The 144,179-nt window shown below is 32.1% G+C and overlaps 1 protein-coding gene and 1 long non-coding RNA gene across 2 annotated transcripts; one reads left to right on the top strand and one right to left on the bottom strand.

The window, feature by feature from the left end:
• Positions 1 to 28,816: 28,816 nt before the first annotated feature.
• On the top strand, positions 28,817 to 33,299 carry LOC127706017 (uncharacterized). The gene is made up of 3 exons (XR_007984152.1): positions 28,817 to 29,391; positions 30,261 to 30,356; positions 32,781 to 33,299. It is a non-coding gene; the product is annotated as an uncharacterized LOC127706017 (long non-coding RNA).
• A 26,127-nt stretch (positions 33,300 to 59,426) lies between these two features.
• Positions 59,427 to 132,156, bottom strand: LOC127706013 (receptor-type tyrosine-protein phosphatase alpha-like). Its single transcript, XM_052210407.1, has 26 exons — positions 131,938 to 132,156; positions 129,233 to 129,538; positions 127,410 to 127,682; positions 97,672 to 97,980; positions 94,767 to 95,045; positions 92,816 to 93,058; positions 91,248 to 91,535; positions 89,260 to 89,359; positions 88,083 to 88,138; positions 87,223 to 87,437; positions 86,296 to 86,383; positions 79,627 to 79,694; positions 76,589 to 76,625; positions 75,880 to 75,977; positions 74,575 to 74,703; positions 73,067 to 73,215; positions 72,494 to 72,629; positions 69,946 to 70,095; positions 69,272 to 69,316; positions 67,989 to 68,088; positions 67,403 to 67,476; positions 66,473 to 66,601; positions 66,022 to 66,144; positions 65,303 to 65,439; positions 64,557 to 64,692; positions 59,427 to 63,080 (listed from the first exon to the last, which is right to left on the bottom strand). Exons 2-26 carry the CDS (start codon positions 129,534 to 129,536, stop codon positions 63,009 to 63,011), a joined length of 3,738 nt encoding a protein of 1,245 aa, XP_052066367.1. The 5' UTR covers positions 129,537 to 129,538; positions 131,938 to 132,156; the 3' UTR covers positions 59,427 to 63,008.
• Between the last annotated feature and the right edge of the window lie 12,023 nt (positions 132,157 to 144,179).

The raw sequence follows: 144,179 nt of genomic DNA, 5'->3' as shown, positions 1-144,179 counted from the left end.
GTATGAAGCATCCAGTTCTTCCACCTTCTAAAATACAAAGCTTCTAAGACGTTAGCTAACGCCGCCGCCGCCGCCGCCGTCGGATCACTATCCCTATGTCAAGCTTTCAGCGACAAAAGTCGCAGGCTCGACAAACATTGGCTATTTCTTAATTTTCACGAGTATTTTGGTATTAAGGTCCTCCGTAACCCCTCTAATGGGCGTTGCGGCACATATTGATTATAACCATTTTGTTCCTCTATCAATAAGCTTTCGAATGGCATATAACGTTTCTCTGTAATTAGTTTTGAAAGGGTCGCAGCAGTCCATTCCATTAATCAAAATAAGCTATTTCTTAATGTTCACGCGTATTTCGACATTTAGGTCCTCCGTTACTCCTCTCCTCTAATAGGCGTTGCGGAACATATTGACTATATATCTTTTGTTCCTCTATTGATAAGCTTTCGAATGACGTATTAGGTATATCTGTAATTAGAGGCTGAAGGGTCGCATCAGTCCATTTACGGACGCCAGCACGAGTTGGTTGACCGTTATGGAATATCCGTTTCACAGATGATATCGGATATGTTCCTTATGTCGTAACTACAATCCCGTTCCCTTTTCACGAATGTGACCTACCGAATTAGACTATTTACCGGCTTTGTAATAGCATGAGCAACACGACGGGTGCCACATGTGGAGCAGGATCTGCTTACCTTTCCGGAGCACCTGAGATCACCCCCAGTTTTTGGTGGGGTTCGTGTTGCTGTTGTTCCCCTATTTGTGACATTTTTACCTATTGTGTCTGTTTGTTTTGTTCACACATCGTTGTCAATATAATGAAATTTGATGCAACTGTCATACAAGTGAGAGATTCAGCTAGCTTTAAAACCAGGTTTAATCCACCATTTTCTACATAAGAAAATGCCTGTACCAAGTCAGGAATATGACAGTTGTTATCCATTCGTTTGATGTGTTTGAACTTTTGATTTTGCCATTTGATTGGGGGACTTTCCTTTTTGAATTTTCCTCGGAGTTCAGTATTTTTGTGATTTTACTTTTTTCCATTATTCAAAATATTCAAAATATCCATTCCATTATTCAAAATTGGCTATTTCTTAATTTTCACGCGTTTTTCGTATTAAGTTCTACGTAACCCCTCTAATGGGCATTGCGGCACAATCGACAATTTATATCTATAATCAGGGGATGAAGAATAGCAAAGGTCCAGTGAAAATTAAAGAAAAATACAATGTATAGTATTTTAGTTTTTATATATGTTTCGGTATTCAGGTCGTCCATACATTAAAACAAGGAATTTCTGTTAAAAATAGTTAGGGAAACCCACTATTTTATCCTTCGAACTAAATAAATAAACAAAGATAAAAATTCAAAGAGTGTTTTGATTTTTTTTTCTGATATCAATTTGAATATTTGTCATATAACACCAAAATTCAGTAAAAAAATACATTTTCTATTTTATTATTCAATTTTCAACTTAAATACTGAAATATAAACTATTTCATTATTCATTATTCATCACTAAATGTTGAAAAGTGAATAATGAACTATTTCATTATTCATTATTGAATTTTGAATAATGAAAAATGAATAATTGACGTACTTCAGCGCGGTGATTTAAACTTTAAAGCAAATACTCTAAGGTAATTTAAAAGTTGTGAATAATTACAATGCAAAAAGGCAAAGCAATTGGTTACTTTCAATCATATGTAATTGAAAATATACTCAATTACACGTTACTTTAAATTACTTTCCAATTTATAATTAGATACATGTAATTGCAATTTCATTACCCAAGGTCTGGTTTACAATTTTCAACAAGTATTTGTGTTAATAATAGATTTTTCTTTAAAAATACAAGAACTTACCTCCAGTCACCAGTGTTGTATTTGCAAACGTTTCTCCCCTTGCGTTCCTTGCATAACATCTATATTCTCCTGCATCATTTGTATTGACGTTGATCACATTTAAACTTGTACTAGTTGTTTGGTTTCGTAGCTCGTATTTCATCCCGTCAACCTGAATACGGGCATTACTATATCCTTTGGTCCACCATACTTCTGTTATAGATGGATGTGTTTCACCAATAGTACATTTCATGTAGACACTGGTTCCAATAGCAGCTTTCTTCTGAGGGTTGTCAAAGCGTATGTCAGGGTACCCTGTATGAAACATGAACGATTGGAAACTGGATTTGTTAACTTAAAGACTACATGACTGCTTTTACATTGTAATACATCCACAAAAATGCTTATTCAAGTAGATTTTCTGATTACTAAACCTATGGAAAGGCTTGCAGAGTGAAGAAAAAACTATTAGTAGTTTAAGTCAGAAGTTAAATATAGACAAAAAGTAACACAAATTTTTTAAAATAGTTTCGTCAATAAGGACAGAGAAAAATAAATCTAACATGGTTAATCTTAGTACCAATTTTAATTGATTACGAATATAACAGAAGCATGACTTGCGAACTGAAATTGGTCTCAGACATGTACATTTAAATTTACCATAGAATAGGTGGACTTGGCATGGACGGAATTACGTGAATTCCGCACTTAAAAACAAAGTTGGTTGCATACTGTGGGCAATTTCTTTATGAACTACCACTAATTTATCACTTATTCCATGCTCTTACGTGAACAATGAAAACAATATTATCACCATTTAAGTTTTTTTTCAGAAAAAAGCTCAGTTTTTACATAAACCTTTATACCTCTTAATGTCTTCGTTTGAGAGTATTCATGATCAACACGACACGGGAATAACCGACATCGTTTACAAAGATTTCTATTATGTAATTAATGAAAATTGCAAATAGAAGTGGTGATAGCCTCTTTTACACCGCAAGGAAGAAACGGTATCAATATCCATTTTTCATATTTCCGTAGTAAAAAAAAAAGCAAACGCAAATTACAACGAAATTTTTTTAGAAAAACTTTCGTACATCTATTTACATAAGATTTCCATATATGGAGCTTTTACTTTGGTGTGTCCAATTTTCGAAATAAACAAATTCGTCATAGTTGTTGCCATGGCTACTCTTAAAAAAATATGAAATTACTTTTTATTCTCTGTAAAACTTTTCAAAGTTTGAAATTAATTTAGGGATAGAATGTGCTTTATTTAGTTTACAATTAATCCAATTCTTTTCAAAATATATTAAATATTCTCAAGTTATAAATAATAAATCACGTGAACGGATGTTATAAAACATATGTTCTACTGTTACAAAATTCGCATTATCATGTCATTGATCAATGCTGAAAAATAGAAAATTGCATATATAAACTTTTACACGGAAAAGGTCATTTTAAGATTAAAATAATTTTTGCCCAGGATTTTGTCGTGACAAGTACGGTCTTTGTGAGGAGCGTCCAGGTTGGATTGCACGAATAGCGAACATTTCGACATGTTAAAATGTGATCTACTACAACATTTCCGTTAATAAATATAAATAGCTAAGATTGCTAGTTTTTCTAGCAAAGGTCGGTGGTTCTTTCCAGGAACTCCGGCTTCCATCAACAATTAAGACTAGCCGTCATGAACAACAATAAAAATAAGCCGCCATGAAATTATAAATAGTCGCATTAAATACCAAAAACCAATCAATAAATCGTAACATTAATTTAAATAAAATACTTCTAAAAGGAAAGTAATGACATTGAAAATACTGTATGCACATTTAAAAGATACATCAAGCTTTGTGTTGTTGATCTATTCATATGACGCGCAGTTTATACGTCGTTTTTGGTGTCCGGTTCTGTTGTTAAGAGCAATTCTCTGTAACCACCAACCATTTCATATAGGGGGGTCGGCATGCATAGTCACCGATTTTCCTTAAACTTAGCAAAAACATGTAATCATGTAAAAAAGTAAGAAAAATGCCCACCAAAAAGTTGCTAGGCCACGGTTGCCATGGCAACCAAGTAAATGAGTTTTCCCGTACATTTTGAGGAATTTAGCATCGAAAAAACAACTACTTTGCAGTCATTCAGAATCAAAACCAGGTTTTATTTAATGATATTTGTAAATATTTTTTAGAGTCATAATACTTAACAAACAAAACAGCAATGTTATATCAAGTAAGGGTCGTTGCTAAGAACTTATGACATGACCTTGACCTCCGGCGTACCAAATAAAAGCAATAATCATTCTGAACACTTTTTCTATATACTGTATAGGTTTATTTGTTACAATTTGTTAACAAAATTTAATAAAAAAAGACTGAAGGTCAAAGGTCAAGGTCATCAATAACCTTTGACCTTTGGGTCAACCTTAAGGTCGTCGAATGCACAACATGTCTCAAGTGATTTTCATCTTTTATCTGTCACTGTTTTTGAAATATTTTAATAACAATGTCAAAATTCTTTTACAAAATAACAAAATTGACACTTTTACGTTCCCATAGCAACCACCCTAGCAACCTATTTCCCAAACCTTTAGTTATAAATTATTCCTAGCCAACAGTGTTAGTTTACATTTATTACCTTAGTATAATTGGTTGTGGATGCAAAAGTGTGAAATTATGTTATGCAAAATGCCTATAATTTGCCTTCTTGAATACATTGAAAACTACGTTATTTAAAGCAGTGCTGCCCCCTTCTTCCCTTTTTATCAGAATTAATTTTTATCTTTCATCTTACTCAATAAGTGTTATATTCTAATGAACAAATGTCAAATTCTAATGAACAAATGTCAAAATATTCATCAAAATTGAAATGCGTGCATGATAACTGCCTAAAATGGGTAATTTTTGTTCGTTAAAATATGCATTTTTGAGGCAAAATCGAAGGGGACCTGTTACCATTGTAACGTGGACATAAACAAATTTTTGTCAACATATTTCTTGTTAGTTTATCGATAGCTACCAACAAACAAAATTTCAAGAAAATCTGAGACTATGGGTGCCGCAACTTGGTTGGTGGTTACAGAGAATTGCTATTAATTCATGGGAAGTGTCCATTGTTATTCTGCCGTTTACATGTTGTAATGTACTGTTAAATTATTTATTTATGTATTTCTCTGTGCTGAGTGTTCTTGCGTTTCTTTGTACTGTATTCCTGTCACGTAGTGTTGTCATTTTACCGGTATTTTTAACATTGCCGTATAAGCGGGAGGTTTGGCTAGCCATAAAACCAGGTTTAACCCACCATTTTTTCTTAAAATGTCCTGTACCTACTCTGGGATATGGCAGTTGTTATCAAAAGTCCGTTTCTATGTATGTTGGCGGTTTTTTTTGTTGCAGTTCAGTGTTTCTGTTGTTCCGTTGTTTTCCTCTTTTAGTTGATGTGTTTCCCTCGATTTTAGTTTGTAACCCTGATTTGTTTTTTCTTAATCAATTTAGACTATTGAACAGCGGTATACTACTGTTGCCTTTATTTCTTCCTTAAAAAAAATAAATAAATATATCGAACTCCAAGGAAAATGCAAAACAAAAATTTCCTTATCAAATGGAAAAATTAAAAGTTCAAACACATCAAACGAATGGAAAACAACTGCCATATTCCTGACTTGGTACAGGTATTTCATTATGTAGATAATGGTGGATTAAACCTGATTTTACAACTAGCTAAACCTGTCACTAGTATGCCAGTCGCATAAAATTCCATTATATTGACAACAATGTGTCAATTAAATTATTGTTCATTTGTATTGGTTGTTTTGTTTACCAGAAACAAATGCCGTTCTTAATTCTCTTTAATCAGTTGTTTTCTCTAGCAATGGAATAGAACAACTCTGTACCAATTGTATTATTGTGAAGATGATCCGATCTGGCATACGTTATAGTTGGTCATGCAGTTACGTTATCACGAAAGCTTCAATCATTTATCTATTTACGTTATAGAGAAAGTCATATATGACAACAGATCTCTCAAGGTACATATCCATACTTTTCCAATACTAGCATAAGGTAACCGAACAGATCGAGGCAATATACTAGAATTGAGTAACCCTATTGTTTTTGCTCTGATATACGAGGATAGATTGTTTCTATAAAAAACAGATAATGCGGGTAAAGGTCAGTGAAACACAAACCCAACGATAAACTGACCAAAAGGTATCTAGAGGGAAACAATCTTCAACAATATTCACGTGTCTATACAATATTGTTTGCTTTTAATCATCCAAATTTCATAAATGTTCGGAATAAACTAAACGGAAACAATGAAAGATCTGAAATTATAACACATCCATGCAGTTTTTATATTCGATAGCAGTTGCATTCCATTTAACTAGTGGCACAGGAATCGCTGACTCTTCTTGATGACAATCAGTATGAGTTCACCCCCAGTTTTTTTAATGGTTTATGTTACTCAGTTATTAGGTTTTTGTACGTTTTGCTATCATTGTGTATTTCGACATTTGTAGTTGTGGTAAATCAATAGAACCATTTGATAGCATTATGACTACTGATCAGCTATAAAAATAACAGTTGTAGTACAAGAGGTAGATTAGGGGTTTATAAAAAAAAAAGAAGATAATGAATTCCAAATAAAAATAAGTTTGTATATTAGAGAGAGATTCCGAAAGCCAAGACGGAGGTTGGTTAAATCTAGCACCGTTGATCTGTCATACGTAATACTTGGTCATGCAGTTACGCTATACCTCGAAAGCTTCAATCATTTATTTATCTACTTTACAAAGTCATATATGACAAAAGACTTCAAGGTATATTTCGATTTTCCAATACTAGCATAGGGTAACCGAACAGACGGAGGAAATATACTAGAATTGAGTATCCCTGATGATTTTGCTATGATATACGAGAACAAAATGTTTCTATAAATAATAGGAGATGCGTGTAAAGGTCATTGAGACAGGAACCCAACGATAACTAACAAAAAGGCATCTAGGGGGAAACAATCTTTAATAACATCCACGTGTCTATACAATATCATTTGCACTTAATCATCCAAATTCCATAAATGTTGGGAATAAACTAGACAGAAACAATGAAAGATCTGGAATTATAACACATCCATGCAGTTTTTATGTTCGATAGTAGTTGCATTCAATTTTACTAGTGACACAGGAACCTCTGACTTTTCTTGAGCACAATCAGTATGAGTTTACCCCTGTTTTTGTATGGTTTATGTTTATGTTACTCAGTCATAAGATTTCTGTACGTTTTGCTATTCTTGCGTGTTTTCGACATTTGTAGTTGTGGTTAATCAATAAAACCATTTGATAGCATTATGACTACTGATCAGCTATAAAAATAACAGTTGTGGTACAAGAGGTAGATTAGGGGTTTATAGAAAAAAAAAAGAAGATAATGAATTCCAAATAAAAATAAGTTTGTATATTAGAGAGAGATTCCGAAAGCCAAGATGGAGGTTGGTTAAATCTAGCACCGTTGATCTGTCATACGTAATACTTGGTCATGCAGTTACGCTATACCACGAAAGCTTCAATCATTTATTTATCTACTTTACAAAGTCATATATGACAAAAGACTTCAAGGTATATTTCGATTTTCCAATACTAGCATAGGGTAGCCGAACAGACGGAGGAAATATACTAGAATTGAGTATCCCTGATGATTTTGCTATGATATACGAGAACAAAATGTTTCTATGAATAATAGGAGATGCGTGTAAAGGTCATTGAGACAGGAACCCAACGATAACTAACAAAAAGGCATCTAGGGGGAAACAATCTTCAATAACATCCACGTGTCTATACAATATCATTTGCTCTTAATCATCCAAATTCCATAAATGTTGGGAATAAACTAGACAGAAACAATGAAAGATCTGGAGTTATAACACATCCATGCAGTTTTTATGTTCGATAGTAGTTGCATTCAATTTACTAGTGACACAAAAACCTCTGACTTTTCTTGAGCACAATCAGTATGAGTTTACCCCTGTTTTTTGTATGGTTTATGTTTATGTTACTCAGTCATAAGATTTCTGTACGTTTTGCTATTCTTGCGTGTTTTCGACATTTGTAGTTGTGGTTAATCAATAGAACCATTTGATTGCATTATGACTACTGATCAGCTATAAAAATAACAGTTGTGGTACAAGAGGTAGATTAGGGGTTTATAGAAAAAAAGATAATGAATTCCAAATAAAAATTCGTTTATATATTAGAGCAGCTGTCATGGTTGAAAAACCAAAAATATTTGGAGCTAATAAGGGAATCAAAATATGAATGTACAAGTATTGAACAAATATGATTGTATTACACAACTCTCGAAAAAACAGGGACATATAAAGATGAATTTTTTCTAAAAATGCCCTTCTCAATGCGATAACGAGACTTTTTATAAAGTGTCTGTTTATCTAAGGATATATAGATTCCAAATGTACATTTCCTTTGAAATTTGCATCGGTACTTGTATCAAAATAGCTTTATTCTATATTTTGGTATGGACGCATTGTAAAGCAAAATTAAGCATTTAGAACACAAAATAACGTAGGGTTGATGTTTTCTTTTTATCATTAATATTATCTTACCTTGTATGATCTTGTATATTAAGTTTAAGCATATATTTCACGTCTTACAAAAATAGAAGTCTGTTTGTTTACATTTTTGAGAATATTGACTCGAAAAAACAAGATCCCAGCTGAACACTATACCTTCCGTGAAGGTACTTGTCGATATTAATTACAAAGGGGGAACTTTTGTAAGTTATTCATTTTGGTGAAAATTTTATGCGTCCAGAGCACTTTTCTGGTTTGACCTTCACCAAAAACACTCAAAGCAGAATATTTGAAAGCTAATAATGTGTTAGACCGAAACAGATAAAGAGCTATATAGGACATTATAAATTATAATTGAATCCGGAAATTGAAAACTTGCGGCATGTAAAAACTATTGGAACATGTGGTAAAACTTCTTTATTTGAATCAACAAATTATGATTTTCATATTTATTTAAAGGATTTCAACAACAATTCATATTTCAGATTGATGCCCATTGTCAACTGTTTGATAAACAGCTTTTTAATAAAACATAATCAAATATTTAAAGGAAACTCTTTTTGATTTAGGACTTATGCTATTCTAAATAATCGGTGCACAATATACTGTAAAAAGCTTTCATTAAAAAAAAAATATGCTTGAATTCAAAAAAATAATTTATACGGAATGCGTCCCTGCACAACTCTATATATATTTCTTTTGATCTCGTTTGTCAGGGGACTTCGAGTAAAATAAAAGAAAAAGCATCATATGCTTGACCTGATTTTCTTTTTTGGGACCAAGGACCTCAAATCAAAAGACTCTAGGTCTCTATCACTTATGGTTTAACAGTTACAAATGCATATCACTTATAACAAATGCATAAAGAGAAATAACTATCATGTGGAGTCTCCGGAACGCTTCGGTCAAAACCAAACTCAACAACCTGAGGATATAACGAGCAATTTGGTAAAATAAATTTGTCAGTTTATTATACGGTTGCGAAGGAATAGTGGCCACAGGTAAAACAGTGTTTGGGGAGATAACTCTTACAAGAAAAGTGATCGGTTACACAGGGTCGGTTTCAAAAGCGTATAAACTGTTTGATGAGGGTGGTAAAGGGGGTGTCTGAAAACGGAAACACGTGAAATAAAAATCGCAAAAACGTTGCACGGAAAATAAAAATCGAGGAAAACGAAGCACGAGAAATAAAATCGTAAATATTAAGGAAAAAGTGATTAGAGGTTATTACTCAGCCGTTCTTAGAGATCACGGAGTGATTATAATGGATACGAAGACCTTTTAGCGTCCGATAGTTGCATCTGATTTGAAACAATATCCGCGCTGACTTTGAATTTGTCCCGGTTTACTTTTTAATTAAATGCGGGACAAGCACGATAAATTAAGAGTACGACACGAAACACGGAAAATAAATAAGGTGAAACAGGAAGCACGCACATCGAACCAAACATGAGAAAACGAGAAATAAAACGTCAAAACACGAACACACGTGAAATAAAAAGGCCGAAAACGTTACACGAAAATAACCCTTTACCACCCTCTTTGATATCATATAACAAATACCAAAGCGACATCTTGTGAAACAATAAAACTGCACAAGAAAAAAAATAGGCAGAAGAATAAAAATAATAATCAGAACAAAAGCAAAAGGTCTTTCCACGAAAAAGTTGAAAGTCCTAAAAATAAATTTTTTTAACAGTTGAGCTTGCGCATCAACTTGTTCCTGATCTGTTGACGAACGCTGTCATGTTGTAAGTCATACGATTTCCAGAAAATTTGTATAACTGACAAACAATAATGATATTGAGGACGAACATTTTGAATTCATTCAGTTTATGTACGTATTAAAATGAAATTGAGAATGGAACGGGAAATGAGTATACTGTAGAGCTTATTCAACATACGATTTGATAGTTAAAACATGAGTTCTCAAGAAAAACTCACCTCAGATCAATCAGGCAGATATTTGTATTTGTATCTGTATCTATATTCTTTTAAGGTATAATGCATTTTTACTTTTTTAATTTAACTATACTTTTTCTTCTTTGTTTACATTGAAAATGACGTCATACATATAAAATTCCTAACAAAAGAACCAACGTCGGATACGTTTCCGTAATTCAGTTACTTTTTTACCAGAAATTATGCTTGGAATGTTTTGACAATAAAGGTGTTTATACGTTAATCTGCTGTTAACGGGATATCGTAAAGTATTCTTCAGGTTTGCTGACTTCGTCCTCTTTCACAGATTATACCTGCCTCAGATTACCTGTATTCACATAAGTATTATTTTTTCATTGAGTTTTTTCTAAACGTTTTGTAGGTAATGAAGTGGTGGTCGATAAAATTAGACAATGTACGTTCTTATCACACACTAAATCAATTAAATACATCAATGTAAAAGAATGATAAATATAAAAAATTGTACAGTCTGGTCTGGATACACATTGCTGCCATGAACAAAATTACGCGTTACATGATCTTTTCCTTTTTATTAAAAATCAACAACAAAAATTCTTTAAAGAAATAAACCTTTTCAGGGAAAACATCATTTTACTGTGTTATCTGACACACACAATATTTCCTTTTAAATATATGAGTTATTGAAATATCACAATAGTAGATCCGAAACGTGTTTTTTTCTAATAAGTACTGATTATTTTCGTTTTCTGAGTGCACAGTATCATTAAGAAAATTATACCATTTTTACCGACATTATTCTGTTTTCCGATTTTTTCCGATTTTCAATAATATAATGGATATTTTCACAGATTTTGCAGTTGGATTGTATAAAGTAGAATAACAAAAATACCGAACTCCAAAGAAAGTTCTAAACGGAAAGTCCTTCATCAAATTGTAAAATCAGAAGCCCAGATACATCAAACGAATGGAAAACAACTGACATATTCCTGATTTGGTAGATACATTTACTTACGTAGAAAATGGTGAATTAAACCGGGTTTTATCGCTAGCAAAACCTCTCAATTGTATGACAGTCGCAACAAATTTCATCATATTGACAACAATGTGTGAGCAAGTGTATTTAACTGCATTCACGATCCGAAACTAGATATATCACTATGCAATCCTAATGCTCGAACATCGTTACATTTTTTTTTCACTGTTTTTTTTCTCAACATAACGAATGAAAATCGTAGTGCTGTTTGATCGTGCTAATTGGTAAAAAATATGGCACCGGACTTTTGCGGTTTCTTATGTAGTTGCTATGGACAACCGCGCTTTAAACTTTGATACATCTGTATAGAATTGACAGAACATTTGCATCTCTACATGTTCCTAAAAAATCTAATTGAGTTCTAACCATTCGCAAATGTTTAATCTGTTGCCTGGAAAGTCCTAGGAAAGTCAACATCATTGTTTATCTAACCTTATTGATTTTTTAATGGATCAAATACAAAGGTAAGTGTCAAAGATATAGATTTAATTTTCATGCGATGAATACTTGGCACAATAGTGAATAGACCTCGCGTTCTATTCATGCACATAAAACAAAAGCATTCGTGGCTTTGTCAAATTTAAAAGTTATCTATTTTGATGTCTTGAATAAAATTTTTCAATTTAAATATTTTGGATCACATTTAACTTTATAATTTCGTTATATCCGTTTGGAAAATTTTGGAATATCTATCTTTAAAAAAAAATGCCTTATATTTAGAAAAGAATAACTGTAATAAGTTGCTTATGTCAAAATATTTTATATTTGATATTTATAGCCAGTTGATAAATGTTATAGGGTTAGTATGTGTTTTTCTTTCTGAAGATGAAGTTGTAACTTGTATATTTCTTACCAGTATTCGGAGTTATATATAAGTGGATCTTTGCAGAAATTGCATCAAATGTTTTCGAATACTTTTCACTAAACAAATATTTCATTACATTGAAGAATTTTAATTTGAACATTTTAAATTTGTTGTTATTTAGGCATTTAGATATAAATCTAAGAGTATTTTTTAATTTTAATAAATTTACTGTTTGCAAAAGTATGAATTATTTGAAATACTAAGGATTTTCTTATCACAGGCATAGATTACCTTAGCCGTATTTGGCACAAATTTAAGGAATTTTGGGTCCTCAATGCTGTTCAATTTTATACTTGTTTGGCTTTCTAACTATTTTGGTCTGAGCGTCACTGATGAGTCGTATGTAGACGAAACGCGCGTCTCGCGTACCAAATTAGAAGCCTGATACCTTTGATAACTACTTAAATCCTGTGTTCAAATTGTCTCTAAAAATTCATACTCACTTGAGTAAACCTACAATGATTGTTAAGTTATGATGTCAAATAATATTTACTTTTTTCCTAATTTATTTCAGGACTGATTTCTTGATAAATTAACATTTGCAAATTATTGGTTTTTCATTATGTATTTTAGTTTTAAATGATATTTCTTGCTATGAAATAGTTTGCTAATGTTTTGGAAAAAAATTCATCAATTTCAATATAAGGACAATTCACTTATCCGATCTCGTTTATCTTTAAGTAGAATACTATTATATTTTCTGAAATGTGACTGCTTTTATCAATTATGACATTTACATTCAGAACATTATGTCCAATCTATTTTGTAAACATTGCTCGCTTGCGAACTTTCGTACGGACTAGAAAGTATTGAGTTGACAGTGTTCAAACGTTCTGATAAATATACATGAAAAATTATTCGCTTCCTGCACGAATTAGATCTGACAATTGCATAAGCCTACTTGTTTGGCTTCCTGTCGAGTGCTATATCGATAAGTGCAAGTTACAATTTGTTGGAAGATCATGTAGGATGAACAACAACTTACTACCAAACGTATTATATAACAAAGACTTTTAAACTTAAGAAAACTATTTTTCAAAAACTTATACAACACATTTTAATCGAATGTACAGCATATTCTATAACAGTTAATTTACCTTCAGAAATATTATCATGTATTTATATGTGACAGTCAATGATTCAATCACTTTAATTTATAGGTGAAACATAACAACTTCAAACACTTCAATGTTGTGATTAATATGGAATTGCTTTAATATTGCATGAAATTATTTACTTGCCAAATATTCGATTAGAAGGAAATAAAATTAATTATATTATAGAGTATGCACACCTTTATGGTTAAACGGAAGTAATTGAAGATGCCCAGCGCTACCTGGATTTTACATCCAAGATACCAGGTAGAAGTAAATTAATTTTCTGCCTCCCTGATTATTAGAAAACAAAATCGAAATAGTTAGAAATGAGTGTTTGCTATCGGTGTAGAAATAGCGAGAAATTTGGAAGAAATTCTCTGTAATCAGCATCATTTTCTGTGCAAAATTAAGCAATGGTGTTCTTCACTCATACTATTTCGAAAATTACGGAACCGTAGAGTATCTTTAAAAAAGGCGAGTTTTCAATCAAAAAAGCTGCTACACCCTAAGCGTTTTGCAGTTTTATTCACAAGTGCTGAAAATTCAGAATTTGACAGTCTTTGAAAGTGATAACGCATAATAAAAAAAAGGCTACTATTGTCGCTAGTGTATATAATTACTTCATTTTAACTTAAGGTCTGTGTATATTGTTTGATTCCATGTAATAAAACATTTATAAAAGTCTATTTTTTATAACATACATTTCCACTCAAGAAAAGCAAAGTTAAAAACTATCTATTTGTTATGCCAAAGACATCATCTTGAAATTAATTACATTCTTTATATTTCGTCGACCTTTTATATCATTTATACCTGTGGTCTTGGTTGATTGATTGATTTGTGTTGTGCTATTTCGTGGATGTCAGTTTAAATTGACGGAGGTGTGCACGGAGAGAACGATCGGCCTTTGTTTTGAAAGCCGACAATCCTTATCGAATAAGATTGAAGTCGATAAAAGGATAAAACGTTTCTTAATCTACAAAGGGAAATAGATTCATTAGATGCAAATTTTAAGGAAAAATTTATAAACCAATCAGAAGATAAAAAACAAGAACTGGAGGATATAAGGAAATAAATTATTACGTTCGAGGGTCAAATGGACTGAAGAAGGGGAAAAGCCAACCAAATATTTTTGTGGTCTTGAGTCAAAAAGTTTTACTAGTAAAATCTCTGAATTATTTCACATTGTAACATTATTAGTCACTCAAAAACAAGGCATTATCACATGTTTGCCAAAGGATAATAAGCCACGGCATTTTCTGAAGAACTGGCGTCCCATTTCATTATTAAATACAGTTTATAAAATTGGGTCAGGGTTGATTGCAAATTATTTAAAAAAAATGTTTATATAAACTTATTAATTTAGATCAAACTGGTTTCATAAGTGGACGTTTTATGGGAGATAATATTCGACTTATATATGATATTTTGCAGTATAATGAAAAAAAAAAAGACATCCCTGGTTTATTACATGTGATAGACTTTAAAAAAGATTTTGATACAATATTCTGGAATTTTCTTTAAGCAGTTCTGACTTTTTTCAATTTTGGGAATTCCATGATCAATCGGATTAAAGTATTTAACAATAATATTAGCTCTGCAGTCATTCAGGGTAGAAATTTATCAGAGTTCTTCGGTATTGGAAGAGGCTGTATACAGGGGGACACACTATCACCTTTTCATATTATGTGCAGAGATTTTGGAAAGTTGATACCTGTATCTTGGCATTGCACAAGGTCATGTTTTTCTATGACTGTTTATGACGTCTTTAAACTGAATCCATTGGATGTTGGATGTGTACTGATTGATAATTTAGTCTTAGATGCATGATTTTTGCTGTCAGTAACTGCGAGTACTCTCAGATCTGTACTTAGTGTCTTTTTGTTGTTGGGATGTACAAGTACCCGGCCACGTCCACTTGTATTTGTAGTATTTGTATTTTATCCATTTGATGAGTTAAGCCTTTTTCAACTGATTTTTATAGTTCGTTCTTATGTTGTACTGCTACACCACTGTCCCAGATGAGGGGAGGGTTGGGATCCCGCTAACATGTTTAACCCCGCCACATTCTGTATGTATGTGCCTGTCCCAAGTCAGGAGCCTGTAATTCAGTGGTTGTCGTTTGTTAATGTGTTACATATCTGTTTTTCGTTCATTTTTTGTACTTAAACTAGGCCGTTAGTTTTCTCGTTTGGATTGTTTTACATTGTCAATTCGGGGCCTTTTATAGCTGTCTATGCGGTATGGGCTTTGCTCATTGTTGAAGGCCGTACGATGACCTACAGTTGTTAATTTCTGTGTCATTTGGTCTCTTGTGGAGAGTTGTCTCATTGGCAATCATACCACATCTTTTTTTTTATATCTCAGTTTGCAGATGACACTTCACTGATTTTAGATGGAAGTGAAGAATCTATGGAAGAAGCTTCATCAGAGCTAGATTGGTACGCAAAACTCTCTGGACTATTAAAGTATAAATTTTACAAATACTCAAGTGGTATGGATTGGAAGTAAACAATACATTAGAAATGTTATTCCAGGACAGAAATTTATCATGAGGTCAACTTCTTTTAGGCTGTTAGGGGTAAACTTCGATATTGATCTTGAAATTTTTTTAAACTTAAATTATACTGATAGGTTTCTTCCGATAAAAACTTTGATTAATTCATGGTCTTAAATAAACTTAACAGTTATTGGGAAAATATCGGTGGTCAAAACTCTTATTCTTCCTATACTTAATTATCTCTTTTTAACATTACCTAACCAAAATGATGAGATGATTAAGAAAATCAATGATGCATTTATTACTCTTTGTGGAACTCCCCAGCAAAGTAAGAAGTGTTACATATGAATTATAAGAGTAGTGGTTTAAAGATTATAAACATTAATTCATTCAAAATAGCTTTAAAAAGTACATGGATAATATTAGTTCTAGCTGTAAATGGTTAAATATCTTATTTACAAATGTAGATAAAGAGAAATTTTTCAAACTGGGAAATAGTTACACAACAAACACTATTTCAAATATAAAAATTTTGGATTGATGTATTTAAAGCATGGCAATATTTTGTAGATAAAGATATAAATCCTAGTTGGGAATTTTTTCTTGCTAGTCCATTATGGACGAATAAGAATATAAATATCAATAATAAACATGTATTTGATAGAACTTGGAATAATAAAGGTATTATATTTGTAAATGATGTGATTAGTAATAGTCGAACATTTCTCTCCTATGAGGAAATTAAAGACAAATTTGATATTTCGGGGAATAAAATGATGTATAATAGTATCATATCAGCATTAAATCAGACAAGGAAGTTGTATTCATGGGGAGATAATAAGCTCGCAGAACCTTTTATTCCCTCTTTTGTTCAAACCATTTTAAAAAGAAAAAAGGGAACTAAAGATATATATTGGATGTTAATACCCAAAGTGGTTCCTAATGGGCAGAACAAGTGGAATGAAATTTTGAACTTGATGGATGGAATTTTCAAAATCCCTTTTTCAATTACTAATAACACAAAATTACAATATGTTTTGAGTTAATCATATGATATTAGCTACAAACAATTTTTTGTTTAAAATTAATGTCATCAATAGTCAACTATGTAATTTTTGCAAGGAAGAAATAGAAAACTATAGAACATGTACTATGGAATTGTAAAAATGTCCAGAATTTTATAAGAGATATAGATATATGGTTGCTATCTAATGGTAAAAGTATCTCCTTCACCAAAAAGAATTTTTTGTTTGGTGATGTCTCACATGTATACAAGGGTGAAATTTCAAACCTAATTTTTCTGTGTCTTAAACAAAATATTTATAATACAAAATATTTCCAGAAAGATTTATCAATTCATGCTGTGAAGAATATATTAAAAGATCATTATAATCTAGAGAAGTGTATAGCAGTAAGAAACAATAAACTTGAGAGTTTCTACAAATTGTGGGTTCAATTTACTCATTTGTTCGATTGTAATTAAAGTCCTATTATAATTCATATATGAATAACAGGATGGAATATTGACTTGTTAACTAAATTTAAAAATATTCATCAGAACATTACATTTATTTTATTTTTCTTCTTATGTCTTTAAACTTTTATTTTTTTAAATTTATTTACATTTACTTATTTTTTCTCAAAATTTCACTTCTTAAAAAACTATAAAACTGAGAATATCTGTATGTTTGTTAAACTAATTATTTGACAATACATTTATTTGTGGTCCGTTTTGGAACATTTTATTATGTTATTTTGTACTTTTTAAATGCAAATTTATACCTAGAAATGTGGTATTATAACTTCAGCTGATTTAATATTTTTTAAAATGAACTAACAAATTAATAGTAACAGATATATATTTACATGTTATATTGCTAAATAAACAAGGTACCGTTATTCGATGTTTTGCATACTAACAAATGTACAGATTTCAATAAAAAATGAAAATAAAAAAAAAAGAAAAAGATTGAAGTCGAGTGCACCTACCACCTGCAGGATTCGACCTCACAACCTTAGTGTTGACAGGCTAGTGATACAGTAGATCAGCTCATTAGTTCAATCGACCACCGAAGCCCCTTGGTCTTGTCAATAACAGAATTGAATAATTTGTATACACTTAGTGTAATAAATTATATTTTTTGTCAAATTATTTTATTTTATAATAAAAATAAGGGTGGTGCGACACTTTTTCCAGGCTTATATAATATATTCCGGAAATCTAAGAGAGTCTTAATAAGAAAGTAATAGAACATGCAATTTGAAATTGCGCAAATAAGATTACATGTAAAATTAATTTGAAAAGAAGCGAAATGATTGCAAATAAGAAACCACAAACAATCATTGACCGCAGTTGTTATCAAATAGTCCGTTTCTATGTATGTTGGCGTTTGTATTTGTTGCAGTTCGATGTTTCTCTTGTTCCGTTGTTTCCAACTTATAGCTGATGTTTTCCCGCGGTTTGAGTGTGTAACTCGGATGTTTTCACTTAATCGATTTATGACTATTGGACAGCGGTATACTACTGATGTCTTTATGAACAAAATATCATAAAAATGAAAAAAAATGTGGTATGATTGCCAATGAGACAACTCTCCACAAGATACCAAAATGATACAGAACTTAACAAACATAAGTCGCCGTACGGCCTTCCAAAATGAGCATAACCGATACCATATATGTTTGTTAGGGTTCAACCTATCGGGACACAGATGTAACAAGAAATTACATTGATATTGGTTTAGAAGTTTTCTATTTTGTCTAAACATAACACATTAAATGAAGCAGTTGAAACAGAAACAAACAGACATACAAACAAGTCATTATGACGGTTCAATAATATCAGGTGGAAAAATTCACATAATGGGTCGAATTTTGAAAAAGATATGTTATCTATACAATTTTGGTATCTATCAAGTGTAAAGTTATGTAAAATGTTTATTGATTATCATATATACCTTGTACAACTACAATTGTTTGATTTGCATATCTCCACGGTATCCCGTTCCAATAGTACTTGCAGCGGTAGGTCCCATCATCAGCATACTGAATGTTTTGTAGTGTCAACGTCTTATTCATATTTAAATCATAAAAGTTCCGATTTTTTTGTTTTTGCCACCAATATTGTATAACATTTTTCACGAAATCCTTACACGCAAGTCTTAATTTTTTGCCTTTGTCCATCACAACTAAAAAACAAAACAAAAAACTATTAGATATTTCCTTGAATTAATATTTTGCATCGGACAAGTAAGAGTACAATAATTGAAAATGAAGACTAGTTTAATTCTTTAATGTAAAATAGAAACTAGTTTGAAGCACAAACAGATAAGTTGTAGAACACTCACACTAGAAGTCGAGCTGATACGATATCTGACGGGTTTTTGTCAAGATGAGGTTTTGATATAATTGTCTACTATTTGACTCTCTGCTGAGCGCACTGCCTTGAATGAAGATTGATTTACAAGTTCATTCTTGGAACATCCGTGAAGTAGTTAAGTCACACAACCACCAAGTTGATGGGTACCTTGCCGACCGATACAAACACAAATCGTTGTGTGAGTACAGTGCTTGCAACTTTAGGCGTTACTGTTTTAGCGATCAATCAGCGGTCATCGATCAGTCACCGATCAGTCAAGTTCGCGTCAAACTCACGTCACCAATCCGTCAGACTTATAGTAGAAGTATTTGACTGATCGGATGGATCGGACGGATAGGACCGATCGACCTTTCTGACGGATTGAACTCTACTACGTCACATGATAAACTAAAACAAATTACGAAATCTTAGTTTCGTTTCATTTAATTAAAATGGCGACATGGAAAATACGAAACATTCAAGCACAAATGATCAACATCTTTTTTTATTAATTATTTAGCACAGTTTTAAGAATTTAAAAAGAAAAGAAATATGCATATAAAACTAAATTTAAATATTTCTATTAAAGAATGGCCATTTTCGTTTTAATTTAGGTTATATTTTTTCAAACCCGGACATTTCTAAAACGGTGTTGATCGCGATTTTCAGTGATTTTATTATTTTCCGAAAATGCTCTTGAAAATAAAATGAAATGATCATTTATTGCAAATTTCGATGTATTATTGTTAAGTATTCTATCCTTATAATCTTAAAATTCTTTAAACAAAATTATCTCGAGGCCATTAAAATAACAAATCACAAATAAAAATAAAAATGCTGCACATTCTCTTAAAAATAAAAAAAATATTGGTAATTTTAAACAACGAGAACAACATTATAGTATATTTTTTTCTGATAGTCTTTTAACTTAATAACAATAATCAATCCTAAGCTATAAAAAGTACAAAAATCCAATGACGGTCAATAATTTCTATTCAAATAAAGGAATTATTGCATTCTATTTCAACAAGAACAAAAGTTTATGCATATCTATCCTTCTTTATTCACATTTTATTAAAAATTACTTATCTAAAGGCATTTATAATGACTGATAGCAATTGCATTGCACTATTTTTGATAGAAAAGAAGAAATATTTGTATTTTTATCAATGCGAATATTAAATTTAGTATCTGATCCCTTAAATTCAACATATTTTATGAAATGCAACCAATCCTGATGTACAAAAAGTACTGAAATCAAATGGTGATTCATTATTTCTATCAAAATAAAGATATTATTGCATTCATTTTCTACACCAAAAAAAGTTTAAGCCTTATTCTACTTACAATATTAAAATTCTAATAAAAAAAATAATCTTGACGCCTTTGAAATTATTAGTTACAAATAATATTGCATTATTTTTTAACAAAACAAGAGAAATTGGTAATTTTAAACAATGCGAACAACATTCAAGGATATTTTCAATGATCTTCTTTTACTTTTATGAAAAACAACCAATACTAAAATATGAAAAGTACAAACATCTAATGACAGTCAATAATTTCCATTCAAATAAAGAAATTATTGCATTCTTGTTCAACAAAAACAAAAGTTTATGCATATTTATCCTTCATTTATTCACATTTTATTAAAAAATACTTATATAAAGGCATTTATAATGACTGATAGCAATTGACGTTGTATTATTTCTGATATAAAAGAAGAAATATTTGTATTTTTAAGCAATGCGATCATTACATTTAGAATCTTTTCCCTTAAATTCAACATATTTTATGAAATACAACAAATCCTGAACCATAAAAAGTACAAAAAGCCATAGGCGTTCAATAATTTCCATTAAAAAAGAGAAATTATTGAATTCTTATGTAAAAAAAAAAAACGTTTATGTATATTTATCCTTAAATTATTCATATCTTATATAAAAGTACTTATCTGAATGCATTACTTATGACTGAGTGCAATTGACGTTGAATTATTTCTGATATGAAAGAAGAAATATTTGCAATTTTAAGCAACGCGAACACAAATTTAGTATCTTTTCCCTTAAATTTAGCATATTTTATGAAAAAAAAAACAATCCTGATGTACAAAAAGAACCAACATCAAATGACGGTTCATAATTTCTATCAAAATAAAGAAATTATTGCATTCTTATCTAACAAAAACAAAAGTTTATGCATATTTATCCTTCAATGAATCACATTTTATACAAAATTACTTATCTAAAGGCATTTATAATGACTGATAGCAATTGAAGTTGCATTATTTCTGATATAAAAGAAGAAATATTTGCATATTTAAGCAACACGAACAAAAATTTAGTATCTTTTCCCTGAAATTCAGCATATTTTATGAAAAACAACCAATCCTGATGTACAAAATGTACCGAAATCAAATGACGGTTCATAATTTCTATCAATATAAAGAAATTGTTGCATTCGTATTCAACACAAAACAAAATTTTAAGTATTATTCTCCTTACATTATTAAAATTCTTACAAACAAAATCTTATTGCAGGACTTTGAAATAACAAGTTACAAATAACATTGCATTATTTTTTATCAAAAGAAGAAAAATTGGTAATTTTAATCAATGCGAACAAAAATTAGTATATTTTCTCGGATATTATTTTGATTTTATAAAAAACAACCAATCCTGAACCATAAAAAGTACAAAAAGCCATATGAGGTCAATAATTTCCATTAAAACAGAGAAATAATTAAATTCTTATTTAACAAAAACAAAAGTTAATGTATATTTATCCTTACATTATTCATATCTTATACAAAATTAATTATCTGAAGGCATTAATTATGACTGACTGCAATTGACGTGCATTATTTCTGATATAAAAGAAGAAATATTTGCATTTTTAAGCAACTCGAACAGAAATTTAGTATCTTTTCCCTGAAATTCAGCATATTTTATGAAAAACAACCAATCCTGATGTACAAAAAGTACAAAATAATGAAATAATTGCATCTTTAATCAACACAAATTAAAATTTAAGTATTTTAATACTTACTTTTTTAAAATTCTATCAAAGAAATAACTAATCAGAAATAACATTGCATTATATGTTATAAGAAGAAGAAATATCGGTAATCTAGAACAAAGATTAAAACAACACTCTAAATTAATTAATCCAAACAAAGCTGTTTGTATCTTAACTGTTCTAATATTTTTATTTTCATCATTTAACGACAACAAATAGAGTACTTATTTTAAATGATAACATTTTATCGCTTTTTAGTGGTACATAAATAACGAGTAAAAGTGTCTTCGTAGAGGTCCGCGTTTATCGACTGTAAATACTGTGAAGTTCGTTTTACATAAGAATTCTAATTATATACGCATCCGTCCGATCCGTGCATACAATTAATTTACTGATCGATCGCTGACCGTTGTCACGGTAACTCTCACATAGCCTATTTGACGTATCTGACGGATTCTATGGGTCATCGATCACCGATCAGTCATCGATCAGTCAAACATCCGTCACCGATCATTCACCGATCAGTCAAGTTCACGTCAAACAGTAACGCCTAAGGTTGCAAGTACTGTACTTGAAGTTTGTTTTTTGTTATATCACAGTATGGGCGGTGTTCATTGTTGAAGGAATCACAGCGTACTGACATCGACATATCTTGTCCCATTTGACCTTATAGAAAGTTGTTATGTACACATCTTATTCTAACAATGCAAACAAAATTCATGGTAGCTGTTTATCATCTAAGTTTAATTAAGATTTATGTATAAGTTGTTATTGGCTTTGAACTAGCTGTCAGTAACTGCGAGTATTCTCAAATCTGTACCTAATGTCCGTTTTGTTGTTAGGGTCAAGGGATGGATAAATACCCAGCCACGTCCGGTCTCTGTTCATGTTTGCTGTTTTTCTTCTTAGTATTGATCTGATGAGTTGAGCCCTTTTCAACTGATTTGTTTAGTTTGTTCTTATGTTGTGCTGTTACACCACTGTCCTAGTTTAGGGAGGCTGAAGCGCTCACAAACATGTTAACCCCTCCACATTCTTTATGTGAATATCCAAAGTCAGGAGCCTGTAGTTGAGTGGTTGTCGTTGGTTCATGTCTTTCATATATGTTTTTCGTTAATTGTTTTGTTATAAATTGGGTTGTTAGTTTGTTTAATTGAATTGTTTCATATTTTTCATATCGGGCCTTGTATAGCTGACTATACAGTATTTGTTCTCATTGTTGAAGGCCCTACGGTTGCCTATAATTGCTTAGATTCCCTTTATTTGAACTTTGGTTGATAGTTGTCTCATTGGCATTCATATCTCATCTCTTTATTTTTATATTTGTTTCAGACAAGTGACACTTTTAATTCGCTTATTTTCGTCAATCTCGATATATTATTCGATAAAACAGTAAAACTGCTAGCAGTAATTAAATATTACATAACAAAGACAAAGCTGATATTTAAATTTTCAATATATTACGATGAACATGCTATTGAACATATCTCTTGCAATCTATCATGTATGTGTATAACCATGGCTTTGAATGCGATTGTATAAAAGTAACTATGCAACGAAGCTCATCAAAGACATCTATTATGATGTCCATCATTTTTGGTCTGAACAGTATACAAGCCAATTATTATTTCACACAGGGAAGCAGTTCACGACAGAGTGGTGAAGGAAAACTGAGTTGGTCATCATTATAGAAATTAAAATGAAATTATCACTTATGACATGATACAGCTGTTATTGTATCAATCTAATCGGTTATGGAAGCTTGCTTCATCAATCAAATTAGAAGCAGTCACAATTTCAACTAACACTAGCGTATTCCGCAAGTTTCCGGGGAAACCTCTTCTTTCAGAAATGTCCGCAGGAAATTTTGTAAAAACGAACAGTAAACATACAACAAGCACTGTTGTATCATGAAAGTTTTTTCTCGTGAGTTTCTTAGGAGATTGTTTGAGGAAATTACATTGCACATACGTTCGACATTGTCAGTTTCCCTAATAAATCCTCCAGGAAGCGGGGTTTCTAGGAAACACTTAAGGAAATAACCGTTTAAAAAGAAAATCTTCTGACTGGAAGTATTGTTCCGTCCTGTCAGTTTCCTAAAAAGACATTCAATGTAAGATAACTTTGAGGAAAATGACATTTAAAACAGTGAACAGTCTGCTTTATTTAGACGTTTCCAAGGATCAGTTTGTAAGAAAGGAAGTTTGACAATAAAATGAAATTACTGTTAACACTGTAAGTTTCCCCCAGGAAACCCTCCAATTAGAAGTATCCATGGGAAATCTTTTGGAAAAAATGCATTTGGGCATAGCATAACATTTAGGAGATAACTGTATTGTTTTTGAAGCTTTGCGGACGTTCATCGGTTGTTTAGCTGTTGCAAATTGAGTTTACATAGCGACGAATAATTTTCTCTATTCTAATGCAAAATAAATACATAGTTCAATTTTAATCATTAATTCAGTGTAAAATTTTCATTATACGAAAATTCCGCTAAATGCTTTTAAAAGAGGGACGAAAGATACCAGAGGGACAGTCAAACTCATAGATCGAAAACAAACTGACAACGTCATGGCCACAAATAAAAAGACAAACAGACAAATAATAGTACAGATGACACAACATAGAAAACCAAGGACTAAGCAACACGAACCCCACCAAAAACTGGGGGTGATCTCAGGTGCTCCGGAAGGGCAAGCAGATCCTGCTCCACATGTGGCCCCTAAACTAGGTGACGTGAAATTCTAAGTTCAAAATGTGAGTGGTTTTGCTTATTATTGAAGATATTACAAGTCATACATTCTGGAATTAAAAATGTCGGCTTCCTTAGTTACAGACAAGGAGATATAGAATATAACGCTTACTGTCATCCAATCAGAACCATTGATATAAAATAATTGCATTAAAATTGACACTTTCAGTTTCCTTAGAAAGCAAACCATTCCTTCAGAATCAATTCATAATAGATACCAGGATTGAAAATGTGTACGCCATTCACGCGTTTCGTCAACAAAAGACTCATCAGTGACGCCCGCATCGAACAAGTTAAAAAGGCCTAAAAAGTATGAAGCTAAAGAGCATTGAGGAGCTAAAATTCCTGAACGTTTTGCCAAATACAGTTTATCATGCTTATGTTATCATTTCCTGAGGTAAACAATCCTTAGTATTTCGAAAACTTAAAGTTTTGTAAACAGTTAATCTTTAATAATGACCATATCAATTATAATTCATGTCAACACAGAAGTGCTGACTACTGAGCTGCTGATACTGACGGGGAACAAACTCCACCAGCAGTGGCATCGACCCAGTGGTTGTGAATACACTCACCATAGATACCAGGATTGAAAACTTGTACTCTAGACGCGCATTTCGTTAAAAAAAGACTCATCAGTTGCGATCGAATAAAAAAAGTTAAAAAGGCCATAAAAGAACGAAGGTGAAGAGCACTGAGGACACGAAATTCGTAAAAGGTTTTGCCAGAAGTTTCGAAGGGACATTTTTTAGGAAATAGCGTTTGTCATATTTGTTTGCACCTGTTTTAAGAGCCAATCCGCCAGAAAACCATGCAATATTCAGAAAATCGTCCAAATCGACAATCACAACTTGACAAATTTTTATACATCATCTTAATCCTTGACATAAAATAAAAGAATTTGACCACTTAATTTTTCCCAGAATCGTATCTATTTTTAGTAACAGCCTCATTTGCATAATTCTGTAAATTCATAATGAAACCAAGGAAAAATCCAACTTTGTTATGCCTTTTAAGAATGACCCAGAAGCATATTAAACGGGGTAGTTGAGTTTTTAGAGTAATGTCAGCTGAAACTCATCCATTTTACTATGTTATGATCAATACAAATGAAAATTTAAACGATTTGGCACATTGCCAGGAGCAGGGACACAAAGGCGGGGTTTTTCATACATGAATTTACTTGGTTTTCATTCGCTTCTGTCTTGCAAGACCCTTTCCGGATTTGTTTGCAACTTATATCGGTTTTAACTATGGGGTATGTTTTATATCAAAACAAAATATTAAGCTTGGCAAATGACTATCATATGTTAATTTATGCCTTGGAAGAATGGTGATTTTAGTCCCAAATTGACACATTTTGATTTTGATTTTAATTAAATTCTAAACACAATTGGTACTAAAATGGCTCATAAAATCATTCGAACAAGTAAAATCAATTTGTCTGAAAAATGAAATAAGACGTATTTGTACTGCAAGTCCAAAAATCAATAAATTGTCTGAAACCAGGGAGTCCATCTTTTATGCTCTTCCATTGACTTTATCTCCCTTGGGTAAGATCTCAAACATGTCAGCTCCCTGTGATGGTTTGCCAGACAAATGTTTACAGTGAAGTTTGTGACTTTAATAATCTAGGATGAGCATGTGGGCTATCCCAGCCTTATACATCTACATATTACAAACTATTTAAGATATCTGAATGCACTAAAGACCAAAATAGCATTTCCAAAAAAAATAATTACTGCCAAGAAATTTGACAATCATGACAATAAATTTAGATATGGCAAACCACTGGGAGATAACTCCAAATTACCCTAAATAATTGTTCCCAGATGTGTGTAAAAATAAAATCTTTGGATGACCTCCGATTACGGCCTTATATTAACTTGTTAAGTCTCAGAAGATTCTGATTGCTTTTGATAGATATCATATGAATATTCATGATTCTGTATATTATAATTTTCGGGAATACGATGAAATATTTGAGGTACAAACAAGGGTTTGAAAGTTACATTCGTTTCAAAAAAATTCAAGGGAACGTTATACAGCCATAAAATGTACTTTTTTATTAAGTTTAATATATTAATTAAATAATTATGTCCAATAAATAAATCTAGATAGCTGTGTTCATATCAAAATTAATTTTTATAAATAACCCTCCTTTTTGTGTATACATAGTTATTTCCCTTGCATGGACAACTTTTGGTTTAGTTTTGATTGGAAATCAGCGTAATAGTTTTTTTTTTGCATTATACAGTCAGTTTATTGCTATTTAAAGATAATTTAACCATTTGCCATTGCACACGAGATAGTAAGAATACTGAATAATGTGGTTTTTTAGACTGTATTTAACAGTACACTCTAAAAGATATTATTTTTTGTATACATATTTTTGGGTGTGTGTGTGTGGTCACATTAACTGAGTTGTTGAAATTTTCCCCACATATATGTTCTAAATACATTGGTATAATTAAATAAGGGAACGTAAAGGACACTACAGCTATCTACACAAACAGATTGTTAGAGGATTATCGAGCCAAAAAACTTGAGATAATACCAGAGATGGTAGGTCTCAAACCATGTTCGAAGTTCTGTTCAAGATATGTTTTGCTTGTAGTTGCACCGGAAGTGCAATTTTTTAATATGATTTCGGCATGATCATGTATAGGAATACTTGAACTAATCAAGTTTTACCTTGGAGCTTACCACTTTCTGTATTGATCAGTATTGAAGTAATTTCATGTCGAGAAAAAAAACACTAGCGAACACCATGCAATTTAATATATATCCTGAAATAATAACAATATTATATCTGGGAAGCTAAAGTCTTACTAACAACTAATGCTTGATACAGTGAAACTAGTCTAAACCAAACCCTGAATAAACCGGAAACCATGTTCTAAAGTCCCCTCATATCAGATTCAATGCATTTTGAACTTCAGTCTTGAATGAGATTGGTTTACAGATTTCACTGTATAAATATTGTAACTGATATACAGATATGAATTTACTTTACTTTTATACATACAAGTATTTACAGTGTTCTGACATAATTATTTTGTTTGAAATTTCTCAAATAAAAATAATGTTATATTTATTTTCATTGTTTTTCAGTGCAACAGGTATTTTAGACCTGTAGTATAATTGTTGGAAGCTAGGTTGTTGTTTATTTTTATTTATAAGCATTCACTATACATGCTATATATAAATAAGAATATTTCATTAAATAGAATGTTAATGAAAAGGAACATTCTAAAACTATCATGACTATACAAAGACAGATGACATACTTCAAAACTTTTCTCGTCTCTCATGGTACACACACACAAACATATACATTTGTATATAAAGAATAATATTCATATTTATATTTTGTTTCTTTACATTCAAATGTTTATAAAGTTTTACTTTACATTTTCAATATACCAACTGATGTTCTGAAGAAAGGAATATATAAAGGTATCGTCATCTTATGTGACTTTGGACGATAGAATTTCATGAGAGTGGTTGACATTTTCATGCTTTATGCTTCTATTTTAACCAAAAAACTTAACATGAAGGATTGAAATTGACTAACAAGATGTAAAAGAAGCAATATAGACAAATCTATAACCGAAATGATTAAAAAAATGTATTTTATTATTTTTCAAAGAGAGGAAACAGTTTTTCTAGAATAGTAAAAAATTACCATTTTGAAAATTTGCTATGTCTTCGTTGTTATTATGTGTATTGATAAAAGTGAAACTGTTTTGAAAAGGTCTTCACAATGCCTTTAAAATGAGGTAAAGTTTTCTTAGATCAGTTGATTTTAAAAAAATCACTTTCCGTACCTAATAAATTGAATAATTTAGTGAATAAACATGATAAATATTGATTGGAAAAATAAGTCCATGAACAGCAAAAAGTGTTTTTAGATTTCAAAGAGCAAAACAAAAGTATTCTAAATCATTCTTCTTTAAAAAAAAAGTGAGCCAGTGGAACCACCTTGCTCGCAACAAAATTGAGATTGACAGTGTCAAAACTGCTCTGGCGCACCATCAATAAATCAACGACACTCTCTCTACCGCGGTATTGAAACCAGCATTGGTAACCAAACATATTCATACAGATACAGACTACCATTCATCTACATTTAGGAAGTCTGAATAATACTGAAAACTATGGTGTAGAATTTCCAACAGGACTCCTTATTTTATATAAGACAAGGAGTGGTTTATTTTCCCATGGTTGTTACATCATCTTGTCTTTGAATATGCTCGAAGTACAGGGACTTTTATGGAATTCATTGACATGATAGTCAAGCAAGATGTCAACATCTCGTCCAACCCTCTTCCAGCAAAGCCAAAGCTGACCAAGGATCTTCACCCTTTCAAAACAGGCTGTATACAGGACGAGTTATTCCAGTAGGAACAGGTACAAATCTTACAATCAATTTTCATTTGTTCCATATAGTCAATCTGAAATTAGGGGACCAACAATTGATACATTAGCTAGATTAAAAAAAGGGGGGGGGGGGTGGGTGTTGAAGGGGCATGTGAATATTCTTTTACACCTGACCTGTTTCTAAGACATCTTATCTATTTCCTATGGCAAAGTGCAAGCAAATAATATATATCCGTATATACATTGTTCTGTCTTGGGACCATAAAATATTTGATTAAAAAAGCAAGGGGGAGGGTTAGAATGGTCAAAATATTTATGTCCTTGTCAGCTTAGGACAGAATTTTAATTTTCAAGCTATTAACCAGGGTACAATATATATTTATTTTCTGCTTAAAAAAATCAATTTATAGACCAGAATCATGATAATAATCAAAATCTATTTCAACATATTCAATGTTTAGCAGGTCAGGTTTTTATTCTCTTCCCCTAAGTTATATTTTCAGTTCTTACTGGAAGTTGTTCAGCTCTTTGTCTACTAAAAAAAGTTTTATCTCGTGGAAAAGCCTCCTACAAATACATGTTTTACATACAACAAACTGTACATGTAACACTAGACAACTTTATCCTGAGAATAATATTTTTTTAATGAACTAATAGGCCATGGAGACTCAAAAAATCAAAAGCATTGCAAACTTTTGTAAGGTTCAATTTTAGGACCCTACATGTACATGTACAAATGTATGTAGATTACTTATAGAGCCCTTTTTAAAAGAAAAAACATACATTTAAACTACGTGCACAGTGATGCTGCACTACCCTACATTTCCTGTCTGATATATTTTATTTCATGTAAAACAAAATTGAAGAATTATTTATAGTTTAACACTTTTTATTTGTAGGGCTATATATATGCAAGCAATACTCAATTAAGATGAATTTTTGTAAAAGTGACAATAGCCAGGTCAAACTAAATACATGTATAGAAGAAGATATTGGTAAGTTATTATTAACTTATATATTAATTTAACTGTTTGTATAACATGGTAATCATACAAAGTATATGTAATCACTTATATAATAACATAATTATACAATTACATGTTATACATTTGTACATCAGTTTTATTAAACAGGTTTTTGTTAACTTGGTTTTCCCATTGAAAAATCACTTTGCTAATTTTAATTTGTAGTACTATATTGGGCGGCTCCTATAGTTTCCATTCAATAACTAACAATGACTAATGAACTGTTCATACATTCCATTTCAATTATTTTATTTATTAATACGTATTACTTTTACTGTTAAGTCTGTTTTTTGTGATATCCATTTTACGTGACTCTGTATTTATGTATCCCGTCATACTTTGAACGACAAAATTATTTTATGAATTTCAAACGCGCGATTTTACGCCAGTACTTAAAACCTTCCATCCTTTATGGGTGGATTTTACATAGATATATAAAATCGTATAATATAAGCAAAATGAGGATGCTAAATTTGATGTATGCCTTTTTGTGCTTCTTCGTTACCTTTGTTTGTTTTTATAGTGATTAAGATGATAACACAATGTTGACTGCTGTACCCCTAATTTTGACAATTTTACCTATTGTGTCTGTTTGTTTTGTTCATGCATCGTTGTCAATATAATGGAATTTGATGCGACTGTCAAACAAGTGAGAGGTTTATTATCTAGCTATAAAACCAGGTTCAATCCACCATTTTTTTTTACATAAGAAAATGCCTGTACCAAGTCAGGAATATGACAGTTGTTATCCATTCGTTTGATGTGTTTGAACTTTTGATTTTGCCATTTGATTGGGGACTTTCCTTTTTGAATTTAAGATGTTGCAATTGGGCCCCTTTTTAAATTGGTTCACATTGATTTCAAAATGGTCCAAAATTTTTTTTCTTATTTCTACACAACTTGAATTCTTGAGGTTCTTTTGATATACAAAATGCAAATATTTTATATTTAGATTTTTAATTTTGGTCCGGTTTTCAAATTTGTCCACATTTTAAAGTCCAAAGGGTCCAAATTTTAACTTAGTTTAATTTTAACAAAACTTGAACTCTAATTACAATGAATTAGGGTTCTTTGAATGATAAATAGAAATAATCAAATATCCTGAATATAAATATGTACTTAGATTTATGATTTTGGTCCCAGTTTTCAAGTTGGTTCAAATGGGGTCCATAATTTAACTGTTTGATTTCAACAATAATTTTAAAGATGCTGATTCAGCCTGAATCTAACCTGTATTTAGTTTTTGGGCCCTATTATGAAATTGGTTTACATTGAGGTCCAAAGGGTCCAAAATTAAACTAAATTTTAAATCTTAATTTGATCTTGGGGTTCTCTGATATGCTGAATCTATTAAACTTTATCTTTATACCATATTTATTCTGTGTTAGAAACCTATTCTTTGTCGAATATTTAATCCCATTACAAATTTAGAGCTGTTATAGCTTGAATGTCCTGTCCAAACTTGCATTTTTTCTTCATCTTCCACAAAATTTGTCCTTTTCTGAGATAACTGGTGTTATCTTTTTAAATGAAACTTTAGTGAAAAGAAAAGCACAATATGAGGATATTATCTGATGTCAAACATTTTCAAGATGGCCACCAAGGATGGCACAAATTTCAACACTGGTTAATTTAATGAAAATTGTTAATTAGGGATAGTCGTGGTAGTTTGACTTGCTAATCAAAGTAAGGTTGTTTTTTCTTCCAAAATGGCAAACATTTTCAAGATGGCCTTATATGAAAATTGACATTAAGGAATTATAGCACTTTTGACATGCCAACAAAACAATGAAATTTTTTTTAAAGATGGACACAGCAAATAAGGGTAAAATTTTCAATTTGTTGAGTTTGATTTTAAAGAATATTGATATTTAGCTGTACTTTGACACAGAGAACAGATATAAAGATGGCCACCATTTCAAAGATTGTCACTAAAAGTGGTCAAATTTTCACCATTGTCTGTTTTCAATGTAAAATTATATTGAGAGGTAATTTGACATGCCAAACCAAATGGAGGCAATTTTTATTGTTGCAAAGATGTTAAGGGCTATTTGGACATGCTTAAAAGGAGTGGATAATAACTATTCTGCAAAAATGATTTGGCTTTAGTTGGGAGAATTTTGTAACTGCATCCACTTACAGTAAAAGTTGTCAGTTTTATTTCCTGTCAGTGGTATATATGAAATTAAAAAAAAAAGTGGTATGATTGCCAATGAGAACAAATGACATAGAAGTAAAGCTATAGGTCTTCATACGCCATATGGCCTTCAACAATGAGCAAGACCTATACTGCATATATATTCAGCCAATGCCATAAAAGGCCCCAAAATAAGAAAATGAAAAAATATGAAAACTAACAGCCTGATTTATGTATGTATGTTTTGTGGTTTTCAGATCTAGACTCGCAGCTAACCTTTCTGTCAGTGTCAACAACAACTGAACTTTCACAGCAGTCAACATCAGATTGGGAGACTGATAATGCTTCTAACAGAAACAATTTCAACCAACCAAACAAGCAACAGAAACTTTCCAACTTTAAAACATCAGTTAAATCTTCCATGGGATGATGTCTCAAAAAATAACAGTTCATCATTTATGGAGATTTTAATGTTATGGTTTTTCTTTTACAAGAAAGTTAATGTACACTTGTTTTATAGTAAAACCTATAGCCGTTCAAGTATAAAAAAACACATTCAACTTTATTGAAATTTGAAGATTCATATGACTTATTTTAATTCTGTTATCTCCGAGAATGTGATATAGAGCATTATAGGTACAGTAATCTTAACAGCTATCCAATTTCATTCAAAATTCTTTATAAATTTTGCACTGGTATATATAGACTACCTAAGTAATTTGTTTTTCGTCTAGTTATGGGATATTTTTATACCCCACACAACGAGTTGCGGAGGGTATAATGTTTTTGACCCGTCCGTCTGTCCGTCCGTCTGTCAGTCCGTCAGTCCTGTTTCTTGTCATCACAACTCCTCTCAAACCACACAACAGAATTTCACGAAACCTTTTTAGATAATAAGGACATACTATGTAGTTGTGCATATAGACAGGAAATTACGATTCAATTCTTTTTCTAGGAGTCACGGCCCTTTGAACTTATTTACTTTAATGTACTACTGCAACAGTTTGTCATCGCAACTCCTCTCAAACCACACAACAGAATTTCATGAAACCTTTTCAGATAACAAGGACATACTACATAGATGTGCATATCGACAGGAAATTACGATTTAATTTTTTTCCAGGAGTTACGCCCCTTTGAACTTATTTGCCCAATATACTACTGCAACCTTTTGTCATCGCAACTCCTCTCAAACCACACAACATAATTTCATGAAACTGTGTAGATAATAAGGACACACTACGTCGATGTGCATATTGACAGGAAATTATGATTCCATTTTTTTTTCTGATACAATTTTTTATTTTATTTCTCCAATGACAATGTGGGGACGTGGGGTATGTGAACGCGCTCACTAAGGTTCTTTCATTTTAGAAGCATTTATGATTTTTATGTTTGTATTGACCACATTGCAGCAACATAGATATAGGTACCTGGCAAATCTTGCCTTGTTAGCATACTAGGCTCAAAGGGTCATAAAAAAATTTCCATCACTAAGTGTCTGTTAAAATCATCTGTTTACAGTTTTCACTTTTAAATCATCATCTTAATAACTTTAGAAGAAGTGTCATACATATATATATATATGTATACAAAATTTAAAAACTTTTCAATATATATATATATATATATATATATATATATATATATATATATATATATATATATTGATAAAAACTATCAACATGACAAGATCTAAATACCCAAAATTTTTCTGAAAAATTGGACATAACATCGATGAGCTATTGTCCCTGAAATGTGTAAATTTACAAATTTTCACAGTTTTCTGCTACCTACTATCCGACAACTATATCAATATATTATAAGAATAAATTGCAAAAGTGGTCAGAAGAAACTTTTTTTTTACAGTCTGAACTTATTCTTAATTGTTTAACTTCTAATTTAAATTGATTGCGTTTGAAATATGTGTTTTTTTTATCGTTTTAGGTGCACAATTTGTCAATACGATCTATTTCGGCTCCTGGGAGCCTCTAGATTTATAATGAATAATTTGTATTTATGTATGATTATTTTCTTAATGTATTAAATGAAACATTAATTATTCTTTTCCATTTGTTTATAAGTCCAGATCCTATCATATGTCAGTAGTTACAAATTAGACGGCAAAATTGAGAAAATTTGAATATGCAGGTTACCCCATTTTGTTGTGGCATATACCAGACACCAACATTATTTGCCGAGCTTGATATTTTTTTTGATTGGGTATATATAGTTATACTTTGCAAGTAGATATGTTGTTTTACAATAATAAACGGGTCTTGGAGTATTTTGTCTCTGAAAGATGACCAAAATCAGCCATTTTGGACATGTAGCTAAATAAGACATATTGAAACAGTTAGATTATACATACACTTAATAGACAGCATTGTTAATTCTATGCATTCTTACCCTTAAAGTGATGTATTACTAGGAACAACTATCAAAAAATTATAAATGTTACCATATTTTTTTATTTAAACCAGCGAAATATGCCAAAAAAGGCTTATTTTTGCTGTTTTCGAGCAATTTCATCTGTTAAAACATGGCGCTCAAAAAATATCCAGATCGGTTTAATATTTACCCAAAAAAATTTGTGTGGTTATTTAAAGTACTAAGGTGCACCAATATGCCAAATATGAACTCATTTGGAAAAAGTGACATTCGGACGGTTTTGCATGGTTTTCTGGCAGATTGGCTCTTAAGTCAGGAACCTGACTTTCAGTGGTTGTCGTTTGCTGATGTTGTTCATAAGTGTTTCTCGTTTCTCGTCTTTTATATATATTAGGCATCGGTTTTCCTGTTTGAATTGTTTTACACTAGTCATTTATGGAGTCCTTTATAGCTTGTTGTTCGGTGTGATCCAAGGCTCCGTGTTGAAGGCCATACTCAAAATCACGGTAAATCATGTTTGCGAGTGCTTATCCTTGTCCTAAGCCTTAACTGCACCTGGTATCGCAGCACAGAATACTAACGCCAACTAAAAATCAATTGTAAATGGCATAACTCAATCGATCGGTACGAAGCACACAACAAATCTAACACAAAAAACAATTAACACAAAGCACCGATATAAGAGCACTACAATTACTAAAAGATAGATCAAAGCCAGTTGAAACCAATTAAAACATCAAGTTCTCCCAGATTGAAGTATCAGTCAGTACACAGTACATCCAATGGATGGGTAACGGATGAACTATATATATATATATTTATTTACGTTTACACATTTAAACAAGAATCAATTTATTATTTTATAAAGCTAAATTCAATGTTCGCGAATTTTCTTTTAATTTTCACGCAATTACTATCATTTGTTTTAATAGAAAATACATGGTTTATGTACGGAACCTAAAGGAACATAGTTTAGTTTATGTCCTATACATATTTTGTTACATAATCTATAATTATGTTTATATTGTTTTTCCTTTTAAAGTTTTTTTGTCAGAATGTGTCTTAAATTTCGTTTCATTTTATAGGCAATCATCGATGTTTTTGTGAATGCCAGCGTTTCAGAAGTGTTTACCTAATTGGATTCTGCAGGGATTATATTTAGTAGTTATTACAAGAGAAGTATCATAAACAAAGTTTCCCTAGTGTAGTTGAAAACAAATTTCGTCTGTCTCCGGTGAAGGCTTCGTTGAAGCAAGACATGATTTCAGTATCATTGTTACCCTTCTTTATCAAATTCTGTTTGAACTTCAACAGAATTTCTCTAAGGTCATTAACAATGTTTGATGATTTTCTGTAACGAATTACTTTTCCCCGGATAAATTTTTAAACACAGACTACTTCTGGGAGCTTTTCTATGCAGATATAGAAAGAAATTTGTTGGATTGAAATGGGTATACATATCTTATTCAAAATGTATATTGCTTGCATGATTTCTACTGCCTTTAAAGAAATAAACGGCTAGAAATGTTCTATTTGATTCTGAAATTTTATATTTAAGTTTAGGGAATTTAAGATGGCTTTTAGCCGTTTCAAAAAGTTCTACGTATTCGTGTCATTCCTTCGTTCATGTATCTTGCATAACAGTTCATGTATCTTGCATTATAAAAAATTTCCTTCATTATACAATGTAATAAAATAACACTACATTCAGGTGCACAGGAAGCATCACTTGGTATAATTTATTATTACGTTCATAGATATTGTAATGCAGAACATTTCCCAGGAGGAAAATTAAATCATCTGCAGAGGAATATTTTAGATTATATTGGGATTTAGCATTTGCGTCGTAAAATACTCCTACTGCTGAACGAATTTCTTTAACTGGACAGTTGTTAAGGACCGGACGTTATGTCAAAACTTGATGCAGTTATCTTGATTGCTTGTCTCTATTTTTGGATAAAATCAGCAGAATTTCTGATATAGGTATAGTGTTGTTTTACTATTGACACAAGGAAATAATCACCTACCCGTAAATAATAATTTAGATGATTTCCTCAAACTTCATCCAATCAATGTTGAGGAACTGAAATATTTACAGAGACCAAATGCATTTAGAAACCTCAGGTTTTATCTATTCGACCAATAGTTTAAAAATGACATCAGGCCTGTAATTTATTTCCGACAATTATATCAAATAATAAAATAAAATATTTCATTGTTTCCCTACAAGAGAAACATTTTTTTATAATGCCAGATACATGGATTACGGTATGATAATCCGCCATGGTAAAAGACACGAATCAGAAGAATTTTTTGAGGTTAAAAGTCATCACAATTCCTCATATTTACATATGGAATTTTAGAATATACTGCTACATTCATTTGTTCAAAAGGAGAAGTAAAAATCCGCTAATGAGAACTATGTATCCGTATTCTCCAGCAGCCGGTTGTATGAAAGGTTCATTAGCTTAACTGCTTAATGAGTCATTAAGACTTAATGGTTCATTAAGTTCTTAATAGGACATAAGTTAATGAGTCCATTAAAATGTGTAGCACGAAGCAAAATTTTATTGCTCATTAACTAATGAACATCTAATAAAGGATGCGTCATTAAACTATCATTAAATATTGGTTTTCCCCTAAGTATTTCCCACAATTCCATTTCAAAGTTGTAAACATTCGCAGTCTACAAGGTTATCACCAACAACAATGAAGATGTCTGCTAGTGGTTCTAAAATGCACATAAATAGATCCAAATATTTGAATCAACTGAAATAACCTTTATCACGGTACTGGTACAGCAAAACATCTCATTATTAAAAGACAAATTTAAGTCTAGTCACGGTACACTTCCATGACAGATGAAGAAAAAGCGTTTGGTATGGGAGCACATTACCGTAAGGGTAAACCCTTTAGGTGTGTGCCGCAGAAATTAAAACAAAATGGTCCAACTTGCATCAAGTGGCAAAAAAGGCATTTACGGAAAAGGTCCGTGACCACTAGAGAACTGGCGGAGGTCCACCGTTCAAACCTTTGTCCGAGACACAATAGAAAATAGTGGATATCTACAAGGATTGCCCGGGTTTGGGGGTGGAATCACCAATTGATGCAACTGACAAGGATTCCAGTCTTGCTACAACGGGTTGTGCTAAAATGAGAAACGCAATAAACGAAACGAAACGAAATGAAATAAATTCAATTTATATTATGAAAAAAAGTACAGCACATATATGTATACATATATGCTAAAATTATAAACGAAAAACAATTATGACAGACAGCTACGGTCAACAACAACCGAGTTAAAAGCTCCTGATTAGGGTCAAGCACATAAAGAATGCGACAGGGTTAGCCAAGGGACCAACATATAGAATTCCCCAGCCTATCAACTGGAAAAAGAATTTCAAGTTACTGATGGATGCAGTTGAGGACTATGCAAGGAAATGGGTAAAGCGCGAACCAGACGAACCAGAACTGGACACTTTGTCTGAATGGATCAAAGCTATTCGATCATGCATTCAGAAGCGCATTCAAAAACTACGATGCAATATGAGCACAAGAGTTACTAACCCTTTCAAAAATCAGGATGTTGTGGATGCTTTATCCTCTTTGCATGACAAATATGTTGTTGTTCCAGCAGATAAAGCCTCCAATAATATTGTCTTCATATGTAAAAACCATTATTTGCAATGTCTTACAACAGAGCTTGGAATAAATAGAACTACTGGTAACCCTACATATTCTTTAACATCATTTACCAAGGACGAAATTTTACAAAATCATAATTCTGTCCTTCTTTCTTTTGGTATCAACATCAAAGTAAACGAAGAAAATTTACCATCATTATACTGGATACCAAAACTACACAAAACTCCATATAAAGAACGATACATAGCTGGGTCATCAAAATGTTCGAATAAACACCTTTCTAAAGTACTGACTACTATTCTTTCTACAGTTAAAGATGGGCTTCAAAAATATTGTGATGAGATATTTTCTACCAGTGGTGTTTACCAGATGTGGATTCTCAAAAAATCGAAAGATCTACTGCTTAATCTTCGATCACAATCTTTGCATTTTGCAGCAACATAAAGACTTTTGATTTTTCTACGCTTTACACTACTATTCCCCATGCTCAGTTGAAAGATCGACTTCACCATCTCATTAAACAGAGCTTTTTCTATAAAAATGGGAATCGTAGATACAAATTTCTTGTTTTGGGTTACAATAATTCATATTTTGTGAAAAACCACACTGAATCTACCAGAAAATATACTGAAGATGATATTATCAAAATGCTGGACTTTTTGATTGACAATATATTTGTTGAGTTTGAAGGATTTATATTTCAACAGACAGTCGGTATTCCAATGGGAACTAATTGTGCACCCCTACTGGCCGATTTGTTTTTGTACTCGTATGAAGCAGAATTCATTCAGAACCTTCTAAAAGACAAAACGAAAAAGCACCTTGCGAAATTCTTTAATTTTACTTTCCGATATATTGATGATGTTCTATCATTGAATAACCCATATTTCAGCCAATACTTACATCTCATATATCCCAGTGAACTTGAAATTAAGGATACTACTGATACTAGAAGGACTGCATCATACCTTGATCTTTTCCTCAATATTGACACAGATGGACGACTTCACACGAAAATCTATGATAAACGGGACGATTTCAACTTCCCAATTATCAATTTCCCATTTCTCAGCAGTAACATACCCTCTGCCCCTTCGTATGGTGTTTACATATCTCAATTGATACGTTATTCTCGTTCTTGTTCACACTATACGGACTTCATATACAGGAGTGTGCTCCTTACGCAGAAACTGCTCCAACAAAGTTATGAGGAGGACAGATTAAAAATGACACTCCGTAAATTTTAAGGACACCTTCACCAATTGGTTGATCCATACGATGTGTCTCTGTCTAAACTAACTAAGAACATTTTTACCACGTGTTAGATTGTGGTTTGTCATTACGTCGTCTGATCTTTTAATTACCGAACGTGACTTATTCCCGATTGTGACTGTTTTGCTGAGTGTGAAACCGCATTGCTATAAGACGTGTCACGGTACCTTTCAATCCCAAATTCATGTATTTAATTTTGATGTTATATTTGTTGTTCTCGTCGGATTTTGTCAAATGTCTTAACGTCTTTTCTGTTATATTCGTGTGTTATGGTAAAGATAATTAATCACCCCCTTCATTAATTAGATTTTAGTTTGGTTCAAGGAAATTTATACGATATATTTGGTTTACAGTTTGATTCAGAAGAAACACCGACATAGCTAGATAATACAATTAATTATCTAATTACTACCATTTGATATTAATAAGTATTGTAATTTTCATTGTTATTAATAAATGTAATGTCAGTATTACAAATCTAATCTTTAATCATTCCTAATCCTATCTTATTTTTGGGAAATATTTTTACAAATTCAAATGTGATGTCACTTTGTGTGTTGTTTTAGAATTTCAAATGTGACGTCACTTTGTGCGTTGAGGCTTTGGCTAACTAGGCTGTGTATTTTTTATGTGTTGGATTAAGTTGTTTTATGTAATGTATCCGTTTTTATTCTGTAGTTAGTCCCCACTTTGGTTTTATCATGTATATCTATTATATAGTCATTTTTTTATAAAATTAACTGTTTGCAAAATTATAAAATATTCTAAATAATAAGGATGTTCTTGTCCCAGGCAGAAAACCCTGGCCGTGTTAGGCGCAACTTTTTGGAAGTTTTGGTCCTCGGTGCTCTTCAGCTTTGTACTTGATTTGGCTTTCAAACTTTTTTCATCTGAGCGTCACTGGTTGGTCTTGTGTGGACGAGACGCACGTCTGGCGTATTGAATTTTAAGCCTAGTACCTTTTGTTAGCTATTATTCGTGTTTTTCTTTGTCCTATATGTTCTCCCATTTATTTGTATTGTGGTCCTGTCATGTGATGTTGTCGTTTTGGTGTTGTGTTTGACGTTGCCATAAAAGCGGGAGGTTTGGCATGCCACAAAACCAGGTTCAACCCACCATTTTTTTCTTAAAATGTCCTGTACCAAGTCAGGAAAATGGCCATTGTTATATTATAGTTAGTTTCTGTGTGTGTTACATTTTAATGTTGTGTTTTTGTTGTTTCGTTGTTCTCCTCTTATATTTGATGCGTTTCCCTCAGTTTTAGTTTGTAACCCGGATTTGTTTTTATCTCTATCGATTTATGAGTTTTCGAACAGCGGTATACTACTGTTGCCTTTATTTAAATATGTTTGCAAAATTGTCCGATTTGTAAAATGTACACGTGTAGAGGAGGATCTGCTAACTCTTTCCAGGCACATAGGATCAAACATGATTATTTTTTTGGTAGGATTCGTGTTGCTCAGTCTTAGGTTAACTAGTGATTTGTAAACTTGTTTGTTTTTTGGCCTGGTTTTTGGTTTATTGCCATGGTACTGTAAGTTTTTCTTCGAGTTTTGAAGTGTCCTCTTCCTCTTTTGTTTACAAATTTTTGGTATACTGGCAAACCAATATTATAGTCTCTTAGTCTAACATATAGTTCTAAGGGTTCCGGTTATGTCGTGCTTGTGTGGTGCTTGCTATTCCAGTGCACGGTTGTTGTATGTTGTCTAACATCTTTGTAATGCAAATTGCCTATGGTTTCAGTAGTACTCTTAAAGTCTTAGAAACCCCGGTAAACAATATTTAAACTGTAATTTACTGGTGATATAAAAATTAGAAGATGTAATATGATTGCCAGTAAGACAACTCTCTATCGGAGACCAAAATGAAATAGAAGGTTGGCAACTATCGCTCACTGTACGGTCTTCAACAATGAACAAAACCTTACCGTATAAATCGAAATGACAAATGAGTAAAACAATTCAAACGAGAAAACTAACGGCCTGATTTAAGTACCAAACAATAACCGAAATACGCGGTTAAAGCAGTGCCAAATGACGGGTGTTGATTACCCCTCTCCCCAAAAAAAAAAAATATTTCGCTCAGTCCGAGATTTTTTTTATCTACAATAGCAGAGGTGCGTTATGTTTTCTGGTCTGTTCGTTCGTTCGTCCTTCCGTCAGGCCGGCCTGAAACAGATGCTTTGGTCAAGGAAGTTTTTGTCTCGCCTGATTTCTGTCGCAGAAAGTGAGACTTAGTTATAGTGATCCGGCGGGGGCGGCTGCTATTGACTAAAACGTTCAATATTTCAGAAGGTAAAATATCTGGATGCATCATAATTTGTACAAAGATGTCTAGTGTTACTAACTTTCCATTTGTCATATGACCATTGTTCTTGACTTTAGTTTTATGATTCAGTGAACTTTTTTAGGTCCGTTAATTTTCTCGTATTATAAGTAATATGATGACAATATCTGGTATGTGTGTTACTTATATATAAGGTCACCATGCCTCTAATTTTGTCGTTTTTAAAATGCTATAAGATAGTAGAACTATATTTGGTGTATGGAATAATATATATATATAAATATAATATATAAGGTTTGTATGTCTGTCTGGCAAATGTTATTTGACCTAGACCTTATTTTCATGGATCATCGGTCAATGTTTAATTTTTTTTATGAGGTTTGGTACTGAGAAACTTTTTTTGTTTTTTGTGGTGTATGCAATTATTGTACAGATTACGTGTCAGTGTGAAAGAGTTTATCTCACCTTGAACTTGACTAGTGTACATTCATCATTTTGATTAATTCAATGGAAATGATTGTGGTATAAACTTCTCTTTTTATACTTTCAATATAAATTCAATTATGAACAATGAACAGGCGAGACATTTTAGTGTTACCATAATGGCTGATGAAGTAAAAACCAATAACTTGAAAATTAGTACACATGTTCCTTAATATGATATTTCTATTTTGTATGTTGAATTAAGATTTTAACCCAATTTTTTTGGTTCACTGAACTACAAAATGTGATAGCGTAAAGCTGATCAAAACGGTACACTTTCAGCAAAGTTAAAGATTTTGGTGAGGGTACATGTAGTTGATTATGATGTTGAAGTCAAAACTACAAATGGTCGATCTGTTCTTTGTACTGTTAACACATTTTCCTGTTTCAATAGATCTTGGTTATGACCGTTGGACACCAGAGATAGCGCACTCCATAGTGAAAACATGTCGGAAATTGTCGACTTTGGGCGGCACAATTATGGACAGCGTATAAAAATGCAGAGCTTACAAATTCAGATTTGTTTTGTTCTCAGTGTTATAAGAGGGTACCCAAACCAAATTTTACCCCAAAATCCCTGTATTCTCTTTTATTAAAATACAGATAAGTCCTTCTCGAATCAGTCTCATATCATTTGGATAAGAATTGTCTACAGTTATATGTTCACGGAATAAAGTAACACAATCACGTGAAAACTTTTTCAGTTGCTGAAAGTTGAGAGTTGATGATGGAAATCGTTTTTCTTTTTCTTATTGGGGAGATGATAATGCGAATACTATAGTAATATTCCCGGAGAAAAATGAATATTAAATAGAATGGTACATGTATATGATTTATATATTTTGGATTGATTTTTTACCGATTTCGAGATAGAAAAGGACAACCCCAAGTCCGCTGGATCGGCAATTTTCTTTCTTTTTAGTGAGTTTGTTTTTACATCCCATGCCTCAAGCAAGAGCCTCCTTATGGGATTTGTGATTATGTGATTACTTGGCCGTCTTTATAGTGATTATTTGATTACCAGACCAAATATTTCATGATTTGTTGATTATTGATAATCTAGATATAGGAAGATGTTGTATGAGTGCCAATGAGACAACTCTCCATAGGACTGTATTTTTGATTATTTGAATATCTTGTTTAAAAAAATAATTAATGATTATGTGATTATATTGGAAAAAAATTTGTGATTATGTGATTACTTGGACACCCCCATAAGGGACCTCAAACAAGTCTCTAAAAAAGGCAGTCAGACGTTAAAGCAATCTCGGACTAGCATTCTTTATGCTGTTTGTTATTATACCATTTAATAAACCATGTGTATTTACTTTTTTATCGGGTTGATACCCGTGGTTGATATTTGATTAAAAAAAAACGCATCAGGACCAAGATAGTGCCCGTAATCGCTACCAATCTAAGTTTTATATGACATGTCATTTACTAGTAGAAAATAGTAGTTTGACAGGTGGAAATGAACTTGGATCAACTTGTAGGCAAACTGTGTCATTTGTAACAAGGAGCTCCACAAAGAAAGCCTGTGGTCTGTTGGTTGCTTGCTGTAATTTGTCTCTTAATAAATTACATATGCAGCCTATATTTTCTTTGCTAAATCTGTACCTCCTTCTAACTTCTTCGTCGCGTATTTGATCAACCCGTTCTCTATAAATGCGGTGATGTCTTTGGCGTCAAAGTTAGGCAAACAAAATATTGGCTGCCATTTTTAATGCTAATGAACGCTTAATGATGCCCCCTGTGCATCATTAAATAAATTGATTTTAAATGACAGCTTAGTGAACTTTTACTGCATTAAACTATTTGTAAAACAGTTTAAATGACACATTAGTTAATGACGCACTAATGACACTTTAATGAGCCGTTAAATTTAATGAAACGTTCGTACAACCGGTTGCAGTTGATTCGTAGTAATTCGTTACATAATATCAACAAACAATGATAATGACCTTAGAGAAATTTCCCTGAAGTTCAAACCGAATTTGATAAATAGGCGTAACCATGATACTTAAATCATGCCTTGTTACTTTACAGTGACTCAACGGTTATACGGTTGAAGTAGTTCCTTACCCAATTACATATTAATCAGCAGCAAGGATATGTATGAGACCTATATCAAATGTTATGTACGCTTGATAATGTAGTATCCAATGACAGACACATTGACACATTGACACATCATGACATCAACACATCGACACATCAACACTTTAACACATTGACAAATAGACACAGCGTACGGCGTTATATTTCAATTTGACACAGCCTACTACAGTAGATTCCTAGTTTATACAGCTTTACGTCCTATTTCACTTACCATGAAGCCAGAGGACCATAGATTCAAATGTGGCACAGCACAAAGCGTGTAATTGTTCTTTATCAAAGCCTAGCTATGGCGACATATTGATCTTAAACCAGTTTCAGTGAGTCGAAGTGTCGATATGTCGTTGTGTCAATGTGTTAAAATGTCGATGCATCAATGTGTCTATTGGTCTATGTGTCAATGTGTCAATGTGTCGACGTTTCAATGTGTCGATGTGTCGATGTGTCGATGTGTCTATGTGTCGATGTGTTTAGGTGTGTATGTGTCCAGGTTAGCGATTAAATGTAACGCCGATTTACTAAACTAATCCACTGATGAGAACTATTTCTTCCGTATTCTCCAGTTGATCCGTGGTTACAATATATCAACAAACAACGATAATGACTTTAGAGAAATTCCCTTGAATTCGAATTTCAAACATAATTTGATAAAGAGGGTTAGTCATGGTTATCATGTCTTGCTTCTTTTACCAAAGACAGGAGAAATTTGTTTTCACACTAGAGAAGGAAACGCAGCGAGGACATTTCTTCTTTTATATTTACTCAATATAATCCTTGTATAGGCCGCTTACGTAAACAATTCCTGAAACACTGACATCACCTACGGGATAATGTGGTGTGCAATCAAGTATTCACAAAAACACCGATGGTTGCTTATAAATGTACAGAAATTTATCAGATATTCTGACATTGACCAAAGTAAAAAAATACAATAAAAAGAAAACATATAGAGGACAATCCCTGATGATGGCTGGCCTATATAACAATAATGTATTCATCATATAGAAAAATACCACCGAAACACTAGACTAGTGTAGGATTGATACAAACGTATTATGATAAATAACATATATCATTAATACACATATCAAAATGTCTTATCAGATTGAATTTATCTATTCATAAGTGTAGGACATCAGTTTAACTTATGCATGTTTTATGTTCAATTGGGTTCCGTACATGAACCATGTTTTTTTTTAAAAAGACAGTAATTGCGATAAGATGAAGAGGGAATCCTAGGACCTTGGGATTATTAAACTGTTCATATGTAATTACAGTGTTAAATTGATAACCGCTATGGAATAAGAATATTCAAAGGATCAGTAGACAACATCACTGTAAAAAATAGGATTTGCTATCACGTCTTTATCAGTTGAAAATGAATTACCAGTTATACATATATTACGTCCACTGAAAACGCCAATACAGAAATGATTGTGAAATATACACACCCTAAAAAGGTCCCATAAGAAAATCACCGTTTATGAAAAAGAAATTTGGACTGATAAGTCATCGTTATGTCGTCAATATTTGTAAAGAGTTAACTTTCTAAACTGAAATATATAAATCTAATATAGGAAAGTTATTGTTGTTTATGTTTGATTCCTGCAAAGTAAGTATTGTAGGGTAAATTTTGGAGTATACGTAGAACATTCTTGAACGCAAACATATCATCAAGATAACGTGTCGTTGAATTGATCAATTGCATTAAATTAAGTCAGATATGTACTGAGTTTTTTTGTAATCATATTAAAAGCATTGTGAAGGTAGTTTTGTGCTAATGGTTTGTTTACAAACGTGCATCTATAAAAGATAATCAGAACCATCGCTAAATATACCGTCTTCGAGAATAGAAAAACATGTGCACTTGGAAGGCATGACCGTGTAATTTGACAATGCACGTGAATTGAACATTTACTCTTTTTTTTATATATGAAACTAGTCGGAAGACTATAAATTTAGTCAAATGGGCCATTATGGGGCAAGAAAAGTAAAGTACAAAGATCACACACATCAACCGAACGGAAAACAACTGTCATATTGATGATATTCACTACAAAAGTCTAAAAGTCTGAAAAGACCAGTTTTTGTCTTAATTTGCATGAACTTTTACTCGACATTCTCCAAAAGTATGACTTGTGTCTTAATTTTTCTTGACAAATTCTCATTTATATTAAATTTGTATGAAATTTACTCGACATATTCTCGACATTCTGAATATGGTCTTAAAATTTCTTGACAAATTCTTGACATTTGAATATTGTCTTGAAATTTCTCGACATATTCTCGACATTCTTAATTTTTCTCAGGATGGCTTGACATATTCTGAACATTTTGAATTGTGTCTTAAATTTACTTGACAGTTCTGAGTTTTACAAATCATGACCAATATTCATGATATAACTTTAATCTTTATTTCTTTTTATATGATATACTGTTGTTTCAAGTTACACTTCTTTACAACAAAAATAAAAGTTGGGCATGTAAAATAATTGAAAATTTGGGTATATAAATATTTTTACAAATGCAAATATGGCTATGAAATCTAAAGTATAAAATAATTCAAAGGTGGGTGTGTTGATATTAAACAATTAAGAATTTCAATGTGGGTTTTTAAATAATTACAAATTTTGATTCCTAAATCTTAGAAATTAAATGATTCAAACCAATCATACTGTAGACATATTTCATTCTACATTCATAATATTCAATGTTGATATGGTAAATAATTATTATACCAAAATGTGGTTTGTATAAATAGCAAATTATGATGATATACAAATCATTCATTTAACAGAAGAAAAATTTGTGTAATGTCATCTGTTGGAATATATTAAGTATAACACATGGACAGGATGTTCCCCATAAAATTAAGGTATTCCACACCCCAGAGTACACGCAACTGTCAAATAGAAGTTATTGCTTTACCTGTAATCAGCCATACAACTTATCAGTTGACCGACCATGCCACTACAATTTAAAAAGTTTGTTGATAGATGAAAATGAAAATCATCATTTTGATGAAAAAAAATTGAATTGAAATGGATTTTCTTCATCAAAATTATGAAGTTAATTATTTTAACAAAAAAACAAATTGAACAATTCCCAAAGATTAAAAGAAAATTATTATCTACTCCAGGAATAATAAAAAAAATGTATTTATAATGGGTCCCATCAATGATTTCTATAGAAATCATCGGTCTTATGAAATGGTTTTCAAACAGACATGCATAATATAGATCTAAACATTTTTTTCTTTTCAGGAAGGAGTTATCACAAATATTTATTTTTGCTAAAAAATTATAAAATTCAACACTCAAATTTGAATAAAAAATGTTTTTGGGTTGTTCTAAAAAATGAATAAGGTTTTTGAATCAAGATGGGAACAAATTCTTTGACCTAAACGAAAGCCCCCCCCCCACCCCCTCTTTTTTTAGCCACACAAACCCAAAAGATGAATTGTGGGGTCCAAAAGAGATACAAGACACCTATTTTAGTAAAGCAAATTTGACTGGCAGTTTTGCGAATGGCAAAAATCTAAATGCTGTTTGTCAATACCTTCGACTTATATTCCAAGTGAAAACAATTACTTAAATGTTTAATAAAAATAAATCAAAATTAAACTACATGGGGGATTATTCAGGGTATTCCAACTTAGTTGCACCAAAAGGGTATCTTACTATACCAAATTAATCCTTGATTCTTCAAAGTTTAGTTTAGCCATAATAAAAAGGAGTATATAACAGCAATAGAATGTCATAAACAGTGCAGAATAAGTCTGTTCACATTTCAGGCGAAATTTATACTGTTGAGATAGTGTCAAGACATATTTAAGACTGTCAAGAATGTGTCGAGACATTATTTAGAATGTCAAGAATATGTCGAGACATATTCAGACATTATTAAGAATGTCAAGAATATGTCAAGACAGATCGAGACAAATTTAAGACAGTCAAGAATTGGTCGAGACTAATCCAGACTCTTATCAGATGATACAGGAAGTGTCGAGAAATTTTAAGACAATGTTCATACTGTCAAGGCACTTGTCAAGAAAAATCAAGAACCTTATTAGACAAATTCATACTATGTCAAGAATTTTTAAAAATTATTCAGACAAATTAAGAATGTCGAGTAAAAATTCATGCAAATTCAGACAAAAACTGGTCTTTTCAGACTTTTTGACTTTTGTAGTGATTGTACATGCATTTTCTTATGTAGAAATTGGTGAATTAACCAAAATTTATAGCTAGCTTAACCTCTCAATAGTATGCCAGGGCATAAATGTCAATTATATCGACAACAATGAATGAACAGAGCAAACCGACTTCATAGGTAAAAATGTCAAAAAGGGGTCAGCAGTCAACATTATGTTACAATCTTAATCACTATAAAAATAAACAAATATGTCAACAAAGAAAAACAAAACAGCTTATAGACAAAGCTCACAAGCAAAAATGAAAGACAAGAATACACAAAATGACAAAAGAACGATAACAAAAAGGCGGAATGTATAAGTACCGAGCTACACCAAATAGATATTACAAAAAAAAATGCACCAAACAGTAAAGGTTAATTATTTACAAAGACAAATAAAAGAACATTATAACACGTAATTCAGATGATAAACACGTCAGTATCTAGCATCTATACTTCAAGACCATCATGTATTATTTGTGATACGGAACATTTATCATCAAGGTCTTGGTATCTTCCAAAAAACGTTTAAAAAAGAGAACGAGGCGGTCTTTGACATAACCCTGGTTCAATAACTTTCTGCTCGGACACTGGTGACGTTCCATAAAGTCTGAGTAGCAGCTGCAAGGTCTTGATCATGAGTATCGAATGAATTTGGAAATGTATATTATATATGCAGGCGAAGTTGGTATACTGAGGGTAAGGTGGGGGAAATTGATAATTTCAAAATTGATGATCGTCTCGTATGTCAAAGATTGTGGTATTGAGATGACCGCTTATGTCAAATTCGAGGTATAAGTCTAAAATGAGGCGGAGGTAACCGTGTCTGTTGTTTCTTTAATTTCTAGTTCTTGAGGATATATTGATGGAACCTAATCAGAAACGTGTGAAATGTTAATGGAAATAACATGTTCAATATATCTGGATGTGAAATTAAATAATATGGCTTCTTTGATCTCCTTGTTTTTGAAAGTGTCTGAAGGAACTCTGACTCATATAAAATAAGAAGAGGTCGACAAGGAGATGTACACAATTCGTTCCCATAGGAATGCCGACAATTTGTTGAAAAAGTCTACTTCTAAATTCAACAAATATGTTGTCAACAAGAAACTCCAGAATACTGATGACTTATCCAATGATCCAATAACTGCTGTTGAACGAACGAAAGTCAGCAGGAATAACAAATCTACACCTGTAAACACCGCTATCGTTGCTGTTCAACTTTTTAATCTTCATTGTCTGTGTTTGTTTTTTATAGTATTTCGCATCGTTGTTCGGAAGATCAGTGAACGTTCCGTCCAATTGTTGTCGCTGCCATAAGCAATATGTTGCCTTGTTAACATTTTTGCATTTTAATGTTTGTTCGCTGCCGACATCATCTACCAATATTAAAAATAACTTCATTCATTAACATGTCGGAATATCTTAAAACTAAGCGTTTTTTGACTATTGCAGCTCTTTGCCAGATCGTTTGCTGCTATGGACAGAATTCTTAACTCGACTTTCATGAGCATTGTTACTTGTGACTGTTCACTGTAACGTATTACAGGATTTTTACTTTTTACCAGTATCAAGATGGGTTCACTTTGGGGTGGGGAAGGGGGCAAAAACTGACAACTTTACATAAGTACACGAATTCACTAGTATTTTGGATGTCTTTGTGTATTTTGTTAGTTGTTTCCAGAATAATATGAATAAGAGGGTATTGTGCGTTATCAAACCAAAACATCTACAAGTCAACATATGGTCTTAATCAGTCTCTGGCAAATACAAACATGACATATGTTATTTCTTCCATTGAATTTTTACAGTAGTTTACCAACGATTTCAAACTATAGTCTTTGAATTTCATAATAAAAGGTGTTTTGGGGCTTCATGTTTGTTTTAACTGTTACTTTCTGTATAGTTGAAACTTTAATAGTATTAAGAGGTAAATACATAGATTATCTATGATAAAATTCCTTCTCGGGATCGGTAAATGTATATCTTTCGTCAGCTTCTTGCTAGCGAATTATTGCTAAGCTTCGACAGCCGAGGGGTTGCAATTCGCTAGTGAGGAAGCTTAATTAACTGTCAATTCAACCCGAAATGCCCATTTTGTTTTTCACAACAGTGTTTGTTTTTATAGTGATTATAAAAGATTATAACACAATGTTACTGTTGTATCCCAATTTTTGACGTTTTTGCCGTCATGTCTGTTTGTTTTGCTCACACATTGTTGTCCATATAATAGATTTATATTCGATCGTCGTACAAGTGAGAGTTTTTTGCTAGGGTACTTTTGGTTTTGAATTTTTCATTGGAGTTCGGTATTTTTGTTTTCATTCTTTTTCTTTGTTATCCTCTTGATAATTGATTAAATAATGAAAAATTTAGCAGTTCATGTCTTTTCCTGCACTTAGGTTATCAAAAGAAAATTGATACATTAGATTGTTCAAGTAGTGTTCTGAAGTGTATTTAACTATGCATTCTTTGAATAAAAATCAGCTGATTAAGAGGACAATATAAGGTAGTAGGAAGATATCTTACTACAGTGTAGCATCCCGATAGTTTCAATACAATGCACTTCAAAAACTATATATAGTCTTATTGAGATTGTCTGTGATTTTTTTTTAAATCTAGTAAAATTAAGGAACACATATCGATCTTAGCTCTGATTCCTAGTCCGGGTTTGAATATGCTGGTGATTCTTTTCGTTTAAATGTGAGCTTCAGAGATTGTACTAGGTTTTTGATTTTCAAATATTTTGGTATCTAGGTTCTGTAAAAAATTATCGAAAATAATCTATGAAATTGAAAAAAAAAACCCAAAAACAACACAAAGCAATTATGAAAATGCTTCATATTTTCTGAAATCGCTTGATTGTTTTAAATAATATATTGCAGAAATTACCCTAAAAAGGTCCAGTTTCATAATTATATAATTATGCTGATATATTTCCGTGACATAGTTTCTGAAAAGTATTATGACTAAACAATATTTCAGTTTTTTGTTTTTAAAATAGGATACCTTATAAACAACATCGACTAAAATATAATTTCTTAATTACCGTGTATTCATGAAACTTATCCCGTAATTTGACATTACGTAGAAGATTCATTATATCGTTTTAAATTAAGAATAACTTCGCCTCAACTAATTAGATTCTTACTTATAATGCACTAAATCGTCTTGGTGTCTTATAATGAGGTACTAGTAATATATATATAACATTAAGACGATAAATTAAAAAAGAAAAACAAACTATTGAACAGAGAACAATTGAAGGTCTTTCCGCTAGAATTCACTAAGGATAAGAAACTTTGGATAACAAATAGAATGTTTGGTGTTAAATGAAAGCTTATCTTAAAATGTATCCCGAAATAAAATGCGTTAGTATTTTCCATAATTCAGCAAGATAATAAATCACTTTCGGTCAAATTAAGTCACATCCGGTATAAAATAGCTTATTAAACACTTATTAAAAAAAAATGTGGTTCTAGGTACTTTTAAATGAAATTAGTTTTAGTGCAGTAAATGGCTTCTTCCGATTACATAATGTCAGTGCTGGCTGTCATTTTCAAGGTTATATGTTTTAGGGAAGTTGATTTGTTTTCAAGTAGAAAAGTGTAAATTTCCTGTCGATTAAAGTATTTATACAGCATATCATTTGGTTATATCTTTCGGTACTTTTAACATATGTACAAATGAGTCACATTCTGAGTATGTTTTTATTCAACCATACCAGTTGCATTCGTCCATTATCACTGAACTAGTATACATATTTGTTGAGGGGCCAGCTGAAGGACGCCTCCGGGTGCGGGAGTTTCTCGCTGCATTGAAGACCCATTGGTGGCCTTCGGCTGTTGTCTAGTCTATGGTCGGGTTGTTGTCTCTTTGACACATTCCCCATTTCCATTCTCAATTTTATCAGTTTCCTATATTTTCAATGGATTAATCTATACAAATAAAATAAAAGTGCGAGGTTTGGCTAGCCTTAAAACAAGTTTTAACCCATCATTTTTTTATCAAAATGTCCTGTACCAAGTCAGGAAAAAAATGGCAGTTGTTATCTTATAGTTCGTTTCTGTGTGTGTTGCATTGTCGTTTGTTTTTTTATTGCACTTCAGTGTTTCTGTTGTTTTGTTGTTTTCCTTTTATAGTTGATGTGTTTACCTGGGTTTTAGTTTGTAACCCGGATTTGTTTTCTCTCTGTCGATTTATGACTTTCAAACAGCGGTATACTACTGTTGCCTCTATTTATAGATGAAGTAAGCTTTTTCACCTATATATCATAATGGCTCATAAAATAATAATACATAAAATTTTTACAAGTTAAATATGTTAAAAACTCTTGATTCATTCGAACAAAATTAAAATTTGCATATTAGAATATTAGCACTTCAATCAACAATTTTTATCATACAGACATGATTCGTTTCATTTAAAATGGAACACTTCTACAAGTACATCGTTCTGGAAAAAAATAATGACTGAATTAACAACTTCCCTGTGGTATTTACAAATTGATCACCATTTCCTATTGTTCTAACAGGTTTAAAGTGTTTTCAATCCTCACAGTATAAGTGTTTCCTTCTCTAGAATGATACCTAATATCAATGCACAACGTTGGATATCGATTGAACATTTCCACTTGTATCGGCTAGTTATTGTCGGATAAATGTAAACACAATTGAGTATGAGAAGCCTAAGCGAGGTTAATTTTACTTTTCTAAAAAAAAAATTCTTTGTGAATTTAAGGTCAACCGTCTTCTGTTTTCGTCAACGAATCCCTTAAAAACAAGCCTATTTAATAGATGATAATGTACTTAACATTTATATAATTTATGTTTGGTTCGTTTAGTTCTTAATTCGAAAGCTATATAATGATAATAATAAAATTATTGACAAAATTAAGATATGTCATGCTGTTCTTTACGTTTACCTGTCTAGGAACTCGATATAATACCAAATTCCTTCGGCATTGTGATAAAATGTAGAAAACTGACATTCAAAAACTTTAACAGTCCTTAACATAACACCGATAGATTTCATGAAAAAAAAAAACGAATGAAAGCAAGAAATAAGTGATTGTAAAAGCTCAGTGATCATTGGACTGAATTGACAACACAAATTACTTGCATTTGCATGTAACGTAGTGTAGGAAAATTACAGAATCAAAAACAAAAGTAACATTTACCCGAGTATTCTGAAGGACTTTATGCATCTAGGTCTGTTCGATTAAAAGTTGTGTAACATGCTGTTGAAAAAGCTAATTGTTCGAAGAGTTCACTTACTGTTTGTATTAGGTCTGGTCTTTACGAATCTACTTCATGATTACTGACAGATTAAAAACGTCAAATATATATGTATCTAGAATTGTTGTGCAGAACATTCATTGGTCAGTTGTTATTTTAATTTCGATCTATGTGTTTGACTGTCCTTCTGGTATCTTTCGCCCCTCTTTTGTAAATGAGGTCTGTATAGGGTTTTGATTTCTTCAATTATAAAATAGAAAATCGTTATATTGAAAAGTTGGAATTAAAAAATATAGATAAGCATACCCCTGTATTTTTTAAAACTATCCAATGTTGTTATCTTATTGCTAAAACAATGATAATAAATTAATCATTAAAAGTTGTAATGCCAGTTCATCGGTCCGTTTTCAATGCAATGATGATAATTAATTGATATTTAAATTTGTAATGCCAGTTCATCGGTCCGTTTTCAATGCAATAAGGTAACTGTTATTTATCTACTTCAGTCTGAGTACTGTTTAACTATCATTTGAGTTGAACATATTAAGACTCGTCTAATTCAGGGGAATATGTCTCCTGCAAGTGTTTTTTTTCTGTGGGCGCTTTTCTTATGTTTAAAAAAAAAATTTTGAAATCCGCGAGCCCGAAGGGCGAGGTGATTTCAACTGCCCTTATTGTGAGGAGGTCTTTTAATGTCAACATTAACTTAATTATTGAACTTTTTATTTATATATAAACTATGTATGTTGTCTCATTGGGACTTATACCACATCTTTTTATATCTATGCGAACTGCAATGAATAAAATCGTATCAAAAAGGCTAAATGCAACATCTGTAGTATCAAATTTCGTAGGTTTGAGTGGCTCGATCAAAACGTGTATAGATGAGATATTTTCGCAAGGTTAATCATCATTCTTAAAGGAGCACTAGCTACGAGATATATTCAAAAATATGAAAATGATTTTTTTTCAATCCTTAAAGAAAGTGAAATAGTGAAACAATATATCGCTTTTAGCAGCCAGTATGGTTCAATTTTGTCAAAACAAAGCTTAGAAATATTGATGATGAAGTTTTCTCTCGCAAGTGAAAAATTCGACCTCATTGAATCCAACTTCATGTGAACTTCAATTTAACCCCTTAGCTAGAGATGGATACCACATGCAATGTGCGTGTTCAATTATTTAAAGGAAAAGAATATCAACATTGAAAGTAAAACGAAGGTAAATCATTTGATTGACTGATTCGATCCACAAAAAAATCATTCTTGTACAGGTTACAACAATGAATAACTTATATTTTTAAACTATTATATGAAATAAAACAGACTTAGAAAAATCCAAAATGCACGAGACTAATATCTATTTATGTCTATATTTATGGTTATATCGCTTATATGGCAATCGGAGTTCTTCGGAGGTAAACTCAACAGTTAATTAGATGGCTTCTAGACTAAAATACACACGAAACGAAGCTTCATAATTTCGAGCCCATGTCTGATATATTGTTTATAATAGACTTTTTATTATTTGAATGAATGTTTTACATTGTCATAAATCAAATATAAGAATTTGAGTCAAATCGGTGAACATGAATTTGACAGCTAGTGCCCCTTTAAATTGGAATACAATATGTTATATGAAAAGTACGGAAGCGTATTAAGGTAATGCTTTTCTATTCTTTTTTCAAATTGTCGACTTGAATCTTGGAATTATCAACTTTAATCTTGAAATTTCCAACTTCAATCTTGGAATTGTCAACTTTGATCTTGGAATTTCCACCTTTAATCTTAGAATTATCTACTTTAGTCTTGGAATTTCCAATTTTAAAATCCGAAAACTGGAAAATCATCCTTTTTTAATGGGAAAAAAAAACCATAACTCGGAAACTTCAAATCTAAAATTAATAAAAATTGAAAGGGAGCTCACGTCAATAGATATACACAAACCCACAGTTTCATGCCAACTGGTTAAAGCGTTCTTGAGTTATTGTCCGACATGTTGACGACGGACGAACAGACGGACGGACAATGGTATATCATAATACGTCCCGTAAATGGACATATAAAAAATAAATGAAACGGCAAACAATAAATTGGATCCTTATATAAACTGGTGCCAACATTTTTTTAACCATTTTTCCTTTTATAAAAACTTGTATACCAGATATAAAGAATAGCAAATGTTGTCATCTAGACGAGAGTGACGTCGTTGTTCGATTCAATGTATGAGTTATTGCCATCCAATAAAGATGTTTGTTTCTCTTCCATTCCCCTCCTCCTAGTTTGGCTGGATAAGATACAATGTAACCCCTGATGTGGACTATGATAGTTAATGCTAAAAAATTAAATGCAAAGAGACAAATAATGAAAGAAATGCTAACAATTACGCATAAAAAATTAAATATGAATAAATATCAAATATTTAAATTGGAAAAGTGCTTGAAATTGTTATCAACTGAATATTAATGATTCTACACTAAATGGTGCTGATTAATAAATTATTTCCTTAATGTCAAATGACAAATATGTCATGCATATTAACGACGAGATGCAAAGTGGATCAAACTGAAGCAAATGATTAATAATTTTAGAAGGATACTTTAAAAAGATTGAGCGTTGGCTAGAGGTTAAACGTATGCCGTAATAGAATAAAGTTGAACCACGTAAGTTAATATATTAGCCCTTAGTCCTCCTTTTTTCTCTCCAATGTAGACGAATGCCATCAATTTACAATCATTAACGGCCACTACAGGTAAATGAGATATAGACTTATTCTGTAAATAAATTCCTATTGCAGCCGACTTTTCCCGGTTTCGGATATGTTTGTTTTCCCACTCGAATACCGTTTAATTATTTACCGGAGAATGAAATCAACCAAACGCACTTTGATTCTCTGAAAATATATTTGCTGGCTGTTTTCCCCGGATTCTTTTGTGGACCCCCTAATTCCAAGAGGGCGTGTCTTAGCTTATTAGTCATGGGCTATTAACTATTATCATATTATCAAATTGGACCTCAACTTAAAGACCTACACCGGGTTACTAATTTCGAGGTACAATATGTTATCAAAAGAGATCCTTAATTAAATGGGATCGTCCAAGGTATCTTAAATAATTGTTTTGCCTTGAATAACAATAGAAAATGCACGTTTGTAAGTTGACATAAAAAATGAATTTTAACCTTAGATTTGAATTCAACAATGAAAACAAGTATTTGCCACATCCTTCGCTTTGATCGTTCTTGTAGTGAAGTTGTAGATTTCAATTGAAGTTAACCAACGGATATCACATCCTACTTTTTATGTTGAAGTTGCTTTAGCGCCCGTTGATTTAGATACGATCTATGTAAGCTGATCGATTCTTTGAATAGAGTTATCTAATTACATTTTATTAAGATCTCTGAATATATTTTTTCATCGGTACTAAAAGAGAGACAAAAGATATTGAAGGGATATTCAAAAGCATAACATTGATTTTTATTTTAACGAATAAAACATGACTCAATGTGTATTGCTATAGAGTTATCAAGGCTTAAACTCTGCAACCCATCGATAATTATATTTTAGCAGTGCATTAAATAATGTTTTCCTATACAGTTTATGACGACTTTACACTGCATCTATCGCATGTGTATTAATTGATGATTTGTTTTAGTAATATGATTTTGTTATTAGTCGTTATATGGCCGAGAACTTGTATACAGTAACTGCGAGTACTCTCATGTCGGTACTTTGTGGTCTTTAGTTTTATTGTATTTGTTTGTTTTGCTGTATGTTGATTTGGTCTGTCAGAGCCATTCACACTGATTTTCACAATTTTGTTTTGTGTTTATGTGTTGCTGTTAAACCAATGTCTCACGTACAGGATGATGGTAGAGTGCTAGGAATAAAGGCAACAGAAGTATACCGCTGTTCAATTGTCATGAATCGATTGAAAAAAACCAAATCTGGGCTGCAAACTAAATACGAAGGAAGTATACTAACATAATTGAAAAACAAAGGAACAACAGAAAACAAACGCCAACATACATAGAACCAAACTATTTGATAACAACTGCCATATTCCTGACTGGAAAACTGTTTGCCAAGTTACATTCTGTAAATGCAAGTCATAAGTTAGAAACCTGTAATTAAGTGGTTATCATTTGTATTTTTGTAACATTTTATTAGATCAGGGCGTGGGAGGCTGTATGGCGACTATAGTTATTTACTAATTTGATCTGTTATGGACAGTTGTATCATTGGCATTCATAACCACATCTTCCTTCTTTGCTGTTTTTACTTAATTGTGTTCTCAAGCCAGTTTTAATATTTCCCAAGTTATCCTTACACATGTTTATGTAACATATTGTTTACCAAATATTGCATATACCAAGAAAAATATAATTGAAATAAGCAAAAGCAAATTTTATTTTAAACTATCACAGTAAAATAAATCGAAATTACTAGTAAATAAATTCTTTCGTGAATGAAAAGCAAGGTATATAATAAAATACGGTGATAGATAAAAGTATATAAATCATAAACACCGTACAAATAGAACCAAATGTGTCATAAATCCTGTCATTTAGGAACTTTGTTGACTCTATAATAGTTCTTTTTTTTGTGTGTTATATACACCTGTACATCAAAAAAGTCCCGGAGTTGATTTGTGCGATACCCTACCTCGGTATTCAAATTTACCAGTTCACAACTTAAAAAAAGGCATTTGCTTGAGTAAACATAAGTGGAGTTCCTACTTAGATATTAAATCTTGATTGCTATGATCAATACATACCCTAGAATTCAAGTTAGTGGTGATTTTACCTTGGTAATCACATTTACACATTACGGTTACATAATCACGGCCCCTAGAGTTTGCGTAAGGAATGACTATATAACTTATGATTCAGTCATGCCATGAGCCGAGAACAGGACTATGATTTAATAGCTTGTTAAGAGTTGTATTTTCATCGGAGTATTACTGTTTTGGAACTACCATTGGAAAATAATCATTTATTGAAATATTATTTAAAGTACAAATGTAGCAAAAAGTAAAAGAATAAAAAAACTCCAAGGAAATTCAAAACAAAAAATCCTTTATGGTATAGAACCACTAATTAAGGCCCGGTCGGAAAGAACATACAAGAAAGTAGTACATATCTAAATCAAAACAGTTCCTACGCATAGCTGTATCTTTGTCAATAGGTGAAATATTTGGGTAGTTTTGATATCAAATGAAGTCTTAGGGACTTAGGTTACTGTAGAACCCTTGTTGAAAGTTTCTTTTGAATAATATACAAATTTTAATATGAGGGTACATTTGCCCTGTTGTTCAGATCAGAAGTACGTTTTTGTACTATCCAACTTCCGGGAACCAGTACGCTCTAATATGCAATTAAAGGTATGTTGAATTTTTCAGCACAAGTCAGGATAAGGTATAGTTTTGACATGAAATAACTGCCACTTTGTTTGAACTTAAGACAAAGTGGCCATTAATGCTTGAAGTTGCATAATTTAACATAGAAAGCAATGGGGCTATGAATTAGTGGTTTTATACCTATTACTGAAAGGCATGTGAAAATCAATTTTTAGAAATCATAGCCATTACATTGAAAATTGGTCACATTTGCTGTTAGTTATCATTTTACATTATTTTTTTATGTAATAATTATGTTGGTGTCAAATTACACCCCTCAAATTGCTACAATTAGGTATTTCAGCCTTTTTTGTCATTTAGCATGCACAAAGTTAACATTTTTACCTGAAGTTTAAATTTTTACATTATCTAAGACTGAAACCGATGAAACACGTATATTATGACTGGTTTATAGTATAAATGTTTCTTTTGGTCAAATTATCTGGTGAGTGTTCATGTTTTATTGGGTTTCATAGTGTATCATTTATTTCAAAGGAAATTGGTGTGTACTTATATAGGAATTCCAAAATCTCACTTAAAATGCATTCTATAACCAGTTTAGCAAGTTTCCTAGCTGGGAGATACATAAATTGCTCTTGTTGATTCATGTTTAAACACAAAAGTATGATTTTTACCAAATCACTCTCCTTTTTCAACATGTAGAAAAAAGGGGGGACAAAATTTTCATTTATATTTTAAGTTTGTACCAGTTTATTTATATTTAAGAAAGAATCTCTGGTAAAAATAAGACATATTGGTAAGAATATTGTTATTTGAGTAGATATTAACAAATAAGAACTGGTAAAAATTGAGAAAGTGTCATATTTGTCACTATAATTATCCATATGGAGTTTTCCTTGTGTAACGCATATGTTACTACCAGTCCAATTTGAGTTTGAATTCAGTAATATAGTGTTTTGACAAAAGCTTTATGTGGTTTTCTACGTTAGACATAGATCATAGAAGGAAATTAAGTCAAGCAGAAGTCATTATAAAAAGTTTGTTGCTGTTATAGGTATAGAACATACAAGAAAGTAGTACATATTTAAAACAAAATAGTTCCTACGCATAGCTGTATCTTTGTCAATAGGTGAAATATTTGGGTAGTTTTGATATCAAATGAAGTCTTAGGGACTTGGGATTACTGTAGAACCCTTGGTGAAAGTTTTTTTTGAATAATTAAGAAGTATATACAAATTTTAATAGGAGGGTACATTTGCCCTGTTGTTCAGGTTAGAAGTACCTGTTTTTGTACTATCCAACTTCCGGGAACCAGTACGCTCTAATATGCAATTAAAGGTATGTTGAATTTTTCAGCACAAGTCAGGATAAGGTATAGTTTTGACATGAAATAACTGCCACTTTGTTTGAACTTAAGACAAAGTAGCCATTAATGCTTGAAGTTGCATAATTTAACATAGAAAGCAGTGGGGCTATGACTTAGTGGTTTTATACCTTATCAAATGGCAACATGAAAAGCCCAAACACATTAATCGAATGGAAATCAACTGTCATATTCCTGACTTGGTACAGGCATTTCCTTATGGAGAAAATGGTGGATTAAACCTGGTGTTATGGATAGCTCAACCTCTTATATGACAGATGCATATAATTCCACTTTATTGACAACAACATCTTAATACCTATAAAAACAAATAACTATTTCAAAAAAGAAAAACAAAATGGCATAAAGACACAAAGCATATAAACAAATTGAAAGGAAAGTATACAAAAAAAAAACATGACAATAAATACAGAGCAACGCCAATAGAATATTACTAAAAGTAGACTAACACTAAAGGTTAAAAATACATAAAGATGAATAAAACGAACACTATAACACGTAATTAATATGATAAACAACGTCAGGACCTATAATCTATATTTCAAGACCATTATGGATTATTTGTGTTGTTGATATGGAATATTTATCAACAAGGTCTGGTATCTTCCGACGAACTTTTTAAGAAAAAAAAAACTAGACGTGCTTTGACATAACCCTGGTTCATCAACTTTCTGCTCAGACACTGGTGACGTTTTATGAAGTCTGAGTAGCAGCTGCAAGCTCTTGAATACCAAATGAGTTAGGAAATGTATATTTCATATGCAGGTGAAGTTGGTATATTGTAGCTAAGATGGAAAAAAATTATAAAATAAAAATATGCAATAAGGCCAATATATGCCAATGGAATAACAAATTATTCTATTGCAAGCGCAACAGTGTATCACGAAAAAAGAAATAAAGAAATTGCCACTCAGCTGTATTTTTCAGAAGTTAAGGGATGCCTTTTTTTCAGTAAACAAACCTTTAAGATATATCGATAACCGATGCAAGTTCTAATGAATATTTAAATGTGTATCTGTTCATATGTCCACAGAACAAAGAACATATACTAATGATCAATATACTGAGAGACTGTATCGTTTGCTTAAATGAGAATGCAATCCAAATACATTCAACGTTCTTTTAAAGATTTTTAATTCCTAAATGTCTCTGTCGAAATGTCAGCTTTAGACTGAATATCGGCTATCCACTTAACCAACTTCTTAGGAATATCACAGTACTTAAAGTATATTAGAAGGATATAAGTTACTTGGATTAAATAGATAATTAAAAAATATTTAAAGAAATCAGACTATAAATTATATCGAAATGAAATAGCTATGTAATAAAATAGTGTTGTGCTAAGGCTAATACTATTGTCCTTCTTTGTAAGGTAAAGACTTTAATGCAGTTTTGCCAAGCACATAAATGTTGGTTTGGCGTATTTGATTAAAGTAAATAATATTTTAAAAAATTATTTGAAAATAAGCCACGCATTTAAAGTTATTCTAAGCGAAATCAAAGGTAATGTATGATACAATTCAGATCTTCATAGATATTTAGATAAACGTTGACATTTTGTTTTGTGCAAAAATTGTTACAGCAACAACGGGTATACATTTTATTTGAAAATGTCTAAATAAAGCAACCAGGACTAACGATCTTTATCAAAAACCTTGAATGATCTAAGATAACCTTGAATGATCTAAGATAAGCTTGAATGATCTAAGATAAGCTTGAATGATCTAAAATAACCTTGAGGAGTCTAAGATAACCTTGAAGAGTCTACGATAACACTGGAGAGTCTACGATAGCATTGAATAGTCCACGAGAACCTTAAATGGTTTACGATGTCATTAGCTTAATAATTGATTTGACCTCCATTCAGTTATTTAAACATTGTTGTTGGGGTATATATTACGATCAATTTTGAAAAATAATATGTAGTTGCTTAACAAATTACCAATACAACTAAACGAAAAAAATATATAGCGAATATCAACTTTCAAAAGTTTTTCTAAATTTTGAGCTGTAGAAAATACACATGAGCAGAATGTATGCAGCAATATTTACAAATAGATAATTAATAATGAAACATTACACTGTTTCTTTCTCAGTCTTTACATTCATTTGTTTAAAACTAAAAATTTGCATAAACATTTGCAGATTCCAGGTGAACATGCAAAGCTTCATAACATCTTTTGTATTCCTCCTGCAAAACAAAATGACGTATTCATAATGAAAGAAAAATGATAATGTTATAATATTAATATTTTATAAACGTTGATTATCTGTTTGACAGAATATCGCGATTTGAGATGAGCTACACGTTTATTAGTTAACCATGCACTGTAAGAGTACCTAAATTCGTCCCATGTTTTCTGTGGCCTTTTTTTTTGCATAGTATTTAGTTTTTTCGTCGACTGGAATTTTTCTGTTTTGCTCATTGTGATCATGGTATTGTTTCCTATACTTTGCTAACTTGGTATCTTTCTTCTTTTAGCAAACGTTGTTCAAGTTAACAAAATGAATACAATTTATACATTCGTATTCTAGTATATACCAAATTATCAATTGTTACATCATCAATAAACAAAAAGTTAATTCAACTGAAGTCAGGTTTTATTTCAATGTTTATAGTTACAAATATTTGATGGTGAAGGTTGATTGTATTTAATTCTTATTGAACATGGAACATCACATACTCATATTACCGGCTATAGTGTTTATAAAGTCTGTAAAATAAGAGACTACAACCGTAAACTCTTTATTCTTAACTTAACTTATCCCTAAGGGATACCAATTCAACATCGTAGTAAGATCATCAAATATCGTTTATCGGTACTTATACTGACGACGTTTTTGATAAATTAAAACAGAACTATACATGTATCGCTATACATTTATGAAAACTAATGACCTTACATTCTGTCGATATTATGTACTTATATTGATGCATTGTACAAGGTCATTCATTTCGCAGAATGTTAATGACATTTTGACGCCAAATTAATTGTTATTGTCTTTAAATTAACTAGCTATCAGTAATTGCGAGTACTTTTGAGCGGTACTTTGAGATTTTTGACTTGTTTTGAGTTGATTTTGTTATTTTTAGTTACCTGCCGATCAGACGAGTCAAGACATTTCCAACTGATTTTTACAGTATGTTCCTCTGGTGTGCTGTAACATCACTGTACCAGGTTAAGGGGCAGGTTGAGCGCTTAAAACACGTTTAACCCCTACACATTCTATATGTGTCTGTCCCAAGTCAGGAGCCTGTAATTCAGTGGTTTTCGCTCGTAAATGTCTGTTGAATAAAGTTTTACTCTACTGTTGTATTATAAATCAGGCTGCTTGTATATTTCGTTTGAATTGTTGCACATCTTGTCATTTGGAGCCTTTCATAGCTGACTATACGGTATTGGTATTGCTAATTTTTGAAGGCAGTACGGTGACCGAGAGTTGCTTAAATTGGCTTCATTTTAACTATTTTGGAAATTGTCTCATTTGTAATCATACCACATCTTCTTATTAAATATTGAAGCTCCCAAAATGAACAATAATAAATTGATCAAAGTATGTCAATGGAGATAACACGTTTAAAACAAAAATACAACTTTGATACATCAATGAATTGTCCATCAGGCACGGTCAGTAATTAAGTGTTTATTTCATTCTGTGTACTTACAAAGTATGTGAAGAACTCGGGACGTCTTAATTGTAGAAGTCTCACAAGTTGGAAGATATCTGCATTATTGTCGATCTGCATGCTGGACACGGCATTGGTGAAAGCACAGAATAGTCCACAATTCTTGGCACCGTCACTACATTACAAAAAGATCAATTACAAATGATACATTAGATAAGAAATAGAGAAGTACATCAAATAACAAAAATTTCAAACTTCAAGGGAAATTCAAAACCGAAAGACTTTATCAAATGGCAAAATCCAAAGCTCAAACACATGAAACGAAAGAAATAGAACTGTCATATTCCGAGCTTGATACAGGCATTTCCTTATGTAAAAAATGATGTTAGTACATTGACAGCTGTACTAATGATAACTGAAGTTTAAAGGACGACAAAAACTGGGTTTTATAGCACTACAAGTTAACGGTAAAACATAATTTTCATCTTAGAGGTCACCAAACCGCAACCGATGTGATCGTTTTCACTTCCATTCTTTTAATTTAATCAGGATAATTTTTTTCGAGTATGGCATCGTCCCAATATGACTAGATAGGAGATCAATATCAGCAAAATATTTCAACCAGCTTTTTAACTTTCACTACTGAAACAAATAAATATTATTCTTTCCAATAGAGTTATTCTTTACCTTTCATACAATATCCTTTTCATATACTAGTACTTAAAATTATACCGTTAAAAAGAACATTTTCATGTTACAAACGAATTAATATATTTTTTTCATACCTGCTTACAACTGTAATAGGATCACTTGACATAGTTGCACGTGTTGAAATAAGGTCAGCAAGTTTACAGAGTACAGCGGGGTCAGGTATACTACTACAGATGGCTTGATACAATACTACTTGTCTCGGTTTGTCTTCCTATAACAAAATAAACATTTATATAATATATTTTCGATTTTGGTTCTTTTTTTGTTTGATGCTCATAAACCTTTATATATTTGTGTCACTTTTGACCTCAAGCGAACATATGGATTGTCATTCCAGAAACTTGTCGTGTATACCGAAATATTAATCATACGGTTTTATCAAGTACGTGTCCAGACAGTTAGACAGCTCAGAATATTAGTTAAAACATTTGTCAGTTTGTAACTGTATATTTTGAATTAGGCTTTGATGATAACATTAACAGTACATCCGCGTTTTGACTATACTGCGTCTTCACTGCTTCTTCACTGATGTTTGAAGCCAAAACAATTTGAAAGTCCCAAACGCAATACAAACGTTAAAGAGCCATTAAAAGCAAAACGGACCCCCTCTCCCCCTAAAAAAAAATAAAAATAAAAAAAAGGAGGTCAAACCCGCTCAAGGAATTAAAGCTAAGCATTAAGAGATACATTCTTTAATTTTCAAATAATATCAAAAATCCAGTTTCCCTTAAATGCCATGACCATTTATAAGTCTCATAGTTTTTAAGCAGTGTAAAAATGTTTCATATCTTACCTTTTTAGAGAGAACCATGGTTGCCTTTGTGATGTCATTTTCGACTCCTTCTCGTGCCGATATCTTTATACGAAATTGACCAATGGTAAAATTATCGCCCGATTGTGAGTACACCATGTCAGCCTTAAATAGTATAAGAATGAACATGTGGTATTATTGGTCATATAAGAATCATACATAGAAATTTTAGATAAAGATAGATATATGAAATAAACTTAACTCGTAACAAATGTGATGACGACTTAACGTAGTGCACATGTTTACCTCAACTACCTGAGTAGAAAAAACAGGGACAGCTAATTTTATTATCTTTCCCAAAAACTGATCGAAGTACGGAATACTTTAAGTATATAAAATTTGAATACCAACGCCAAAACAAAGTATACGACTGTACGCCTCATTTACGAAATACATCTCCAAATTCACTGTTAGTATAAAAATCATCGCTAACCTCGTTTGCGTTGTTAATAATTAGTACAATGGTCGAAGAGCTGTGGTCCCGTATCATTGTCCAGAAATCTTCCTTAGTATCCAATAATGGTAGCTGTGTGGTGATGTATCCAACAAATTTTGTGTAAGACTGGAATACATAATTGTAACATCTGACTATAGTTCATAACTAATGTAGCCAAAAGAAATAAAAAAAAATAATATTAAATAAATAATAATCTTTAGTTTTGCTCTCTATTAATTGGTCTTCAATACTTGAGTTTAACTTGTCTTTTATCACATTGTTATAAAAAGAAACCTTGTTAATGGTACAAAGTCTTTTAATTTCCGAACGTCCTTCTTTTGTTTACCTCTGAAAAACTTCACCCTTAGCATTGATAGCTAATTATAAGCTTCATGTAACATACTATTCCCTGTTTTCTCCGTAAAAATGTTTTCGTGGTTTCTTGTATGAAAAACCACAACCAACACAATTATCAAAACTTTACGAAGTGGAGTAAGATATAATGCATACATAGTCTCTTTTCCTTAAGACAATCGAGTATAAAAAATGTGTTAGACCTTTATGTAAACATACCGTACGTTTCAAGACGGGCTAACATAAACTTGTATTTCATTGTGATACTTGAAGGTAATTTACTATATTTCTGTTTGTTTTGTGCATTTTATATTTGATTTCGCTATTGATCGTACAAGCCACTGTAAAATATATGTACCACCATTAAAATATCTGACTTCTATTATGCATTGTTCTTCAGCACATATTATGTTTCGTAACCATCGAGTTTGATTTGTAGTTCTATATAAGCTAACGTGTTGTTAATATGTAAAATTAGCTTCGAATAGGAAAAAAGATAGTTTGAAGAAAGCAGATATCTTTGACATGTTGAACGCTATTTTAAAAGAAATTGCAGAACTTTGTAAAACTTACAGGCACTTGTACTGCATTAATATAATCTGATCTTCCTTTTCCATAGGATACGAGAAAAACTCGCTTATCATCCACTAAAAATCACAAAAGTTGTTACTTATGCAATTTACTTGAGAGTAATACAACTGACGCTTGACGACATTGATACACGTTTTTTAATTGAGAGGTATATTTGTTATGTTAGATATATTGAAAAAATCCACTTACGTTAATATTGTCATTGTTAACGTATTCTCTATAAATCAAAATTATTTGGAAGTTACATATATTTTTGCCCTTATCTTATTTTCGGTGAGTTGACGTGTCATGACGTTTACCCAACATCTCCATTAATTCATAATTGAAGTCAGGATATTAGTTTATTTTCAAGACAATCAAAAATTTAATTTGTCACAATTATAAAGTCACATGTTTTTATCATTTGATTTACGAACAGAAACTGATGGTATTGTTTGAAAAGAACATTAAATTTTTGTATCCTAATTTTAGGGTTTTCATAGTTTGAAATACACAAAATTAAAACTGTGAATATATCTCGTCTCTCTCCTCACACGAAATACTTATAAAAAAAAACAAGACAACTTACTGGGTAGAACTTCTTTGTTTCTGTTTTTCGCTAAGTTTGTTGTACTCATGGCAGCATTATATTGGTTGTGATTCTGATCACCCTTCGTCGCTTTGAGCATCTGCAGTAGAATTATGTGATTGGCATTTTTACGAACTAGATTTGTTTATGTATGTGTCTAAATTACTAGTAACCATCATTAGGCAAGCTTTAGACAAAAAATGTGGAAAACTACAAAATAACAAGTTTGGGAGCCACAAAACAGAAGGCCTAAACGGAATTGAAACATGGTAAAAGGTCAACGTCATCATAGAGATTTGTATACTAAATAGAGAATGCAGTATATGGACTAGAGACAGGAAAGAAAGTTTGTATTGAAATCAACACGAAAAGGCAGCATACATGTTAAATTTAAGAGAATAGTTTTCATTTGACACATGCTATATATTATGTAGCTGAAATTCACAATAACAGTAAAGAATTCAAGAGATTAATTATTACTTAGATATTTTGCAATGCACATGGAAACTAGCGATGTTTACAATACGGTATTATCTTTTATACATCATGAAAGAAAATAGCTTGAAATTTTCCAATCAAGGAGCCCCTGAAACATCCACACGAATCAAGTTTGAAGTCTGAGAATTGTATGCTTTAAAAAATTGTGATTTTGATGATAATCTTGAATGTTATCTATGTTATATGTAATAATTAATGAATAATGGTTTTCTACATACAAACATTACTTCAATCCGATAACATAATTCTTGAATAAAGAATAACTTAAAAGCAAAGAAGAGTATACATAATTGAAATAACATATATTGTTAATAACTATTATGAAAACTGATCATATCTATATAAAATATTAACCATGCTGTATTGTCATAGAAAACAAAGTAAACATAGCACAGCACATTCTTCTAAACGTTCTATCATCACATACAATGTAACAGTGATGTACTGACTAAGCATAACCAATCAAGTCATTCTTCTTTGATGTAACGTAACTTTAGCAAACCACGAAAGCATTTACTTCTTAACTTTATTATGAAACGATGAACTGAGTATGAACATGAAGAATGAACTTAAAAAGCCAAGAAGAAAAAATAATGAATGTTATAAAAAGGTACATGCAAGAAAAATAATGCATTTACTGATTAGTTCATGTAAAAATGCATAAAACTCATAACTGTAAACCAATACTCCTCTTCAGAATGGACAGTGCACTTTATTTACAATCAAATGATTTCTTATAAAAAATCAAAGAAAATAAAATTATATAAGGAGATGTTCTTACTTACTGAAGATGAAAGACCCTTTATTTCTCCTACATGTTGTTCGAGTTCCTGAATAACGTTTAATTCAAACATATAGTTGATTTAAACAGATGTCCATGAAGTTGAAAATAACAATCTCATAAACATGTTTAAATATTCCGAAGATACTGTATAAACACACGATTCTTCGAAGTGTCATCCATTTTCGATGCAACATTTAATGTTGTTGATAAATATATTATATTCCTTAATATATATTAAGTAATGTTTGTATATCAGTCTTAGAATGTATTTATCATTTCAGTGTCGTGTATTCTGAAGGTATAACGTTAAACACTACAGGTGTGTCATTATCTATTGTCTTTGATTCTTTAATGAAATAATATTGAAAGTAACAGAGAAGATACATTTACATCACAAAAAGTCAGCAACGTGTCACTTGATGTGTAGGACAAATTACATAAATAAATATGGGCTTTATATTAATACACCAGATCTGATTGGGAAACATCGACATGTACTAAAATAACTACTATACAAGTCGGAAGTTTTGACTTGGCAAGTTTAACAGTCTTTGTTTTGACAGTCTATTACCTATTAGGTACATTGAATGTTCGTCGTTGGGTTGTTGTCTCATTGGTATATACCCAATACGTCCTTTTATTTATTACATGTTATATAAACTGATGATTGTTTACCTTAAATTCTTTGTTAAGCCTTTGATGATTGAGCGGTCTGTGATCAGTCAGAATACTCTGCCATACTTCACTGAACTTGTCCTTTCGAATCTTTGTTTCTTTCATTGTGAAAGCCTCTAGTAGGGCATAGTGCAAACACACGTACTGATCCTTTTATAGCAAAAAATTAAGAGAACAAAAAATTCTAATGACAATGAAGAGGGTATGATCAGGCCACATATTTGGTAGGTTGAATTCGAAAATGAAAAAAAATATTATTAATCTCAACATAAAATCTTTAGATGTATATGAGACATTACTCCTTCAGGTAAAAGTATTACGATTTCTTCTTACATATGTGATGTAGTCATTCAAACTATTTTCTTCAACTGAATGCAAACCTGCAAATTATCTACTAAATGAGCTTTCTTTTGAGATCATGAAAGTAATATCTAGAAATGTATATTAGATCAAATATGTCAATTTCAATATAGAAATAAGGAAATGTGGTATGATTGCCAATGCGACAATTACTCCCCCCCCCCTCAAAGTTCAGATGTGGATGTAAGTAATTGTAGGCAACTGTACGGACTTCAACAATGAATATAAAGAGGTTATTTTGATAGATATAAATCAGTCACCAACGTTTCATAAATCTGCTCAGAGCACTTTTGAGTTATTTTCAGAAAAGTGGAAAATCACCCTTTTTTTATGAATAAAATCTCATAACTCAGAAATTTAAAAAACAAAAATTATATAATTTATAAATATCGAAAGAGAGCTTACGTCAATAGATATAAACAATTGACCAAAGGTTCTTGCAAATTGGTGAAAATGTATTTGATTTCTTGTCAGAAAACTGGAAAAATCCCTTTTTTTTTAATGAATAAAACCCCATAACCCGGAAACGTTAAATCTAAAATTTATAAAATCGAAAGGGAGCTCACGTCAATAGATTCAAATTGATAAAAGCGTTTTTGAATTATTGTCCGACATGCTGACGACGGACGAACAGACGGACAGACTTACAGACAACGATATACCATAATACGTCCCGTAAATGGCGTAAAAAAAAATCAATACCGTATAGTCGGCAATAAAAGGCAAATAACAATTAAATTGAGAAAATTACCGTCATAATTTCTAACAAATAATTTTTGAAAAAACAAATATGACAGACATGAACTAACGATTACTACTGAACTACAGGCTCCTGACTTTAAACAGTCACATATAGAATGTGCGTGGAAGGATTAAACTAGTTTGCTGGCGCCAAACCCTCCTCCTAACCTGGGACAGGGGTGTAAAAGTAGAACATAAGAACAAGTTTACGACATCAAAGGGACATAACTAATGAGCTTTATGCATTAAGTGTCCATATTCATATATCAGTAAAATCAATAAAATTATCAATTGTTTTAAAGGCTTGAATAATTTTTAATATTTTTGAAATTTGAAGGGGGCCAAGTTATGGTTCTTATCATACCTGCTACTTCACCTTGAATATTGCAATTAATATCTTATTTGTTTTATCAGTTGATAAATCAAGTGTGTTCATGCAACACATTTTCTGATAATCATAACTGTCATTGACATGAGCAATGCCCGAAATGCTAAGACTGCACAGCAAAACTGCGAGAAGATCCTGTTAGTTTAGAGAATACATGACTATATCTATGCCAAAGTCGTATTGAATGAGGATGCATTTTTATAAACATGCACGATTTAGACAAATCTTGAATGTAATCGAAAAAATATTGCTCGACTACTTTTTATCTATAGGACACAACGACAAATATCTCACATTACACATATTTATCTTTGTATTCATTACTCTCGATTTAATAACAAGGTTTTGATAAGAACATTACAGCTAAACCTTCCGAGAAACCTGTGTTCATCCCCAGTTTGTCTGTGATTCGTAGACTATATTGATTAACATCTAAAGAATAAAATCACATTACCGCCTATAATGAACTTTGATACAAATGAACTTTTTCTAAAACAAGCTTCGATAAAATAAACAGAAATATTCAATACAACCAAATTGTAGCTACCAGATAATATAATCGAACTATGAACTTTTATGTGACAGATCATTTGGTGTACTTAAATAATCAGAACGTATGATTAAGTAATTCTTAGTATTAAGGACGGGTACTTATATGTTTCTATTTGCTGACCATACAATAACATTCTATACAGGTATTGCGTGATGTCTAATTACTTTGTTTAATTTGTCAACGTATTTTATGGAGTAACACGACCGGTGTCACATCATGCACATGTGGAGCAGGATCTACTTACCCTTCCGGAGCGCCTGAGATCACAACCAGTTTTTTGTGGGTTTCGTGTTGATCAGTCTTTAGTTTTATGTTGTGTTTTGTGTACTGTTGTTTGTCTGTTTGTCTTTTCTGTTTGAGTCGTGGCGTTGACAGTTTATTTTCGACTTAAAAGTTTAAATATCCCTTTGGTAACTTTCGCCTCTCCTATACAGACTGTCGTGCATATAACATTGCGAGACATTATTGTAAACGAACTACATAGTTTGAATTATATAAGTTCTTACAGAGGTTTGAATCATATTCATTCGGCTGTATCTCATTTTCTTCAGAAATTTGAAAATGTCAAGAAACTTTGTAGTCCGCCCTTCTTCCAACAGAGCATCAAGAGCAATGTAAGTTCCTGTTCTTCCAATACCAGCACTGCAATAAAACCATTACATACCAAAACGTCAATAAAAGATCAAATACTGCACTTTTTTTGATATTTTAAAATTCAAGGATAAAATTATTTTAAAGAGCAATGTCAATTTAAATTGGTCAATATTAAGTACTCAGGTGTTGCAAATAAAACCTGAATATTTTGCGTTTTTTTTAAATAAGAATTTAGTAAGTAAATATTTTTCTACGTATTGAATTATTGTGTATGTTTAATATGCAATAATGACAGTTAGGCGTGTGTCTTAATATGCGGTAGATACCAATAATGCAACTGCATATTATAATTCAGTTTAATACTAATGCAGTTGAATTATTGGTAACGATTAACAATATATTTTAATACTAAAAAAGTTATTATGTACAAAGAAAAAATCTATGTGTATTTGTATGATTTTTCAACTTTCGAAATAACTTTTTACCTGCAATGAACCAACAAAGGCCCTGAATGTCCAGCTTTGGTATCAGATATCACATGTCTATGAAACAGAACAAGATACAAAGGATCTGGAGTTCCATGATCTGGCCAAGCTGTGAAATGGTACTGAGTCACTTTACGCTTTTTGCCACTCTAACAAAAGGATATACAATGATTTAGTGATATCGCGTAATTATAAATTCGTTTCCCCTTTATGGCATCTGCTTTATGTGTTTGCAGTGTCCTTTTCTTCAGAACTGTATGTCATGCATTTTGTGTTTTATCGGCTGTTGAAACCGTTACCAAAAATATATTTTAAGCGCCTTAGGGTATTTGCTTGTATCTCAGAGATATCAAAACGCCTATAGAATTTAAGAAATCTTTTAATTATCATAATGTCATAATATCAAAACTAGCTTAAGAAGTGTATTTTGCATTATTATATAATATTTATGTATATTAAAATGTTTATCTGTTTGAGCTATGACACAAGAACTTATGTTTTATTATGACATTTGAATAAGTCAAGGGAAAGTGTATTTGTTATCTGTCAATTAAATATGAAACGCTATATGATTATCTTTTGAACAAAACACTATCGTGACCAATCATGTTTTACATCTTTGATAAAAGCCATATTTGGTTTGACGGTTTAAAAAGTAAAATAACAAAAATACCGAACTCCGAGGAAAATTCAAAACGGAAAGTCCTTAATCAATGGCAAAATCAAAAGCTCAAACACATCAAACGAATGGATAACAACTGTCATATTCCTGACTTGGTACAGTCATGTTATAACATTGCTATTTCAGAATGACTTTCACGCCAACAATTCATAACAGTGTCAATATATGTTTTAGTCTTTAAATAAACAATGCATTTTTGTTAATTTCCACTTGAAACGGAACACTTTAATTAAGAGATAACTGTATTGTATTTGAAGCTTTGCGGACGTCCATCGGTAGTTTTACTGTCGCAAATTGGGTTTACCTGGCGACGCGTAGCGGAGACATGTAAACGGATATTTGCGACAGTTAAACTACCAATGGACGTCTGCAAAGCTTCAAATATAATACAGTTATCTCTATTTTAATGCAAAATAAATACATAATTCAATTTTAGTCATTATTTCAGTGTAAAACATTTTCATTAAATAAATAACATCGTAATATGAAATTCGACATTCCATTAGATTTAGAAAATTGCTAACTCGTTATCCAATTCATCTGTTTCGTGATCATGTTCTTTTCTTTTTTGTATGATTATTTTGAAATGTTAAAATTACCTTCAAGTTAAAAACAGTGATTCCTTTGGTATCTACTGTGTCTTTTTTGACAAAACAAAGGAGGTTACCTAACTAATGTTACCTCCTTGATTATACAGGTAATTATATTACATGCTTATAGCCTTCATTTCAAGTGTCTAGTTTATTTATCGTTTTGCCAGGTTGAATGAAAACAACAATGGTGCATGTGTGTCATCATATATTACCCAAATCATCCAACAAAATACCTTTTTGTCTTCAATTGTTATTTCTCTTGTGACATATGCTGTTCTTTCCTTTTCAACGTTCAGACGGAGACTCAGATTTCCATGGACCATTTGTTTACCACCAGCAGGCCAGTATTGTACACATTTATTCTAATCACGAGGAAAAAGAAAACAGATGGTAATAACATGCATGTATATCAAGACAGACAATGAGCAATTTTAAATGCATATTTTATATAATCATCTACTAGTCTGTTATATTTTCTTTATAGTTTTCTGCATTCTTACATTTATTGAACTAATGGGTTAATCACGCCTGTAGTTCTTGCTGTTGATAGACTTCAGAAATTTCGAAAGTTTGTAAATGTTGTTGTGTTTTAGTTGCCATAAAATTAAAATATACAGTAAAAAAAACTGTTGAATATTGATTTTAACAAATACATTATATTTACGACTAGATGCTGATACCGGCTGTAAAAATGTTGGAAGTCATAGATATTTATGAACGTGTAAAAGTAACTTTTCTGTTAATTCAAGGTAATATCTGACATTTTTCTGAATGAATATATAGAAAAATGGAATTTTTGTTTTTTGATACTAACTTTATCAGCAAGAATATCAATCGAGTCCGCTAGGGCAAGCTGATATTCGAGCTGGTAAAGTCAGTACATGTATCAATAAAATAAATGCCATTAATTTTTTTATTGACAATTTGTCTGAACAAAATGTATTTTGGTTGAGAAAATTGAATAGAATGAAAAAGGTCGTTCAACTATTTTTACGAGCGCGTACGAAACGTTGAGGTAGTTGTATGAATGAAGTCATGTGCATCATATTGATAAATTTTCTCGGATGGACATGAACAAGTATCGATATTTTCAAGTATGAGGTCCTGGCCTTGATCTTGAAAAATATTAGGCAGAAGGGTCAGTCGATAAAAGAATATATGGAGTATACATCAACGAGACAGTACCTCAACGATACACAAATAATAAAAAAAAGAATAAAGAGATAAAAATAAAGTCTTCAAAAATACACAGGTGTTTGTACGATCGCCTTCAAGGTTTAGGACATTGTGAATAAACTTAAAAGAGAAAAGAGATCTCCCATTGACTTTTATCTTTTATCTCTCGATTATGTGTATAACGGTTTGTTGAAAATCTCAAATAATGAAGTTTCATTTAAAGTATTATTTTTTTAATTTTAAATGACAACACAATTTACAACATGGTTTGATTAATGCTAGCATATATACAGGTAACACGTTTGATCATTTGCATTTTTGTATAGTTAAACAATATATTATATCATAAAACTATAATGTACCTTAATACCTTCTACCAAATTCGTTAACATTACAATTTGATCAATATTTTCCTGCCATATCATTTTCCAGTGATCCCCCACTGTGGTTTTGATCGGACCTGTAAATAAGACAATTATGTTTCAATATAGTTACATGTATGTGTATGCAGTGTTAAATAATTTACACCGCACAATACCATGATGTAACTTTTTTAGCAATAATTTTGGTCATTGGGACGTTACTACTTCGTAGTTTAAAGTTTACCTTCAACTAGAATTGATTGAACATTTTTTATGAACGAACACTTCTACTTCAAGACAAAGAATTCTCAATATTCTCCGCCAAACCTTCAACAGTCCCAACTTTAGGTCTACATGATTCGATAATTTGATAAAATACAATTCAAGGCTTTCTCATCAACTTTATTTGAACTTTGGTGTATTGTTGTCTCATTGGATATCATACCACATCTCGTTATTTTTATATAAAGTAATCTTGAAAATGATACCTTTTTGGTGTTATTTACTTTTTGATTGATTTGTTTGTTTTTTTTTCATTTGACGATAATTATCTTAAGTGTGGTTATTTTTTATGTCGTCTGTTTCATTCGATTTAATTTATTTATATGTATGTATGTGTGTGTGAATAAATGATACTTTGATTTGTTTATCTTAATTCATATTCTAAGAATTATTTCAAACGTTGTTCAACAAAACAAAGACTGTTTACCTTGACACGCAATGTAGCATCTTTCCTTTTCAAACCCCTATATAAAAGACATGTATATCTAATTGAAGTATCTATAATTTATATACACACTGTATAAATGTTAGAAAAAATTATATACCTATATGGAGTTATTTTCTTTCAGAACGATAGGTCATTCTTTCGAAGAATCAACCCGGACAATACCATGTTTCAATGAAATATGCTCCAAGGCATTAAATAATTACCTGTGTGAGGTCATTATTTTCCTTGATAAAAATGCAAACTATAATTTACTTCAAAATTATATTCGTCTGATAGTTTCTGTTGCCGATTTGGGAATTTATTTTTCAAAGTTCAATCTATGATAGGTGTAACAAAATCGTCATTGCCCGAATTTTAATTTTAGAAACAAATAATGTGAAGTTTTGTTAATTTATCGCTACATTAGGGACCGGTCAAAATTTCTCAACGCATGGGACCGGTGCAAAACCAAAATGAACTGTAAAAAAACTTGAAGTCCCATGGTTATGCAAGTGAAGAAAAGTTTATGTCCCATTCTATTTTGCAACAAAAAAAGTTGGTGTCCCATGCTAATTCATACAGTATAAACTCGCATAAAGTCCCTCAAACCAATGTGCCAGACAAGCATACATGTACATCATTCAAATAATGCCCACATTCTTTATTTAATTTTTTGAAGTTATTATCTGAGGTTATTTTTTTTTGCGATTTGTTTACTTTTTCTTGTCCCGCCAATTTTGTTGTAGAGAAATTAGTTATTTTCAAAAATCTTTTTGCTCTCTGGCCATGCTAATATTTATTACTTGTCCAGGTTTAGTTTTATGAACAAAATTCTTGCCCTGCTATAATATAATCAGAAAACTTATATATATATCAAAACTTAAAATGATAATTTATTTTTAACTAAAATGTGTATAAACATCAAATTAAATACTTACTTAATTATTTTGATTGTTTTCGTGTTCATCAAATTACAAGAAAATCTCAATAACAGACATTTGGTTTACTTTTATAAATTTTTACTTGGATGGAGAGTTGTCTCATTGGCACTCATACCACATCTTCTTATATCTATTTGGACCTGCAAGGAATTTGGAAATATATACTACATTCAGATTGTATTACCAGTACATGTGCTTTAACTGACTCTTTATTTATAGGAGGGATGGGCCAGTTCATTCTAATTTTTACTGAATTTTATATTTATTTGTGTACATGTAATTTCACATGATTTTAATCAAGTAACCATATCTATTATTTTTGTCGTCCTGTTACACTAAAAGATTCTTTCTAATGCAGTTTGTTACTTCATCTTTCCTGATACATGATACTTATAAATGCACCAATCACTCTGTGTTATAATTTTCAAAATTTATTTGAATGAATATCAAATTATTAATATGAGTATAAAAGCTAAATCTTACTCTTGGTTTTAATTTAGAAGCATGGAAGGAACAAAGTAAATCTGACTTTAAATTGTTTAATTTCTGATGTCTTTTTAAAATAACCTTAGATTTTCATTTAATTGGGCCATTATGTCATGTATATACTGTTCTTACAATATGCCAAATTTTAATTCATTTGGAGATCTACTGTTTTTAAATAGGCAAATTATATAATTGTTTTCAATAAATGATGATTGACAAAGATAGAGATTATCATTTTCTTTTCAAAATATTTAAGATTTTTATAGACCTTCACAAGTGAAAAAAAGTCAATGTCCCATGCACATTCAACTTGAAAAAAATCAGGTCCCATGGAAATTTTGTTTTAAAAAAGAGCATGTCCCATGCGCCTTTGCACCGGTCCCATGCATTGAGAAATTTTGACCGGTCCCTTACAGAGACATTATCATATATGCGAGATGAATTTTAATGTTAAACTTTCATAACACTTTAAAATAAAGCCAGATTTAACATATTCGTGTGTAAGATTTTGAAAATCTTATTGATTCACACTGAATAGGTTGATTGATTATGGTTACTTAACGTCCAGTGGCAAATATTTCATGCATGTTCAGGACGATACACACTGGATAGGAAATCATACTGTGACCAACATGTATTGATATACGTTTTCGTGTAACATGTACATGTATCACGATTTTGTGACCCCTTCGTGTCAGTTCTTGTTAATCAAATGATTAACTAATAAAATATTCTTATATTCTATTGAATAACATTCACGTACCTCATAATGAGGGCGGGTGGGGGGAGGGTATATAATTATATCCTGATTATTTGTTAAACAATGTATTGCTATTCAAAAGAAAATCATTATGAATATTTCATTCGATTCAATTAAAAATTGTTGAAAAAATAATAACCTTTCCGCGATAAAATGTCATTACAAATATACAAAAAAAAAAATCATAGCACCTCCTCCTTTCCATAAACTAAGTTGGTACAATAAATTACTTACAAAGTGTCTTGTCTTTCATACACCGTTATCAGATGGTAACAATTCATTTGTGTCTTACTTCATGCAGTTACAGTAATATTTTATATTTTAATATTGTGTATAGAAAATAATTTCTAAGGTTTATATCTAGATTAATTAGTGAGTTTTATTTCACATTCTAAATGAGCCGTAGGGTGTATAAAAACCTGAACGCATTAGACAGGAATATCCCACTTTAGTGTGGTCGGTAAAATAGGATGCTAAATTTTGCAAATCTTTATAAAAATAATATTTTTCTGACGGTATATAAGTCAGATAATGCATATTTTAAGGTTTTTCTTGTCGTAGAACACACCTCGGGGTGTCAGGATTGCCCAAAGAAAGACCTCCCTACGGTCGTTTGATCAATCCTGACACCCCGAGGTGTGTTCTACGACAAGAAAAACCTTAAAATATGCATTATCTATAACTTAAACAGAGATTAATAAAATAAAAGAAAAACAATTTCAATTGGATACATGAATCTTAATTTATCAACATAACTCTCTACGTGACCCTTCTGTTTTGAAAAAGCGGAAAAAAAATAAAACCATTGAAAACACATTTTTACCGTTAGAATTATGTCATACTCTACTTACATCAATATAGTTTGCATTAATATAATCAGACCCTCCATCGGATTTCAATATGACTCTTGTGCGGTCATCTAAAAGAGGCAATTTTTGTTTCAGTTATAGATTAAACAAAATGTACTATTTACTATAATATTACAACAACTGTTCGCTAATTTAATCTACATTTCCATTCTTGTAAAATATAAACATTTTTAAATACCTACAAATGATGTACATTAAGTCCGACATGTCACCAGCAAAAAACTATTTTCCAATCCGGAGTATCTTACTGTGTTTAACGAAAACAAGCCTGTATTTCAAAGATATCAGAGGAGAGGATACAAGAAGAATAAGTGTTTGTATCGATCGGTCCTTTGCAACTGGTTTTATAGATTGCTCTTATGGTGTCTGTAACACCACTGTCACATGTTGAAAGGAGGGTTTTGCGCCAGCAAACATGTTCAATCCAGCCACATTATGTATGTAGTCTAGTCAATTTAGTGAACAACCTGCAACTAATTGCAACACAAAGTTTTTCTCTGAAAAACAAGTCTGCTACTATCTATGAACAACATACTAAAAATGTACAAAATTATATTTTGCAGAAAGTGGTGTAATATTAATAAAACTTTTTTGTAGTAAAAGTAAGGTTATACGAGTTGCTTCCCCTTATTTGCAAAAGTTGAAAATAATAAAATTATACAAAAAATGTTCTGTATTTTTTTAAACAGTTGTATAATACGATACAATACATAATTATCTCAATTTAAAAGAAAATATTACAAATGAATCACTTTCCTCTCTCAAAATTTGTATATTTGAATAAAGATATAGACCGAGATTATGTTCTGCAATTTTACAATCCAAGAATCTTATTCTCCAAAACAATGTTGGTGTATAACCTACAATTGGTAAATTGTACTAAATTAAATTAACCATCTTTGTCACAACCTTGCTCGATATTAGAAAGAATTCTGCCACTGTGTTAAAGGCACCGACAGTTGTTTTTTTTGTTTTTGTTGGGGGAGGGGTCCTCGAAACACATGTTTTGTCCTTTATAAAAATAAATGTTAATGCAAGACGTAATTTTTGAAATTCAAAGTCTTTATTGTATTTTTCCCCACAACTTTATAAAGAAAACAATCATTTTTTTTTTCATTTCCCTTCTGGAACAAACATGTTTAGATTTAGAATCCAACAATGTATTTCATAAAAAAATAAGAATGATGAGTGTTAAATGATTTTAATGTTTAATATTTTTCAAAAATGAAAATGTCAGGCTCCTCGAAGCAAATAGCTACTCATGTAATTAGCGACAATCTCAGTACTCACAGACCATATAAGTAAAGCTTTGGCTTTGCAAGCTGTTTTTGGATGTAACACTGATTCTCACTTTTCACTTTGGTTGCTAATCGGATGTGTACTGATTTATATTTTAGTCGGTGCGAACAGTATTTATTCATCAACTGTAATTAGCTTTGAACTGATTATGAAAACTCAGTGTATTTTTGTTAATTGGTTTTCATGCTCCGCGCTGATCTTTTTGAGTCGAGCCCGTTCCAACTGAGTTTTACAATTTGTTCTTATGGTGTGTGCTATTTCAAAAGTGTTCCTAATTATGGGAGGGTTGAGTGCTCGCAAACATGGTTAACACTGCACACTATGAATATCATGATCACAAGTCAGTGACCCTTTATTACTTGTTGGTTATTGTTTGCTGTCTGCCACATTTGTTTTCCCGTTTATTGTTTTAAAATTAATCAGGCCTTTGAGTTTCTCGTTTGACTTGTTTTATATTTTGACGATGAGCCAGAGTTGTTTACATCCACACCCACATCATTGTTATGTCTTGTGGAAAGTTTTCTCATTGGCAATCATACAAAATCTTCTTATGTTTTTAAAGTGGGGAGATTTTACAATAAATCATAGTTTCACTGGCAAGCGATCAAACTACCAAGAGATCACTGATAGAGTTTAGTGGACCTCAAAAGCTAAACATTTATATTCGTGTGGCATGAGGTGTTTTTTTTTCAGATTTCTTTTTTTAGTTTCGTTCAAATGAGTTGAATACAGGTCAGTTTTCCAGAAGCAGGAAACGGCGTCTTTAACATTGATATTTCTGTAATAGAGTATATCTATTAATAAAAAGAGATGTGAGGTTTTTAAGGTCAATGAGAAAGCAACCCATACGACTAACAAAAACCAACAGACATACTTTCAGATTAGACATGACTATCTAAATGCTATCTCTGGCCATAAGTCGCCCACAGACACTACAAATTTTAGTTTATTCTCAGATGATGCATGATCTTTTTTTTACAGTTCCTAGGCTAAAGCTGATTACCTTTTATTAAATTAATTCAATGAGATATCTAAGAAGGATTTTGGTAATGCTTTACTTTATATAATATATATATCTTTGACCATAATATTTTCATATAGCAGACAACCCATGTTAGTTTATTGTCATTTTTTATTTCCATTTCTCACAATGTTAAATTTTTTCTCTAAAAATTACGTTTTACCCAAGAATTACAATTTTTTTAAATACTAATAACTATAGGACTTCCTACGATAAACATCAGGTAGTATTTTCTATTTTCTATTTAGATCCCAATTCGAAAGTTTTGACCATCAATAACCGAGATTTTTTCATTTCCAGTTTTCCTAGTTTTTCTCTCTTAAAACATATATTCAACCAAAATTACCCAAATATAAATATTGATAACTAAAGGACTTCACAAAATAAACATAAAATAGTATGTTTTTTTTCTATATAGATAAAATTTCAAAAATATTAAACATTAACAACGGAGAGTTTTAACGTTTTCAGTTTTCAGCGTTTTTTTCACTAAAAATCACTCATTTCACCTCAAAATCACTTCAATATGAATAATAAAAACTAGAGGACTACATATTAGTCTATTAAGATAAGGTTTCCTGTCTTCAACAAGCTTTAGGTCTAAAAATATAACCATAAATAACAATTTTTCTTCTTTTCCAGTTATCAGCATTTTTGCTCTAAAAACCACATATTTCACCCAAAAATAACCTTTTCCTAAAATTTTATCAATGTATACTTTTAACATGTTGTTAGAACAAGTCTATATTATAATTTGCACTAAAAATACATTGTGTTGCAATTAGTTGCAGGTTGAGTGATTTTAGAGCTAAATTGACTAGGCTAATGTGCCTGTCCCATGCAAGTCAAGAGCCTGTAATTTAGTGGTTTTCGTATGGTCTTGTTTATCATTTTTGTATTTCGTTAATGGTTTTGTAGATAAATCAGGCCATGAGTTTTCTCCTTTGTGTTGTTTTCCATTAGTTATTTCGGTTATTTATAGCTAACTATACGATATGGGCTTGCTCATTGTTAAAGGCCGCACAGTGACCGAAAGTTGTTAACTTCTACGTTATTTGGTCTCTTGGGGAAAGTTGTCTCACTGATAATCACACCACATCCTCCAATTTTTACAAGGATTAGCATAGTGTAACAATTTGATACTGATTAAAAGAGCAACTGGAAAAAAAAATAAAAAATAAAAGAACAGAGTTCCAATGTCCCCTGCGTTTCACATATTTTATATTTCCAGGGGGCATAACTCTTTAAAAAACAGTCGGTCATCCACCATTATAAAACTTGTCCGAGATATTGCTGATCTTAACTAAAGTATAAGTTTTATAAAAATCTGGCAAGAATTGTACCCGTGAGAGCGCTAACGAGGCTATTATCAATAAATTTAATATTTCCAAGGGACATGACTCTTATAAAACAAGTCGATCGGCCACCATTATAGAATTTACCCGAGATATTGCTGATATTAATCTATAGTATAAGTTATATAAAAATCTGGCAAGAATTGTACCTGTGAGAGCGCTAACAAGACCGGACGGACGGACGGACACACGGACGGACGCACGGACGGACGCCCGGTATTTCCATGTCCTCCGCAACGCGTTATGCGTATAATGACACAATTTAATAACGATGAAAGAGCAGATGAATAAAAGCTAACAGTGGTATACCGCTGTTAAAAAGTCATAAATCGATTGAGAGAAAACAAATCCGGGTTACAAATTAGAACCGAGGAAATCACATCAACTATAAGAGGAAAACAAAGAAACAACAGAAACACTGAAGTGCAACAAAAACAAACGCCAACATACACAGAAACGAACTATTTGATAACATCTGCCATATTCCTGACTTGGTACAGGACATTTTAAGAAAAAAATATGGGTTGAACCTGGTTTAATGGCTAGCCAAACCTCCCGCTAATAAGGCAATGTTAAACATATCGCTAAAATAACAACACTACGTGGCAGAAATACAGCAGATGAACGATTTGTTTGAATAAAAAGAATTAAACAACAGTGCCTTGAAGGGCATGAAAAGCGTGTCTACACCTTTCAATTAAGTGGTTAAAAAATGACATAGAGTGTTCTTGTGATCGTTAAATACTGTATCGGACCTCTGCATCATAAAATCGTCAAAATGTTAAATGCATAACAGTAGATGTGTAGGACTCTAAAGTGCGATGGTACTCTAAAGTGCGATGGTCACGCTAAAGTGCGATGGTCTACGCTAAAGTGCGATGGTGCCAGACGCTAAAGTGCGATGGTTTTTTGATTTTTAAATCGCGATGATATGACACGCTAAAGTGCGATTTTATGACACGCTGAAGTGCGATTTAATGACACGCTAAAGTGCGATTTGATGACATGCTAAAGTGCGATTTTATGACACGCTAAAGTGCGATGGTATAGCAATAAGTTCAGACAATTGTTTTTTTTTTGTTGTGTTCCTATCAATTTCTTTGTTAATTGTTTTTGACAGATTATAAATCATGCCGTTGTCTTTCTCTTTTAAAATGTTTTCTACTGGTCATTGCATAGCCCTATATGACTTGCTATGCGTCGTAGGCTTAGACTCCACGTTGATGGCCGTACGAATTTAAGTTGCAACATTAACGACATTTGGTGTTGGGTGGATAGTTGTCTCATTGACAGTTATATCACATCTTCTTATTTTCATTTAATGTACGATAGTTGTTAAAAAAAGTGAAATGACTACATTGCAGTAGCTAGTATTAACTTTATGAACCCGGCTGTTTCAAGCCAATAAACCTACAGCTGTAATTCAGTTGTTGTCGTTTCGTTGTTGCTGTATTTCATATTTGTTTTTCGTTTATTATTTTGTATATAAATCAGGCCATTATTTTTCTCGTTTGAATTGTTTTACACTGGTCGTTTTGAAGCCCCTGTAAACAAAAATTAGCCGAATTAAGTTAACCTCTTCCAGAACCGACCAAAATGTTCCTCGGATTGGGATCATTTGGTTTCTTTTTTCTTTTTTCTTTTTAGCTGTCTAATAAAACCCTGGACAAACATTCTTGTTTTCCGACATGTGAATGACTTCGTTTGTAGAAACGGCGTGTAATGTCAGAATGATTTTAAACTTAGCTAACTTCCTTATTTTCGTAAACAATCGCACTTTCGCGGAAAAACGCATTTTAGCGTATTGAGGCATCGGACTTTAGCGTGTTCCATTGAATAGCACAGACCATCGCACTTTAGCGTAACGAACCATCGCACTTTAGCGTAGACCATCGCACTTTAGCGTGACCATCGCGCTTTAGCGTCCCCATCGCACTTTAGAGTCTTACAGATGTATGAACAATTCAATGAGACAACAATCCAGTGATATCATAAAAAAACCCAGTACTATCAGTATGAAAGATATTCAAAGCTTTAAGGTGGGAACATATTTTTAAAACATAATTATGTTTTTTATGTGTTTTTGATTTTTTTTCAACGGCCTTGATTTGACGTCAAAAGTCTATCAATTCTTAGAATTGAGCAGACTCACTTTTTCTCCAACAAATATACATATATATGTTATCTTGCAGATAGAGTATTTTCTCAGAGACAAGTGCATTTGAAATAAAGATAAAATAAGATATATACAATGTAACAATAACAAAGGTAACAAAAACAGTATTAAAACAGGGAACAATAGTCATTGATAACTATAGAAGCATACATGTAACAAATATAAATCATTTGTTTAAAAACAATTGTAAACGGTTTTTCTCCTTCGAAACGAGGGACTGCAGTAGAGGGAACACTTGTAATTTTGGAAATAATTTGCATTGTAAAATTACAATTTCAATACATGATTCATTAGTTGTTTTTTGGCTTTGAATAAGCTGGCTGTACCTCCGAGTACTCTCAGATCTCTACTTAGTTTCTGTTTGATTTTGCGGCGATGTATATATACACTGCCACGTCCGGTCTATACCTTTGTTACTTGTTTTTCTGATTTGTATAGTTTTGATGAGTTAAGCCCTTTTCAACTGTTTTTTTATTATGTGTTCATATGTTGTGATGTTACACATCTGTCCCCGGTAAGAGGGAGAGCTGGGCAACCGCAAACATGTGCCTGTCCCAAGTAAGGACCCTGTAATTCTGCGGTTGTTTTGTAAATATATCAGGATTTTAGTTTTCTCGTTTGAATTGTTTAACATTTGTCACTTCGGGACCTTCTAAGGCTGACTTTTCGGAATGTGTTTTGCTCATTGTTGAATACCGTACGAAAACCTTTGTTGTTAATAGTGTTGTCTCATTGGCAATCATACCACAACTCCTTATTTTTATATTGATGCGAATCCAGAGACAATTGTTTTTACTTACATGGAAATGTTGTTTTAAATCTGTTTTTCGGCATATTATCCTCCGACTGTGCATGAGTAGTGGGATGTTCTGCTACGTTCGGTATGCTCTTATGAAATATAAAATTAAATTGAAATGAGATTTAAATCAAAGAATTATGTTAAACCTTTATACTTTATACTTATAGTCCAATTATAAAATCGAGATTGTACCCAACAGGAGAAACAGATTAAAAGGACCAAGCAGTCAACAAATTGATTCAATACTATACTATACTGAGTAAATATTAAAAAAAGAGTTTTGAAGTATATACAAATGCCACAGCAACTTAATTATTTTTATTTGATGAAAAGGGGCGGTCAAATGTGTGGTAATACGATAACAACCCTTCGACATAAATAAATAACTGAAGACATATAGAGGTCTACACACAGCTTTACAGTTTTACAGTAGCTTGTGGGGACGTCCGGCCTCTTAACTTTTGTTAATAAATAAAACAGACTATTACAGATTTATCGTTACAATCAAATAGCTAACAAAACATCATTATGATAGGACATCAGACAAAACTGACGTATTCCTGTCTTGGGATTTTCACATGAAAATGTGTTGGGGTTAAATTAGTCTTACTAAATTTTGCAGATCTAAAATATGAACCTTGCAGACATCTAAAGGGAGAACACAGGTGTTTGCTGTTCGACATTAATCTCAGTTAAATTTAGAAAGTGAACGATATTTGATCTCTTCTTTAGACATTTCATAACATCTCGGTCTTTTTCAATATCAAAAGAATCAAATATAAACCATATTTGTCCCGTGTCAATAACAAGGAATGGTGCTATTAATATTAGCGATGTTAATCTAAATTTATTTGATACGAAAACTTTAATTAAATATTTCCCAAGTACATTTGTAAATATACTGGAGAACTTAACAATTACGTAATACCTTATATTCGTTTTTAAGTTCTTCGTGTTTTTGTCTTTTCTGAATATACTTTTTTAAGTCCTCCACCCTAATGCATGTACTAGTTACATCCGAAACATTATAGTATTCGGCATCAGCTGCTACTACGGGTATAGTGGATAGTTTACAATCATCGGCTGCTGCGGAAGACATCGGCCTAACATTAAAGTGCAGTCCAATTGCACTGTCATCTCGTCCTAGAATGTTTTATTGTAGAAAATACAAACAATTATTGCATAATTCAATTGCACTGTGTGAGAACAAACTAAAGGACGTTAATGTCTGATTATACCTAAGAAACGGTTTGATCATCTTCATATTCCTGACATTGATATTTATTGGTAGTGACGGTAAAGACAACATTACTACATTTTGTCATTCTTTTAGCTTACTAAATAGTATTACTTTAGTCCCTTGTAAAATACCCTATGGTAGTTGCTTACATTGACATTTTGTGGTCTCTTGTGTATAGTTGTCTTATCAAATCCTCACCCAGATAATAGTTTTTTTCGACCATGCAAGACCCTCATGGGTAGTCAAGGTCGTTTAAAAACCACCCTCATCATAAATCTAGATCTGTAATAGTTTCGGACCATGTGACACATATTTTTAGACTAAGTACCCAAAAGATAAATATGAGTTTGAGATCAATACGCCAGGGAGTTAGAGGGTGAGAATATTCTTGTAAAAGTTAACAGACGTTAAACGCAAAGTGTTTAATATGGTCACTTGCGTTTTGATGTTGTACCTTTTATATAAAAGCTTAACCAGTTTCCCTGGTAATTCAATTAATTTATGGTTACAAATCTATTTTTCGATCGAAAGACTTTCAAAATGTTTACCTCGATTCATGGAAACTTTATCTGTACTTCTTTTTGTTTTACCGGGTAATTGTTGTCTGTAAAATAAAATAAAATAAAATATTTAAAATATTGTTTCTTATATAATGTCTTCAAAAGTGGTTTATTCATCACAATTTTGATGGTTATGACTTTTGTTTAAACAGGACAGGAGGCGTTTTCAAAAGCTTAAACCAGGTTATATGTAAATAAAAAAATTATAATAATATTTTTCTTTTTAATTACTTATTTAGTACAATCCATGGTCCTCTAGTATAAATCTAGGTTATCCTATTATGAAAACATAATTTTTCAATCAGTTTAATTTGGGTCTGGAGCTGACATGTCAGTAAGTGCTAGTAGTCCTTTGTTAATTTATGTATCATTGTCATTTTGCTTAGTTTCTTTTGTTACCTATTCTGACATCGGACTCGGACTTCTTTTGAACTGAATTTTTCTGTGCGTATTGCTGTGTGTTTCTTTATTCTACATTGACTAGAGGTATAGGAGGAGGGTTGAGATCTCACAAAACATGTTTAACCCCGCCACATTTTTGCGCCTGTCCCAAGTCAGGAGCCTCTGACCTTTGTTAGTCTTGTATGTTCTTTTAAATTTTAGTTCATTTATCTGTTTTGGAGTTTTTAGTATGACGTCCATTTTCACTGAACTAGTGCACATTTTTATTTAGGGGACAGCTGAGGCCCACCTCTGAGATCAGGATTTTCTCGCTGCGTTGAAGTCCCATTGATGGCCTTCGGCTGTTATCTACTCTTTGGTCGGGTTGTTGTCTCTTTGACATATTCCCCATATCCATTCTCAATTTTATCCAAATTTCTACTAGTAGACATTGGAATTCTAATTTGTAATGGATTCTAATAAGAATTTACCAGAATTCCAATTTCTACCAGTACATATTGAAGTTCCAATTTGTACTACTAGGATGATTTTGGATTCTACTGGATTCCAAATTGCACTGTAAGATATACACCTAAATGATTTCATACTTAAATGATTTCACATAAAGCGGATGACGGTCATTGGTTTTGTCCTTCCAGACTTTTTAGCTTACATGGTAAAAGGTAATTCGAAAAGTTAGTTAAAACACGTTTTAGTGCACAGAAAACAATTAATCATACATGTTCAACAAGTTTGCTTTACCTTATCATTACACAATACAAACCTCCGCCTCCAAATGAAAATGACAATGAGAACGACGACAACAACAATAGCCACAACGCTACCAGCAACTGCCCCTGCTAGTGAAGTCTGTTTTACTGGCCCTGAATTATAGTGTGATTGACATATTTTAGTCTGAATTTTAGCTCAGAATTGGCATCTTGTTGAAATACAACTACAAAGGTCCCAATGCTGGTAATGCAAAAGAAGAATACAAAACCAAGCTTATAATACAATTAATTCCGTGTGTTTGGATAAATGTAAAGTTTTTTGGAGAACAGGCACCATGAAACAAGGTAAACCGAGCATCAACTGAGAGCAAAGGCCGAAGACAAATAGCGCAGATCATACTTAGATTTATTTCCTGAGGTGAATTTGCGTAGAGCGAAATTGGTTTGTAAACTATACATATATACATTTTTTTCATCTTATATACGAATCAACCATCCTTCTCAAAAGAAAAAATGCATTTTGTCAACACATATATATTGTGCGACTGTATCCCATTTTGATTACATGTACGAGTAATTGATACTGATCTTTCAATCTAGTCGTTTTACCCGATTATCAGATTCTAGGAGTTTATTTCTTATTTACCTGTACATATGTTGTTTAAGATTGGGCCATAGTGGAACCCATGTTCGTTCCAGTTATTTGTTAATATTGATTTTCATTCAGGATGAAGTTGTTCTTCGTTACCGTCGTGACCATTTGAACCAGGCATTCAGTAGGTGGAAAGAACCCAAAACATCTCTAAATGCAACAATGCCACCTGCATGAGTAATGCAAGGAGGCGACCCCGATAGACACAAGTGTACGCGTGGTGTTAAACAGGGAGAGGTTTAAATCCTGCATTATCCGTCATATACCAGAAGTGACTTCGATATAAGAAGGTAATTCTTCATCATGTTGAAAAAGGCGGAGTCGGATATAAACAAATTCAGAAATCGTTTTCAGTTGAATCAAATAATTGGTCTTCCATGGTTATTAGCCTTGTGAAATTTTGGCAAAATTTATGGTATAAATCATTCAAGAGTATTTTGATCGTTTGATTTATTCTAAATATTTGTAACTCCTATGCTTAATTTTGGGTATGAGTCTTATTATTTGTAGGATCTCAGTTTCTTTTTATTATAGGTTAATGACTAATGTGCAGCCTTTTCGAATGTTTAATAACGACATTTTTGATGGTCGATAATTGTGGCAGTGCAACGCGTTCATGAGGGGTGCGATTGACAATAAGTTATTGTTTCCTTGATATTTATAAGAAAATATGATTTTATATTGTCAATGGAAGATTGTAAAGTTGTTTATTACTGGGCTTAGTAATAAATTTATAAATGTTTGGTGACTATTGTTTTCCTAGTCCATATCCTAACTTTTTTGTCCGAACTCTGAAAGACAAAACTGACATTACGTTATGATGGCTACTCTTGTTTTGTCTCTCTTGATTCTAGCTCCTAAAGGACTCAAAAGAATATATGCATTCTTGGCCTCCGAATTCGAGTTTAAACATGTTTTAATCCATCGTTAATTGTAAATCAAATCCTATGAGATCATTTCATTTGAGTTTTTATCGGTTTAAACATATTTTAGGAATATATTATATATATATGGAAGTCTTCAAACGTTACAACCAGACGAAACAGTCAGGTTTATCTGCTTTAGGCATAAATTGTATTTACCAACTTTGAAATAACTTTTTTATAATTCTTTTTTTTTTAATGCAATTCAACTTAAATATTGATTTCCACTTCAAACAGTTCTTGACTGTGACTCGAGCGCCACTCAAAAGTATATGTAAACAAAGCGTCTGGCATATCAAATTATCAACCTGATGTCTTTGACGAGTCTTTTTTTTACTTGTTTTCCAATGCCTTTTAGTACAGACGAAATAACAAAATAGGTTTGAATGAAAGCAACTAGACCAAAATAATAATTAAAATATTTTTAATTGATGGAGTGAGCATAAGAACAAGTTAAATAGTTTACCTCTTATTTGAAGTTGAAGTGGTTTACTGTATCCAGTGCCTATGGAATTGGAAACTGAACAAACATAAGTCCCGGAATCACTTTCTTTAGTACCATATATAATTAATGCAGGACGTCCAATGGTACTTCCGTTATATTTCGTCGAACTGGGCACAGAAATTCTAACACCATTCCTTGTCCAGGAAACATTTGTTGGTGTTGGATAGGATTCATGAGGACACGGGAGTACTAGATCAAGTCCTTTGTTTATCTCAAACATTTCGTTAGGCGTAGACACGAGTGGATTATCTGTAAATTTATAATGAATATTTCAATGCCTGCAGAATTTAACAATGTTCACGCAATAATGATATTTGAGCGCATTACATGTTTTCGTTCATATTCAAAACGGACTTTGTTTCACAGTTCACACATATGTACATTTAACAATATTGAATATATGCGGATAGAGATTGCTGACTGTCAAATCTGTTTCCGTTGTTTGATTTGTTATACGTCATTCTGTTGGTATTTTCGTTTGAATTGTTTCACATTTTGTCATGTCAGGGACTTTTAAAGGTTTTGATCAATGTTGAAGGCCGTACGGTGACCTTTATTTGCTTAAATTCACTTCATTGCGACTCTTTCGGATAGTTGTTTCATGACAGTAATACCACATCTCCTTATTTTATATGAAATGTTGGGAAAACGTAATAAAATATTTGCGGATACGTAAAACGCCTTAAAATGAATATAAAATTGTAAAAGGATTTATGATTGAAGATAAAGAATTCTATCATCACCTAGTTTAAGTTATTTGAGCATACTATGGGTAAATATGTATATATTTGTTTTTGATATTTTTGTCAAAGTTCAGGATAAAGATATATTTGGTTTGTACAAACACGATTTTAGACGACCACTGGTATGTTCTTAACGGCCTCTTTTCACCAAATTTGATCTCACTAGGAAGAACATCATGACGGGTGTCAAACATGGATCAGGATCTGCTATCTATCCTGAAGTTACAGAGATCAGCCTACGTTTTGTTTAAGATGGATGTGGGTTGCTCTTGTGTTATTCTTCAGTGTTGTACTTTCTACATTTTTATTTCATGTCTTGTCTATCTTCTTAATATCTTCCGCCTCTTTTTTCACAAAGTCTTTACAAATAAATACACACGAAATTAATAATTTAAATTAAATGCATCCGAATAATGCTGTTCTCTTAAAACAATTTTCAATTATTTGGTCCTGTAAGTCTGCAATTTTTTGTCTAAACTCACTTGAGACATGTATACATTGGATACCATTATAGTTGTCTTATCGCTTAACTATTCTCGATAGCAACATTCGATCCGTGATGAAGGCCGTACTTTGACCTATAACTGTTTACTTTTTATACACTGTGACTTGGATGGAGAATTGTCTCATTGGCCCTTATACTACAATTTCTTATTCGTAATTGAGTGTTGATTCGCATGGTGAGTGATGGATTAATCGCAGAAGATGCTTACCTTGTCAACCTTTTAAACATCGGTAAACTACTGTCTTATAATTCATTTAAACTAATTACGTTTTGCGTTTTACCTTTGACTTTAAGCTGCAATATGTTGCTCAGTGCAGTTACAGTTTCCAAACTTGTTTCACATGTATAGTTTCCTTTATCAAAACGAGTAAGTTTCTTGATATGCAGTGATTGCTGACTGACTATCTTGATTTGTTCACCATTTTGTCGCCAAATAACCTGACTTCCACCAGAAACTTCACATTGTATTGTGATTGATTCATTTGCCGTTCGTATTAATTTAAGGTCTCCTCTGATCGTAGCAGCTGCAAATGATATACACAGTCCAGTTATCGATAAATTGTAAAGAAGTGGTTGGTAATACAGGCCTCAAAATACAATGAAAATTTAAGAACTTTTAGTGAACAATCTACCATACTCTTCGCCTCTTTATAGATTATGATTAAAAAAAATCAATAGGGATCTTCATCTTTATCCTATTTTTAGAAATGACTTCATATCCAAAATAAAGCAGAGATCCTCTATTAACAAATCCAGAAATCAGTGTTTTTTGCACAAATGCCAGTCTCTTTTTTTGGTAAATTTGAACTTGACCTTGAACAAAGTAACATCAAAAGCTACAGTGATTTGTCTCTAAACAGCTGATGTGCGCATACAGTAAAACAGGGTTTCAATCCCTTATGTAGTTTTTGTTTAAACATTGGGAAACCACTTTTCTGCGCAAATGGTGGTATTATTTTTAGTAACTTTTACCTTGATCTTTGAGGTATTGACCTCAAAATAATTAGATCTCCCTCTCATTATATGTAACAATATATAAATGAAAGGTTGCAATTGTATAATGTAGTATTCGTTTGAGCATCCATAAACAACTTGTTCAGTGTATTGTTAGTATCTATGAATTTGGCTTTTACAATAGCAACCTAAAATCAAAAGAAGGTTTCCTATTATTATATGTGGTCATATATCAAGACAAGTTTTGAATCCCATAGATAGTATTTGATTTAGCATTTTAAAACCGAATTTTAGTCAAGTTGCCTTTATTTCAACCTTGAGCCTTAATGTATAGACCTCAACATTCTTCTTCTCATTACATCTGACAATATATCCAAGTAAGGTTGCTACCAATGTAAAGTATTTGAGTAAGCATCTTGAATCGATAATGATTGACAAACTAACCAACGGATGGACTGACGGGTAAAAAAATATATACTTATGTCACTTTTTTGCTGGGTGTATAACATTTTAATCTGTAAAAGCAGAGACCAGGGGTGTTTTTATTATTTACTCGACTGTGCTTTTTTGAACGAATTTTCTATTCAACTGTTGATATGATTTTAAAAAAAAATCACACAAGACAATGCAATTGTTAGCATAACATAACCATAGAGCAAAATGAATCTGGTAAGACATCGTGAAGGGAGAACAATTCAACTTAATATTTTAAAGATGAAATTACAAATGTAGTTTTTTCATTGCAAACCTGTAGTATAAATTATTTTTAACGACAAAGCTTTGCAATAACTGAGTCAATGAATTGTATGGCAACATGTATTTGATATGAATTAAATCACTGATTCAATTTTAAAAAAGGATATGACATAATATTGAAAGGTCGTAACACATATCATACCAATAATACACAACGGAATAGAAAAAAAACTATATCAACCTTGATAATGTAGACTTGAAAAATAAGTTTTAAGTCGTGTAGGCATTCTATTGTTTGCATTGGATACTAAACAACGGCTTCTTCTTAATTTACCTACAGGTACAAAGTTAACGAGCACTCCATTTTGCCGTTGTTATTCAAATAAATAAATTAAACGAATAAATGTAACTATTTGATGAGCAACTCCAATACATAAAATCATTGCTGGCATTTACGACGACATAGAAACGTTATATGAGAATTAACTTGAAATTCCGTTTTGAACTATCGGCAGCTAAATATACAAAGTGTAATGATTACTTCTAAAACAAATCAGCAACAATATAAGGCAAAGCACTCACAAACAACTTTCAACGTGGTAGAATCGCCATGGTCCCCATAACTATTCTTGACATAGAGTGAGTAATTCCCTGCATCTTTGGGTTCGACATTTCTAATCGTAAGAAATGGGTTATTTATACTTCCAAATGTTTTACGAGTGCTATTTGAGATATCTGTTGTCCCTTGTTTCCATTCCATTATTGAACCCGGATGAGCATTCCTAACTATAACACTAATGGTCACGTTACAACCTACTCTAATGATGTGGTAGCCCTGGCTGATTTTAACTAGAGGAGGACCTGTGGAAAAATCAAATAATGTATGATGACAACAATTTATATCAGTGTTGAAAATCGAAACAAAAGACAAAGCATGTCCTAACTTTGCTGAACTAGGAAACTCTACTTTTAAATTCTAATAATGTTTGCGCATCATTCACTTAAAATATCCATGAAAGAATTGCAAACAAAAAGTGTGAGTCATCTAATAAAGACTTTTGTCAACTGTCACTCTCTTATAGAGAAAATTTTGAAATAATTGATGCATACCCTTAATATTGGCGTATGTTTTATAACTCATAATTTGAAGTATCTTGATGATTTTTATCTACAATTTGGTATTTTCACTCAAGTATTCATAGCAAACACTCTAATTGTGCGAACTCGATTCTACCGTTCTAAGTAAAAGTGGGACCAAACATACCAGAGGGACAGTCAAACTCATAGATCGAAAACAAACTGACAACGCCATGGCCAAAAATAAAAAGACAAACAGACAAATAATAGTACAGATGACACAACATAGAAAACTAAAGACTAAGCAACACGAATCCCACCAAAAACTTGGGGTGATCTCAGGTGCTCCGGAAGGGTAAGCAGATCCTGCTCCACATGTGGCACCCGTCGTGTTGCTTATGTTATTACAAATCCGGTAAATAGTCAACTCTGTAAGTCACATTCGTGAAAAGGGAAGGGTATTGTAGTTACGACATAAGGAACATATCCGATATCATCTGTGAAACGGTTATTCCATAACGGTCAACCAACTCGTGATGGCGTCCGTAAAATTTACGAAGGGATGATTTCAACTTCACCATTTGGAACTCTTGGCTTAATAGCTTCCTTGTGAGCAGCAATCCCCTATCAAGGAAATCATGATAGGAAACACAAGCCCGGGAATATCGTATCAATTGGGAGATATATACTCCGTATGCAGGCGCTGCTGGAATGTTGCTACATAGAAATGGAAAGTTCACAATTGGGAAGCTGAAATCATCTCTTTTGTCGTAAAGTTTTGTTTTCAACCGACCCTCATTGTCAATTTCTAGATGTAAGTCAAGATATGAGGCAGACTTAACTGTATCTGTAGTATCCTTTATCTCTAGTTCGATGGGATAGATTCGTTCAACATAGTCACCAAATTTTGTATTATTTAGTGAGAGAACATCATCTATATAGCGGAACGTAGAGTTAAAGGATATTGCTAACGTTTCACGAATAGAGTGTCATGTTTGATAATTTGAAATTGCTTTTCTGACGCGAAAGATAAAATATATTAAGAACATTTATGAATTTGTTTTCATGAAATTATTTAACCAATCTAATATTGATTATTTTGATTAACATAAACATAGATTGTAAAAGATCTTTTAATAATGTAACCACTTTATATAAAATCTCCCAACTAGTTTACATCTGTTATAATTTCTATTTATCTATATATACGTCTTGAAATTATGAAAAAAAAATATTGTAGAGAAGATCACATATAGACAACAAAAATCAAAATACTATGGGCAAAATAAACAGGAAGAAACGACAATAACAGTAAAAAAAAGACCAAACAGTTGTTAAATATTTATATTTAGTACTACGAATCCAATTAAAAACCGGGATATGCTTCAGAAAGGTAAGCAGTTCCTTCTCTAATAATGACAATCATCTTGTTGCTAGAACCAATTAAACAAATCGATATTAAGTAGCATTGCAGTGTGTGTCCAATTGGTCTACCTGACACTCTCGTTTGTGCTAATGAATATACTTGGCAACAGCGTCTTTAAAGAGGAAAACACTATCGCGTATTAGATCATACCCAACTAAGAAATGAAGCCTCAATAAAGGAGTGTATATACCGGAGATTAGTCTTACTACAAGATGCATTATCCGAATGATGATCTTACGGAGAATCGTTTGTTCGACAGTAGATATTCATTTGTAGCAATCGAATTCAGTTTGTTAAAAAAAATTATAAGGATCTCAACAAATATTGCAAAGGAGTCACACCAAACAGCCAAAGGGGACCAACCATTCATCATATATCCCCAACTGAACTGTATTTTTCGTGATAGTTCTCCTTATAAAAACGTCTTTACATTCAACAAACGGGATTATAAACACATTTCTAAAGCAAACAAAGTCTCATTGTACCGTTAGCGAATCTCAGACAGCAGACAACCCTCATGGAGTCTCTAAATGATACGAATTGCTTATCAATCGGAAAATTACCTACATAGACACTAGAGATGCACGACCACATCAGTCTTGTGAATAATATACCAACATTATTCAAGTGGCTTTCATGTAGCCTGTGAACGAAAAGGAGAATTAGTAAGTAAATATGTTCATAATTAAAGAGTTACAAAACAACTATTTGGGCAAATGGTTATCTTCCAAAAGAAAGTTTCCCTCTTCATATGCATCAAGATTCCGAAAAAACGACTGCTTCGACACTATATTTTACCCCTAAAATAGCAAGCATTACACGCTGTAATAAATGGTACTGTTACTGAAGAATTAACTACCGATCTTGTGCTATTCATACACAAGAACAGGGAGAATTAACTCATCATAGATACCAGTCAGCGATAAACTTAACATAGATTAGATGCAAAAAAATCCATCGTAAAATGAGTATTAAAGTACTTACTTCCAACAAATAATGTAGTTGATTTTTTCTCTTCTGAATATTTGTTTTGAGCAATACAACTGTAAATATCTGCATCTTCGTTAGTAATAGATTTTATTCTCAGCAGCGATCTGGACGTTGCTCCGTAATGGAACGATAACACATATCTATCACTATTTGATATTTCTACCTGACCAGTAGTTGATGTAGGTCCTTTTTTCCATACAATGTTATGTATATCAGGGGAAGAACGATAAATATAACATGTTAATTCGGCATCAGATCCTATGCGGTTCTCATATTTCACAGGAAGAGAAAGTTTAGGTCTTCCTGAAACAGGATAATTTAGTACCTTTTTAACAAGTGATAAAACATAAATGTACGAATCAAAGAATAAAAATCAACACAAACTAATTCGTCAAACTTTCGTAAAAATCAAAAGTTTTTGTATAATGAACATCAGAAAATTATTTTAGCAACAATAATAAATAAATATTATTTCTAGAAAAACAATGTTTAAATGATCACGCTTCTTTTTCATATTTATGATTTCAATGGCAAGTTTAAATCATATTGAAAACCGCATTTGGTGATAAGTAATTTATAAGGGAAAAATATAATTGTGGATTCAAATTATTTAACATATCAGTGATCATCTGTGACTCAGGTTTTCCTTCAAGATCAACAATGGATGATATACTATGTATAAAAAGAAGCAGAAAATACTAAAAGGACAATACATACGTCGAAGAAAAACAGAAAATACATGTCCTGAAAGAAAAACGACAACTTGACCAACAATGGTCATCAGAACAATACACAGCAAACTAAAGACAATCCACAGAACCTCCTAAAATCCGTTTTGTTCACCTGCGCTATGGAGGGGTAACACGTTGTTCTACTAGTAGCACACCGTCTTGTTGTCCAAGGCAGTTAAAGTTTCGTTGATAAATCGCATTCGTTCTTGTCACCTTAGAGAATGGGAATATGGTTTCGACAATTAGAGAAATATGAATAAGAAAAACATGCTCTTAATATCTTACAAAGAGGTAAACATGTACTCATACGGATATATGTGTTGAACATAAACATGGAACATCCACATGAGGTATCTGTTATGGCTCTGCAGTTGTCAAACAAATCTTTCTTTTGATCTTTTTAAGATGAGTATTGTTCTGAATTCGAATTGGAATTTCACTGATTAACTTCTCGGTCATAAATTGGCATTACTATTTTGTTAAACTAACTATTATTGAATCGAAATAATTGATATGCACGATTTGTCCGTCAATATAATTTCATTTACTGTAAGAACCATGTTAAAACGTTTCGTTACACATTTTTAAGTATCAACATCTTATTGTCAAATTATTTCTACTTATTCAGTAAGTAATACTTAACACATACATTAATGCGTGTTCCATTATCTTCTTTAACTATTCCTTTGGGTGCTACTTGTATGTTTGTTTAATAGTTATTCTATAGTCACATTTCTGTTATGAATTTGTAATCTTGCAAAATTCTTGAAGTATGTTTTCTGAAGTTTTAACTTCAATGAGATTCAGGCAAGGGAACTGACAACATGCGCCTAATTTATAAATAAAACTTGTGTCTAATTCTACTAGTGGAGTTAAAGCAAGTGATGTCAGGCAAATGGCTAGATCTATGTCATTGTCTATCGCAATCATCACAAATCTTTGTAACAGGTCGTGTTGCATCTCGTTAATATCGTCATTTCAGTAACCAGTATCCCGATTACATTGTTGGTGGAGGAAACACAGAGTTGTGTCAACTTTTTAGTTTGACATACAATACCAGTACATTAAGCAGCAAATTAATTTTGGTTATCAACGTATTTTAGGCGATGGAATGTATTTCAATACATTAAAGGTGAACGTGGACTTTTTATTTTCGTCAAAATGCAATGGGTGTCTGGTGTTTGTCAGCAATTTGTCAACTGCAATTGTTTTGCATTCCTATTGGAATGACCTGTGCACCCCTCCTAGCCCATCTTTTCATAATTGAATTTGAGTTGGAGTTCCTTCAACCACTTTTAAAAACAAAACCAAAGAAGCTAGATCATTTAAATGTACATACACGCGTAAGTTTACTGGTAATGTTTTCTCCACTTACAGTCCAAACGTTTCTGATTGAGTCCTATAGATATATCCACCTGGACTATATATTAATGAAACACCTGACACAGCTTACTCCTCCTCATTTTAAGATGTATATCTCAAGTATGACGTCAGTGGTCACCTCCTGAGTATCAGAGTCTATGACAAACGAGATGATTTCGATTTTGAGATTCTAAATTTTCCTGACCTTCGTAGCAATATAACAACTTCACCCGCGTATGGAGTATACATTTCTCAACTCCTCCGATATTCAAGAGCTTGCAGCTGCTACTAATGCTATGTCAAACGTTATCACTATCTGTGTCAGAGATAAAAGATAACCAGCTAGAGCTTTGTCTAAAAGCGTCTATTTAAAACGTTAAAAATTTGAATTGGTGGGAATAGTGCTGAATTTGCAATGTTTACAACGGTTTTAGACCATTCAAATTTCCGTTATTTATTGTTTTTTTCACATTCAACAAATGAATATGCATATACACATGATGGTAGTAGCACACACATGAAATATAAAAGTGGGAGGTCGAAAACAATGCGCTTTCTGACTATCTCAGTGATCTTTTCGATTTAGTAAATAAGATAGTTTATGATTTGAATAGAAATTCCGTTTTTAACAATGAATATATGTGAACAGCGATGTAAAAGTAAAGATGTTATGAATATTGACTCTATGGACAAGGAAAGGCGATCACGAATATCTTAGACTTTGTAATATGCAAAATTACTTGTAACATGGGATCAACTTAATATGATTTGCGATCGATGTATCGGGAAACGACATATGGATTTTCATATCCTTTGCAGACCAAATTTCTCAGCTTAAAACATGTGCCAGGTGATATACAAATACACTTTTAGAATATCGTTATTCAAAACATGTTATGATTTTAATCAAAATCGCAAGTTATACGAGTTTTCGTACAATTTTGTTTCAAACGAAATATAATTCAGTTCCAATATATCTGAAAGACAAGAAAGAACATTGCTTTCGATACAATTTAGGTTTTGCTTCATTCCGTTTTGACGATAATTATCTTAAATTAACCGAACTCTAACAAATTTCCGTTGTAGGTCATATGTAGGCATTTATGATTGATTACATAGAAATAAGAAGATGTTGTATGAGTGCCAATAAGACAACTCTCCATCCATGTCACAATGTGTAAAAAGTGAACAGTTATTGGTCAAAGTACGGCCTTCAACACGAAGCCTTGGTTCACACCGAACAACAAGCTATAAAGGGCTCCGAAATGACTAGTGCAAAACCATTCAATCAGGAAAACAACGATCTAATCTATAAAAAACGAGAAACACTTATAAACCACATCAACAAACGACAACCACCTAACAACAGGTTCCTGACTTAGGACAGGTGCAAACAAATGCACCAGGTTTAAACGTTTTAACTGGCGCCAACCTTCACCCTAACCTGAAATAGTAGTGTAACATTACAACATAGTAAGACACACTATACAATATCAATTGAAATGACTTAACTCAAACAAAATACATATTAACAAAAACAAGTAAACATTACGTTTAAAGAACGAATTGCCTATTCAGTTAAACCAGTGATTTTTTCTTAAAATGTTGTCTCAAGGTATTTCATGATTTTAGGAACAAAATATGATGAAATAAATTGGGGTTCACAGACTTTGATTTGTCACTTTAGCAAGCTTAGTATTATGTTTTTCCCAAAATAAACATAATTTGTTTTGTTATTTTAAGCTTCATTCAGATAGAACGTACAACCGTAAGTTTTTTCTTACCTTAAACAGTAGATTTTAATCTATCTATTACAGATTTCGGAGTGTATGTTCGTGGGTGTTCTGATGTTAAAAAGTATGATTTATTTCACTCCCGCCAAAAATAATATGTGAGAATGAAAAACGGTTCCAGTTTAAAACAATATATATGTACTAATTTTTCTAGCCTTGTATAGTCGTTCAAATATAGCACCACCAAAGTATATATCACCTACCTTTTATAAAAGTTATGAGTAATTTTCATCTTTTTTTCGATTCATTTAAAAAAAAAAGTTGCCTTTCTTCAGAACACTGAATCTGACGTGATAGTACAGATTTCCCTCAATTTTGCTCAAATATTGCAAACTGCACGTTTGAAACCCACATTCAAATGTTCAATATTAACAACAATATTCACTAACTTAATTATCCCATAATACAATAGTATTGTATGTATCAGTATCTGTCAGATTACATTATGTTGCACAATTATTATTACACTATTTTGTTTGAGATGGTGGCCTATGCAAAAAATCAACTGGTCGCATTTTTTTATCATTTAGAAATATTCTAGAGATCAATGTATGACTAAATAGTTGCAAGTACATTCCTTTGAACACCAAATTAAATAATAAGAAACACCAATACGACCCATCGATAAAATACCATATTATCTCAACCATGCTGGATTAGCATCTCTACATGGTGGAGGAAAAGAAACATAACTTTTATTCTGTGGCTAAAGGTCGTACAACACGACTATTCACATCCTGGAATCTGTTTAATAAAACAAATTTAACGGCAAGGGTTTTCTGGTGTTCACTCAGTAGATGAATCAATAGACTTTTTGACCACTCATTTTCTTGTGAAGCATTTCCAATATTCGAAGAAAAATGCCATAGTTGCGTCCCCTTACCACTATGGCGCAAAACATTTGAAGACAATACAAAAGACGAAAAACTGACCCTAATATGTCTTTATTGGTCTAATTCGGTAAAATGTATGCATAAACAGTGCCACTTATCTATGAAGCATGTCCAGAAAAAACTTTTATAGTGTAGCCCGCGGTTTTACGACCGGGATCTTCACTGACTGGTCGAAGTGTGAACTCAATGTCCACCGCTTTCGCCATGCCGTGTATAAAGGCTTCAAAACAATAGACGAAACCATTCAGTTTCTTATAGCTGGTAATACTTATCAATCGTGTAATGGTATCCCAGTATATGTTGACACAACTGTGCTTAAATCTCTCACAGATTTCGGACACGCCTGTCCTAATGACACGAACTGTACAATCGATATCTGTGATCCTTCATTCACCATCTCAGTTCAACAAACGCTATCTCAGAATCTAACTAATGAAAACATTAAGCCAATAGTTGATTATGAGAATACATTGTACTGATCCAAAACAATTGATATCAGAATACAAAAACACAACCCCTTCAGATACAGAGTTACATGTACATGTATCAGAATCCAAGCAGCCTGAACCATCAGTCATAACCCGTAACAAAAAAATAAACTTGAAATCTGAGTGTTCACAGTCATGTACCAAAGTTCTTAATGATTATATGATGGAATGTCGCAAATGTCATAAATGGACACAATATGAATGTACGAAATTGCCAATATATCAACTACACACACGTGTTGTGCTGAAGTGCCAACATGCTTCAGAGAAAAATGGGAAACCGAAACCCTTCCACCACAAGCTTCCCAATTATCCCCTGAAGTTCTTCAAATTGCCACGCGCATTGAGCAAAGTGTAGTAACAGCCATAACAAACATCTATCAATCAAATTAAGATGAAATTATTAACAACGTTAAAGAAAAAGCTTAAAGAGAGAAATGAAATCAAAAGCTTATGTGACAAGTTAGATGAAATGCCAAACTCCCAAGCTCAAGAGAAATCACAACTATATGAAAATTATAACCAACTTTCCAACAAACTTGAGAAAATTACAAAAGACAGTGATGCTATATCTAAGAATCTTAACAACCTTTGTACACAGTTAACAGTCAGTACTGACAAAGTGTCTCACTCACTAAAAGAACTGAAGGAACACAACTGTCAAGTTAATAGTCATCTTGAAATTACAAGTGAAATTCTGAGTAAGAACTACACAATCAATGATACTGTCAGTAGAAACTTATCTAGCCTTTCTCAATCTGTGAAGTTGCTTGAAACATCAATACCGTTAAGAGAGAGTCCTCAGACGTCTCACTCACGAACAACACACGTTAGTTCAATATAAAATTGCGATACGTCAAATCGTTACCAAGTTCTATCTGACCACCAGAAATTACCAGAAGCGAAACACGAAAACATTGATAGTAAACCAAAGTACTCACAAAATCATAAAATACTATTAATGGGCAACTCCCATATAAAGTACATCAATACAGACTACTTCTTAAAAGATTGTATTGTTGATAAGCTCTCAGCATCCACTTTTGAAGAAGCTACTGAGAAAATTCAAAACGTTGATCAAGATTATGAATGTGTTTTTATTCATTTCTTTACAAATGATTTGCGCAACAATACACCCGAAGCTTGTATACAACTTTGTTTTGATTTAATTGATGTGATAATATTTCATTGTACCTTTGCTAAAATCACAATTTCCTTGCCATTTGCTTGTCCCAAAGATCAAACTCTTAATGATAAGATAATGCAATGTAATGTTCTTTTACAGTATACCTATCTAACAAGTTTAGATATCTTAATTTGTGACAATCACAATTTAGGTAGTAGAGGAACTCCTGTTAGAAAGTTCCTAGCAAATGATGGCCTTCACTTGAATAAGCAAGGTATGAATGTGTTTGTATCAAACATAAAATATCAATTGAGAAAGCAAATTACAGGTAATATGAAATTTAATTCAAACAAACCTGAACAAAATATAGAACAACATTCCCCTCAACCCCTTGTACACAGGTTTTAATCATAGTATATTTGGCTATATGCCAAATTTGTCACAACAAACTGGTAGAAGATAGAAACTTATTACTCAGTGGCATTTACATTTAATATGTACATGTAAATCAACTTTCTTTTTTTCTTTTTATCAAAGTTAAGTATGTACTATTTGTTTAACATAATTATTAATAAGAAATTTATTTATGAATATGGCGCAAGAATGTTTTGATCCTCTTTGCTCGTATATTCTTATATTGACCAAGAGTAGACTTTTGTTAAGCTTTTATTTGCCTAAGAGGCGGCCTTCGTTTGGACCATAATTATATGCATATATATACATTATATTTCTTATATGTCCTTTTGTATAATTTTATAATAGACCAAATTTTTTGTATGCAAAACAGTACAGTATGTAACAAATGCAATCATTCAAAATATTTGAATAACAGCACGTTTGAAGAATATATAAAGCTTTCAGAGATTAATGTTCTGTACTTCATATGAATGCGAATACCAATTTATAATGCCATTGGAGTCATTGAGTTATCTCTCCTTGATCATATTCATGTCATTTAATTTGTAACATTACTTTATTACTATATTACTGTAAAATTTGTTACACTTCTGTATATATATGAAACTTATATCTATGGGTATCTCAGTTTTTTGTCTTTTTTTGTCTTTGATTATATTTTTCAATCTTTGTAATGGTTATCAAAAATATTTTACATGTAAGCTGTTGGAATATTAATGGCTTTAAACTAAAAGGATACAACAAGTACAGTGATACAGATTTTATAAGTGAACTGAATAAAAAAGAAGGGGAAAGACACTTAATGACTTGTGTGTGCAGACAAGGATTCGGATCGTGAATGTTAGAACCCCTGGGGATTGTATAGTTCAGCTTACTTGCCACACCCCTATGGGAAGTAGTGTGGTAGACTATTTTCTATCTTCTGAAAATCTTTTAAGTCATATACTGTTTTTTAATGTTCATGATTTAAAGCCGACCTCTCTGATCACTGCCAGGTATCCAAAATGTTAAGGGCTAACTGTAAATTGAATGCAGTGCAAAAAGATGTTCACTCTATTCCAAACCAATATATATGGGAAGAAAACTCTGCTGAGAAATTTCAAAATGCACTAGCTTCACCATTGATACAAGAAAAAACAAACATTTTTAATAACACAAACTATACTTGTGACTCAAATAGTATGATAAAAGATCTTAATAATATTTTTTATGAGGCAGCTAATATTTCTATCAAGAAAAAGGTCATAAAAGGGGTAAATGGCACTACTAAAGTGAAAAAAAGTCAACAGTCAAAATGGTTTGACCTACCTCTTATAAATATGAAAAAAAACCAGTTATGCGAGAAAGAAAAGCTGTTTAAAAAATATAACCGAGACCCCTATATTAGATCCTCATTCTTTGCTTTACTAAAATAATACAGAAAAGTGCGAAAAACTAAATATAGACAATTCCGTGCTGATCTTGTAGATCAACTTAATAACTTACGTGAAGAAAACCTCAAAAGTTATTGGTCTTTATTAGAATCACTTAACAGTTCTGACAAAAAAAAACAGAACAATCATCAAATATAACAAGCACTGAGTGAGCTGAATATTTTAAAAATCTTAACAAAAAACCAGTAACCCCTTTCCCTAATATAATAGAATTTTTACATAATTTGGAAAATGCAAAAGTTTTTACTGAGTTAGATATCCTTATCACAGATAAAGAAATTTCTGATGCAATTCATACATTGAAGAATAAAAAATCATGTGGCCCCGACAGTATTTCAAATGAGATGATCAAAAACAGTCAAAGTTTTCTAATTAAAAGTTTAAATCATGTTTTCAATAAAATACTTTCGACAGGAAATTATCCTAAGATATGGGCAAATGGTTTTATAACTGCCCTATCTAAGAATGGTTCAAAGGATGATCCATCAAATTATCGTGGACTTACTGTGACTAGTTGTCTGAGTAAAGTGTTTACAAAAAGTCTTACTAAAAGATTAGAAAAATTTTGCATTGAAAGAAATATCATTTGTCCTGAGCAAATTGGTTTCTGCAAAGGCAAGCGTACTTCATATCATATGTTTGTCATAAAATGTCTTATTGATTAATATACACAAACTGGTTTAAAACATTATACCTGCTTTATTGATTTCAAAATAGCCTTTGATAAAGTTTGGCATGAAGGCTTATTTTATAAATTAAGAAAACTTGGTGTTATGATCTAATTTAAAATGTTATTAAAGATATCTATAATAAAACTTTCTTGTCAGTGAAGATTGACCCCAATCTTGTAACTGACACTTTTTCATCTTTTTTATAGGAGTGAGACAGGGAGATTATGTAAGTCCTATCTTGTACACTATTTTTATTAACGATATTCCCGATATATTTGACGAGGACTGTTTTCCAGTTAAACTCAATAATACAAAGCTTCATTGTCTCATGAATGCAGATGATCTGATTTTGCTTTCTGAAACTCCTAGGGGACTACAAGAATGCCTTGATAAACTACAGATCTATTGCAAGAATTGGGGACTGGAGGTTAATATTACTAAATCCAAAGTCATGATTTTTAGCAATTCTGGTAGACTTCTTTCTACTCAGTTTCATTTAAATAATACTCCCCTAATGAACAAAAAAAATTATACTTACTTGGGTGTTAAATTTAGCATTAATGGCAAATTTACAGATGCCAAACACGAAATGTATAATAAGGGACTGAAGGCCTTATTTATAAACTCAAAAAATGTTTCTCAGGTCACCAACAAAAAATAAAAATTCTACTTCATGTTTTTGACCATACAGTTAAATCTGTCCTAATGTATGGCAGTGAAATATGGGGTGACTTTAACTATAACAAACTAAACACTCAAGGGGATCACTATTTCAAATGACTTTGCGGAGATCTGGCAGTAGAGAAGGCTCATTTAAGCTTTTGTAAATTTATACTTAGAGTAAGTAAAAAAGCAAAAAAATATTGCAGTTATGGGTGAACTGGGCAGATACCCCCTATTTTTGGAGGTTTTATTAAATATATTTAAATAGTATATACGTTTGAAAAAATCTGATGATTTATTATTAAAAGAGGCTTTCAACCTCTCAAAGTCTCTACATGATGAGCAGAAAAAGAGCTGGTATACAAGTATTCAAACTGTATTTAAATACTTTAGCATCAATGAAAATTATGCACTTAATTTAAAAACAAAGTTAAAAAACTATTTATGCAAAAAGATGCAATCAAAATATGATTTAATATGGCATACTGAGCTTAATAATGATTTCAGAGGCAATAAACTATATGGGAACAAGCTTAGAACTTACAGACTTATTAAAAGCAGATTTTTCTTAGAAAATTACCTTTTACAGGGAAATTTCAAATACAGAAATAACTTTACAAAATTCCGTATCAGTGCTCACGATTGGGAGATTGAGAGGGGAAGGTACACCAATCTGACAGTATCAGAACGTATCTGTAAATAGTGTGGTACTCAGGTTGAGGATGAAATTCATTTTCTTCTTCAGTGCCATAATCTTTCAAATATTCGTCTTAACTTTTTAAATGAAATAAAACAACGGTTTAAAAATTTTAGTAGTTTAGATATTAAATCACAATTTATTTGGCTTATGTCTTCTGAAGATATTTTCATACTCCAGAAACTTGGAGAATCATTAGTACGAAACTAATGTTGATTATTCTGCTCCTTGTGGGTGCTGTGATTAGCAATAAAATATGTGTTTGTTTGTTTGTTTGACAATCTAAGTCTGCAAAATATTTTAGGCGTGTGTGTAAATCTTGTACCGATAGTAACAATAATATACATATAGATCAAGATGATATTGACACCGACTATCAGAATATCACGATATTATAAAACGGCATTAAATTTTTTTTCTTTTTGGTCTCTAAGGATGAACAGGTTTATCAATAATCAGTAACAATTGTTTTCACTGGCCTGACAATTGGGTACTTTTTTTCTCAATTGCCAGATCAATGCAATAATATTAATATATTCTTATATTAATTTGTTGTTTTTGTTTCTGGGGAGAGCAGTCAAGAATAAAAGATGAATACGTATTGCGTATTGTTTCCCAAGGAAATGTGTTTTTTTGGTTTATGTGTTTCCTGGGGGAATCTACGATAAGAGATGAATATGTATTGTTTCCAAGGAAACATTTTTTGTTTGTGAGTTAGTCGGAGATAATAGATGAAATTGTATTGTTTATCAGCAAAATATTATTTTGGTTGTTAGTTTCCTGGGGATAAAAGATGTTATTATACTTCATGTCAAAATGCCAGATTTTGATTCGTTAATACGAAGGAGATAAGTACTCTATCTCATGGCAAACACTCTATTATTCTTCACAGAGACGCTTGATCAAGTGTGAGCTTTATTTAATACGGATGATTGGTATGTACAAGACGTCATAGTTTATTAGTTTGCATTTGAAATCTTCTAGACAGCTATAACAAAACATTCAATATGATAAAGTATATAACACATATCTGAGAGGGCGATAGGGCAGATTGAAACCCCTCGAAAAGACATTATCAACCATGGCTTCGCCTCAGTTGACAATGCTTTCTCGGGGTAACAATCTGCTCTATCACCCTCTTAGTTATGTCTAATTTATATACTAATGTAAAAGTTACAAAGGAAATGTGTTTTTGGTGGTTTGCTGTTTCCTTTGGAAACTATTCATGCAAAAAGATGAATATGTAATGTTTACTAAGTAGATGTTTTGTTATCTGTTTCCGTTTGAATTATACATGGAAAACAGTTGAAAATGTATTGTTACCCAACGAAATATAGTTTGGTCGTTTTTTAGGGAATTTTTTTCATTAATAAAAATTGAACATGTATAGTTTTTAGAGTTTTAAGGAAATATTTGTTTGGTTGATAGTTTCCCAGGGAAACTAGTCAGGGATAATAGATGCAAATGTATAAGCTCCCAAGGAAATGTATTTTCGGTGGTTTGATTCCTGGCGAAACTAGTAAGGGATTATAAACGAATATGATTTGTTTCCGCATGGAGATATTTTTTACTTGTGACTAGCTACCCCAAATAACAAACCACCAAAAAAATATTTCCCTGGGAAACAAACTATATCCATCTTTTATTCCTTACTAATTTCTGTAGGAAAGCAGGAAACAACCACCAAACAAAAATTTCCCTGGGAAACAATACATTTTCAATTACTTCCCCTGACTAGTTTCCCAGGAAACAAACCACTGATTAAACATTTCCCAGGGAAATAATGCGTTTAAATGTGATATGAGTGCCAATGAGACAACTCTCCATCCAAGTCACAATGTATAAAAAGTTAACAATTATAGGTCAAAGTACGGTCTTCACAACGGGGCCTTGGCTGACACCAAACATCAAGCTATAAAAGGGCCTCATAATGACTTGGGTTAAACAATTCAAACAGGAAAACCAACGGTCTAATCTATATAAAAACGAGAATTGAGAAACACCTATGAACCACACCAACAAACGAAAACCAATGAACAACAGGCTCCTGATTTAGGACAGGTGCATAAAAATGCAGCGAGTTTAAAAGTTTTAACAGGCGCCAACCTTCACATAACCTGTGACAGTAGTGTAACATTACACAATAAAAAGACACACCATTAAATATCAATTGAAATGGCTTAACTCGGTAAAAAAGACGTTTAAACTAAAACAAGTAAACAAACACTGAACGAATAAGTTTGATCTATGACACAATATAAATAAAATTTTAAAGCGTAGGTGCCGATATAACATAGACGTTACAGGTAGTAAAAAAAAGATGTAGCAAGAGTGTCAAAAAGACAACTCTAACCTTGGACAAAATGGCGTTATATAAATCGTAGTACATTGGTAAATTAAAATATAATAATTGTTTTGTATGGAAGTAATTTTTTTTACAAAATTAATAAATTTGTTGTTCAGAATACGAGTACAGAAGTGAAAATTTATCGTCATACTAAATACTTATCAGAGGTGGTACATATTAAAAAATAGTGAGACGAGATATAACACAAAATAAATAAATATTGAATTACAGAAATGCATCAAAAATTTTGTCAACAGGTCAAATTAACACGAAATTACGATTTGAGAGTAGTCGCGGTTACTGAAAGCTAATTAAAAGCCAAAAACAATTAACAATAAAAAATCATGCATCAGAGATTTAACTCAACTAAAACACATCCCAAGGATTAAGTGTTTTAACGCCATGGACATTCAATGCCAAAATAACAGGTAACAATTTAATTTCAATTGTCATCCATATATAGTGTATGACAGATGCGGGGATTAGACAACATGATTTAGTACTACTAATAGTACTGCAACTGAACTCGATAAAGACGCTTCTCTAATTTTTGTGCTATTTTCACATTTCTTGAGCGGTGTGAGAAAAATATTTCTCATCACTAGTGAAATATCTGTTAGCAAATGATTGGTCGAAATTTAATTATGACGTTAAATTTTCTTGATGTCTTCTGAGTTTCCTGTTGTGACGTCCTGAAAAAAGGCGACCATGCCTGATGACGTCATATATAAAGAACACAACTTTCTGCAAATTTTTGAAAAGGAAGGAAATAAATCATCAGAGAAACAGATTCCACCACTATAACTCGTGTATTACGATATTTATCCACTCTCAACAGTTAAATTTTAATTATTTAAAAAGCTCGGGAAGCCTCGCGCTATAAATATTAAAATTTTACTGTCTCGAGTGGAGAAATAACGTTATGCACTTGTTGCAGTGACGGAATCTTTATTTAATTAACGAGTTTAATGTACCGGAATGACACACGGCTGGAAATTAATTTAAATGATAGAATTATATCTATATTTTAATTTCCGTCTGGTCGTAAAAAGTTTCTTTGGTCACATTTTTGTATTTTAGCCCGTTTATTGGGTACCCCTCAATTTAAGGTTTTGGGTATTCACCTTAAAGTCCGAAAAAAAAAAAAAATATTTTGTTCAATTTCAGGCTCTGTTCGTAAAAATTTTCAATGCACATATCATCAAGGATCATCGGAATGACGAAAACATAAATATAATACCATCCCCGAAAAAAAACCTTTTAAACTCAAAGTTGGCAGTTACTTAGTATTTAGATGGAAATTTAACGCATTTTTCTTTGAAAACGAGAAAACATATCCTTCAAAAACAGTATTTGTCATTTAAGAGGGAAAAATATATTATTGTGATACTGCATGCAAATTTTGATGGGCAAATTCCAAACAGTTTTGTCAAAAACTCAAAAATAAAAACATCACTTGTACCTTTTCTTATTACGGAAATTTCATATCCGTCAATCGGCTCCATCATTTATAGTTTCCATCTATCAAGTTCGTTACAAGGTCGTTTTGCTCCACAACAAATTTGATAGTTTCGATGTGATTTTGTACATTTTCTTTGAGTTTTTTTTAAGTGTGATTTGATTAAATATTGTTGTTCTTTTGTGTATTTTCTGTAAATAAGTTATATTTTTGTTGATTAAATTTTGACTTTTTATAAAAGTTAACCGAATCCTTTGGATAAGATTTTTTTCCGGATAATGGCTAGTTATGGTAGTCCTGTAAAGTGTACTCCTACTAGTCCAAAAAGGAGAAAGAATGATGTTGTGTGGGAAAAATGCATTGTGTGTCAATGTTTAACATCAGAGCAATTAGTATGCATGCGAGCGGTCGGGAAAAAAAAAGTATTATTGAAGCTATTATATATTCGGAGAGATTTGGAGTGCAACAAGGTGATACAACAATTAACTCCTCTTGATAATCTACTTTCCTTGGAAAGAGTTGTGTATCATCGATCATGTTACAAGACATACACCAGCAGGCAAAATTATAGCATCTTTAAATTAGAAACAGAAAGCCAAACATGTGATAAATCTGATCCACATGTATCCTCACTACTTGATACTTTTATACGAACTCGCGCTCAATTTCCTCCTTGTAGTTTGGATATGTCGCATGAACGTGTTGACAGTCTTTTGAGGTGCGCTAATGTCAGTAATGATTTATCCATAGAAAAGATAATCGTGAGTACAGATTTTTATTCAAATGCAGTCTACCATTCAGCATACATTACCAAGTATTTATTAAAGTCAACACCTGTGCAATCAGACAATACATTAACTGAAACATCAGAACATGAACTTGCTTTCAAGTCATTAATAACGATTGTTAATGATGATCTGTTCCTCCATAAAAAGGCATATCCTCGACATATACCGATCACTTTTACCCAAGAATGTCTCCGATACTTACCCATCTGCCAAACTTCAGAACAAACTATTTAGTTATTATGGCAGCTCAATTACAATTCAGACACAGCGGGGACAAGGGATGTCAAATATAGTGTTTAGCTCTGAGCTTACTATAGGGGATGCCATATCTGCTGCAGGAAAATTGAAGTCTATGTTAAGACTTTCAGAATTGCACCAAGGTGTGTCTGCAGATATCAAGGCTACATTAAATGAAGATCAATTACTTCACTCTGCCGCTACCGCTCTTAGTCGTGATATTGAAAACCTCGCTATTTCCTCTGATGATTACCCTTGTGCCAATGAAGCCTCGCTTGGTGCTTCTATGGAAAAGATGCTCGCATCGCTTCAAAAGTTAATGTGTTGGTTGATTGATGAAAAATCACACAAAGGCGTTTCTGAACCGTATGTTGTCCCTAAAGTTAATATTCGTAAATGTATGTCCATTACAGAATCTATCGTTTCTGTAGCAAAATCAACACTCATCCCATTCCATTTGGGACTGGCCGTGCAGTTATATCATGAATATGGGTCACGAACATTGATAGAAACTTTGTATTCATATGGCTTTTGTGCTTCCTATGGCAGAGGTTAGACGATACCTGACAAACATTCCCATGCACGAGGTTGACCGTATTCACGACGGTATTTACGTTTCAGACGGCATTGTTTCAAAACCTCAAGGGGGTTGTTTGATACAAGAAGGTGCCGACAATATAGACCTCAGCACGGAGACAATTGATGGTAAAGAGACGTTTCATTCTATGGCACGAGCAGTCTTTCAGGTTTGTCAGTACACAATTGATTCGAGTTTGCGTTAGATGAAGGTGAATAGAGGTCAAGATAGAACGTTTCAGTTGACTGACAGTGCATCATCGTTGACGGCTGTTCTACCTTTCATTGACCCAGAGGTAAGAGAAGTTTCTGTTCGTGTTCCGAATGCTTTCAAAAACATTTCAAATTGTGCTGAAAAAATGGAAACTGCATCTGAGATTCTTTGGGTAATTTTGCGCTCCATGTCAAGAGATACTGGAAACTTTCTTGTTCAGTTAGAAACGGTTGACCATCAAGTTATTTCATTTTGGACCGGATATAGCAGCACTCTTCCTGAATTCAGGCATGAATTTTCTGTGGTGTCGTACGCTCCAATTGTAGACGCAAAACCAAGTGATATGTCAACAGTTTACACGACTATGAAACGATGTTCAGATATGACAAAGTCAATGGGTCAAAACTATTTGATTCAAACATTCAATCAACAGCTCTATGCAATTGCGAAACAGGTGGAATGGTCAATGCCTGAAACATTTAAAAAGCACATTCTTCGTTTAGGTGGCTTTCATACTCTCTCATGTTTCATTGCGTCGATTGGGAAACTTTGGGGTGATGGTGGCCTGAAGGATTTATTAATTGACTCATATGTTTATGCAGCAGGGACCGTTGATCAGATGAAGATGTGTGAGAAACAGTTCAACCGTGCTGTAAGAGCACTAATTGTTGTGTATGAGGCGTTGGTTGCTTTGTGGTTATCCGCTTTCTTTCAATGGTGCAGAGACAATGATTTGATGACTTCGTTTCCTGATAAATTCTGGTCATTACTGTCTGAGGTGGTCTCAAATTTCAAAAGTGGCCAGGACAATAATAAATCTTTAAACGAAACTCTGAGTGTCGTGAAAACCATTATGATGCCACGTCATGAAGAGTTCAGACAGTGGGGATGTCAACCGTCACGAACATTCAAGTATTGGGATATGTTTTTACGCGCTGTAGAAAGCATGATCCAGAACGTTAGGGCGGAACGAGAGGGTTCGTGGGATATGCATTTGACCTCGATTGCTTCAATGTTACCATACATGTTTATTGCAAACAGAGTTAACTATTCGAGATGGTTACCTGTATATATTTTAGATATGCTCAACTTAACATCTGATATACAACCGGCGTTTGCATCTGGACAGTTTGCCATTCGCCAGAAGCCAGGCAAATTCAATGGGGTATGGAGCGACATGGCGACAGAAAAGACAGTATTTTAAAATTCAAAAGGCCGTGGTGGTATAGTTGGCATTACCAGACAAAATTCTGCACCAATTAGCTGGTCTCTCACTCATCGTGTGCTCGCAGAGTTTAGTGCAGAAATGAGATCCAGATGTGGATTTAATGCTCCCGAAGAACCCTCTCATGAGGAAACATACAGACCAGTATTTAGACTTCTTTAAATATTGCACAGCCACCACAGTAGTCTCCTTTAGACTTCGGCTGGGAAGACAAAAATGGATTAACCCCAACCTTTTTCAAGGGACAAATGTCATCAGAATACTAACAAGATTTTCTTTGTACCTGCAAAGGTAAATCTTTGTGCTCAAAAAGCTGTGTGTGCTTTGAACAAAATCTGTCCAGCACCGAACTTTGTCCGTGTCAAGGAAGTGAAGCATGCTGTAATGCTAATACACGTACTTAATCCGCAAACGATGACGAAAAGATTGACCCATAGCTAAGATTCTTGTGAACACTTTCCCACTGTAACTTCTTGAATCTTTTTTTTACGTTTATCCCTATTTAATGAAGACTACAGCTATTGTATGTAGCTTTTCAAAGACAAGTTATATAAGGGTCTTGACCGATTTTAAATTACAACATTAACAAATTAGCATTATTATCAATCACTTCCCTAAAAAATTAATAAGTCTACACATTTTTACCAGGATAATCCCACTTAAACAATGGTCATGCATTAAACTGATTTTGTTTTACACTAAACCAACCGCTAAATCAATGCAAGTCAGACCTATGATTTTTCTCAAACCTCGCATTCGCCACGGTTGACTATGATATTTGTTGGTGTTATAACTGATCTGTCCGACTTTGCAAATACACAATATTTATTTATCTATAACCAGATACTAATTTTCGAAAAATACACAATCTTTTGGATGCAAAACTAAAAACACTGTTTCAGCGCTTGAATTTTGCTTTTTTTAAAGAAAGACAAATTATTGAAATAATTTGATAAACTTGTGTTTCACAGTTTAGAAAATAATTCTGTTATAGGGGTAAATTCAGTAAATAAATATACGTCATCAGGGACCGCCCATTTGGGGGAGAGCTTTCTGTACAAAACTGAAGTCCTGTGCTCTTCTGATTGGTAGATAATGTTTGTAATAAATATTTGTTGATAGATGGATCAAAACTAGAGTTAAAAGAAATTAAAAAATGAATGCTGAATGTACTAAATTCTTTTACTACAGGCTTGAAAAGTAATGGGGGTCAGTAAAGGAATTAAGTGCGAATCTACAGTGTTTGTAAACAAGGCCATGTGAATGCCCAAAAATGCCGCATGACCCTATGTTTTTATTGTTGCAAAAGATAGGGCTACATTTGTACTTTCATGAATGATATATGAAAGCTTCCAATTTCTAAAGGTAAATCAGGTATAAATTTAATTCAAGACATAGATTAGCATTAAAGTCAATGGGAGATTTTTTACTGAATTTACCCCTATAGGAAAATATGCACTCTGTCACTGTACTTGTTCAAGGCCACACAATAATCACAAAACTCATTTCCTGTAAATATTAATGCAATGGAAGCCTTTTGGAACCAGTTAAAGTTGTTTTTATACAAATTTCTATGTTTAACCGCGGCTATCCAGGATGGTACTGTGGGAGGAAGCATGGGGTATATGGTAAAAATCAGTTTTGTGTCCAGATTGAAAGAAACAATAGAAATTACACTTGAGAGTTATGATATTATTAAAAGGCATAAATATTCTCCCCATTTTAAATCACATTTGAACATATTTCTCCTAATAATGTGTAAAATCATATGGAAAATCAGAATTATCTCCCTTTGACATAGTGTATTTTTTTTAGCTGTGTTCCCCATGTTAAGTTGTGGATAATGTTGTAAATAAGCACTTTTCAAGTATTTTAACACTCGAATAATCTGACCGTATGAAGATATTCATTTATTTACACATAATTCATTGCGTTTCTTTAAGTAAAAAAAAATACTAGACAACTTTTCATTATTATATACCCTTCATCTATAAAACTAGTGTTGAAATATTTGTAATTGGATTGCTATGTTAAATAATTGCTTTTTAATATTCTAAATTGTTACTTTTATGTTCCAAATGCAAAGTTTGGTCATACCAAGTCTTATTTTTTTCATATTTGGCACTTTTTTCTACTTCAGTTTTGTCCGTCTAGTTTTGGCGAAGAAACCATCCTGATGTTGGGGTAACAGGAATTTCTGCAGAGTGGTTATCAATGACATTTTGTGAAATTTACAAGTAATTAAAACACAGATTTAGTAAAATGAAACATAATTGTTGTTTTTTATGGTATGAAACTGCTTAAAAAACCTTTGAAAAGTCTTTTTGTGGTCTTTTTCAGGGTATTTAATTAAAACTTCCATATAAGGCAAAATTTAACTAAGAGTACATCAAGACTTTAGTTCCTAGATGTACTTGCAATACTGATCAAAGCAAACACAGAAAACAATTCATATTTATTAAGCATAGTATTTTACACCATTCTTTTAAAAACAGTCAATGTGCAACTTTATATACCAAATATACATTGGCCGCAGTATGGGCTTTAGTATAAATTTTCCTCCCTCTTTACAAGTTCAGCCTTTATGAATGTTGTATTGAAACTGGAACTTGAAAATTGGATACATTACATGATTAATACAACAAAAATAGGAAAAGAAGTGAAAAAGTCCCTTATAGGGGTAAATTCAGTAAATAAATATACGTCATCAGGGACCGCCCATTTCGGGGAGAGCTTTCTGTACAAAACTGAAGTCCTGTGCTCTTCTGATTGGTAGATAATGTTTGTAATAAATATTTTTTGATAGATGGATCACAACTAGAGTTAAAAGAAATTAAAAAATGAATGCTGAATGTACTAAATTTTATTTACTACAGGCTTGAAAAGTAATGGGGGTCAGTAAAGGAATTAAGTGCGAATCTACAGTGTTTGTAAACAAGGCCATGTGAATGCCCAAAAATGCCGCATGACCCTATGTTTTTATTGTTGCAAAAGATAGGGCTACATTTGTACTTTCATGAATGATAAATGAAAGCTTCCAATTTTTAAAGGTAAATCAGGTATAAATTTAATTCAAGACATAGATTAGCATTAAAGTCAATGGGAGATTTTTTACTGAATTTACCCCTATATGCTGTAGTGAAAAATGATAAGCAATATGAAAATTAATGGATGTGAAAAGGTCAAGATCACTTCTACATTTGCTTTGTCATAAATGAAAAAAAAATTCAAAAGGTTCAAGATTAACGCAATTTTGTGTTAACAGCTCTTCATGTAAATAGTCAAATCTGTCGTTTTGACATCCTTTGCAGCAAATGCTTGTGAATAAATCGTTTTTGTAGCATTCTAATGAATATATATCAGAAATTTTCTCCTTTTTCCCCACGGTTTTTTATTGTACACATTTTTCTCTTTCCATCGATATATAATTTAGGTTTGTGTTCTTCCGGTACATTAAAGTTTTAAAAAATGAACTCTGGTTGCAGTACTAATATAATAAAAATCAATTGTATGCTACTGGTTTAATATTTCATTTGAGATGATACGTACACAACTATTATATAATGAGATGTCTTGGTTCAAGAGGTATGATTTATATTCGTAACACTACTGACAACTATTAAAAAAATAGTATCTTTTTTTTGGGCTTTTTGTAACAGTTAAATGAAAGATTATCCAGGAAATTTTAGCAATACAAATTATCTGGGTAAAACTGTTAAATGTGATTGTTATTAAAATAAAAATGTATAAACACCACAAAACGTTCAAATCAGGATTTAGAACTGCTTCTGAAGTTCAACAGACTCTATAGGAATAATTCATCATATCAGAGGGATAAGAAAAAAAGAATGTTATAACGAACTGGAAATAGGTTATGGATTCTTTTGAAAAATAGACACATATAAACTACTTCCTTGTAGTTGCGAAAATGAATATTTTCAAAAGGGAACGTGTTTTGTATGGGAAGCAATAGAAATTCAACTTTCCTTTGTATCCAATTCTAGATAAGTGCACAGATTTCATTATTCATTTTACTTATTCAAATCATCTTAACTTGACAAGTTTAATTTCAGAGGACTACACGAACAATCATATATAAAAACAGGAATAGCTCATCTAGAAAAAAGAATAGACATAGCAGTATATGTTTTCAAGAAAATGAATAATGTTCGTAGGAAAAAATCAACAAAAATATTTCCCTGGGAGGAAACTATACATATTGAATTGGCATTCATGAAAAGTTTCCTATGGAAATAGGAAGAAAGATGGTACTATATATTTTACGCGTAAGTATTTCCGATATTTTGCACCAGAAATCTTATAGTTTCCCAGGGAAATATTTCTTATATGGTTTGAAATAAGTTGACGACAGCTGCAGTTCAGTCGAAGAATACTTAAGTAACAAGTCATAACCAATATCGGGTGCGACTCCGTATTTCTGTTTACCTTTCAACATAAATTATGCAAGAAATTCTGTAAAACTGTTTACTTTTTGTTCAATTAAAATAAACTTATGATATTTCTACATTTTTTTCTGGTTGTTGTATACGATATTTGAAATGACATTTCCAAAGTAAAACACATTATTTCCTGAGCAATACATGTACGAATCAAAATTATGTTATTAACTTAATTAGAAAAATAAGTAAGACCATTTTGAATGGCTAGGTAACAGACTTCGTCCTCTCACACAAGTAACACCTGCATCATATTATAATAAGATTCACCAACTAAAGAATGCCAACAACGCTATAGCAAGGCTATTTTCCTTTATCACTTCTGCAACTGGTGTAAAACCATCACACTATAGAATGGCATTACACTTATGCGTCAATCATCGTACTTTGTCCTTGTCTTTATCATTAAGATCACAAGTGGCAAGATTTCAGTCTAAAACGGTCGTTTTGGTCTGATCAAGTCTTAATCGACTGAATTTATCGTTAGGGAAAAACTTTAAGACTTTTTCAGACTTTCAGACGCTGTTCCGATATATCGAGTTCAGTCCATTCAGTCATTACAAGATAAACAAGACAGTTTGTTCTTGCGTTCGATTAAGACTTGATCAGACCACGTTCAGATCAAATCAGACCAAATGTAAAAAATCTGTTTAGATTTTGTAAGATCGTGTTCAGTCGTGTTAATATGTTACATATTCGGAGGTAAAACGGGCGACACTTTTTTTGTGTTTATCAGGGGTTGCTCCCCCTTTATGAATAAAATTGGCAAAGCTTGGAGGATATTCTTTTGTAGTCTTTTAATGTATTACTGCATATCTATTTCATTAAAAAACGTATGCAAACTTACAATTCATTTTTTTCCGACAGAATTTTTAACATTTAATTGGTTATATAAGGAACAAATAATTGTTGTAACTGGAAAATGTGTAAGTCATAAAAACTTTGCAGTCGTGCTTTCTGACATAAAGTTATCCCGTATTTATTCATTCCGCCTGTAAATGATTAGTAATATATCTCAAAAATGTTCGTAAACAAATGTTCGTCTGTAATGTAAAATATTTGTTTTCAGCCATATAAAATTGTTCAAGAAAAATATATTCTGAGTATCTGATTTACTTTATATTTTTTTTAATTTTTAACAAATGACAGATGTTTGGTGAAAGTTATTTACATTTCAATAAACGGATTATCTGATCAGTCAACCAAAACGGATTGTCTAAAACTATCTAAATAATTACGCATGCAACGCTGTGGCTGTTGGAAGTAAAATGAAATATATTTCCATGTTTTATCATATATAAGGATAAACCGGGTAAAATTATTACATGATTCAACAGAATATTAAAGTTAGATTAGGTTAAAATGCAGTTCATTACGCTACAATTGTAACCATTATCTATATTTTTTAAACATTCAGTCGGTAATAGTTATCCCATGAGGACGCGGTGTGTCAGTGTAAGATCGCCCCGATGGCCGGATGCCCGAGGGTGATCTTACACTGACACACCAAGTCCGAATGGGATTATTATAATTTTACATCCTAGCTGTTCTAGATTAGATAAAAAAAAACATTTCTGCTTCATAAAATATAGTATGTAATAACAATGATAATTGAAATGATTTTATGGTTCTGGTCCTGCCTGGAAATAAATGTATGTGATTTATATAGAATGGAGATAATAACATGTCTGAACTTTCTAATGTTTCATTTCAATGTATAAAAAAAAATACAAATCATGATGTATTGTTTTATGTGTACATGTCATGCTGCCCATCAAGGGCCCTTGATTGGAATAATAAATATTCTTATTCTTATTCTTATTCTTATAGTTTAGAACGCCACACAAGCATTATAATATACTTTATATATTACTATATAGTATATACCCTTTATGAGCCCCGGTCACAATGTTTAAATATATGTTAAATTTACAAACCGTTTGTATCCAGTCGTGCTGGTGTATAGATATGAATTGAGGGTCTATATGCTTAAGGTCTTGAGTTCGAATCCCAGCATAGAAACTAGATTTTATTTACATAAATTTTGATAGTTAGTCTTTACCGTATAAATAATTCTAAGTTTTATTGTGCATTTGGCATTCCCGCCAAAATATTACAGAACAAAGAAAAGCATTCAAAAAAAGGAAACTCAAGCTCAGATCCGGCTCAGATCACCCCTGGTAGAACAAAGGAGCTGGGATGTAATGGAAAAGACACAGGTGACATTTAAATGTATTGATTTGTTCTAGCCTGATACGGCGAATGTGTGCCACAAAAGGTCATGTTTACCAACAGACAATTGTTGTGTTAGCGAGCCAAATTGACCTATTTTCCAACTTTAAGCATAAATAATGCGTGCTTGTGGAAAAGAAGTAAATATCAATCTCAAATGAGTATAGTGGGTTGTTGAACAGAATGTAGAACAGAAAGTCACAGGGCAAAAAGTCACAATTCAGTTTACGAGACTATTTCTTGAACTATTGCATACATAAACCAACTTTGTAAACAAAATGTATTAAATGATCAAATAATTGTTTAGCAAACAAACTGTCAAAGAGGCTTGTTACCTAAACGGCTTCATACGAAATATATCATTTGCATGATTACAATTTAACAAATCTTCATTTATCAAGGCTAATGAACAATTTCCTAAACTACAAAAAGAATATATGTAATAAGAAGTAATTATTTCAAGATCTTTCTCTTATATACTCAAACAATTGTCAACAAATTTTTTGTGACTTTTTGTCCTGTGACTTTTTGTTCTATCAAAGTAGTAAATTTCTGTCCTGTGACTTTCTGTCCGCTTACCGTTAAAATAGGACCTCCCGCACTCAGGGAGAGAAAGCTTCCGAGACTACCTATGCTAATTGTTAGATAGAATAATAAGTACATCAGTCATTCTCAATTTTATATTTATTGCTTAAAAAACTGTTTTAAATGTTGAATTTAAGGAATGTTCTGATTTCAAAAAGAAATCTTTCTGGGCAGCTGCACCCGTTGAAAACTGTAAGAGGACGAATAATGGTCTAGAATAGATTCATTCGCATAACAGTGAACAGTTCTATTCGCACCAACCCTAGCTTATATGTCTTTATTGATGTCATCAAGAATATCCAGGCCGTTACTTATGTCAAAATGAGAATTCTTGAAATGCCCACCTCTGTACGCAAGCCAGAGAGAGAAAAGATGTACTCCGTTGCTGGAAAGTACATCAAGTATATAAGGGATGAAATTACAAGTCACCTGAAATATACCTGTAAACAATCAACGCAAATGAAACACAGAATCGGCGCAAGTGAAAGAAAATCTCGGCTAAAGTGAAATGCAGATCGGCGCAAATGCAAAACGCCACCAAGGATCCCACATTTTTTAATGAATTCGATCTATATTTTTTAACGTTTTCAAATGAAATGTATTGAATGGAAAATTTTCCGACTTTCTGAAGATTTCTCAATTGGCTTCAATTATTACAAACAAAACGAAAAGCTTATTTAAAATTTTTGCAAAATCAATATATATTTATTATTTTTCTAGGGAACCCTCTTTTGTTTGTTTACCAATAGATATAGGAAGATGTGGTATGAGTGCCAATGAGACAACTCTCCATCCAAGTTACAATTTATAAAAGTAAACCATTATAGGTCAAGGTACGGCCTTCAACACGGAGCATTGGCTCACACCGAACAGCAAGCTATAAAGGGCCCCAAAAAATTACTAGTGTAAAACCATTCAAACGGAAAAACCAAAGGTCTAATCTATATAAAAACGAGAAACGAGAAACACGTATGAACTACATAAACAGACGACAACTACTGCAATTAGATTCCTGACTTAGGACAGGTGCAAGTTTACTTGTATGTGTTTATTGCCTTTACTAATCACAGTGACACTCCTAATGATTAAAGATCAAATGACCTAATCAACACGATAATTGATATTGGATATGATCATCGGTCGGGCCGATATCTTTTTTGCGCCAAAAATGAAATCATTTGCGCCAAAACTTATATTTATTTGCGCCAATGCTACTTCTGCGCCACTTTATTTTAAAAACTATAGGTAGCATTTGCGCCAATAAAATATCATCTAATTGCGCCAATTTTATGAACTTATTTATGGTTACTTATATATATCAACTAAATGATTGACCTCCCCCTCCTTTATCCGAGCTTGGGACCTGCAGATTACAGACTGGCGGAGTAAGTCATTTAATACAAAAAAATTGCTGAATTAAAACGTTCACTTATATATATACAGTTTAAACTATACTTTGTCTCTGCTCATTTTATAACCAAAGGCTGGCATACACCTTATCGCTATTTGTCCGCCATTACTGGACATCACAAAGGTTCCCGTAAAATTTTAACGTCAAAATACAAAATATGGAAAAGTGATTGTTGTATGACGTCAATAGTTCAAGCGGCGCAGATTCTCGGGTTAACCGGCGCAGTGTGACTGAGAATAGATAAAAAAATATCCTTTCTGCTCACTTCGCCTCTCAATAGTTTTTGGTACTTTTCTTGAGCAAAGTTTTCTTTTTCCGAGTCGTGTCGACTTCTCGCAGCTTCTGGTTTTCCTCTATCAGACTATATTTTCTTGAACGATATTTCAGACAATTTGAAAAACTATTTTATTACTGAACAATTTATTTCTGGGGAGTTTTCGTATTTTTGATGAGTGTTTAATTTAATCTCAAGTGAAAAGGTTAATTATAGTACATGTTACATGTATGATATAGGTAAATAACGGCGCGTGCAGATAAAAACCTAAATAAATTTCAAATATTTAATTGATTTTAAAAGACCAAAAATTATATTATTCATCGAATGCATACCCTTAACGCTCACTAAAACATCTATTACATGTCCTGAGTGCACTTTAGTTTCATGAGTGCACTCAGGAGGTCCTGAGTGGTTTTAAGATGTACCGCTGGGAAGTTATATGAAATACAAAATTATATATTAAATACACCTTGAAGGCGTTAGCCCGAATGAGTGCATCTAATTTACACCAAGATCATATTGTCAATGCAGAATGATAGAATTCAATAATCTAGGACAGGGACTTTCTATACAACCGGAGTCCTTGTTTATGAGGTCTTTCAGTGATTTGACCATATGCTATTGGAATGCAGGATAAATGCAGGGTATCCAATTTCATTTATCGACATCTTGGTGTAAATAAAGATACAATTTTGATAGATAAATAGAATACAAAAACACATTTCTTTACATAATTCAATCTAAAAATAATTGAAATTCATCATATCGGTATTTCTTTAACATGATACACTAGAGTCGAATAATGTATGTATGCATTACATGCTTGCACTCTTTGGATTAACGTATCAATAAGAAGGAAGAGCAGAAAGTCACAATAAAGAATTAAAGGAGAAAACGTCAAAATATGGTTTTTGGGATAATTTTTTTTTTGACAAATGTCTATCTTAGCATAGAATATGGTCTGTATATAAAACAAGTATACCGCTGTAATAAAAGTACTAGACTATGTATACATGGAAATATATGCTACTTCCTTCAGAATTTTGTTTTTTTAGTTAAACATGTCTTTATCGTATATTTGTTTTAAATACTACTCAATTTGCGGTATTGCGATATGTTCGTGTATTTTTAACAATGTCGTCAGTAGTGTTTAGAAAGAAGCTATTATAAAATGTGTTAGAACCATAAAATACACATACGGAGCTATAATACCAGTAATAGTTTTAGGACGCGGTGTGTCAGTGTAAGATCACCCCGATGGCCGGAGGCATTTGGCATTCCCGCCAAAATATTACAGAACAAAGGAAAGCATGCAGAAAAAAGAAACTCAAGCTAGTGTGATCTGGTAGGGTTGATCCGGATCAGATCACCCCTGATAGAACAAAGGAGTTGGGATGTAACGACAGGTGTACATATGATGTAATTGTGAAATAGCCATGTAATTGCCACGTTTCTTTGATATTCTAAGGATTGTTGATTTTATTACCTGTTGATTATTGGCAAGTGCCATCGAACTCTATCTTTAAAGACAGAAAATATTAAATAACGCCAAAATTACTATTAGAGGAAGAAGAATATGAAGAAAAATTATTTATTATAGTGCAACATGAATAAACAAATAAATAAATGTTTTATAATACAAAATAATCAGCCGGTCAAATAGGAGTATGATGGATGCACTTTCTAATAATAATAGTCTATTCTGAATCATGAAAATAATTTTTGAAATCAAAATTTAAGTTTGTTACTAAAATGAAAGAAAGGGTAAACGCATTTACAAACAGATGTTATAAGATATATACTCGGTGCTGAACTTAAAATTAGGTTATAGTTTTTTTAAGAAATGTACTATGAGGATCTGGAAGGGCCTTCATTTCTGTATTCTATAATTTGTTTTGGCCATTTTTCTCTATTCTTTATACTTTTTGTTAATTATTCTCAATTCTTTATATTCAAGCACCTTATTATCTTCTATTCTTGATTTTTTTTGGGTCCATTTTTCTCTGTTCTTTATATTTTTTTGCCCATCATTTTCTATTCTGTTAACCCCCATCAACATCCTCCTCTATCCGATAGTATGTTATTTAAAGCTTTAACACTGTCCCGTCACGGTCTAAGTGCAGTTACAGTAGATTAGTGCACTCAGAGGCATGTCTCTGGTGCCCTGATGAGGCCTTGTTGTTCAGAAACACTACTCTATGAAGTAAAAGCTAAAAAATAGACGCTTGTCCGAGTTTAAAAAAAAAAAAAAAAAAAAAACTCGCACGGGGAATGAATTTGCCTCTAAGTAATTATTAAGTTTAAGAGGAAAGTATCGAAAGATAACGAAATTAACGAAATGAATTATCTGACATAAAACATATACTTGTATTCGGCGTTGATCGTTCCTGTCCTGATGAAGTTAAATCCAGAAACCTGCTTCGGACGCATGAATTTTATACAGTGTTAATATCACTTTTTTTGTTGAAACGTTTAAAATTTGAAATTACTTCTCTTCAAATAACAAGTAGATAAATACATAAATTAATATAGATTAGAAAAATAAAACCAGAAACAGTTATTGACGAATAGTTTATTTCCTCAACAAAACAAATAACAAAACGTTTAGATATATTAATTCCCTAATCTCTTAAGAAAACCAACAGAAATAAAAAAAAAATAACCAATGATTTCATGTTTAATTATTAAAAAGTTACGTTTTTTATTCTAGCATTTATATTATACATTTTTTGTAATTAAAATGTATCATCAACACGAAGGGGCGTAACTCCTAGTACCATACTGACACACTGAACGGATCTTAACCCGATCTGAACATTTTGAACGCTACCTGTCAATACCGTCATAATCATGATAATTGTTTGGACTAGTATTGTGAAAATAATTGTATGGATTTCAAGATTATATATTCGTTACAAAAATACGTCACTGTTTGTCATGTCCTGTGCTGTCGTTAATGGAAGATGATAGTTGTTATTTTACGGTTTACATGTTGTAACGACTATCATATTATTCATTTGTGCGTTTCTCTGTGCTGAGTGTTCTTGCGTTTGTTTGTGCTGTATTTCTGTCACGTAGTGATGTCATTTTAGCGAACATTGCCATATAAGTGGGAGGTTTGGCTAGCCATTAAACCAGGTTCAACCCACATTTTTTCTTAAAATATCCTGTACCAAGTCAGGAATATGTCAGTTGATATCAAATAGTTCGTTTTCTATGTATGGTGCATTGGCGTTTGTTTTTGTTGCACTTTAGTGTTTCTGTTCCGTTGTTTTCCTCTTATAGTTGATTTGTTTCCTACAATTTTAGTTTGTAACCCAGATTTGTTTTCTCGCAATCGATTAATGACTTTTGAACAGCAGTATACTACTGTTGCTTCTACTTATGTTTGGTCTAAATTTGTCCACAAACGTCTTAATCAAACGCTAAAGCCTTCCGTCTCGTTTATCTTGACATGACTGAACGGACTAAACACAATATACTGCAACAGCGTCTAAAAGCCTAGCGGTAAAATCAGTGAAATTAAGACTTGATCAGACCAAAATGACCGTTTAAGACTGAAATCTTGCTAATAGTGCTAAGGTATCAGGACATGTCATAGTCATCCATATATATTATTTACGACAATTTAGAAAAAAATATATACTTACTCCATGTAATCAAGTTGATTGACACGTTAGAAGAACCTATAACATTGTCTACCCTACAAACGTATTTTCCTCTGTCTGCTAACTCTACATCTCGTATTGTAAGGCTTGTTGTACCTCCAGTAAATCTTTTATTTTTGTCTATATCATATCCTTCTTTAGACCATTTTAAAGAAGTTATATTTGTAAACGTTTGGTTTACAGTAATATTCAAAATTGCTTCCGTATGCAATTCTGCAAGAGCATTCGCATTTGCTGTAGATATGATTGGTTTATCTAAAATAGAAATTTTCACTCACACGTTAGTAACTGTACTAGTTGTAAATAGTTGAACAAAATATTTGAATTTCTTTATAAGTCAGTAAAGTCTTATGAACATAATATAAAAATAAAAAGATGCGGTATGATTGCCAAATATACAACTCTCTACCAGATACCACATGATGCAGAACTATAGGACACCGTACACACTTTAACAATGAGCAAAACCCATAAAGCATAGTAACCTGTAAATGGCCCCTAAATTAAAAACGGAAAACAATTTAAACGAGAAAATTATTTTATGTACAAAACAGTTTACGAAAAACAAATATGATATACAGTAACAACCGACAACCACTGAATTACAGGCTTCTGAATGGAGACAGGCAAATACAGAATCACTGGGGTAAATGTGATATCCGTAACTGCAGTTACGTATATCCATAAGTGGCGGACGATGTTTTTGGCTTTCAGCTAAGTATTTCTTTTGTCGATTTTGTAATAATTATGCATTAATCTTCGATATTTTATGTCTTTTTAACGTTTTACTAATTTGGAAACTGAAATACCAACGGTTGTTTTCATAGTTACACCGCTAAATGTAGAAATCAGACTGATATCCGTAACTGTAATAAACGTTTAGAAAAGGATATCCGTAACTGTTGAGTTTTGTTGTTTCTGCATCATTCATCATCCTCAATATAATACATTGGACGAGCAATTTTTCCAGAAATTTAAATGTAATAAAGTCGTCAAAAGATTAGAAATTATCTGAAACGGAAAAATGTACGCCCACAATATCACAGCATCAGAAAAATACCAATTCAAGAACTTGCAAGTGAACAAACTAACTAAAGGCGACAGTAGTATACCGCTGTTCAATAATCAAAAATCACTTAAGCGAATCCAAATGCAATCAAAAGGATATCCATGAAATCTGATATACGTTCTACATATTTACATGCTTTTAATTGGTCTCAGCACATCAGTGGTTCATCGTGTTCACTGAGGACTACGTTAGAGCATTGTATAAACAAAAAGAAGTTGAACTGGACACCTTGTCAAAATGGGTCAAAACAATCAGGTCTCTGATAAAATGTCGAATTCTTTAGATGAAAACTGTGTGAACGATTGACAGTCCAACTTTAAGAGACAAAGAATCTTCACGATAAATATATTGTTGTTCCTGCGAACAAATCTTCAAATGATATTGTTTTTGTATGTAAATCCACTTACTACGAGTGTCTTGTAAAAGAATTAGAAATAAATGAGCACTCAGGTAATCCCACATACAAAAACATATCATCTGACAATGAAGTGATTTTGGAGAATCATACGTTTTTCATGGCTTCAATGGACAATACATTGAACAGCAACACTGAGGACTCATCTGCATGTTCTATCAAGGAATTGTCCATATAAGATTGACAAACATTATGTCCGCAGTAAAAGAGGTTCTTCAGAAATACTGTGAAACTGTTTACTCGCGTAGTGGTATTAACCATATAAGGGTAGGTACTGTAATTTAGTCAAGGACCCGCTATGTCATTGTTTTGTTAACTTACATCCTGTGATTAAATGCGTAGCTGCATAGTTGTGTCCATTTGTGTTCCTTCCATAACACCTGTATTCAGCAGAATCATCATAAGTTACATCTAATATTTTAAGGCTAGGGTTCTGAAGTGTACCTCCTTGATATTTCTTAAGATTTGAATCTGAAACATTTATTTGGCGTTCATTGTTTAATTTCACCCACCAAACATGTTTGGTTTGCGGTCTAGTTTGAACAACCGAACACGTCAGAACAACATCAGACCCGATCGCAGCAAGAAACAGGGTGTTTGGAATAGACAGCTGTGGTAATTTCATATCTAAAAAGAACAACCGTATATGTCAGATATATATATATTCAAATGGTGTGATGCAAATTTTTTACAGCAACGGGAAACATACGATAATGACCATGCAATAATGTAATTGTTTTCTTTTGTCTATAGTTTAGTTTCATTTAACTGTCTCGTTGTCATGATTTGTAGTTTCAAATCATATGGTAGTCCTTGGATTGGGCCAATTTCTTTTGAAGCAAAAAATATTTCACAATTTAGTCAATAAGGTATCCAAAATTACGATTTTCTTTAAGAGTACCTAATTATGACGTCATAAAGACATCATCAGAGTTCTTATTTGTCAGATATTTTGATATTCTTTATCTTCAAATGTTTACAATTAAAACTGACGTTATATTTCATGGAATTGTAGGGCCAGTAATGACTCTTTGGGAACCTACTCCTTTCCATATTTATTTACCAAATCAGATACCCGTATTTCCATTCCACAGAAGAAGTATTGGCTTCTGGACTGGTGATTTCAAATTGGAACCTTAACTCATTAATTTTTGACAATCAGTATAACAAATATCAAGTTGTTCTTCATAAAAAATAAATGACACAATTTACTATATCTATGTTGACCGAAATTGATAAATTGTATTTTCAAAAAACACAACAATAATGATCAAACAAAATTCCAAAAAAGATGGAAAGTATGATTATAACCATTTTGAGCGAAACACATGCTAAATTTTGTAAAACAGAAAAACAATTTGGAAATAATTTATTTCAGGTAATTATTACACCAGCCAATGAAATTTCAGTCTTCAAATGTTTAGGATATAGAGGATCCCAAATAGTCTTCCAAACAGAAAGTAGTCCAAAGCTTTAACAGATCATTGTAAGCGAAGTGTTCACATGATAAGTATTCCTATTGGTTCAAACCGTGATGTTATATGTATTGAAGTTAATTTTATTGTGAGACTAGAAATTAGATTTGACAATTTTCTTTTTGATGAACAATTATGCGTATAAAATTTGGGTTTTTTATTTCATGAATATGTGTTTCAAAGGTTCACTTCACTGCTTTTTGAAATTACAACACAAGAAAGTCAATGGAGAACAAGTTTTCATTATAAATCACTTACACTGGATATCAAATTAAGTGAAAAAATTTGTATTCAAGAATATAAAATTACGTATATCTGTCTATATGAGATAAAAACCTTATTGATACAAAAAATATCTAACGAAACAAATGTCGTCTAAATAATAATGAGAAATGAAAAACATATGGTATTGCAATCGGATGGTCTGTACTATGAATGGAACCGAGTTCCTATGTGTGTTTATTAATTGGCACCTTCTCATTATAATCTCCTTCATGCCTCTTTTCATATTTGATATCTTAAAACAAAAAACAAAAATGAAAATCGAAAGTGTTTTCGTGTTGTTTTACATATCGTGAAACCGATTTTAATTGCCCTTTTCAATTTTGAAGATTTGTAAATTTGTCAATTGAATAATATTTCAATTTTTGATTTCATTTAAAAATAAGGAATGTGGTATGATTGCCAAGGATACAACTATCAACAAGAGTTCAAATGAAGAGGATGGAAGCAATTATAGGCCACCACTGCACGGCTTTCCACAATGAGAAAAACCCATACCGTATGGTCGGCTATTAAAGGCCCGACATAACAAATGGGAATCAGTTCAAACGAGAAAACTTCCAACCTAATTTAAAACAAAACTATTTACCCCAAAACATAGAACAGACAAGAACCAACGACAACCACTGAACTGCTTGTTCCTGACGTAGGACAGGAACATAAAGAATCTGGCAGGGTTAAACATGTTAACTATTAATTAAATGGTCTTAGCTGCAACTCATTTAAAGCCCTATTCTCTAATTAGAAAGGTAAATATGCTAGATATACTTACTAGAGGTGTGATGAGATGATTGAAGCTGTTAATTTTCTCCTTGATAATATTTATGTACGTTTCGGCAACAAAGTTTATCGACAGGTTGTAGGTATTCCTATGGACACTTATTGCGCCCCTTTAATAACAGACTTGTTTTTGTACTGTTATGAATCCCAGTTTATGACCGAACTCAGTAAAGACCCGTCTAGATTGCATTTAATTGATAAATTCAACAACACTTACCATTATTTTGACGATATTTTTTCGTTAAATAATCAAGAATTTTCTAAATATACTGCCGAAATTTACCCAAAGGAACTTATTTTAAATAAATTTAATTTTCTTGCTCCTTTTGTAATGTAAACTTTGTCTCTATGTAAGGAAAGTAATTTCTCGTCTACAGCCGAAAAAGGTCAGAATTAATCCAAAAGCTTGTATCTTCAACAAAGATTTTTAGATAAAGATGAAGTAAAATAAAAATAAGATTGTAGAGTGACTACAGATATAATACATACCTTGTACAACTATAAATGTATTGATACCATAATACCATTGGGAGTTTTTCCAATAGTACTTGCAGCGGTAGTTTCCAGCATCATGATATCTAATTTTTGGAAGTATTAACGTTTGAGTTTTTTTCAATAACTTATAACCAATTTTTTCCCAGGTGTAAATTGGAACATGTTGCGGCTCATCTTTACACTTGAGTGTCAAGTTTGTTCCTTTATCGACTACATCTAAAAAAGAGATAATTTGACGGCTGTCAATTGGTATGTCGAGAAAAATCGATCGCGATCCGTGATAGAAATAGTAACTGTGGGCAAGAATAGCGATTGGATCATGAAAGATCTGGTATAGGATCGTGAAAGAAATTTTATCAAGAAGACATATGCAAAGTCAGTAAATAGTGTAATTTAACGAATTATAATGACAAATATTGGAAAAATAAACTGTCAGTCAAAATGGTCCAACACCAAAAAATAAAACTAAGGTTTAAGGTACACCGTTTTTACACAAAGGCAGATTGCTCATCGAAATTTCAAAAACATGAAAAAGAAACAAACATGATTTTTTTTTCATATTTTGAATGTATTATCTTCTTTTGTCTTTAAAATGTCGTTCTGTATTACAATTACTGTTTAAAATGGTTCTTCAAGTTATTTTGTAGTAGTTTAATCAGCATAAATGGAAATATTTGTAAACAATTGATATTTCAGATCGTGAAAATCGGGAACCGCTTTTTGATGATCTTGAAAGATCTGCTGCCGTTCATTCGTTATAGCAAAAAATCCACGAAAACGATAAATCATTCTTTAGACATAGATAATCTATATTTTGTATTTTGTATAGCAAACGATATTTGATATGCATGACTTATTCCGGCTCACTTTGTTTGTTGGTCTTGTGAATAGGGCTTTGATGGTTAAATGCCATTGGATCTTATTGATTAATTAATTTTTATGAACAGTCATATCTACAATGTATATAAGATCCTTGTTGTATTTTGTAAAAATTGAGGTTGGGTGGGGGGATTGAAAAATGATAGAAATCAACTGTCATATTCTTTATTTGGCACAATAATAATAATAATAAATAATAATAAAATTCTTTATTTAACGAAGGTAACACATTTAACAATTACATGTTAATCTTCCATGAGGCCTTCAAAAACTATGAATACAAATAGAAAAGAAAAAAAAACAAAAACAAAAAAAACAAAATACAAACAAAATAAAATACATAATACTGTTATACATAGCAGCTTAAATATTGAATAAGTACATATGCATTCAATAGAAGAAGAAAAAATACATTAGAATCAAGCATCTTCATTCTGTACAGTTTGAAAATAGTTTGAACATTTGATCTTAAATGTATCTAAATTATTTATTTCTTTAATATTATTTGGTAAATTATTCCAAGTAATAAGACCAGAATATTTAAATGTTCTTTTTAAAAATTCAGAATTAGGTCTTGGTACATGAAGAAGTCTTGATGTTGCACAGGCATTTCGCTACGAAAATGGTGGGTTATACCTGGTTTCTAGCTAGGTAAAACGTTCACTTGTATGACAGTTGTTTAATTCCCGTAATATTGCCAAATTGGATAAGCAACCCATAAAGGCATAATTGGATTATGTAAAAATACAATGTAACTGGGATCCATCTACCAAAACTGTGTACAAATTACAACACAACTGAATGAAACTTTCAAACACACATTCAATTAAACCAAACAAAGACGCCAACATAATGTTTTTTGTAGTTGATAATAAAGTCAGTATAGTATAAAGCATAATGACATATACACTTTCCGGATAAAATACAAAATAAGTAAATTATAAATACAAAGGTATACAGAGTGTAATCATCAATATAAAAACACCATGTGTCCGAATTGCATCTCTGTACCAACCTGCATAAGTAATGCCAAAAGATAAAAACCTGAAAGCTTGATGAACATATACAGAGCCACTTCAAAATTCATATGACCAATAAGAACATAATAGTACAAAGACGAAATTCAGGTAGAACTGTAAAGTGATAAAATTTTACATGAAGTCTGCACCCAGAATATCTAATGAAGACCATCCTGTATTATTTCTGAAGTAGACACTGAATATATTATTTTGTAATGTTTTGAAAATTTGAAATAATGAAAGAGGGACGAAAGATATCAGAGGGACAGTCAAACTCATAGATCGAAAAAAAAAAAAACTGACAACGCCATGAATGGACGAGGTTTTGAAAATTTGGAATAATGATTCGAAAAGGTAAGTTATTGTACTGATACATTTTGTTTTCTGTTACAACTTAATTATACAATACATTTTGTACAAAGTACATACACACTTCTGCAATTACAGTATCACATTCCTTTAGCTACGTATACAAAAAATACTTTCTGCAGCTTTGCCAGTAGTACTAGTCCAAATAATTATGACGTTTGGAAAGGCTATTTTATACTTTTGCTTTGACGCCTTCCTGCGATTTCAAATCAAACACATAAATAGCCTTTTATAGCTGACTATGCGGTATGGGCTTTGCTCATTGTTGAAGGCCGTACGGTGACCTACAGTTGTTAATTTCTGTGTCATTTGGTCTCTTATGAAGAGTTGTCTCATTGGCAATCATACAAAATCTCATTTTTTATATTTCAAGACGACAGTACCATTTGGACTACAATAGTACCAGCTCAATTTTATAAAATTACATCAATTTCTGCTCAGAGTAAAGAGCACTTTTGTAAGTAAACTATATGATACATACATTGCATATTGTTTTCTTCACATCATATGTGAACTTATTAAAGCATATCTTTTATAAACAAATTTATTCCCAAAATCTTACACACACACACACACACACACACACACACACACACACACACACACACACACACACACATATATCAGCACAGGCACCCAAGGTACAAACTATAACATATGTGGATACTTTCTAACATTGAACATTTATAATTTCAGTATCACATGCATTAACATTGACAACATCTGGGTTTTTTTTACTAGCTTAATTCTATAAAATGACATAAGTTGTTTCTCAAATTATTCATCACCTTTAATTTGTTAATAAACAGCTTATCTCGATATTTGCAATACTATATAATTCTACTATATGTTTTACTTCATATTTGAAAATTCTTAACGTGTCTACCGTTTAGCCTTTTTATTAGAAACATAATGTGCTTTATAAACTGAAATGAACATTAAGCTAAGCAGATGATTTAGTACATAGTATGCCTCATCATGAATTTTGTATCATATTACAAGAGAATGGAGAATTAGTACATGTCCGGCAATGCTAATTTTTTTAAGTAGATCTTTCATTGATGTTTTCATATCACAAAGTCAGGTCACAACTCGTCTTTCACGATCAAAATAATGCGTTGCCAGATCTTTCACTATCAATTTTGATTAAAAATCAACCAAGTTATACCTATTCAAAAATAAAATGAACTTTTTCTTTTACTGAATTATCTGCCAGAGAAAAGATCAAGTTTCAAATATGTGACCATTATAGATACAAAACGTGATTTTTCCTTAAGGATTCACAAAGGATTGTTTGTCACTTTTTGTGTTTTCTTAAAAAAAAGAACTGCATTTTTTCTTCATGCCTGCATCACACTGTCCTGAAATTGGCTAAGATGGACATACGGTAAAGGAAATGTTCAAATTCGAGTCTGACGTAAACACATCGGGTGTTTCTTGTGTGCATCTTAAGCGGTTCAGTAACAAAATCTTTGGCATGCCAAAAAATTACCAAAAGACCTAGCGAAGGTTTGTTTTCGTGTTGAATTCGTATGTCCATTTTGCACTTCATAAGGCCATCGTGATGGCATCATATTAAACCGAATTATCTCCATCTTTACTGCCATCGGATATATTTCGCCTGACGATGACAATACGAAGGAAACAAGAAGCTGTCCGATTGTCTTAGGAAGGCAACACGACAACGTGAAACCCTTTCAATGCAGTCGTGTAGCAATCGTATTACGCATGACATTGAGATTGGACCACGAAGACAGCCAAATTTTAGTCACATGTGTAATGGTAATGTGAATATTTAAAAGTCCAGCAATAGACCATCTTCCTCAGACAGTCCTTAGGAACTCTACAGAACATAGACTTGTGTAGCCCCAAAAGCTTCAATTACAGTTGATCACAATACAGTTCCTACAGAATGACATACTTTGATCCCACTAACTCCTTACTCCTCTTACAGGTAAAACTTGCCTTACGTCACATTTCTTGCTATTTGCCTTTCTATCATTCGGCAATGTATCTATCTTGTTTTGCTTTTTATTTTCTAGGGCAGTGACAAACCGAGACGAGGGAGGAAACCGATGTCTATGTGGGTAAGGAAATGGCTGTCTGACAAAAAAATGTAGATAACTACTAAAGGAGCTGAGGACAGAAGATGAGAAGGCCTTCTACAATCAGACAAGATTTCATAGAGGCCTATACGAAAGATCTGCGAAGGGTAGAAGGCAGAATAGATAAGAACACATGGAACAAAAAGTCTCGCCATCACGTCTCGGGTTGTCCATAACTCTACGACACATAGCCTGACAATTGTACAAGCCTGTCCTACAACTTTAGAGTTGCTTCAAATGCCATGCCCCTTATCATCAATGTAGTCTGCGATGTCTTCAAAACCGAGTTTGCTGCTGATGTGATCTTACTACAACTGAGGATTGGGCCACCATTGATGTGCACTTCGAGAATAGATATCAATTTCCACACTACTATGGTGCTCTGGATGGCAATCATGTGGCGATCATCTGTCCTTGGAATACTGGATCTGTGTACAGAAACTACAATGGCTTCTTCTCCATTGTTGTTGTAGCCTTGATCGACGCAGACTACTACTTCTCTAGATCAATGTCGGCTCTGATGGTTCCAACCACGATGCCAGTATCAACAATAAGTCATTACTAATGGAAGGCCAGGAAAGTCCGAACAATAAATTCATGAAAAATCCCTACCTAGTAATGACAAGAAACCAAGGAGGGAAGGCAAATCAGAAGATACCTACCTCAAATGTCGGTGCCATGACAGGACAGGATGATCCTGTTATTTCTGCTACAAAGCAGTGACAGTAAAATTCATACATAGACACTGTGATGATGAACAAATGTTATTTTCACATATTGCATGGTAACGTAAAGCATAATGTGTATAGAGAAATAAATTTAGTTTTTGAAATTTTGATTGAAAATTAATTTAATATAGAAATTAAAATATCTTGTAAAGTAAGGGTAAAGGACCAAAACATTAGGCAATTTAATTAAATTTGCCGCAGTCGGCCCAAGGTTTAATACTATCAGCAGGACTCGTGACGCCCTCGTGGCCTAGTTCGAACGCATAATACTCGCAATACGTTTAGCCATTTTTTGGCCTTCGTTTGTCCTGCGGGTAGACATCTTAATAAAAGTCACATATTTTAATTGCCTGCGTGTGTAGTTCGGGTGGTATTGTGTGACCTGCTGTAGGCATCGTACTTGCTTCGGCTGATGATTGGCTGTTGACCAAGTTCGGGGCCAATTTTAACACGAAATTCAAATTCAATATTCGTATGACCATCTGGTGTCAATATCGGGACAGTGTGACGGCTGCATATGTAGTCATCACACAAGTAGCAAGATTTCAGTCTCAAACGGTCATTTTGGTCTGATCAAGTCTTAATTTCACTGATTTTACCGCTAGGGAAAATCGTTAAGACTTTTACAGACTTTCAGACGCTGTCCCGATATATCGTGTTCAGTCCGTATAGTCATGTCAAGATAAACAAGACAGATTGTTCTAGCGTTCGATAAAAACTTGATCAGACCACGTTCAGATCAAATCAGACCAAAGGTAAAAATGCTGTTTAGATTTTGCAAGATCGTGTTCAGTCGTTTTAAGATTTTAAATATTCGGATGCAAAACGGGCGACACTTTCTATGTAATTATCAGGGTTGTTCCCCCTTTATGAATAACATCGGAAAAGCTTGGAGGATATTCTTTTGTGGTCTTTTAATGTTATATTGTATGTCTATTTCATTAAATAACGTTTGCAAAGTTGCAATTCATTTTTTTCCGATGTTATACTCAATATTTAATTGGTTATATAAGGAAAGAATAATTGTTGTAACCGGAAAAGTGTGTAAGTCATAAAAACTTTGTAGACGTGCTTTCTGGCATTAAGTAATCTAGTATTTATTCATTCCGTCTGTAAAATATAATGATTAGTAATAAATATCAAAAATGTTCTTAAACATATTTCCGTCTGTCATTTAAAATAATTGTTCTTAGCCATATAAAATTTGTCAAGGAAAATATATTCCGAGTATCTTATTAACTTTATATTTTTTAATTTTTGACAGATGTTTGGTGAAAGTTATTTACATTTCATTATACAGATTATCTGAGCAGTCAACCGAAACGAATTGTCACACACTATTTTAATAATTATAAATACCCACGCAACGCTGAGGCTGTTTTATCCATGGAAGTAAAGTGAAATATATTTCCATGTTTTATCATAAATAAGGATACACCGGGTAACATTATTACATTTACAAATTATAAAACTTTATTTCAAAATAAATGCAACAAGAATACAAGCATATTTCAAGAATCTAGGTAACAGTTTATATTTAGTATAGGTACCTATAAAGCCCGATTTTGATACTTCTCTGACGTTTTTTACCATCAAGTCTTTTTTAGCAAGAACTAATAAAAGAACAAACTATATTATAGAAAAATATAAAACGGAATAAGTAATGAAACGATTGGTAAAAAGAAAATGTACATAATTATATATAAATCTAGTGTACGGTTTATATTTTTGTTTCGTAGCAGATTTGTTTTTAGAGCACCAGTGTTAACTTCGAATTTTAAAAACAAAATGTCAAAGTGGCTTGGTACCTAAACGCCTTCATGGTGTTAAGAAATATATCCTTTTAATGATTAAAATTTAATAAATCTTCATTTATCAAGGCTAAAAACTGTAAAAAGAATATATGTAATAAAAAGTAATTATTTCAAGATTTGTTGAAGGCATGTTGGTGCTTAAAAAACCTGTTTCAAATGTTTAAATTAAGGAATCCTTGATTTCAAAACTTAAATCTTTCTCTTTTGCTTTCGATTGATATTATTCGCATATCATGTAATATTGTTCGCTGAACATTCAACTATCTTAGCCAAGCATGTGCACTTCGGAATGCAATCTATAGAAAAAACCAATAAACCTGTTTTAAATCAGAGACATATATACACATGTATATATATATGTCTCTATTTAAATTATGTACATTGAGCGAGTGTTGTGTTCGACCTATAATCCTTTAATCTATAAAATAGTCATAAATTACTATTAATATAATAATTCTGTTGCATCTGCGTAACTCTATATGTGTGTTTTTGTCACTTTACTTAGAAAAATGTGCATATATTTTAATTTTATTTCAACAAAATTTCCTCATTCAAATTGCTACTCGTCTACAAAAAAAAAAACCCATTTATTTTTATTTTTGCCATCGAAGTTCTTGTTAGATATGTCTTCTATGATCTCTCAGGTAAATATCAAAAATGAATGCAGATTTTTGCATGTACATGGACGGTTGTGAATTAAGGATTAGTTACTTTATGGAAACTTCCGAACTGAAATGTTTTTGTAAAATTTTGTATCGGAGGACACAACTATGAACAAAAAGAAATAATGTATTTCCGAAAGACAAGATATAAGAATATACTGCTTCCTCCGGAATTTTGGGTTTTTCACTTATTACAGCTATTCTCCAATCTATTTAATGACTACTCAAAGTTGCGGTTTTGCAATATCTTCAGGTTTAGGGTTAACTGTGTCATTTATAGTGTTCAGAAAGAAGCCATTATAATATTGTTCGAACTTTATAAACTACACATACTGAGCTATGATACTATTATAGGTGTAATTGTAAAATAGTCATGTAATTGCCAATCTTCTTTCATGCGTTATGGATCATTGGGTTTATTACCTGTTGACCCGGTTGATTACTAGCACGTGTCATTGATCTCAATCTTTAAAAACAGAACATACTAAATTACGCCAAGGATTTATATAGTAAGAAGGATTGGAATCTCGTGGGTGATCGTTTGATCTTACTATATACATCCTTGGTTACACTAAAAATTCTATGGGTTTTGAAAAATAAATTAGAATTTATTGTATTAATGAAACGCTCTATCCGATGGTATTTTATTTATAATTTTATTACCGTCTCATCAAGGGCTAAGTGCAGTTTTAGAAACTTAATGCACTTAGGCGGCATTGGCAATGTTTAGATGCACCACTCTGTGATGTAAATCATTGTTTAGAAATATATTGTACAATACAATCTAAGAAAATAGAAACTTTTCCAAGTTTTACAAAGTAACCCGCACGACAGTAACAAGTTTATAAAATGCTCCAAAGTAAATATCTAGTTTACTAGGAAGGTAACGACAGCACCTGACATAAAACATACTTAACATGTGTTAATTTAATTGCGTATGTCCACTTTACTTGAAATATGGCGGATAGTTCTCTTATTGGCAATGATACCACATCTCCTTAAATTTATATTGTTAAGTTTAAAATGTCCAGTTACTTCTTTTCAAAGACGAAAATCAATTACCGTACACATTTTATTTGGGATAACGACTACATTCTTTACCTGCCAGGTTTAGTGTATAACATACATGTTTTGTAAGAAACGATTGCATAAAAAAAAAACGATTTCTCCAATACACGCAATTTCCGTTTTTTTGCAAATCTGTTTTAAATACGGTAACTTCTGAGGTTAATATTTATAACCCTTAGTTAATATACATGTATAAATTCTATATCTTGAAATACAGTTTTCAGCAAATAATGGTAAACTTTTATTCACCGATATACAATAAAAAAATAAAAAAATAAATAAACTAATATTAATTAAAACAATAAAACCAACAACATTTATAGACGAATAATTTTTTAATTCCTCAACAAAACAACAACAGAAATAAATAATCAACAGAGGATTGTCTTTTTTTATTTATTTGAAAGTTACGCTTTTAATTCTAGCATATATTTTTCAATTTAAAATGTATCATCAATCAGAAAGGGCGTAACTCGTAGTATCATACTAGCATACTGAATGGATCTAAACACGGTCTGACAAATTTGAAAGTTTTTTTTTAGGTTTGGTCTGATTTCGTCTGAAACCGTCTTAACAGATCTTTATCGCTCGCTAGAACATTCAGTCTTGTTTATCTTGACATGCCTTAGCGGACTCATTTACCTGATGGGACTATCGATCGAAACGGCGTCTGAAAGTCTGAAAAAGTCTTGACGTTTTTCTCTAGCGGTAAATCCAGTCGATTAAGACTTGATCAGACTAAAATGACCGTTTCAGACTGAAATCTTGCTAGTAGTGTTAGTATTATGAAGGAAGTTGGATCATTTTGACAGACATATTTCTTTTTTCTTATATGTTCCACCTTTTGAAAATACAGCAGATAATTTTACAGATTTTGAAGTAGAACAACACTTAATTGCATTCCCGGCACGATACCAGATCTTTCACGATTCGACCGCAATGCTTGACTATCGTTAGTTATTTTTTTACGATAATTTTTCTCGATATATCGTATGACCCCGTGATTATGGTCACATTCAATAAACGTAATTCTTGCAGATAATTATTTATCCGCAGTTACAACGCCATTTACGGTATTTTAAAAAGGTCTGGAATATTTAATAAATGGTTACAGACAGCTAGATTCTGACTCTTTGTTTATTTCAAATTTAAAGAAAATGATATTTTTAGCTCATCTAGGTAATAAAAGCATTGTGGTCTCACAACGTATCAACCTGATTTCCCCCTATTAAGCGATAAAGCAAAGTCTAGAATTGAGGTTTATATGGACTGACACAATGGTCTGCGATGACGATAAACAGGTAAAATTAATGTAGCCTTATTAAATAACATGCATTTCACTTTCACTAATCGTAAATCTGCAGCCCTACAGATAAAAAGGGCGTGTTTGTTATCAAATAGCTGTTAATCCGATCTCACGAAACGATATTTCTCCTGAGTATATATCTGATGTATGTTATGTAATGAAGAGGCATAAAATCCTGGTGGATACTTTATAGAAAATCTAAAAACAGATTTTGTTGGACGCGATCCTTTGGCTAGAAATATTGTTTATACGATGAATCGTTTAGAGGGTATAAAACGGGGAGGAGTAAAAAGAGAACACCAAACATTGTTTATTGATAATTCAATTCTAAATCATATGCCAGAATTGAGGAAGCATCTTCCCGTAATTTTTTAAAAAGTGAAAAATAAATAGATATCTCCATTTAGAAGCACTTTTCTGAATTATCTTTATCAGGAAAGCTCAAAAACAAACATTTGAAAACCAAATATGTCGACAAATTGTGAGTCATATATACAAAAGTGCCATTGAAAGGATAGACAAATTCAGCTACTGTCAACTTTGCCTCAGTGAGTTGGAACCATGTAGATGCTTAGTAATTTATTCAATTAATCAAAAGGACGTTTTAGAAAAAAAATGTTGTACATCATGTCAGTACCTAATCACTGACTACTGATCTCATGATATTCAATCTAAACATTTTTCACCGTAAGCATAGGGTTAAGCCTGTATACTTAGCACCGAAGATGTATACAAAACGGGATATTTTACTTACACATATAATCATAATTTCTTTGACCGTATCTTAATCTGAACATGTTGTTAAACACTATTCCACAGATCTAGAATAGTGAATAATATAGCATATCTCGAATCATCTTTATCCTTCAGATTTTTCGTCTTCTAATAATTATGATAACACTATGGATTCCATTATTGGAGCGGAACATGTTGACTGTTCAAGAGCACCTTTGTATTTTTTGTATTTTCGTTTTCTTTCGTTTTTTGCCATGGCGATGTCAGTTTCTTGTCTTATGTAAAAAAAAAACCATGTAAATAACACTTGATAGATTTGTGCTTCCGAAGCGCTTTTCTGGATTTACATTCAACAGGTACGCTGAAAGCCAAATATTATGAGTTTTGAATAGAATATTTAGCATATGACAATGGCAAAGGACTAAAGGTACCAAATTTTAACAGATCAATGTGCATATGACTGACACAACAGAATCATGTGGCACCTGCTAGAACAAATTAACCTTAAAAAATAATTGTCTTCACAGTAAATTATTGTTTAAGGATGAAAAATAAACATATATAATAATGAAAACTAAAGTTTGTACAAATGATCAAAATATTTCTCTCCTGTCGTGACATTCAGAAATGCGAAAGTCTCAAGAATGAATTGTTGACTAGAAGAAGTTATATTCAGAATAACCCTCATAAATCATTCTCTTGCTTTCTGACAAATCTAGTCTTCTCTTTGTGTCATATATGTACATACAAAATATACGTGTGTTATTATTACCTTCCATAGATTTTTCCAGTTGTTAAAATGGCGATAAATTAGCATTTATTTACTTTACAATATTTCAAAATGGATTTGAAGATAACATATTTGTTCCTAAAATTTTGCTTGGTGTAATATCTTTTCTGAAAAAAAAACAACAATTTAATGTATCAACAGATCGATTAAAGGAGCATTGGCTACGAGATATATATAAAATATAAATATGATTTGTTTGGTTTAATCATTAAGGATGCTAAAAGCAGCCAATTTGGTTCATCTTTTGTCAAAATAAGCTAAGAAACATTGCTGATGAATTATTCACTTGCAAGTGAATAATTCGACCTCATTGAATCGGTACTCGTGTGACCTTCAATTTAACATTGTAGCTGGAGATAGGTTACGCATTATTCAGCTATTAAAAGGAAAGGAATGTCAACATTGAAAGTGAAACAAAGCTGAACCATTTGGTTGACTGATTCGATCCACAAAAAATCATTCTTATACAGGTAAAAGATGATAAACATACTTTTAACCTCCAATGTGAAATCAAACAGACCTTGAAAATTTCAAGTGCACGTGGTCGCCATCTATTTATGTTTAAATTCTGAATGTATGTTTATATCGGGTTGTATGACCGTCGGCATTCTGCGGAGGTAATCTCGATAGTTAAAAATGACGGCGTCTACAGTGCCCAACAAGATTTTGTGAGGTAGACGAATCCGTCCTAAAAATGATCAAATTAACTAACGATGATAAAAAATTGGTAGATCGGTTATATTTTGACTTTATTAACTCGC

The sequence above is a fragment of the Mytilus californianus genome, unplaced genomic scaffold, assembly GCF_021869535.1.
Source record: "Mytilus californianus isolate M0D057914Y unplaced genomic scaffold, xbMytCali1.0.p SCAF_6, whole genome shotgun sequence".
Classification (NCBI taxonomy): Eukaryota; Metazoa; Mollusca; class Bivalvia; order Mytilida; family Mytilidae; genus Mytilus; species Mytilus californianus.
Note: the sequence above shows the minus strand (reverse complement) of the source record. Positions and strands in the feature narration are given on the sequence as shown.

Excerpts from the sequence above, each read along its gene's own strand:
- LOC127706013 (XM_052210407.1), bottom strand. The coding sequence starts at position 129,536 with ATGAAATTACCACAGCTGTCTATTCCAAACACCCTGTTTCTTGCTGCG. Across the intron at positions 87,438-88,082 it reads TAAAGTTTCCATGAATCGAG|GACGAGATGACAGTGCAATT; the intron begins GTAAACATTTTG and ends AAAACATTCTAG. Across the intron at positions 66,145-66,472 it reads TTATTAACAACGCAAACGAG|GCTGACATGGTGTACTCACA; the intron begins GTTAGCGATGAT and ends ATACTATTTAAG.